Source organism: Harpia harpyja, chromosome W, assembly GCF_026419915.1.
Source record: "Harpia harpyja isolate bHarHar1 chromosome W, bHarHar1 primary haplotype, whole genome shotgun sequence".
Classification (NCBI taxonomy): domain Eukaryota; kingdom Metazoa; phylum Chordata; class Aves; order Accipitriformes; family Accipitridae; genus Harpia; species Harpia harpyja.
This window is the reverse complement of record NC_068968.1, coordinates 33,923,221-34,067,399: the sequence shown is the minus strand read 5'-3', so window position 1 is coordinate 34,067,399 and position 144,179 is coordinate 33,923,221. Positions and strand designations below refer to the sequence as shown.

General features: G+C 47.1%; 1 protein-coding gene and 1 long non-coding RNA gene across 5 annotated transcripts; one reads left to right on the top strand and one right to left on the bottom strand.

Moving 5' to 3' along the window:
- Positions 1-50,331: 50,331 nt before the first annotated feature.
- On the bottom strand, positions 50,332-98,646 carry LOC128136233 (AP-4 complex accessory subunit RUSC2-like). 4 transcript variants are annotated; one of them, XM_052775469.1, is made up of 12 exons: positions 98,476-98,646; positions 74,316-76,292; positions 70,427-71,215; positions 69,706-69,906; positions 68,336-68,479; positions 65,668-65,744; positions 63,445-63,619; positions 62,378-62,483; positions 61,269-61,315; positions 53,027-53,993; positions 52,213-52,386; positions 50,332-51,888 (listed from the first exon to the last, which is right to left on the bottom strand). In XM_052775469.1, exons 2-12 carry the CDS (start codon positions 76,183-76,185, stop codon positions 51,708-51,710), a joined length of 4,731 nt encoding a protein of 1,576 aa, XP_052631429.1. In that variant the 5' UTR covers positions 76,186-76,292; positions 98,476-98,646; the 3' UTR covers positions 50,332-51,707. The 4 variants fall into 4 exon arrangements, with proteins under 4 accessions (XP_052631429.1, XP_052631430.1, XP_052631431.1 ...); XM_052775470.1 differs by having other exon boundaries at positions 70,535-71,215; XM_052775471.1 differs by having other exon boundaries at positions 70,565-71,215.
- A 21,704-nt stretch (positions 98,647-120,350) lies between these two features.
- On the top strand, positions 120,351-121,222 carry LOC128136260 (uncharacterized). The gene is made up of 2 exons (XR_008233303.1): positions 120,351-120,446; positions 120,542-121,222. It is a non-coding gene; the product is annotated as an uncharacterized LOC128136260 (long non-coding RNA).
- The last annotated feature ends 22,957 nt before the right edge of the window (positions 121,223-144,179 follow it).

Here is a 144,179-nt window from a genome sequence, read left to right as displayed (position 1 = left end):
CCACTCTCCATTAGACTTTTGCACTGGCCATATGGGACTATTAAAGGGTGAGCGAGTCTTGCTGATCACTCCTTGGCTCTCCAGCTGACAAATCAGCTTATGGATGGGAATCAGGGAGTCTTGGTTGGTGCGATATTGCCGCCGGTGCACTGCTGTGGTAGTGATCACCACCTGTTGTTCTTCGACCTTCAGCAACCCCACAATCGAAGGGTCCTCAGAGAAGCTGGGCAAGATGGACAGCTGTTTAATTCCCTCCATCTCCAAGGCAGCTATACCAAAAGCCCACCACTACCCCTTTGGGTCCTTAAAATACCCTCTCCTGAGGTAGTCTATGCCAAGGATACACAGAGCCTCTGGGCCAGTCACAATGTGGTGTTTCTGCCACTCATTCCCTGTTAGGCTTACTTCAGCTTCCAATACAGCTAGCTGTTGGGATTCCCCTGTCACACCAGAAACACAGATGGGTTCTGCCCCTTTATAGCTTGATGGCATTAGAGTACACTGTGCACCAGTGTCTACTAGAGCCTTGTACTCCTGTGATGGGTTAACCATGGCTGGACGCCAGGTGCCCACCAGAGCTGTTCTATCACTCCCCCTCCTTCTCAGCTGGACAGGGGAGAGAAAATATAACAAAGAGCTTGTGGGTCGAGATAAGGATAGGAGAGATCACTCACCAATTACCGTCACGGGCAAAACAGACTCAGTTTGGGGAAAATTAACTTGATTTATTACAAATCAACCGGAGTAGGGTAATGAGAAATAAAACCAAATCTCAGAACACCTTCCCTCCACCCCTCCCTTCTTCACGGGCACAACTTCACTCCCGGATTCTCTACCACCCCCCCAGCGGCACAGGGGGACGGGGATGGGGTTTACGGTCAGTTCATCACACGTTATTTTCTGCCGCTTCATCCTCCTCAGGGGGAGGACTCATCATACTCTTCCCCTGCTCCAGCGTGGGGTCCCACCCATGGGAGACAGTCCTCCATGAACTTCTCCAACGTGGGTCCTTCCCACGGGCTGCAGTTCTTCACAAACTGCTCCAGCATGGGTCCTTTCCACGGCATGCAATCCTTCAGGAGCACAATGCTCCAGCGTGGGCCCCCCACAGGGTCACAAGTCCTGCCAGAAAACCTGCTCCATGGGCTCCTCTCTCCACAGATCTGCAGGTCCTGCCAGGAACCTGCTCCAGCGCGGGGTTCCTGCGGGGTCACAGCCTCCTTTGGGCACCCACCTGCTCTGGCATGGGGTCCTCCACGGGCTGCAGGTGGATATCTGCTCCACCGTTAACCTTCACAGGCTGCAAGGGGACAGCCTGCCTCACTATGGTCTTCACCACAGGCTGCAGGGAAATCTCTGCTCCGGTGCCTGGAGCACCTCCTCCCCCTCCTTCTTCACTGACCTTGGTGTCTGCAGGGTTGTTTCTCTTACATATTCTCACTCCTCTCTCCGGCTGCAATTTCTGTTACACAGCAACTTTTTCCCCTTCTTAAATATGTTATCCCAGAGGCGCTACCCCCATTGCTGCAAGGCAACGTCGTCCTTGGCCAGTGGCGGGTCTGTCTTGGAGCCAGCTGGCATTGCCTCTATCAGACAGGAGGGAAGCTTCTAGCAGCTTCTCACAGAAGCCACCCCTGTATCCCCCCCTGTAGCCCCCCCTGCTACCAAAACCTTGCCATGCAAACCCAATACAGTTGAGAAAGACTTGCTGCACCACGTGAGCTATTAATCTAAGGTTTTTCCTGTGTCTGATTTCAGAGGCCAAAGCTATCTGTTCTCCTTATTACCTCCATCATCACACACACTTTCAGAGGCCTAGGCAGTTGCTGAAGGTTGTACTGACCACCTTGCAAACCAGTACGGATACCAAGCTCCCTGCTGAACAGCTGGGGCTCACACACCTACTACCTGGCAACAAAAGCACTTGGGCTATGCTGGAGCCCAGCTCAGCATCCCCAGTGCCACACAGCTCCAGGGTCTTTTGCACAAGCTGCGAGCAACATCAAGGCATCACAGCACACATGCAGGCTGTTGATCACTGAATAATGAATATTAGTTGGGCTGCTGAGGCCCCTTTAGTACTCGATATCATCATGCTTCATCTTACACATAACCTTCCCCCATCTCAAGTATTACATGCATCCCTCACCCTAAGGGGTGCATCCCACAGTTTTGTAAACACTTCCTTAGAGAAATTCATTGTGGTACACTGATCTCAGAAGAAAAAAAAAAAAATCACAGCCTTGTGCACGTTGTAGGGAGTTTCTGCTTTAATCCCACAGAAATAGGTGCTATAGACAAGAAAAAACCCTAGAAACTGTAAACAGGTGTGGACACATATTTAGCTAACGGTCGCAAGAGCATTCCAGATGCCTTTAGAAGACCTTGAACAGAATAAACAAGAAGACAAAAAAAGAAAGATGCCAATTAGAAGAACACAGGTGCACATTCCAAGATAAAGGGAACTTGGCACAAAGAACCGCAATTCGGCAGTTTATCTTGACCAATTAGACTGAGACAAGTTTCGCATGTTTTAGTTAATATAACCAATTGTGTCCTATGTTTATGCGCGTGTACAGTGTTAGTATAACCTATTATATCTTATGTTTATGCGCGTCTACAGCGTTGATATAACCAATCATATTTTATGTTTGTGCGCGTGTACAGTGACTTTGCAGAATATGTGACTATAAGTATGTGTGTGTTTTAGCAATAAAGGGTCATCTGCTGTCTGCTCTCAAGATTACAGGTGTCCGTCTACTTCAATCTCCTCAAACAGGAAAGGGAAATAACTGCCATTTAAACACACTATCTAAAATATAACTTGAAAGAAGTGAAGTTGCTAGTTCACACAATAGGGTTGAACATTAACCAACAGAGATCTATATCACTGCTCTAGATCCTAAGTTGTTGGGAATATATTTCTCCAGTCTACCTTCCAATTACTCTGTTTTCTCAAATTAAGACATTTTTATTCATCAAGTAAGTACAAAATTCCTAAAGGAAATTTACAATATCATTGACATAATTTTATAATTCAAACATGCAAAATGCAGGTTATCAATATAAATGGAGATTGAATACATGCTAGACTTCTAGTCTGATAAACTCTAAATTTTATTTGTAATGTTCTAGCTTTTTGTTGTTTTCTGGGTAATGAGTACTGTTTAAATTACTTCTTGGCACATATGTTTAATCATACAGCATTTTTTTTATCTTTTCATAGACATCAAGAAGGTACATAAGGTACTAATGAAAAACATCAGTCAAATTCTTTAATCCCTTATATCTCCACCTAACATGAACCACTTCAATGGGTGGGACTTGAGCTATTGCTATTCCACATGCACTAAAGATATTTTGCACAACTAAAATGAGTCAATTATTGAGAATGCTCACCTCTGATCCTCTAAAACATAGCATATGGTACCATACTTTTGGCAGGGTACAGCTCTAAAATTAGGATTTCAATGTGTTTTAAAATGGTATTTTTACATCAGCATTTAAGCACAACTGAAGTTTTATAATTTTTTTGTATTCAGAAAATAGAATATTAAAATTATTTATACCTTCATATAGACATTGGCTAAGGCTACTCTAAAACGTGATCAGGTAAACCTTCATAGTCACAACCCAATGTTTATCAGTTTTATTACAAAACCAAAAGGAATATATTCATTTCTCATTATATGATCTCCAAAAACATTGCTTGCTTTCATCAGCTGAACACCATCACACCCTGATACAGGTTAAATTCATAGATGACTACCACTTTTCAAATCTACAAAATGCTCCAGATTCTGATATAAAAACCAAATATTTTGGGTTTTATTCTTTTGGAAATAACCCTTGAATATCATGGTACAAATGTTTCTATCTTGCTTATATTAGTGAACAACTGCACTGTAAAACCAATAGACACTGGAAAGAAGAACATTCCAGCTTTATCTTTTTAAGTTTACGCCTCTGAGAAGCAGGACTTGCTTTGCACCTGTGGAAAGTCCACTCCCCACAACTCAGATTACAGGTAACTCAATGATCAACTACCTAGATGTTGTTTATTGCACTGCTGGTCCTAGACTTCCCCATCTTACCTCCAAATTCCTCCTCTGGTGTTGTGGTTTAACCCAGCAGGCAGCTAAACACCACACAGCCATCTGCTCACTCCCCCGCATAGGGATGGGGGAGAGAATTGGAAAAAAAGGTAAAACCCGTGGGTTCAGATAGACAGTTTAATAGGATAAGAAAGGAAGGGAAAATAATAATAATGATAATATACAAAACAAGTGATGCACAATGCAATTGCTCACCACCCGCTGATTGATGTCCAGCCAGTCCCCAAGCAGCGAGCCGCCACCCCCCGGCCAACTTCCCCCAGTTTTATTGTTCAGCATGACATCATATGTTATGGAATATCCCTTTGGCCAGTGTCCTGGTTTGGGCTGGGATAGAGTTAATTTTCTTCTTAGTAGCTGGTATAGTGCTGTGTTTTGGATTTAGGATGAGAAGAATGTTGATAACACACTGATGTTTTCAGCTGTTGCTAAGTAGTGTTTAGAATAAGTCAAGGATTTTTCAGCTTCTCATGCCCAGCCAGCAAGAAGGCTGGAGGGGCACAAGAAGTTGGGAGGGGACACAGTCAGGGCAGCTGACCCAAACTGGCCAAAGGGATATTCCATACCATGTGACATCATGCTCAGTATATAAACTATGGGGAAAGCTGGCCGGGGGACACGGCAGCTCGGGGATTGGCTGGGCACGGGTCAGCAGCCGGTGAGCAACTCTATTGTACATCATTTATTTTGTATATTCTCTTATTATTTTCCCTTCTTTTCTGTCCCATTAAACTGGCTTTATCTCAACCCACAACTTCTACTTTTTTTTTCTATTTTCTCCCCCATCCCACTGGGTGAAGGGGGAGTGAGCGAGCAGCTGTGTAATGCTCAGTTGCCGGCTGGGGTTAAACCATGACAGGCCAGTTTGGGTCAGCTGTCCTGCCTGTATCCCATCACAGCTTCTTGTACACCCCCAGCCTCCTCGCTGGCAGGGCAATATGAGAAGTTGAAAAGTCCCTGACTTAGTGTAAACATTGCTCAGCAACAACTAAAACATCAGTAGTGTGTTATCAACATTATTCTCATCCTAAATCCAAAACACAGCACTGTACCAGCTACTAGGAAGAAAATGAACTCTATCCCAGTAGAAACTAGGACAATATCCACCCCTTATTCTATATCATTTACGTCATGGCTATGTCCCACACTTCCCAATACATCCTTTCCTGTCTTCTGATATATACACACAGATATAATTCCCTTAGTCTATGGGCCATCCCTCTAAAATGTATGTTGAGTTCATTTAGTCCATGACTTTGGGCTCCATCTGTCATAAGAGTCCTTCAGGGTAAGAGAGATGGTGTGTGGTATTGGATTGTTGCATGCTGAAGCCAGTTCTGGTTCTATCATCGCTGCATTTTGCCCGGTTTCATCAAAATTCATTCTTTATTAATCTGGGTAATTTTTATTGTAATACCATTGATATGGCATATAGCAACCACAGAAGTGATGACATACACTATTATATAGCAATTAATATCATACAACTCAAATCACTAGCTATTCTGACCTAAAATCAAATCCCCTTGAGGTACACATCGGACTTCCCCATCCTTCTGCATTACCCACCAAGTGCACCCGGGTCCTTGAGCAAAAGCAATCCCATGAATGGGTTTGCCTTTGCCTGAATGTGGAATGATTGCTGGAGGTCACTTATTGATATGTCCCCCTCTTAAGGGAAGGTGAACCTCCAGGGTGGAATGCAGTGAATATACACAAAATCTGTTCCATAATAATCCCCTAAGCAACATAACCTGCAACCTTAGATGTTAGCAACACCAGGGGAGCTTGGTATGCTGACTCTAAGAGAAACAACACGGAGGGTGGAGCGGAGTGGAGACACCGCGGCCAGGCTCTGTGATATCACCGCAGGGATAGGGAACTGGAACTACTGGAACAAGAATGGAAGGTCCCTGCATTGAATCCACTGAAGCAAGGAGGTGAAATAATGGGGGTTCTGTCAACGCTATGGCCTTACTTCTGATTTATATCATAATTGCCCAGTTCTGGAGTAGTGACATGCTAAATCGTGTCCTCTAGGTGAACTTTGCTCACTATAATCTCGTTATAATACCAAAACACACCTACATCCCAAGGTGCCTCCAAGGTGTGACCACTCCCTCACTGAGCATGCGCTCTGAATTTTCTCTAGCATATACCTTTAAAAGCAAAGTGAGGAGATTTTACACCAATCATAATAAAGGTATATATGACTAGAGTCACTGAAGCTCCACCTAAAAATAAGAAAATATAAAAGGGCTTAAGAGAGGAGGAATGTTAGGGAAGACACCATCATAGACAAGTCGGGAGGACATCGCCAACTTCTGGGATCAGCCGACAGGCTGAACCTCTCTTCCCCCCCCATAGGGATGCCTATTGGGTAAGATTCAAACCCTCGGTTATACTGAGTGCTTCCCCGGGAAACTTAGAAATCTCTATAAAGTTTTTCCATAATTTAATGTGCTTCTAGTCAACTGTATTATTATTTGCATGTGCTTTTCAGACAGTGTATTTATCACCAGCAATCCAAAAGAACCTGTACTGTTGCTTTAATAAACTACGCTGCTCATTAATCTAGTCATGTGTTATGGGTTTGTGTGGCGTGGGTTTTTTTGGTAGCGGGGGAGGGGCCGCAGGGGTGGCTCATGTGAGAAGCTGCTAGAAGCTCCCCCGGCTCAAAGCCAGACCCGCCTCTGGCCAAGGCCAACCCAATCAGTGACAGTGGTAGCGCCTCTGGGATAACATATTTAAGAAGGGGAAACGGTAATGAGTAGTGGGATTGGAATGTGAGAGGAACATCTATGCAGATACTGAGGTCAGTGAAGAAGGAGGGGGAGGAGGGGTGCCTGAGGAGGTTGATGCCCCTGCAGCCCATGGTGAGATGGCAGGCTGTCCCCCTGCGGCCCATGGAGGTGAACGGTGGAGCGGAGGCTCCCGAAGATGGCTGTGACTCCATGGGAAAGCCTGCACTGGAGCAGTTGGTGACTGAAGATTGGCCCGCAGAAAGGACCCACGCCAGGGAAGTTTGTGAGGAACTGCAGCCCGCAGAGAGGACTCATGTTGGAGAAGTTCGTGAAGGACTGTCTCCTGTGGGAGAGACCCCATGGTGGAGCAGGGGCAGAATGAGGAGTCCTCCCCCGAGGAGGAAGGAACGGCAGAGACAACGTGTGGTGAGCAGACCACAACCCCCATCCCCTGTTCCCCTGTGCCGCCAGGGGGAGGAGGTAGAGAGAACCGGGAGTGGAGTTGAGCCAGGAAGGAGGGAGGGGTGGGGGGAAGGTGTTCTAAGGTTTGGTTTTACTTCTCATTATCCTTGTTTTGATTTGATTTGTAGTAAATTAAATTGATTTTGTTTCTTCCCCAAGTTGAGCCTGTCTTTTGCCTGTGACCATAAGTGGTGAGTGATCCCTCCCAGTCCTTATCTCGACCCATGAGCCTGCCTTTATATTTTCTCCTCTTCCCACCGTGGCCGGGGGCGGGGGGAGTGAGTGAGCGGCTGCGTGGTGCTTTGTTACCGGCTAGGCTTAAACCACGACATCGTAATAGTTCGTTAACGCAACCAAACTCCCTAAGTCTGGTAATCCTAGTGCACTGAACGTGGCTAAGCTAAGAGTGCAGTGCGCTATTAGTGCATCTGTCATTGTGATAGTTCAACGAATTGAACGTGACTGGAATTACAGCACTGATTTTGACATAACTCAGGAATTAAACCTAGCCGCCCCCAGCCCCTCTGACATCTTCAGATAAGCTGGAATGCAAGGGGATTTATTTTCTGCCAAACTTCTTTACCCTTAAGACAATGCTGAAGAAGGAGTAACCCGCACTGTGTTCCCTAACATATTTTTTATGTGCACTACAGGGACTTTATCCCCTTCTACAGTACATAAAAGTTCTGACTGGGCAGGGCTACCACAATTAGCAGATCCTTTGGTGATGACTAACCAGGTGGCTTTTGCTAAATGTGTATCCCAGTGTTCCAAGGTCCCACCCCCCATTGCTCTCAATGTAGTCTTTAACAGTCCATTGTATTGTTCGATTTTCCTGGAGGCTGGTGCATGATAGTGACACCTGGATCAAACTTTACAACTGGGAGAGTGAGTTATAAAGCAGGTATGTTTATTGCGGCACCGGGTGCAAGGGGATTTCTCCTCAAAGCTTTCACACCGTCTCAGCAAGCAGCCAGATATTTATTACACCAAAGCATACATATTCATAGGGTTACACAATACAAAATATACATATGTATGAGTTGGGGCGGGGTTAGTTCAAAAGCTTGTGTCAGCAGTTCTAAAATGTTTATGTCATCTTTGCGCAGGCTCAGATCTGTCTCTGGTGGTCGTTTACTTCTTCAGGGGTCTTATCTTCCTCTTCTTCTTCTGTCCTCTAAATGAACTTTAGTCATTTACACATGCTCTCTTCTTACCTGGTGATTTCAGCGGTTTTTAACAAGCCCTAACAAGTTCTGCCTGTTATCAGCTCGATTGTTTGGCATGTCAGTCCTTGACAAATACCAGTCCCTGATAAGTTTAACCCCTGACAGACGCCACAGGCGCCAGGCCCCAGCAAGCGAGCTTCAAAAGAACAAACAAGGCCAACAAAATTATTAAACAATATTTCAGTGGTCAAAAGGCAAATAGTTATTTCCCTGTATCAATAGGGGATGTGATATACCCACTCAATGCCATGCTCTTTGGCCTAGGTGTCTATGAGGTTGTTTCGGAAATGAGTCCCGTTGTCTGACTCAATTCTTTCTGGGGTGCCATGTTGCCACAAGACCTGCTTTTCAAGGCCCAAGATAGTGTTCTGGGCGGTAGCATGGGGCACAGGATATGTTTCCAGCCATCCGGTGGTTGCTTCCACCATTGTAAGCACATGGCGCTTGCCTTGGTGAGTTTGTGGGAGTGTGATATAGTCAATCTGCCAGGCTTCCCCATATTTATATTTCAGCCATCGTCCTCCATACCACAGGGGCTTTAACCACTTGGCTTGCTTAATTGCAGCACGTGTTTCACATTCATGGATAACCTGTGCGATAGTATCCATGGTCAAGTCCACCCCTCGATCTTGAGCCCATATATATATGTTGCATCTCTTCCCTGATAGCCTGAGGTGTCATGGGCCCACTGAGCCATAAATAGTTCACCCTTATGTTGCCAGTCCAGATCCACCTGAGACACTTCAATCTTGGCAGCCTGATCCACCTGTTGGTTGTTTTCATGTTCTTCAGTGGCCCAACTCTTGGGTATGTGAGCATCTACGTGACGTACTTTTACCACTAGCTTCTCTAGCTGAGCAGCAATATCTTGCCACAGTGCGGCAGCCCAAATGGGTTTGCCTCTGCGCTGCCAGTTGCTCTGCTTCCATTGCTGTAACCACCCCCACAGGGCATTTGCCACCATCCATGAGTCAGTACAGAGATAGAGCACTGGCCACTTCTCTCTTTCAGCAATGTCTAAAGCCAGCTGGATGGCTTTCACCTCTGCAAACTGACTCGATTCACCTTCTCCTTCAGCAGTTTCTGCGACTTGTCGTATAGGAATCCATACAGCAGCCTTCCACCTCCAATGTTTTCCCACAATGCGACAAGACCCATCAGTAAACAGGGCATATTGCCTCTCATTTTCTGACAGTTTATTATACAGTGGGGCCTCTTCAGCACATGTCACCTCCTCCTCTGGCGACATTCCAAAATCTTTTCCTTCTGGCCAGTCCGTGATCACTTCCAAAATTCCTGGGCAACTGGGGTTTCCTATGCGAGCCCGTTGTGTGATCAGTGCAACCCACTTACTCCACGTGGCATCAGCCGTGTGATGTGTAGAGGAGACCCTCCCTTTGAACATCCAGCCCAGCACTGGCAGTCGGGGTGCTAAGAGGAGCTGTGTTTCAGTACCAACCACTTCTGAGGCAGCTTGAACTCCTTCATATGCTGCCAATATCTCTTTTTCAGTTGGAGTATAGCGAGCTTCAGATCCCCGATATCCTCGACTCCAAAACCCCAGGGGTCGGCCTCGGGTCTCCCCAGGTGCTTTCTGCCAGAGGCTCCAGGTAGGGCCATTCTCCCCAGCTGCAGTATAGAGCACATGTTTAACATCTTGTCCTGCCTGGACTGGTCCAAGGGCTACTGCATGAACAATCTCCCGTTTAATTGGTTCAAAGGCTTGTCGTTGCTCAGGCCCCCATTTAAAATCATTCTTCTTCCGGGTCACTTGATAGAGAAGGCTTACAATCAGACTGTAATTTGGAATATGCATTCTCCAAAAGCCCACAACACCTAAGAAGGCCTGTGTTTCCTTTTTATTAGTCGGTGGAGACATAGCTGCTATTTTGTTGATCACATCCATTGGGATCTGACAATGCCCGTCTTGCCATTTTATTCCTAAAAACTGGATCTCCTGTGCAGGTCCCTTGATCCTACTTTCTTTTATGGCAAAACCAGCCTTCAGAAGGATTTGGATTATTTTCTTCCCTTTCTCAAAAACTTCTTCTGCTGTGTTGCCCCATACAATGATGTCATCAATGTATTGCAGGTGTTCTGGAGCTTCACCCTTCTGCAGTGCAGTTTGGATGAGTCCATGGCAAATGGTGGGGCTGTGTTTCCACCCCTGGGGCAGTCGATTCCAGGTGTACAGGATGCCCCTCCAAGTAAAAGCAAACTGTGGCCTGCACTCCGCTGCAAAAGGGATTGAGAAAAACGCCTTAGTGATATCAGTAGTGGAGAACCACTTGGCTGCCTTTGACTCTAGTTCATATTGAAATTCTAGCATATCCGGCATGGCAGCACTCAGCAGTAGCATGACTTCATTCGGCCACGATAGTCTACTCTTAGTCTCCACTTCCCATTAGACTTTCGCACTGGCCATATGGGACTATTAAAGGGTGAGCGAGTTTTGCTGATCACTCCTTGGCTCTCCAGTTGACAAATCAACTTGTGGATAGGAATCAGGGAGTCTCGGTTGGTGCGATATTGCCATAGGTGCACCGTCGTGGTAGCAATTGGCACTCGTTGTTCTTCAACCCTCAGCAACCCCACAATCAAAGGGTCTTGAGAGAGACCAGGCAGGGTAGACAGCTGTTCAATGCCCTCCATCTCCAAGGCAGCTATACCAAAATCCCATCAATACCCCTTTGGGTCCTTAAAATACCCTCTCCTGAGATAGTCTATGCCAAGGATGCACGGGGCCTCTGGACCAGTCACAATGGGGTGTTTCTGCCATTCATTCCCAGTTAGACTCACTTTAGCTTCCAATACAGTTAACTCTTGGGATCCCCCTGTCACACCACAAATACAAATGGGTTCTGCCCCTTTATAACTTGATGGCATTAGACTACACTGTGCGCCAGTGTCTACTACAGCCTTATACTCCTGTGGGTCTAACGTGCCAGGCCATTGAATCCACACAGTCCAATAGACCCAGTTATCCCTTTCCTCCACCTGGCTGGAGGCAGGGCCCCTCTAATTCTGGTCAGAGTATCCAGTACTCACTTCTCATAAAACTGGCTCAGAAGTCCCTTCAGGAGGATCAGAAATAAGATCAGCCCTTCTACTCTGTTTGGAAACTGGAGCGGCATTTTTCCTGGGAGAATCCCCTTTTGTGGTGGTTTTTCCTCGCAGCTCACGTACCCGTGCATCTAGGACCGAGGTAGGTTTTCCATCCCATTTCCTCATGTCCTCTCCATGATCACATAGGTAAAACCACAGGGCACCTCGTGGTGTGTACCTTCTATATTCTCTCTCTCAGGCAGAGGAACACTCACTCCTAATAGCTGAGACATTGGTCCTTACAGGTGGGGAGTAGGACATATCCTCTTTGATTTGCTGGAAATCCCAGGACAGCTTCTCCACAGCCAAAATGCAGGCTTGTAGGGAGGAAGAGAGATTTTCTTTGTCTTGCCGGAGTTGGCGAGCCACTTCATCCACCATCGGTGCCTCTTCATCTTTCTTGGTCAGTACCTTTCCTTCACGCTTGACAGGAGTCACCTCCAGAGGCTGAGGGCTTGTGTCCCTTTTCCAATTGCCTTGTCAATGCCACCTTCCCTGGAAAGCAATCCCAGCTGCTTAGCTTCCCTACCTTCTAATTCCAGGCTACTAGCCCCATTGTCCCAGCATTGGAGCAGCCAGGTGATGATATGCTCACCTGGACGACGGCTGAAATCTTTTCCCATATCCTGCAGCTCACTCAGGTATAGGGATCGGGTGATTACCTCTGGTTCTGCCTCTTCCTCCTGTTCCCGTGATGACCCTGGTTCATCTTGGTCCTTCGCTAAGCGAACTTTTTTTGTGTATTTCTTCTTCTGTATGGGGGTGACCAATACGAGTAAAACTCGTGGGTTAAGATAAGAACAGTCTAACAGAACAGAAAGAAGGAAAATAATGATAATAATAACAATAATAAATTGACAACAATAATAATAAAAGGATTTGAATATTTAAAACAAGTGATGCACAATGCAATTGCTCACCACTCGCCAACCGATGCCCAGTTAGTTCCCCAGCAGCAATCCCCCCCAGGCCAACTCCCTCCAGTTTTCTATACTAAGCGTGACTTCACATGGTATGGAATACCCCTTTGGCCAGTTTGGGTCAGCTGTCCTGACTGTGTCCCCTCCCAACTTCTTGTGCCCCTCCAGCCTTCTTGCTGGCTGGGCTTGAGAAGCTAAAAAATCCTTGACTTGGTATAAACACTACTTAGCAACAACTGATAATATCAGTGTGTTATCAACATTCTTCTCATACCAAACTTAAAAACATAGCACTATACCAGCTACTAGGAAGAAAATTAACTCTATCCCAGCTGAAACCAGGACACCCTGCTTCAGATTAGCCTGCCTCATCCACTTCCTCCTTCCCCTTCTTAGTAGGAGTTTCTTCCCTTACTAAATGAGCTGACTTCCGCTTCCAATATTTCTTCTTGTGTATAGGGGTGACTGATACTGGTACAGGTTAGTTCTTTGGTTCAGCCACAGTGCCTGTCACCGGGGTTGGAGTGGCCGCAGTGCCTGTTGCTTTGTTGTCGGATCCAGAGACCTTCTCTTCCCCTTGAGGGTACAGAGTGGTGTTGAACAGGGCTCGGTAGGCATGGGCCAGGCCCCAGCACGTTGCAGTGATTTGTGTCTCTCTGGAATTGCCAGGGTGACAGCACACTTTTTCCAAATATTTTACTAGTTTTTCAGGATTCTGCACTTGTTCAGGGGTGAAATTCCAAAACTTTGGAGGTGACCACTGTCCTAGGCACTTGCCCATACTATCCCACACACCCTGCCACTCATAACTATCCAGCCTCGGGGCAGATCTCTGGGTGGTATTCTTAAATAGTTGTTTAACCTTAAACAAGACCTGAACCCCATTCAGGAGACATAGCATTAGGAACATGCTGGTTTGAACATGCCAAGGATATTCAAAATTCTCAAGAGCTATTTTAATTAGCCTGGAGGAGAAAGGGAAGATGTAGGAAGGTATCTCCCCCATAGACTGGCTCTCCAAGGAGAAAAGGTAAAGAGTGCAATTATTAATAGTTTCTGAGAGATGGTTCCTGAAGTACGGAGATGATGGCAATGCTGAGTACAAATACCATATTAGTCTCACAACCAGTAATTTTATCATATCATAAGCCAGTGTTACACAGTACAGCAAAACGATAACCTTAATCCAGCCCCCAGAGATGATAAACAGCACAACAGGGAACATATACAGCAAGTAAGGTGTTACATAACACAACTCTGAGAGCAAATAAATCAACATTGTGACCAGCGACTATTAAACTAATATAATGAATGCTTATAACAAATTTGTTTTAACACGCTCTGGTCAGACCTGTCATTATCTCAGCCCTTCGTGCCCCACGTTGGGCGCCAAAAAGGACTGTCGTGGTTTAACCCAGCAGGCAGCTAAACACCACACAGCCGCTCGTTCACTCCCCCCCCAGTGGGATGGGGGAGATAATTGGGGAAAAAAAAAAGCAAAATTCATGGGCTGAGATAAAAGAATTGGGATATACAAAACAAGTGATGCATAATGCAATTGCTCACCACCCCACCGACCAATGCCCAGCCAGTTCCCGAGCAGCAGCCCTCGGCCAGCGTTCCCCCTAGTTTATATACTGAGCATGATGTCATATGGTATGGAATATCCCTTTCGCCAGTTTGGGTCAGCTGCCCTGGCTGTGTCCCCTCCCAACTTCTTGTGCCCCTCCAGCCTACTCGCTGGCAGGACAGTATGAGAAGCTGAAAAATCCTTGACTTAGTCTAAACATTACTTAGCAACAACTCAAAATTTCAGTGTGTTATCAACATCATTATTCTCATCCTAAATCCAACACACAGCACTATACCAGCTACTAGGAAGAAAATTCACTCTATCCCAACCAAAACCACGGCATCTAGTTGAGTCATACAGCCAAGGACTGCTTGAAACAGTGCACAGGTGTTTTAAATAGATTTTATGAAAAGCTCATTGCAGAATTAAGACTCTTTGTTCTTCTCTTGGTTAATTCCACATTGTGATACCACCTCCCATTAAGTCTCCAAGAATTAGGGAAAAGGAATGAGAGCAATATGAAGGAGAAAGATAGATACTATGAAGTTACAAAGACTTAATGAATGTCTGTCAACAGAGTAATACACACAGAATGCCATCTTTCTGTAGCTATGTCTTCTGTTAATAGAAACTACACCATACTGAAAATATTCACTACCATGTGCTCTTTGGAATCACTATTCAAGTGAAAAAGCAATGCAAAGCATTTATTTTATTTTCCGTATTCTTAGGATCCCTTAGCCTTCCCTCATAAATTACACAGAATTCTTGCAAGTATGAAACCGGAGTTCTTCCCATATACCAAAACCAATATATGTAATTGTTTTACTTCCTCCAGGGCCAGCACAGCTACCATCACACACAAAATGCAGAAAGAAACCAAACATAGAGGTGAAAAGGAATCAGCTGGCAAAAAGTTGTGGGGGACATACATAAATCATCCCATAGTCTGCATTATGGCACTGCCTAATTTGATGTGATTCAAAGTACCTGTTGCTCAAAATTAAGGTAGTACAAATTTCTTAACTTTAGAGCATTTTTAAAATGAGATGTTTTAAAATTAAGAATCTCAGAAATATTAAGATCATGATATTATTCACAGATAATATGTGGTGGCAGTTTCAGTTAGGTCACTCCAGTTACTTCCTATGATAATATACATCAAGCAATTTAACATATGTATGTATAATACCTACCCATGCATTAGCACCTTTATCACTTACCTTCCAAGCTTTCTTGTTCATCTGGAGTGAAAGTATCCATCTGACTCTGCTCTCTCAAGAAATGGATGACTGCATAAACCAAGCATTTGACTGATGACATTTTGAAATTGATGAGTTTCTCCTATGTCTTAAAAAGGATAGGATCTCTTATTTAAAAAAAAATGAAGAAAAGCTTTAGAACATGACAGGACACATGCTTTGGGCCCATCCGTGAATTCCTTGAGTATTCCAACCTCCCACTGACCTCAGTAAGAAGTACACACAATACACAAAAACTTATCCTTCACCAGAAAACCCAACAAAGCGATGCCTTGAAACAAGTCATTAAATTGTATGGATTATAGAGAACTCCTGTAATCATTTAATTTAACTATCAACAAAAGAGCACAGATTTCCTCAGATTCATTCCTGTGGGGGAGTTCATCAAGGATAATTTAGCAACTTTTTTACTGAAGAACATAGTTTGGATTTTATTTCTAAGACACATGCACTTTGAAGCAGGAACACATGCTTAAGAAATGATCGATTAAAAAGCTGCACTGATAAATATAATCACATAATGAAACATGCTTTAATAAATCTATTCTATTTTCTGACATTGTGCTGCTGAATGGTTTATATTCACTTTGGACAAAAAACTGGAATACTGCGACCTCAATGCACACTTGTGATTAGTGACACTACTGGCTCAGTCTGATTTGCATTCAGCATCAGCTGGGAGTTACATAACTTTGAGGAAAATTTTAGTTCCAATTTTCTGAGTTATTTTTCCTTAAACCGTTTCAATTTAAAAGGGCACAACCTTATCCAGTAGTCGGGGGAAGCAGGTTAAAAAAAGAGCATAAAATGAATGGCAAGACCAGGGCCGACCCTCACAAAGTTATTTTCCCTCTACAACCCCCGAGCAAACCGATGTGCAGCCAAACCCACGCCAAGCAACCACCACCGTGGGGACGGGGGAAAGGCGGCTCCCCAACAGAGGGGTGGCTACCGGAGGTGTACAGCGGCAGTGCCCGCTGTATTTGGGCTCCCCGCACGGAAGGGTCGAGGAAGCGGCCGCCACCATGCCCCACTCCTCACCGAGAGGCCCTATCAGACGGGCAGCACGGGGCCCCGTGGGCATAGCTGGGGGTCACAATCCGCCCGCCCCGCGTCCACTTCTCGGTCCCGCAACAGGCCCGGGCGTGGGGCTGCTCGCTCAGGCCCGGAGAGCAGGTCTACCCTGCTGCCCGTGGGACCCCTCAGAATTGCGGGAACAGTGGCCGCGCCGTCCAGCCCCTCCCGCCGCCTCGGGCCCAGTGAGCGCCCGGATGGGACCCGATCTGCCCCGCCATCCCAGAGCTCTGGAGACGAGGGGCTCCAGGGAAAAGGCGCACAACCTCCCCACCCTCGCAGAGCGGGGCTGCCTATGGAGACAGGGCATCACCCTTACCGTGCGAGATGCAACGAACCCCACAACAAACACCATCCCTGTCAGTGCCGCTGCTGGGTGGGAGAGAAAAAGGATGCGAGCGCCTCAGCAGCTAGAGGAAGAAAGGGGGGGAGGAAGAGCACATGCAGTGGCTACGCGTGCTCGCAGTGGGAAGGGCGTGAGGAAGTGGATGCACATGCGCAAGTCGGCGGGCTAAGTCCACGGCAGCTGAAGTGAAGCTGCCCATTCTTCTTCGACCCTCACCTCCCTTCGTGTAGTTCTCCTTATCCTGGTCCTGTGCGCGGAAGTAGCTTGCAGGTAGTCACGGAGAGGAGAGGGGTGCCACCTCATGGCCAGCAGCAGGGGGCGGTCTCTGGTGCGGGAGCTGTCTGTCTGGAAGCTGCGAGAGCCCTGAGCTGCCCACGGCTGATAGGGAAATCGTCGTCCCTTGGGGAGATGGGCCTGGGCTGTGGTCATGCATCCTGGTGCGGCGGTGGGGTCTGGCTGACCCCCGTGCAGCCGGGCTGAGCGGGGAGCTGCTAAGTGGCTCTGAGGAGAGAAACGCCCGCTCGCCGACAGGGCGGGCCGGGCCTGGTGGTGGGCTGTAGGTGTGCAGGGCGTGTTCCGAGGGGCCAGGCAAACAATGGGGCAGGAAACTTTACATCCTGTGGGATTTATTTCCTTAGCTTTTGGCATGTTTCCCGCAGTCAGCCTTCCCTGAAATAACTACCGTTATGCCCAGCTTCCAGGTGGACAGTGTAGGTGAGGTGAGGTCTCTGCCTTATAGTTCCTGCACCGAGTGTCAGACGTACCGCAGGAGAAACGGGCAGGAAAACAATAGGGTGAGGCTAAGGCTATACCAGTGGGGCTTTTCAGCAAAGTATGTGTGAAGCAAGAGGGAGCAATATGTTTTTAACAGTCTTATAAAAAGGCATGTCACTATTTAACATTATATGAGGGGTGAGACGAGTACAAATATATTATTGGTTTGAAAATAAGGTGGTAATTGTTTTCTCTGTAATGAGTACTAGGTCTAAGTGGACCCAGAAAACCAGTGTGGAAGAAGGCTTGTAGGCAGTACTAGATGAACTAAACAAATGAGAACCTGAAATTAGCATCACTGGAGAAACTAAGAGGACAGAAGAACATAAGCAAAGGACCAGATTTAATAGAGAATATGGAAATAGTTGAAAGGTCACAATGTAAATACGCTGTGATGATGAGAATGGAGCTGAATTTGAGTGTAAAATGAAGAAGATGGTTACTTCTTGCGGACTTTTGAGAAATTACAATTATGTGCTTACTGCATTAAAACATACCATTTTTGTCTCACTTAACAGCCCTTGTTCAGGTTGAATTAGGACTGAGAGGTACTAGCAGTTAGAAAATAAGGTTCAGAATCTTTTCTTTACATAAAGCTCCTGCTGTTGTAATAAATTGATCAATTTACTGTTGACAAATAAGGTGCTGTGGTGGGTTGACCCCGACTGGATGCCAGGTGCCCACCAAAGCTGCTCTATCACTCCCTCTCCTCAGCTGGACAGGGGAGAGAAAATATAACAAAGGGCTCACAATTCGAGATAAGGACAGGGAGGGATCACTCAACCAATTACCATCATGGGCAAAACAGACTCCAATTAGGGAAAATTAACTTAATTTATTGCCAATCAAACCAGAGCAGGGTAATGAGAAATAAAACCAAATCTTAAAACACCTTCCCCCCCACCCCTCCCTTCTTCCCGGGCACAGCTTCACTCCCGGATTCTCTAACTACCCCCCCCAGCAGCGCAGGGGGACGGAGAATGGGGGTTGGGGTCAGTTCATCACACATTGTCTCTGCCACTCCATCCTTTTCAGGGGCAGGACTCCTCACTCTTCCCCTGTTCCACCATGGGGTCCCTCCCATGGGACACAGTCCTCCATGAACTTCTCCAACATGGGTCCTTCCCACGGGCTGCAGTCCTTCAGGAACAGACTGCTCCAGCGTGGGTCCCCCACGGGGTCACAAGTCCTGCCAGAAAACCTGCTCCAATGTGGGCTCCTCTCTCCACAGATCCGCAGGTCCTGCCAGGGGCCTGCTCCAGGGCAGGCTTCCCACGGAGTCACAGCCTCCTTCGGGCACCCACCTGCTCTGGCGTGGGGTCCTCCATGGGCTGCAGGTGGATATCTGCTCCACCGTGGACCTCCATGGGCTGCAGGGGGACAGCCTGCCTCATCATGGTCTTCCCCACGGGCTGCAGGGGAATCTCTGCTCCGGCGCCTGGAGCACCTCCTCCCCCTCCTTCTTCACTGACCTTGGTGTCTGCAGGGTTGTTTCTCTGACATGTTCTCGCTCCTCTCTCTGGCTGCCATTTCTGTGTGCCCTGCATGGTTTTTTTTCCTTCTTAAATATGTTATCACAGAGGCGCTACTGAAACGGGGAGCCAAAGGAACCTTAGTAGATATAGTAGATATATGGATGTAGATAAGAACTGATTAATAATTATCTAGCTTATAGTGAAGTTAAAGAAATTTCAATAGAGGTAGACATGGCCCAAGGGGATGAGAAGTGATGCTTAACGTTTGCATTGTTGGCCCAAGGGGATGAGAAGTGATGCTTAACGTTTGCATTGTTGAGGCTGGCTGGGGCAGGAGATGGTCCCTGATAAGAAGCAGCAGTCGACCCCAAGAACCAGCCAAGACCGGCCTTGTGACTTCTTGGAACTAATTTTAATATGAAGCGGGGATAGATCATGCCTATGTATAGGCGTATTGCGAAACTCTATGTATATGTAACACTTGACTGTATAAATTTGAAGCGAACTGCCGAGTTAGGCGCGCACGACTTTGGTGGGACTACCCCCGTGCTGCCCAGCGCTGAATGAACATAACTACTTTACAATCTCACTGATTGTGGAGTCTGTTTCCGCACGTCAGTTTGGCGAGCCAGCCAGGAGACTCTCTGCTCCGCTGCGGGACCGACTGCGGAGCGGACGCCCCTAGGCGCGCCCCGAGCACTTTCCTCGGAGGAGCCTCCGCTGCCAGCCGCTCACCGCGGGAGCAGACAACAACCTCCTGAAGCCTCGGACCAAATGGTATGTTTCACAAAGGGAGCCTGTAAAAGTACGGGCCGGGGCAGCTGGTAAATTGCGCAGAGACGTGTGGCATGCGGCGTAGTCCCCGTATGGGAGGAGGGTACCCTATATGGTAACAAGGGGGGGATTTGCTGACCGATAGAGCGGCCGCCAGCGATCTTGGGGGTAGATCGAGCAAATCCGGGGTGACTGCTGCATCCCAGTATCAGGAGCCAGGACAGACCTATCGATGACTGGTATATAAGAGGCAGGAGAAGGGTAAGCGCACCCCCTCGCAATTGCGCTTGGTACATTTTTGGGGTAAGTGGACCCCCTCGCAATTGCATTTGGTACATTTTTGCAGCTGCTGAAAGGTTGTCAACTGGAGCGATGATTGTATGATGTGAATGTTTGGAAATTTAATGTTAAAGATTGTGTGTGAGTATGTGGAAATGTTATGTTGAGATTTATATGTGTATATATGCTTGTTAATGTGTAAATGTCTAAAACTGTGAATTGAATGTTTGAGTAAAAGAGACGCAGCTCAGCTGCGGAGCATGTGTGGAGTTCTGATCCACAGTTTCGTAACTCCACAAGGGGTACGGCCGGAGACAAACGAAGTGTGACTCCCTGATGATTTGGAACTTGAATTTATATGTTAGTGTTGTAATTGTAAGTTTGAGTTTGATTATCTTAATCATTTTGTGGTGTTGGTATAAGAAAGTCCCTGTATGGTGCTGTAAAAATACAAAAATCAGTTTTGTACTTACAAGTTAAAATTGTAACTACAGGGAATTGCGTTAGGTACAATGAAGCATGATGGGTATAACCATAGAAACCTCATATATTTTCTGTCAAATTTTGTGTTTAAGAACTAACATTATGATTGAAACAATAGACAAAAGTGTAGCCAGGGGACTAGCTAATAGAGGTAATTACAAGAGTGTAGTTAAGTGATTAACTAGTATTTACTCATAAGTTTTGCAGTTCTTTGCTCTTATGACTAGATGTTCCTGTACACTAGATGAGAACAATGTTGAAATTGATCACATGTGACTGAAATTGCGCTAAGCTTAAAGATCAAAGAACAAGGACAAGAACAGAGACTTCAAGGACAGCCAACAAGAACTTCAAATGGGTCGATGGTCGCAAAAGCAGCCCTTTGACTCAAATGGATCCTTCATTGCGCATGATCGGATGTAGGCAGTACCAAGATAATCAGTTGCAATCATTTTTATGTATATGTATACTAATCTGATTAATATGCAATTAGTTATTCTATATAACCTGTTTGTGCTAAAGCTGTGGTATGCATGCTAGGTGGAACTATCCCCCGTGCATCCAGCGCTGCAATAAACAAAGTGCCTGCTTCTTAATTTCTCATTGCTGTTAAGGAGTTTTATTCCGGATTTCGGCAACAGTGCACCGCATAAATGTGGGTATTTGAATGGTGTCTTTTACATCCAGGAAGTGAGTTTATGACCTCATATGTCCTGGAATGTGTGTGGTGTAAACAGAGGTTGCAAATAGATTGTGGAGGGGATATTGAATGCCCTGAGTGTCGGGTTTGGACTCCCTGGGATAAGAGGGAACAGGCTACATACACAGTTGAGATTGTTTGTGGTTGGAAAGGTAGCAGAAATAGTGAAATTGGTGTGTGGAAAGGAAAATTTAATCCCGGAAATTCGGGACGTGTGGGAGGAAAACTGGGAGAAGACTATAAAGAAGTGTAAGAAACGATTCGCATGGAAGCTTATTGAAAGGAGAAGTTATAAAATGGGAAACAATCAAGGGGGAATATTGAGGAAGAGTCGTCTGGGTTGTGTAATTGCCCACTGGAAAGATATTGTTAGGACCGGAGGTACGGAAAGTAAAAAGAACCTTATTAAATACTGCAATCAATGGTGGCCGTTGTATAAGCTAGAAGGTGATGCTAAGTGGCCACTTAATGGGTCAATAGATTATAATACTCTATTACAACTAATGCTGTTTTTAAGGAGAGAAGGAAAATGGGATGAGGTTTCGTATGCAGACATGTTTTTCACCCTCCGAAACCATCCGGAGTGGCAAAGGTACTGTGGAATGGTACCCCCACAGGACCCCATGGTGCTTGCACTTGAGCAAGAAAACAACAAGGAGCTTAGAGGTAAACTGAGGCGGTGCTGTTCGGCATGTAGTATTGGACAAAGATGTACAAAGACCAATAAAATCCATCAGGCACCAGAACAAGATCTAATTGATTTGTTTAAGCCTCCCCCTCGACCACAGGAACAGGATGCAGACTCGGATAGAACTCCGCCCCCCCCGGACAGCCCTGTATCTTCCCGTACTAGGAAGAAAACTACCTCAACAGCTTTACAAGCACCTCTCCGAGAGGCGGTGAGGCCAGATGGTGGGACAATGTTAATCAAAGTACCCTTTTCTACTGCTGACCTAGGGGAATGGAAAAAGGTTGCAAAAGATTATAGGAGAGATCCGATAGGTGTAACTAAGCATTTCCAATTTATTGTAAAACAGCAGAACTTTGATTGGAAGGATATACAGCTATTATTGGAATACATGACTGAGACAGAGAAACAGCTGATTTTAGAAACAGCAGGGAACCTTGCTGAAGATCATTATAAGATTACAGGAGGGGACATTAAGGAATATTTCCCTCTCCAAGACCCAAAGTGGGATGTTAATAGATCTGCACATATGGAAAGATTGCAGGGGTATCAGGAGTGGATTACAAAAGGAATGGAGAGGGCAATCCCCAAAACTATAAATTGGTCAGCTTTATATGCAGTCAAACAGAGTCCTTCCGAGTCTCCATCTGAATTCCTGGATCGACTGAGGGATGTAATGCGCCGCAGCACACCGCTGGATCCTGGGTCAGAGGTAGGAGTACAACAATTGGTCTCCCTGTTTTTGGGTCAATCTACAGGGGATATAAGGCACAAACTTCAGAAATTACACCCTACAGAGAGTAGGAATTTAGAAATATTATTGGATGAAGCATGGAGAGTATTTAGTAACAGAGAAGAAGGATATAGGTGTTAAAAATATTCTGATAAAGAAATTAAAATCCAATTATATATATATAAGAGTTTGGTTTGATTAAGAAGTAGAAAATGATTGCTTTTAGGTATGGGAATGTTAAGTTTGAAATGTAGTCATAGGAACTTAGGAACTTTAAGAAATGTACTATATGTGACTATAAGAATACAAGTATTGTCTAAAATCAGTTAACCACAGAAACTTTGACAAAGATTTATTGGTTTATAGTGTTTTGTTCTAGGAAGCTAAGGAAACCGTCATGGACACCAGTTTGCTGCTTGGAAACCCCTTACCCCTCCCATCTCGATCTGAGTATCGAGGATTCTAATCAGTAGAGTTAAGAGAGATTAACCAATGATTGTTTTAACATAAGAATATTAATAAAATGGTGTGACTGAAGGACCAATCAATATAAAGGTTAAATTTAAGAATAGACATAGTATGCATTTTTATGTAAACTAATATAGATGATAGTGAGAATCGTACTGCGCAGAATCACCTGAGAGGTCAAGAAGCGGACAAGTGAGGAAGACTATGGAAGACCACCAGAGGGCTTCTGAAGACCACCAGAGACCTTTACTGCGCTTGCGTAAAGGACATTTACATATGTTAATAGTTTCCCGGAAAACTAATGATTATGTATAATGTTTCTCGGAAATCTAGTGAATATGTATAACAGGTGTGTATTTAACCTGCACAGTTAGACAAGACAGGTGCACACGATAGGTGGAGCGATCCCCCGTGTGCCCAGCGCTGCAATAAAGGAGTGCCTGCTTCTTAACTTCTCATTGCTGTTAAGGAGTTTTATTCCGGATTTCGGCAACAGTTTTGGCGACCCAGATGGGACCTTGCGAGTGAGACTGGACGAGATCGAGTGGTGATCGAACTCCAGCCGGCACCGAGGGATTCTCGGGGGGAACCATCGCTGTCGACTCGCAAAGCTCCTCGCAACGTTCCCTGGAGAAAGGGTAAGGCACTTCTTCTCTGGAATCTGTTCGGATAGCCTGCCCGTAAGGCGCGGTGAAAGCTTCGCAGGGTTGGGGCTCAGAGGGTACCCGTCTGTGGAGAAGCCTAGGTGTCTGCCCATAAGTCATAAGCGAAAGCTATTGCTGGGTTGGACATCTGTGTATCTGGGATAATTCTGCCCGTAAGTCATAAGCGAAAGCTATTGCTGGGTTGGACATCTGTGTATCTGGGACAATTGTCATTTGCATTTATTTGGTATTTGATATTTGATATTTTTAATATTTGGTTATTAATATTTGGAACTTTGAAAATTGATATCTGGTGTATTTGGTAATTGATATATAAGCATAATGGCATTAGCCAAATTATTTAAGAGTAAGAGTATGGGAAATATAACCACTGATGAAAAGATACCAAAAACATCACCATTGGGATGTTTATTGGCACATTGGAGTGAATTACATGATGATTTACGTAAAAATCAAATGATTGAATATTGTAATCATTGGTGGCCTTTGTATGTTTTGGAAGATCAAGAAAAATGGCCAACAAATGGAACTTTAAGTTATAATACTATATTACAGTTAATGTTATTTTGTAGGAGAGAGGGTAAATGGAGTGAAGTGCCATATGTGGATCTGTTCTTTTATTTGAGGCAGAGAACGGATTGACAAAAAGAATGCAAGTTAATTAGTCGAGACAATTTGGTGATGACATTGACTTCAGAAAATAAGAAAGTTAAGAGTTGTTGTTCAGCTTGTGATATTGGAAGGAGGTGCATTAGATGTACGGTGCCAAAGGAGGATGAAATGGGACTAGAATTAGAAATAGCCCCACCAAGGGAGGAACAGGATCTCTCTCCCTCACATCCACGAGAAAGGAGTATTGAGTCAGAGAGAATAATAGAAACGGATAGTACTAGAATGAGGGAAGAAGCTGATGAAACACCAGTTCATACCCCAGTGTCTCGGAGAACTCGTCAGCAATATCTCAATTGTTGGCTCCCTTGAGACAGGGAGTGGGACAGCATGGGCCAGTATATGTCAAGGTGCCATTTTCTATTATGGATTTGATGGCATGGAAACAGGCAGCAGGGGTTTATAGAGAAGATCCGGAGAGAGTAGGAAGAGTTGTAGAAACAATTATTAGAACTCAGGATCCCGATTGGAATGATTTACAAGTAATATTGGATAATTTATTGGATAGTACTGAAAAACAGATGGTATTAAAAACTGGAAAAGCACAAGCAGAGGCAGCACTTATGAATGAAACACTTTCTGGGACTTTGGAACAGAGTTTTCCTTCAGAGGATCCCCAGTGGGATCCAAATGACACTGTACACAGGAGAAGGTTAACTCGATATCAAAAATGGGTATTGTATGGAGTAAAACATGCAATGCCGAAAGCTTTGAATTGGTCTAAATTATATGAGATAAAGCAAGACAAAAATGAATCTCCCTCTGTGTTTTTAGAAAGATTGAAGGAAACCGCTAGAAAATATACTGATTTGAAATTGGAAACAGAAGGAGAACAACAACAATTGGCTTCGATTTTTATGGGACAGTCGGCGCCTGATATAAGGTGGAAACTCCAAAAATTGGAGGGAGAGGATTCAAGAAATTTAAATAAAATGTTAGAGACAGCATGGAAAGTCTATAATAATCGAGAGAAAGAAGAAGAGCAAAGAAAAGAAAAGAAAGAAAAGATTAGAGACAGTAGATTAATAGCTGTCAACAGGGAATGCAGCAAGAGGAAGAGGACGAGCTCGGGGAAGAGGAGGTTTTAGAAACTTTGGTAACCGGGAACCTAATGCACCTCTAGGAATGAATCAGTGTGCATATTGTAAGGAGGATGGACATTGGAAAAGGGATTGCCCTAAAAGGCAAATAAGTCAGCAAGAGGCTGCAAAAATGATGACTTTAAATGAATGAAGGGGACCGGAGGGGAACCCAGCTGAACCTCTGGTTACAATTAAGCTGGGAAATGATAAAGTTGAATTTTTAGTTGATACGGGAGCAGTATATTCTGTTTTGAATACTTACAAAGGGAAATTGGGAAATAAAACAGCAAACATAATTGGAGCGACTGGGAAACAGGAGAATAGACCATTCTTTCAACCCCTTGATTTAAAATTTGGAAATAAAACAATTACACATGAATTTTTGTATGTACCAGAATGTCCGATACCCCTGTTGGGTCGAGATTTGTTATCCAAATTGAATGCACAGATAGCTTTTGAGGGAGGAGAAATTCTTTTAAAAATACCAGAATCAAAGACAGGGGAAATACTGATGATACAGGAGAAGGTTAACATTCAGGAGATGCCACAAGAAGTTGATGATACTGTGATCCCTACAGTTTGGAACACAGAGATACCTGGAAAATCTAAAATGGCACAGCCTGTAAAAGTAGAACTGAAGGAAAATGTGAAACCAGTGAGATTAAAACAGTATCCAGTTAAACCTGAGGCTAGATTGGGAATCAAGAAATTAATTGATAAATTTTTGGAATATGGAATCTTAGAGGAGTGTGAATCTGAATATAATACTCCAATTTTACCAGTGAAAAAGCCATCAGGAGAATATAGATTAGTACAGGATCTGAGAGCGATAAATCAGATAGTGAAAGACATACATCCTGTAGTGGCCAATCCATATACACTTTTAACAGCTCTAGGAGAGAATCACCAGTGGTTTACAGTGCTTGATTTAAAAGATGCTTTCTTTTGTATACCCCTGGAAGAAGGAAGTCGAAAATTATTTGCTTTCGAGTGGGAAAATCCAAAAACAGGACGAAAAACACAATTGACATGGACAAGATTGCCGCAAGGATTCAAGAACAGTCCAACAATATTTGGGAGCCAATTAGCAAAAGAACTTGAGATGTGGAAACGAGATGGTCCCAAACCTGGACATTTGCTCCTACAGTATGTAGACGACATATTGATAGCAACAGAGGAGAGACCAGCGTGTATAAAGGTAACAATTGATCTTTTAAACTTTTTGGGGTTAAGCGGATACAAAGTCTCTAGAACTAAGGCCCAGATAACAAAACAGACTGTGATATATCTGGGTTTTGAAATCTCACAAGGGCAAAGACAGTTGGGAACAGACCGCAAAGAAGCAATTTGCAGTATCCCGGAACCGAGAAATACCCACGAATTGAGAACCTTCTTAGGAATGGCTGGGTGGTGTCGGCTATGGATAATGAACTATGGTCTGTTGGCTAAACCTTTATATGAAGCTCTTAAAGGTCCACCATTTGAATGGGGTCCAGATCAGCAGAGAGCTTTCAAGAATCTAAAACAGGCCCTGATGACAGCACCAGCCCTGGGACTTCCGGATCTGACTAAAGACTTCCAGTTATTTGTACATGAGAAACAACACATTGCACTGGGAGTGCTGACTCAGAAGATGGGAAGTTGGAAGCGACCGGTTGGATACTTTTCCAAACAATTGGACTTTGTAAGTAAAGGCTGGCCTGCTTGTTTGAGAACAGTAGCAGCCACTGTGATGATAATACAGGAGGCCCGAAAATTGACTTTGGGAAGGATGATGGTGGTATATGTACCACATATGGTGATATCAGTGTTAGAGCAAAAGGGGGGCCATTGGCTCTCCCCAAGCAGAATGATGAAATACCAGGTAATTTTGATGGAGCAAGATGATGTACTTTTGAAAACCACTAATTTGACTAATCCTGCAGTCTTTTTGAGTTCTATACAAGAAGAAGGACAACTGGAACATGATTGCCTGACTACCATTGAGTATGTATATTCCAGTCGAGAAGATCTGAAGGATGTACCTATGGACAATCCAGACTGGGAATTGTACACAGATGGTAGCAGCTTTGTTGAAAATGGAATCCGCTATGCAGGATATGCGGTAACAACTGAAAAATCAGTTATAAAAGCCAATGCTTTGCCAAACACAGCTTCAGCTCAGAAGGCGGAACTAGTGGCTTTGACAAGGGCTCTAGAATTGAGTGAAGAAAAGAAAGTGAATATTTGGACTGATTCGAAATATGCATTTGGTGTGGTCCATGTCCATGGGATTTTATGGAAGGAAAGAGGACTATTATCCTCTCAGGGGTCCAACATTAAATATAAAGAGGAGATTTTTACATTTACTACAAGCAGTTCGGAAACCAACTGCAGTAGCAATCATGCACTGTAAAGCACATCAATCAGGGAATACAAAAGAGATTGTAGGGAACAGATTAGCAGATAAATCAGCTAGGGAAGCAGCCAAAAGGAATGCCCTACAAATGACATTAATTCCTACAAAAACTATTACAATACCAAAGGAAAAACCTAAATATTCAGAGGAGGATGAGAAATTGGGGAAATTATTAAATGCAAGGAAAAATTTGGAAGGATGGTGGGTGACATCAAAAGGACAAGTAGTAATTCCACCATCTGTAATGAGGGAAATAATACAGACAAAACATAAGGAATGTCATTGGGGGGCAGAAGCATTAATAACTCTTTTAAAAAGGCAAGTAATATCAGTAAAAATGCTAGAAATAGCTAAAATGACAACTGCGAAATGTGAGATATGCTTAAAGAATAATCCAGTTGTAAAAAGGAAAGTTCAAATGGGAATGTTGAAATCAGGAATGGAACCAGGGGATTATTGGCAAATAGATTTTTCGGAGTTACCTCGACAGAATGGGTATCGATACATTCTAGTGGGGGTTGATACTTTTACAGGATGGCCGGAAGCCTTTCCCAGTCGAACTAATCAAGCAAAGGAAGTCATTAAATGGTTATTACAAGAGATTATCCCGAGATTTGAGGTACCTATTGGAATCTCGTCTGACAGAGGTTCCCATTTTGTTACAGAAGTGGTCCAGGGTGTTAGTAGAATTTTAGGAATTACGTGGGACTTGCACACACCTTGGAGACCACAATCTAGTGGGAAGGTGGAAAGAATGAATCAAACATTGAAAAGACAAATTAGTAAAATATGTCAAGAAACTAATTTGAAATGGCCTCAGACCCTCCCACTAGCCCTTTTACGAATTCGGGTTCAGCCAAAGAGTGGGACATTAATCAGTCCCTATGAACTATTATATGGTAAACCTTATGAATCTCCTGAGCCAAATCTAAACATACATTTAAAAGGAAAGCAAGATGTGTATAACTATCTGCTCTCTTTAGGAAAAACTCTAACTGCACTTCGGAGTGCAATTGTTTGGAACAGACCTTTATCTTTGGAAAATCCAGTACATGATTTCCAAACAGGTGATTATGTCTATGTGAAGACATGGACTTCTGAACCTCTTCAGGAACGCTGGAAAGGACCCTTCCAAATATTGTTGACCACCTTCACCGCTGTCAAGATTGCGGAGTCAGATGCATGGATTCATTATACTCGAGTAAAGAAAACACTAACAGGGAAATGGAAGACTAAAGAAACTGGTCCTTTAAAATTGAAAATTTATAAATAGTTGACATGTTGTTTATTGAATTATGAGTCACTTAATTAGGCTGATAACACTTTTTTGTATCTCACCCCTAATTTGTAGCCAAAGAAATACAGAATGGCCATGGTCACAAGCTATTGTTCAGTATACTCAGAGTATGGGACGATATCCCAAAGGCCGTTTCCCAAGCTTAGCCACTGTAGTAATGCATGATTCTGAAGTGTACCACCCATTTGAATGGGGGGAATGAGACAGAAAAGACTGGGTCCGTGTCTTGACTGGAACGGTTGGAGAACAAATTCAAGTGGGATGCAGAAAAGTGGAAGGATCTCTTTATGAGAAAGCCTCTTCAATTACCATCTCTGGAAATTTATTGGACCCAAGTTCCAACATCACTATGAAATTCTGTCCTACTATAGAATAGAGATGTAACAAACAGGATTCTATCATTATGTGTTACCGTCAAAAGAATGTCGGTAACTACTCCCTAGACCCAAGTACCAGCAATGTTGAAATTACCAAATCCTGTATTAAGGAACAAGGAGATTGTTGGTACAATTTCACTCTGACCAAACCAGTCTATGTGGTGTGCAATTGGCGATCTAATCCACCGATAGGAGAACTATCAGACCTAACATTTAAATTCAAAATGAATGTTGTAACTAGACCTATAGTAATGCTTGTTGCAGTAGTCACACACGATGACATAGATACCCTCTTTCCGCTAACTGACAAAGATGAAGTTATACCCTCTTTTACGGTGATACAAGGAGATAACATCGCAATAAGATGTAGACTGATCACTGAATCTCACATTGAATCCACAAAAATCTTTGAAATTGGACCGTATGTGATCAGAAATATGGACCTACAACAAATGCTGCTTAACCCGGCATGGTCTCTCAAACGGGTTGAATTGTCGATGCAAAACAATGTTTCAGACATTCAACCAGCTTGCTCACCTTTCCTAAAGACTTCTTACGAAGGATGGACAACCTGGCTGCAAAAACGAACTCTTTTCATGAGAAGAACGCGGAGAGACCTAACCGGTGTTTTGGGAACAGGATTGGGAGTTTTAAATAGCATCGATTCGGAAGTAATAATGAACAAGTTAGCTATTTCAATTAGTGATTTGACCAAATTGCAACAACCTTTACGATCCTCGTTATTGGCTTTGGGGACCAACCAGTGGCTGTTATCCAATATATTACCAAAATGAGAAGAGGTAAATGTAAGGGACCACGAATTGATTACTGATGCACTTGGGGTGGTCCAAAATAACCTTTCTTTGGCTCTTAGTTGTATCCAGACTCAAATATGGATGCAGTCGGTAACCGCCTCAATTACAAGGGAAGGTGAAGAAGGCATTCTCCCTACTGAAATTCGGAAAATAATTTGGGACAGTGCCACTGATTTTGAGAAAGAACTCCAATCTTGGTGAAACCTAGTAAACTTTACTTATGATCCCGTTACAAATACAGCTACAACTTTTGTACTTACTATATATAATGCTACCATATACCCGATCTATCCCATTATTACATTAGGGTTAAACCACAACGGAACTATACTCTATCCTTTTGAACATAGAGTATGGGCTCGAAAGGTGAATGAAAAATGACAAACTGTTAACTTGGAATCTTACATTGTACGGGAACAACAAGGATTTGTTTGTGAAGGTAATGCAATTGAGGCAAAAGATATTTGTTTAGATACTGAACAAAATATTTGCCATTTTGAGATTCATCCTAATGAAAACCCTGAAACAGTACTTATATATATTGACAAAAGCTGTGTATGTTTGAGGACTGTTTGTGACTTTTTATCTGTAGACGAGGTAGTTGTAGAGACTAAAAATCATTCAAATTATTGTGTTTACAATTTTACTAAGATTGTAAGATGTGACTTTTCCTATTCGGCCCCGGTCACGTCTCACCAACTTTTGCAATCTAACTACATGCTGATTCATGAATTACTACCTATACCCATCGGAATGAATCTTGCTTTGGTAAAACAGTTATTACAACACAAGGATTTAGTTGAGATTTTGGAGAAAATTAGGGAAAATGGACAGAAAACCTTAATAACTGTTCATAACAATGTGAAAGAAATACACCGAATTTTTGAAAGAGTGCAAAAAGATGTAGAACATAAATGGTGGGACACACTTTTCGGATGGTCACCTACTGCTACAGGCATCCTGAACAAGTTGTGTCACCCCATCGTGGTTCTTTTGATATTAGTTTTGATCAGTTTGACTCTATCGGCAATATTATATATCCTTAGAGAATGATGAATCGACTAACACGTTTGACTCGTAAAACTTCTTTTAATCACATGATCGTCCAAGCTGTTGCAAAACAACAAAATGAACAAAGAATCCCAGAACCTCCTCCAATAGTAACTGATCAGTAAAATTATAGTGAAAGTATTGAAATGATTTTCAAAACTTTCAAAGGGGGGAATGTTAAAAATATTCTGATAAAGAAATTAAAATCCAATTATATATATATAAGAGTTTGGTTTGATTAAGAAGTAGAAAATGATTGCTTTTAGGTATGGGAATGTTAAGTTTGAAATGTAGTCATAGGAACTTAGGAACTTTAAGAAATGTACTATATGTGACTATAAGAATTCAAGTATTGTCTAAAATCAGTTAACCACAGAAACTTTGACAAAGATTTATTGGTTTATAGTGTTTTGTTCTAGGAAGCTAAGGAAACCGTCATGGACACCAGTTTGCTGCTTGGAAACCCCTTACCCCTCCCATCTCGATCTGAGTATCGAGGATTCTAATCAGTAGAGTTAAGAGAGATTAACCAATGATTGTTTTAACATAAGAATATTAATAAAATGGTGTGACTGAAGGACCAATCAATATAAAGGTTAAATTTAAGAATAGACATAGTATGCATTTTTATGTAAACTAATATAGATGATAGTGAGAATCGTACTGCGCAGAATCACCTGAGAGGTCAAGAAGCGGACAAGTGAGGAAGACTATGGAAGACCACCAGAGGGCTTCTGAAGACCACCAGAGACCTTTACTGCGCTTGCGTAAAGGACATTTACATATGTTAATAGTTTCCCGGAAAACTAATGATTATGTATAATGTTTCTCGGAAATCTAGTGAATATGTATAACAGGTGTGTATTTAACCTGCACAGTTAGACAAGACAGGTGCACACGATAGGTGGAGCGATCCCCCGTGTGCCCAGCGCTGCAATAAAGGAGTGCCTGCTTCTTAACTTCTCATTGCTGTTAAGGAGTTTTATTCCGGATTTCGGCAACATAGGCAAGGGCAAAGGAAATTAATGGCTGTTACCCAGGAAGAAAGAGGAAGAGGGCCTAGACGAGACTTGCCCCGACTGGGCAAGGATCAATGTGCTTTGTGTAAGAAATTTGGTCATTGGAAAAAAGGAATGCCCAAAGAACAAGAAGGAGGATCAGAGGGCTCAAACAGGAAGAACGGTAGCCCATGTGAAGGGAGATTGATGGGAACCTGGGGAATCTACCCTAGCGGATCCCCTGGTTATAATTAAGCTAGGGAAAACACAAGAGGTAGAATTTTTGGTAGATACAGGGGCAACATACTCGGTTCTGAACCAAGCTTTGATGCCCCTGGGAGATGATTATGTCATGGTGAAAGGAGCGACTGGCCAAAGTGAAAAGGCATATTTTTGTAAACCTTTAGAATATAAACTAGGAAAACAGTGGGGCATTCATAAATTTTTATATATGCCCAACTCCCCAAAGGCACTTTTGGGAAGGGACTTGTTGGAACAATTGGGAGCAAAAATTGTATTCGAAAAGGGAGAAATTACTGTGGAGGTAAAAGATCAGCAATATATTCAAATATTGAGCCTAACCATAACCAGTCTCCCCCTAGAAGGAAGCATTAACGAGGACATCTTAAACCAAGTGTACCTGGGGGTATGGGCTACTGATGCACCTGGAAGAGTGAAAAGTGCTCCACCTGTTGAAGTTAGGATCAAGGAAGGCTGAAAGCCAGTAAGAATTAAACAATATCCCCTAAAGAAGGAAGACAGAGAAGGAATCCGGCCGGTGATAGAAAAATTTTTGCAGTTGGGATTACTAAAAGAGTGTGAGTCTGAATTCAATACCCTATATTACCTGTTCGGAAGCCCGATGGGTCATATCGGGTGGTCCAAGACTTATGGGTGGTGAATAAGATAACTCAAGATCTTTACCTGGTAGTGGCGAACCAATATACCCTGTTGAAAAGGTAAGCCAGAATATACCAGGGAAGATCAGAAGCTTATTACAGATTTAGAAGGGTCATATAATGAAGAGGGGTGGGCTCATACCCCACAGGGAAAACTAATCATTCCCTCTTGCTTACTGTGGCATTTGATACGGGAGGAGCATAGGAAAAGACATTGGGGGACAGAGGCTCTGTATAAACATTTGATAAGAGAAATTGTGGCTAGAAATTTATATACCACGGTGAGACAGGTGACTCAACAATGCGATCTTTGCCTTCAGACTAATCCTAAGAATACCCCCAAACTAGAAATGGGCCAGATTGGAAAAGGCAATGGGCCTGGACAACAATGGCAAATTGATTTTACAGAACTTCCAAGAAAAGGGGGGTATCGATATTTATTGGTATTAACTGATACCTTCTCAGGTTGGCCAGAAGCATTCCCAACAAGAATGGCTAAAGCTCGGGAGGTAACTAAAATATTAGTACAAGAGATAATACCACGTTTTGGGGTTCCAGCAACCATGTCCTCTGACAGAGGACCACATTTTGTCTCAAAAATAGTACAACAAATTAGCCGCCATTTGGGTATAGATTGGCAGCTTCATACTCCATATCACCCCCAGTCGAGTGGTCAAGTGGAAAAAATGAACCACTTAATCAAACAGCAAATTGTGAAATTGGGACAAGAAGCAAATTTGACATGGCCTCAGTCTTTCCCTTTAGCCCTTCTGCGTATACGAACAAGACCAAGGGCAAGGGAAGGACTGAGCCCCTTTGAAATTTTGTATGGACGACCCTATGAAATACAGAAAGGGGTGTCTGTGCAAGCTGGGGACGAAATTGTGACCTCTTACATGGTAGCACTGAGTAAGCAGCTCAATAAAATCAGGAAGCATGTGGCTGGGACTCGGGAGAGGTTTGGATGGACCTGTACATAATATACAACCTGGGGATTATGTATATGTAAAGTCTCTTACAGAAAAAACCCTGGAGCCACAGTGGGAAGGACCATTCCAAGTACTACTCACCTCCTTTACTGCAATCAGAATCAAGGAACAGGACACTTGGATTCATCACACCAGAGTGGAAAAGACACCCAAAACTCCATGGAATGTCACCACAAAACCCAATGGACATTTAGTTTTTACGCGGTAATATAGGGAGTTGTGGGGACTCTGTGTAAGGCGTGGGATGAAAACCTGTTTGTCAGATATAACCAGGAGCTAGCAAAGGATATTAATGTATCAAGCTGTTGGATGTGTACCTTAATACCCAGACAAGGAGAAACCTTCCCGTTTATTGGTGTCCCCCTCAGAACAAACAGCACTAAAACACTATTGAATAGAACTGCCAACTATACTAGTTTATATGGAAATGGTTCCAGAACTATAGTGAAGTATAAACTTGATCTGGATAGCAGAGACCCACATGATAATGATCAATACAATTGGTCTTAGAGATTAAAAGACATGGAAAGAGGCAGAGGGGGAGACCCCGTAATGATGCGCCCCCATTATGCCAACACTTCTAGTTTTCTTGGGACACTGAATGGAACTTGCTTTCGATGTAATGAATCACACTCTACAGGGATAGCTAATACAGGATGGGGAAATCTAACAGGGAGTTGTTATCTTCCTCCTCCTCGGGAGCCGTCCAATTGTAATCTCCCTGTTGTGGTTTAACCCCAGCCAGCAACTAAACACCACGCAGCCGCTCACTCACTCCCCCCCCACCCAGTGGGATGGGGGAGAAAATCGGGAAAAGAAGCAAAACCCGTGGGTTGAGATAAGAACGGTTTAATAGAACAGAAAAGAAGAAACTAATAATGATAATGATAACACTAATAAAATGACAACAATAATAATGAAAGGATTGGAATGTACAAATGATGCGCAGTGCAATTGCTCACCACCCGCCGACCGACACCCAGCCAGTCCCCCGAGCGGCGATTCCCCGCCCCCACTTCCCAGTTCCTATACTAGATGGGATGTCACATGGTATGGAATACACCATTGGCTAGTTTGGGTCAGGTGCCCTGGCTGTGTCCTGTGCCAACTTCTTGTGCCCCTCCAGCTTTCTCGCTGGCTGGGCATGAGAAGCTGAAAAATCCTTGACTTTAGTCTAAACACTACTTAGCAACAACTGAAAACATCAGTGTTATCAACATTCTTCGCATACTGAACTCAAAACATAGCACTGTACCAGCTACTAGGAAGACAGTTAACTCTATCCCAGCTGAAACCAGGACACTCCCTGATGGGCGTTGATACCTTTGTGCAAACGGGAAGGCACATAAGAGTTTACCTATCGATTGGTGGGGAGAATGCACAGAGGGAATAATAATCCCACAAACACTCCCTGTCTTAGGAAAATTACAGGGAATATTCCGATCCCCATGGCACCACACGAGGACTAAAAGAACCTCTAACCCTCTTATAGAACGAGGCACCACATTCCACAGTGTGGTACGATGGCTTTTCCCAATGCTTGGAGTATCTGAATTGGAAAAAGCAATAGTCAATGTATCAGCGGTGGTTGAGATTTTAGCCAATACTACTGCTGACGCGCTAGGAAAATTACAAGCCGAAATTGATTCCTTGGCAAAGATAACGATACAAAATCGCCTTGCATTAGATATGTTAACCGCAAAGGAAGGGTGTGTGTGCATACTTATAAATCAAAGCTGTTGTGCTTATTTAAATGAAAGACAGCAAGTAGAGACAGATACTGGAAAGATTTGGGAAATTTCTAAGGAGTTACATCTTATCACTATGGATGACACATCATGGGGATTTTCTGAGATATGGGAAAAACTAACTTCCTGGTTGCCAAATTTAACATGGCCAAAACAACTGTTTGTGACAGCAATAGTAATCATTTTTCTGCTCATAATCCTTTGTACAACAATTCGATGCGGCTTATGGTGTTTCCAAAGCACAGGGGATTCCTACAGCGAATGGAAAAAGAATCAGTTGTGACGAAAACCCGAGTCCAACAAATATTTTGAGAGAATGGTAGATAGGGAAACAATGCATTAGAAGTACTAGAGTTGGATATAGTAAAAGAATTTACTATTTTCTAGAAAAGGGGGGACTGAAACGGGGAGCCAAAGGAACCTTAGTAGATATAGTAGATATATGGATGTAGATAGGAACTGTTTAATAATTATCTAGCTTATAATGAAGTTAAAGAAATTTCAGTAGAGGTAGACATGGCCCAAGGGGATGAGAAGTGATGCTTAACGTTTGTATTGTTGAGGCTGGCTGGGGCAGGAGATAGTCCCTGATAAGAAGCAGCAGTCGACCCCAAGAACCAGCCAAGACCGGCCTTGTGACTTCTTGGAACTAATTTTAATATGAAGCGGGGATAGATCATGCCTATGTATAGGCATATTGCGAAACTCTATGTATATGTAACACTTGACTGTATAAATTTGAAGCGAACTGCCGAGTTAGGCGCGCACGACTTTGGTGGGACTACCCCCCGTGCTGCCCAGTGCTGAATGAACATACCTACTTCACAGTCTCACTGATTGTGGAGTCTGTTTCCGCACATCACAGGATTAAAAGGGCTCCAACCTCATGGACAGTTGAACAAAAGTCTCCCCTTAAACTGAAATTGAAAAAGTTATGACTGATTTTTATGTTTTGTTTGTAACAATTATGGTAACAATGAGTCAAGTATTACCAGCTATCAAAATTGGATGTTCCTCCATAACCTGACTTTACAGGTAGAAACCTTAGCTAATGCTACAGAAGAAAGATTACGAGATTTAAATATACAAGTGCAAGCCAATACTAAAATGACATTGCAGGATCGTTTGACCCTCAATTTACTCCTTCTCAAAGAACATGGGGTCTGTGGCTACTTAAATTTGCAAAATGATTCATGCTGCGTTCATATTCCAAATGTAACAGGGGGCCTAAATGAACAACTGGACAAGATCAAACAAGTAGCACAAAGTAGTAAAGAATTATGAGCAGGACTAGAGAATTCATAGTTAAACAAATTACTCCAAGGACTGGGATTCTCACTGACTAGCTGGCTGGCAGGCCTTTTGCAGAGCCTCATTGTCATTGTAGTTGTTTTAATTGTGATATGTATCACAGTAACTTTCCTTAAATGGGTGTTAATGAACACCTTTATTTCATTAACATGAGGCTACTAAAGAATAGTAGTCTCGACATTCTGGGGATTTGAAACTTGAAGTAAACTCACCTCTAGTGACTGGATTTGTTATACCAAAGAAACTGTTTATGTATTATTGCTTGCATTCTAAAATGAAGGATAGAGCTTAGAAGCACTATATCTTCAAAAGAAAAGGAGGGATTGATAGCTTGCAGCCGCTTTCCTGCAAAAAACTGTTCCTTGCAAAATTAGCAGAGATAAGATGCTCGCTGAAGAATTTAGTGCGACCTTGCTTAGGTTATAAAGTACAGACTTGGTGACTCTGTAATAGATAAGAAAGAGAGTAAAGGGAAGCAGACTGCTTCTAACTGGTTCCTCAGGGTCTAGCTTAGATAAACAGTGTCTGCTTAGAAGGGTGCATGCTCAAAGGTCTGGGTTAATCCAGAGGACAGCCCAGAGAGACTACCGACGACCACCAGGGACCCTCAGAAGACCACTGACTCTTCCTGGAATAAGAAAGAGCATGCACCAAATAGATTAGCATGTGTTAAGTAGTTCTCGGAAGTCTAATGAATATGTATGTAATGTAAAGATAAAAGCTGTTGTCCTGGTGGGAAACTATTAATAATTATACCATTTACCTTTCCTCCTTGGAAAACCAGTCTATGGGTGGGATACCTTTCTTCCCCTCTCCTTTCTCCTTCAGTCCAGTTACAATGGTGTTTGGGAATTTTGAAAAATTTGAATACTCTTGGGATGTTGGGACCAGCACGGTCCTAGCCCTACTGCTAGGAATTAGCATGCTTCTGAATGTGGTTCAACTCTCGTTTAAGGTTAAACACCTATTTAAGAAGATCACCCAGAGATCTGCCCCAAGGCTGGATAATTATGAGTGGCAGGGTGTGTGGGGTAGTATGGGCAAGTACCTAGAAAAGTGGGCACCTCCAATGTTTTGGAAATTCACCCCTGAACAAGTGCAGAATCCAGAAGAACTAGTAAAATATTTGGAAAAGGTATGCTGTCACCCCAGCAGCTCCAGAGAGATACAAATTACTGCAACGTGCTGGGACAATGGGGCTAATAGCTTGGAATTAGAAGGTAGGGAAGCCAAGCAGCTGGGATCGCTTGCCAGGGAAGGTGGCATTGACAAGGCAATTGGAAGAGGGACACAAGCCATCAGCCTCTGGAGGCGACTCCTGTCAAGTGTGAAGGAAAGGTACCCCTTTAAGGAAGATGTTATATGTCAATCAAGCAAGTGGACAACCATGGAAAAAGGTATCCAATATCTGAGGGAATTAGCTGTGCTAGAGACAATTCATCATGACCCGGACAACCCACAATTACCCAAAGATCCAGACGAAGTCCAGTGCACGCGACCCATGTGGCGGAAGTTTGTACGGAGCGCACCATTGTCCTATGCCAACTCACTGGCAATAATGACCTGGAAAGACGAAGAGGCACCGACAGTGGATGAAGTGGCTCGGCAACTCCGTCAATACGAAGAAAATCTCTCCTCCTCCCTACAAGCCTGCATTTCGGCTGTGGAGAAGCTGTCCGAGGATTTCCAGCAATTCAAAGAGGAGATGTCCTACTCCCCACCTGTAAGGACCAATGTCTCAGCTATTAGGAGTGAGCGCTCCTCTGCCCAAGAGAGAGAATATAGAAGGTACACACCGCGAGGTGCCCTGTGGTTTTACTTATGTGATCATGGAGAGGACATGAGGAAATGGGATGGAAAACCTACCTCGGTCCTAAATGCACGGGTACGTGAGCTGCGAGGAAAAACCACCACAAAAAGGGATTCTACCAGGAAAAATGCCACTCCGGTTTCCAAACAGAGTAGAAGGGCTGATCTTATTTCTGATCCTCTTGAAGGGACTTCTGAGCCAATTTTACGAGAAGTGAATACTGGATACTCTGACCAGAATTAGAGGGGCCCTGCCTCCAGCCAGGTGGAGGAAAGGGATAACCGGGTCTATTGGACTGTGTGGATTCGATGGCCTGGCACGTTAGATCCACAGGAGTATAAGGCTCTAGTAGACACTGGTGCACAGTGTACTTTAATGCCATCAAGTTATGAAGGGGGAGAACCCATTTGTATTTGTGGTGTCACAGGGGGATCCCAAGAGTTAATTGTATTGGAAGCTGAAGTAAGCCTGACTGAGAATGAATGGCAGAAACACCCCATTGTGACTGGTCCAGAGGCTCCGTGCATCCTTGGCATAGACTATCTCAGGAGAGGGTATTTTAAGGACCCAAAGGGGTATCAGTGGGCTTTTGGTATAGCTGCCTTGGAGACGGAGGGCACGGAACAGCTGTCTACCCTGCCTGGTCTCTCTCAAGACCCTTCGATTGTGGGGTTGCTGAGGGTTGAAGAACAACAAGTACCAATTGCTACCACGACGGTGCACCGGCGCCAATATCGCACCAACCGAGACTCTCTGGTTCCCATCCACAAGTTGATTCGCCAACTGGAGAGCCAAGGAGTGATCAGCAAAACTCGCTCACCTTTTAATAGTCCCATACGGCCCGTGCGAAAGTCTAATGGGGAGTGGAGACTAACAGTAGACTATCGCGGCCTGAATGAAGTTACGCCACCGCTGAGTGCTGCCGTTCCAGATATGCTAGAACTTCAATACGATCTAGAGTCAAAGGCAGCCAAGTGGTATGCTACAATTGACATCATTGCTAATGCGTTTTTCTCAATCCCTCTGGCAGCAGAGTGTCGTCCACAATTTGCCTTTACTTGGAGGGGTGTCCAGTACACTTGGAATCGATTGCCCCAGGGGTGGAAACACAGCCCCACCATTTGCCATGGACTAATCCAGACTGCACTGGAAAAAGGTGAAGCTCCGGAACACCTGCAATACATTGATGACATCATTGTATGGGGCAACACGGCAGAAGAAGTCTTTGAGAAAGGGAAGAAAATAATCCAAATCCTTCTGAAAGCCGGTTTTGCCATAAAAGAAAGTAAGGTCAAGGGACCTGCACGGGAGATCCAGTTTTTAGGAATAAAATGGCAAGATGGACATCGTCAGATCCCAATGGATGTGATCAACAAAATAGCAGCTATGTCTCCACCGACTAATAAAAAGGAAACACAGGCCTTCTTAGGTGTCGTGGGGTTTTGGAGAATGCATATTCCAAATTACAGTCTGATTGTAAGCCCTCTCTATCAAGTGACCCGAAAGAAGAATGATTTTAAATGGGGCCCTGAGCAACAACAAGCCTTTGAACAAATTAAACGGGAGATTGTTCATGCAGTAGCCCTTGGACCAGTCCGGACAGGACAAGATGTTAAAAATGTGCTCTATACTGCAGCTGGGGAGAATGGCCCTACCTGGAGCCTCTGGCAGAAAGCACCTGGGGAGACCCGAGGCCGACCCCTGGGGTTTTGGAGTCGAGGATATCGGGGATCTGAAGCTCGCTATACTCCAACTGAAAAAGAGATATTGGCAGCATATGAAGGAGTTCAAGCTGCCTCAGAAGTGGTTGGTACTGAAACACAGCTCCTCTTAGCACCCCGACTGCCAGTGCTGGGCTGGATGTTCAAAGGGAGGGTCTCCTCTACACATCACGCGACTGATGCCACGTGGAGTAAGTGGATTGCACTGATCACACAACGGGCTCGCATAGGAAACCCCAGTCGCCCAGGAATTTTGGAAGTGATCACGGACTGGCCAGAAGGCAAAGATTTTGGAATGTCGCCAGAGGAGGAGGTAGCACGGGCCGAAGAGGCCCCGCTGTATAATAAACTGCCAGAAAATGAGAGGCAATATGCCCTGTTCACTGATGGATCCTGTCACATTGTGGGAAAGCATCGGAGGTGGAAAGCTGCCGTATGGAGTCCTACACGACAAGTTGCAGAAACTGCTGAAGGAGAAGGTGAATCGAGTCAGTTTGCAGAGGTGAAAGCCATCCAGCTAGCATTTGATATTGCTGAAAGAGAAAAGTGGCCAGTGCTCTATCTCTATACTGACTCATGGATGGTGGCAAATGCCCTGTGGGGGTGGCTACAGCAATGGAAGCAGAGCAACTGGCAGCGCAGAGGTAAACCCATTTGGGCTGCCGCACTGTGGCAAGATATTGCGTCCCGGCTAGAGAATCTGGTTGTAAAAGTACGTCATGTAGATGCTCACATACCCAAGAGTTGGGCCACTGAAGAACATCAAAACAACCAACAGGTGGATCAGGCTGCCAAGATTGAAGTGGCTCAGGTGGACCTGGACTGGCAACATAAGGGTGAACTATTTATGGCTCAGTGGGCCCATGATGCTTCAGGCCATCAGGGAAGAGATGCAACATATAGATGGGCTCGTGACCGAGGGGTGGACTTGACCATGGACACTATTGCACAGGTTATCCATGAATGTGAAACACGTGCTGCAATTAAGCAAGCCAAGTGGTTAAAGCCCCTGTGGTATGGAGGGCCATGGCTGAAATATAAATATGGAGAAGCCTGGCAGATTGACTATATCACACTCCCACAAACTCACCAAGGCAAGCGCTATGTGCTCACGATGGTGGAAGCAACCACTGGATGGCTGGAAACATATTATGTACCCCATGCCACCGCCCGGAACACTATCCTGGGCCTTGAAAAGCAAGTCTTGTGGCGACATGGCACCCCAGAAAGAATTGAGTCAGACAACGGGACTCATTTCCGAAACAACCTCATAGACACCTGGGCCAAAGAGCATGGCATTGAGTGGGTGTATCATATCCCCTATCATGCACCAGCCTCTGGGAAAATTGAGCGATACAATGGACTGTTAAAGACTACATTGAGAGCAATGGGGGGTGGAACTTTCAAACATTGGGATACACATTTAGCAAAAGCCACCTGGTTAGTCAACACCAGAGGATCTGCCAATCGGGGTGGCCCTGCCCAGTCAGAATTTTTACATACTGTAGAAGGGGATAAAGTCCCTGTAGTGCACATCAAAAATATGTTAGGGAAGACAGTCTGGGTTACTCCTGCCTCAGGCAAAGGTAAACCCATTCATGGGATTGCTTTTGCTCAAGGGCCTGGGTGCACTTGGTGGGTGATGCGAAAAGATGGGGAAGTCCGATGTGTGCCTCAAGGGGATTTAATTTTAGGTGAGAATAGCCAGAATTAAACTGTATATTAGTTGCTATATAACCCTGCTACTGTATGTTATCCTTACTATAATTGTTATATGCTATATTCATAGTATTATAGTAAGAATCACTTAGATCAAGCAAGAAAAGAACTGTGATAAAACTGAGCAAAGCGCAGTAGTGATGGAACCAGCACTGACTCCAGCATGCAACAATCCAACGGTGCACACCATCCTCCTGCTGCGCCAAATGTCACCTGCTTGTCACAGTGCACTGAAGCCCAATTCTGCTCTACCGACTGAGAGGACTTTGCACCATCCCTCCTGCCCAGAAAGACTGGTATGACAGATGGAGCCCAGAGTCGTAAACTAAATGAACTCAATGAACATTTTATGAACATGACCCGTGAACTAAAGGAATGATATCTCTGTGTGTGTATACACATATATATATATATATATCATTGCTCATATGTGTTAAAGTGATGGAAAGGTGATGATTGATCAGGATGTAACTAAAGGTATGGGAACTGTGCATGACGTCAATGGTATAGAATAAGGGGTGGATACTGTCCTGGTTTCAGCTGGGATAGAGTTAACTGTCTTCCTAGTAGCTGGTACAGTGCTATGTTTTGAGTTCAGTATGCGAAGAATGTTGATAACACTGATGTTTTCAGTTGTTGCTCAGTAGTGTTTAGACTAAAGTCAAGGATTTTTCAGCTTCTCATGCCCAGCCAGCGAGAAAGCTGGAGGGGCACAAGAAGTTGGCACAGGACACAGCCAGGGCACCTGACCCAAACTGGCCAACGGGGTATTCCATACCATGTGACGTCCCATCTATTATAGGAACGGGGAGGTGGGCGCGGGAGAATCGCCGCTCGGGGGACTGGCTGGGTGTCGGTTGTCGGGTGGTGAGCAATTGCACTGCGCATCATTTGTACATTCCAATCCTTTCATTATTATTGTTGTCATTTTATTAGTGTTATCATTATCATTATTAGTTTCTTCTTTTCTGTTCTATTAAACCGTTCTTATCTCAACCCACGGGTTTTGCTTCTTTTCCCGATTTTCTCCCCCATCCCACTGGGTGGGGGGGGAGTGAGTGAGCGGCTGCGTGGTGTTTAGTTGCTGGCTAGGGTTAAACCACGACAGCTGTATATTTTTTGAACACAGGGTGCCACCTTTGCGAAACGATTCGTGTGTGCGCCCAGCGCTGCAATAAACAATGCCTGCTTTCTAAAACCTCAAACTGGTCTTAGAGAGTTTTCGTAACCAGATTTTCGGTAACACTGCATTGGAAAAAAAAAATCCATCCTCAAGCATAACCTAGCCACTGCATAGAAGACAGAGGGGTGTTGCAAGCTGGTGCCACCTTCCCAAGCGTGGCCTGAATGCTTGGCCAGCAGCTACATGCTCTGGTCACACAAGGCAAAGCCAAAGCCACAGACAGCTTTGGTTTGTTTGCAACAAGACAGGACGCAGGTGTCCCTGGGCTTCTTGGTTTGGCAGGTCCCACTGCCTCCCCCGTGTCACCACATCGCAGAGCACACCCAGCAGATCTGGCACAGCTGGGAGGATGGGCAGGGTGTATTTCAGCAGGGTGTATCTTGTCTTTCCCCCTTCCCTTTGTGGGGAGTGGCATCCTGATGTAATACCAGGGCCCAGGCACACTGCCACGCATGTGTCCCATTTTGCCACAAACCTCACAGTGTGCTGGCATTTGAGCCACGTTTCACAGCAATCTTGCCACCCTGGAGGATGTCACTCTTCCACTGCAAGGACATGCACTCCTATTGACCCTACAGACTTTGTGGTGGATTTGAAGCTCTTGAAGTGTTTACAAAAAGGACTGCTGGCTGCTTCTACAGGCTGTTCTTTGCTCTCTTTTGTGTTTGTCTTACTGAGCTTTTACATCTTATCTGCCTGATGCCATTTTTTTTTTGTCATCTAGACATGACTTCAGCTCTTTGAAGGGGGCCTCTCTGTTTCAAATAACCTCTGGCCCTGGCGGTTAGCCCTGCTGGTTCCCCTCTGCCTTTTGATACCAGGAGCCCTGAAAGGCTGCCTTAAATCTTTGCAGGCTTGCTGGACACTGTGTGACCATGCTGCTTCTTTTAGCTTAATTTTATCTGAGTTTCCTCATTTCATGCATTTCCCCTTTCTGAAGCTGAACAAGATGCCACTGGACTTTTCAATCTTTGGTGATTATGCAGGGTCATGGAAACGAAGCATGTTGTGGCTGTCAACAGCAGGCAGCCCTTTGCTGAGAATGTTCTCATCCCAGTCCTGCACAGAGCTCAGTTCCCCATCTTCCTCCCTGGACTTGTGGCACACATGGAGGAGCCGCACACTGATGCCTTGCTTGCCTCTGCCTGGTATTTCAAACCAGCCATAGGGGTGCTTGAAGACCAACAGCAGTAGTACTACACCCTAACTCTTCCTTTTGGTTGGGATCCCTGTTCCCAAAGGTGTATCTGTGGTGCAAAGGGGTCTGCATCCATCTTCTAAAGCAGGGACCCCATTGCTGGGGCCACACCTTGGAGAAAGGGCTCCTGCCCTCCTGCCTGTGGCTGGAAGTTGGTGCTTGCAACCACACATGCTACTCACCTGCACAAAAACTCCCCTGCACTGAAATCCATGGACTGCATGCAGCTGCTGGTGCACAGAGACTGGCTCTTGCCCTGTAGCGAGCGTGTCCCCATGAGCACCACAGCAAGGGGAAACAGGGGCTCTGGGCTGTGAAAGCTGCTTGTGGGCAATGCTGCCACTAAAGTTTGTTCAGAGGAAACCTCCTGGGTTTCATTGTACAGATGGGGACACTGAGGCAGAGAGAGAGTCAGCGAAGGGGCCAAGGAAGGAAGTCTGCACGGCAGACACTGATTTCAGCGCTGAGTTCCAGGACGATGCCGCAACTGCAGTGCTGTCCTTCCTCCAGCTGAAAGGGAACTGGGCTGTGTCCCAGCATCTGGTCCTGCCTCAGCACGCCTGGGCTACTGCCACAAGCGGGGGTTGCACTGACCAGGGACCTGGGAAGCAGCTCCTGTGACCCCGAGCTGGGACAGCCACCGTGCAGGGAGCTGGCATGTCCCTGGGCTATGCTCCATCTGGGCTATGCTCCATCTGGGCTAGCCTGAAAGCTGGATGTTCATCTGTATTCAGCATGCACAAAGCTCTCAGGGGTTAATATGAGCTCATACATGGCTTAATGTCCCCAAAGCAGTGATCGAAGAAGTGTCAGTCACCTGCATACCCATCCCCAGCCTAGCAGCCCCTGCCCTGTATGGCGTGACTGCTGCATGGAGCCTCATGGGATTTGGGGATGTGTCTCTGCCTGCTGGATGCTGGCAGGGTGGGCACCAGGTCTGGCTGCCAGGAGGGGCACAGGAGGGAATGCCCCCCCCCCAACATGTGGGCCTTTCCTGTGGACACACATGTGCCTGCCTGCACCCCATGCTCCCTTGAGCAGACGTCCACCCCTCTGCTGCCCTCAAGCTCAGTGCTGTCTGCAGCCCTTGCAAGAGAAGGGTCAATCCCAGCAGAGCCTGAGCCTGTGTTTCCCACCACGCTGACACTTCCCCACTTGCTCAGGTTTTAGTGCCTTTAGTGCCTTGAAAAGCTGCCATGCTAATGGGGTACCTTCTTTGTTCTCCATCAGATGCCACCCAGTTGCAGTGACGTGACAGTCACACTCCTTTGCCAGGCCTGATACTGGCTGCTACTGAGTCTGTTTGACAAGATACCCTCTGTTTTCCTGTGAGTTGTGCTGGTTGGCATGGCTTGCAGGTCTATCCTCAGAAACTGTTCATGGCATTCTGGCTCAGCTGTAGGGTTCCCCCCTTCAATGACAGCTGTCTATTAGCTTGCTGTGGCTGCAGACCCCCAGGGCCTTGTGCTCACCCCTGGGGCTGCCTGTCCTGCCCTGTGTGCATCCCCGTCCCACCTCTCCCTGGCTGTCCTGACTCCATGTACATCCCTGTCCCACCTCTCCCTGCCTGTTTTGCCCAAATGTGCATTCCCACCTCAGCTCTCCCAGCCTGTTTTGCCCAAATGTGCATTCCCACCTCAGCTCTCCCAGCCTGTCCCCAAGGCAGCTTGGCGGTGCTCAGGTGCCTCCTCCCTTTCCAGTCTCCTGCAGCAGCTTCTGAGAGCTGCCAGCGTTGCTTCAGCCCTGGCAGGCATCCAGGAGCCATGGCCACAGCCTTTGCCCTGATGATGAGCCAGGTCCTGATGACCTGGGCAGAGAAGGTCCAAGGGGACCTGCCAGGACCCCCTAGCACTTGGCACCAGCAGGTCTCCACCTCTCAGCTGGCGCATGTCCCTCAGGTTGTCGTGTGCATTTGGACTCCCACTGCACCCTTAATCCCCCCCCAGCCACACTGTCACCCCATGCCTTTATCTCCCCCACTGCTGGGCCCCACAGACCCCCCATCACCCCAGACCAGACCCCCCCATACCATGAAGCTGGGGTCCTCTTTGCTTCCTGCATGCTGGATGATCTCCCAGGGTTCATCTCCAGAGCTCAGCACTTCTTTGTTAAGATCTACTCCAAGATCTGCAAGGAGGCCAGGAGCAACTTCGTTGAGCAGCATCTGAGAGCTGTCTGCAAGGAGTAGGCGTGGAAGACATGGCCACTGCTCCAGGACCCCGCACAGGAGAGTGATGGGAGATGGGCAGGACCGAGTGTGCATCTCACTGCTGGTCCGGAGCTGCCCCCGGCCTCGCTCTGTGCCTCAGGGCATGTGAGGTGGGCACTGGTGCTGGGGCTGGCAACTGCTCTGCCCTGTGCCCACGGAGGGCAGGGGGACATGGGGCTGGCCCTGGCAGGCAGCCTGCCACTGGGAGGTTGGGAAGGGATTTCGGCTGGTGCAGTAACGAGGCCAAGGACCTGCACTGTTTGCTAGAGTGAAGGGTTGCTGGGTTTGGGGTCAGGGAAGCGCTGAGGAGGGGTCATGCACACAGCATGACCGTCTTACCTGCTCCCATCTGCTCTGGAGGTGCTCACAAGGCTGTGGGCCAGCACCCATCCCTCTCTCCATTGCCACCCACACCCCACAGCACCCACCTTTCTGCTGCCATGTCCCAGCCAAAGGGGTGCTGAGGGATGCTGAGCTCCCTGTGCCAGGGGCTGGCTGAGCTGCCCTCCCCAGACCAGGGTCGGCTCCAGGGCATGGCAGCACCTGGAAGCTCCTCTCCCTGATCAGCCTGCCCCTGGTGGTACTCACAGCCCCATGTCCCCATCAGGATTCCGCAGCTGACCCTCTGGGGCCAGGCCACTGTCAGGGCCACCCAAGCCACAGCAGCAGTGCTGGCAGCCACTGCCCCATACACATTGCCACACGCCTTCCAGCCATGCAGGCTTCATGGGCTTCGTGCCCCATGCCCAGTTCCTGATTGGGACAGGCTATTTGATAACCACCAACTGGACTCTGCTTGAGGTTAGCCAAATGATGCTGAAGAAGACTTCAGTAGCTGCAAACCCCATAGCAGTGACCCCAAAGCCAGCCTCACACCCTAATCACCCCGCTACGGCCCCCTCTGCATCCAAGGCTGTCCTGGCAGCGAGCACCCATCCCTGTGGCTGAACTCAGCTGAGAGCCACTCAGTGTCAGTGCCAGCAGCACAGGCAGCTGGAAATCCCCTCTCCTGCCCCAGGGCTGACTCAGCACCACAGTTTGGCAGCACACAGTCCCCTTCCCCATTTGAGCCAGCCTGTGCATGTGGGGAGAGCAGCCTGGCCCTGTGCAATTTGTAAACAGCCCTGACCACCATCCCCTCTAAGAGGTTTATTAAAGCAGCCCATGTGCAATTCCTGGCCTCTCTAAGCCAGAATAGGGGCTTACACTGCTTCATTTCTGGATTTTTTTCAACTGTTTTGACTCACTCCACCACTGCAGACCATTTGTCCACATGGATGCAACAAGCTCCAGCGTGGTGTCCTTGCAGCAAAGGCTGGAGCCTCAAGCAGAGCTTTTCCCTTCTCCTGGGGGCTACCGAGGTGTAAAGGGAATGGATGGGTTCTTGGGGCTCATTCCTGCTGGACTTGGAGGTCCAACGCTCATGCTAGTGTAAGTTTAAAAGCCCCAGAGCCCTTCCTTGTGAGTGATCTGCAACCACTGAGCCTCATGGCCAGGTTGTCCCAGGCTCTGGGTCCTAGACCCACAACCCATCCTTCACCGTCTCCTTCCCGCGCTATTCAGGACTTCCTCCTGCTGCCCACAGGTTACAAGTTCCAGTTTGGCCACATGTACTGGGTCTGGCAGGGATGGAGTTAACTTTCCCCATAGTAGCCCTCATAGTGCTGTGCTTTGTATTTGTAGCTAGAAAGGTGTTGATAACATACCAATGTTTTGGCTATTGCTGAGCAATGCTCACACAGCACCAAGGCTGTCTCTCCAACAGTCCCCCCACCCCCAAAGGCCAGTAGGCTGGGGATGGGCAAGAGGTTGGGAGAGGACATAGCCAGGACAGCTGACCCAAACTGACCAAAGGGATATTCCATACCATATGAGGTTGTGCTCAGCAATAAAAGCTAAGAGAAAGGAGGAGGGGAGAGGGGGCAATCATTATTAAGGTGTTTGTCTTCTGGAGCAACTGCTATGCACACTGAGGGTCTACTTCCCAGGAAGTGACTGGACATTGCCTGTTGATGGGAAGTAGAGAATAAATCTTTTTTTTTTCCTTTGCTTCCATATGCGGCCTTTGCTTTTCTTTATTAAACTGCCTTTATCTTGACCCACAAGGGTTTTTTTTCATCTTATTTTCTTCCCCCCTGTCCAGTTGAGGAGGGGAGTGATAGAGCAGCTTGGTGGACACCTGGCAGCCAGCCAAGGTCAACCCACCACACTGCACCTACGGACACCTTACTCACAACACCCTGAGCACCCTGTAGAAGCAGATGCCAGACTGAAATGGTGTGAACTCCTGTCTGAAACCTGCTTCGGCCCCCATGAGCGTGCACAAGGAATAAAGACAAGGAACCCTGAACAACGCTGCCTCCCTGAGACATACCATCATCTGATGATGTGATGTAGCCCCCCCCCAATCTGAACTGACAGGTCAGATCAACCCATTTTCAGCAAGAACAAAAGATGGGACAGGTTTATGAGATGCTCAGGAGTGGTGTCCCTAATGGCCAGCTCCTTCTTCCCTGCCCCAAGTCTCGGCAGAGCCTCTGAGCCTGTGTGGCACCACTGGCCAAGTACTGCCAGAGCTGGAAAGGGTCAAAACAACATGGGCTCATGCAGGACAGCAGAGAAAAGAAATACCCAGGCAGGGGCAGCCACATCCAGCCTGGGTCTAGGAATACACCAGAGGGGTGAGGAAAGGACCTCTGATCCTGCACTTCGAGTGGATGACATGGGGGACTGAATCAACTACTCTTGGCCAGGTGGGGTCTATCTCCTCCCTACTCCCATGGTCTGCCATGAGCCAAGGATAGTTAGGGACAACCTATCTCCTTCTGAAGGTCTGGTGTTGGCTGTGGCCGGAGGTAGGACAAAGCCTGCAGTGCAGTGTCCCAGCACAGGTACCCCTCAGGCTCTTCCCAGGGATGGGCTGAAATCACAAGGCTGTGTAGCAGGGAGCTCAATCAGCACCTTTTTTATTAATATGCATCATAAATAAAGAAATAAAGGCGAGACACCTTGTTCTAATGGGGAAAATACAAATTAAATATGGTGCAATGTCTGCTAAGCAATGTATAAGCAGGAGGTAACCTTGCAAGACCAGGGCCCCTTGCCATGGGGAAGCCAGCCGAGGCACGATGCCAAGAGCAGCGTCAACCCGGCCAAGGCACCAAATACTGGCATGGCCTTTTGTTAACACTGTTCCCCACCTGATGCGCAGTGGGCAGCATGACCATGGTAAGGAAGGGATTGACTGGCATTGCCTCTACCGAGGACCCCAGGACGCCCAGCAGCCCCTTGTGCTCATACACAACACTCGCCCCCTCCCCACCCCACGGCACTGCTCAGCAAGACCAGAAACCCTATGCCAAGGGGAGTACCACCCCTCCCTCCCCATCTCCCTCTGGGAGCACCCCTCTGCTCTACCTGCTGGGAGCACTGCCCCCAACTCCAAAGAGCATCCCTAGCCCAGTCAGGGACCCTGCCCTCACCCCCTCCCCTCCTACCCCCTCTCCACTGAGCATCCCAAGGCATCCTAGGCACTGGCTCCCTGCTCAGCATGGAGGGCACGGGGCCACCCCCAAAGCACCCATCTCCACAGAGGGTGGCTCTACCCATTCTGGACCTATGTAACACTGAACATCCACGCTCCTTCCTCACAATTCCATGCACCCCTTTGCTCCACATGCATACACGTACCCTGTCCCCCTCCCCTGGCTGTGGCCAGGCACAGCCCCAGGCCCTGCAGTGTGGCAGTGCCAGGCCACTTGGCCCAGTACAACCCACCAGGCACTGCTATTACACATTAGGACAGGGCTGCTCCAGTGTGGAGGAGCCTACCTTGCAGCCTCCCTTCAAGCCGCAATGCAACCCATCAGCCCAGCCTTGCAGAGATCTTGCCAACACAAGGTGCTCCCACCCCTGCGGCTGATGATGCCAGGGATGCTGAAGGCTGCAGTCTGCACTGCCACCCCTGGGGAGGGGACAACTAGCATCCTGCACCCTCCAGTGTGAAACTGAGCCATGCAGCAGGGCAGCACTGCCCTGGCAGGGACTGCTTGGGTTCCTGCTATGTATGAGTACATGGCTTACGGGTGCTGGAGATGGCGTGGGGTGGAGGGGGCTCAGATGGTCCCTGGTGTGGCTGCATGCACAGCAATGCCTGGTAATACGAGGTGCAGCTCGCAGAAGGCCCCAGGGGCCGAGTCAGCCTTTGGCAGCTGCACAAGGAGGAGCAAGAAGGAACCACCTACAGTTACTGTATTTTGTAATGGTAAGAAACTAGCAAGAAGCTGTGTCTGTTCCTCTGGCAGGGTGGGCTTCCCCAGACGAGCCTCAGCAGCCCACGGTACTGTGCTTGGCCTCCCAGCCACGTCAATAGTCCTCATCCTCCGGGTGGGTGACGTACATGATGGGCACCAGTCCCTTCTCGGAGCCGAGGCTGCACTGCAGCCAGTCACCGTCTACCTTGGAGATGACCTGCAGGATATCCCCCTTGTTGAAACTCAGCTGTCCTGCCTCGGTGGCAATGTGATGGCAAAGAGCTTTCACTTCACTGCAGGCAGAGGGAGGGGAGGAAGGGTTAACTTGCTACAGCACACTCACCCCATTGAAGCCCAGGGACCACCGCAGGCACAGAGGAGTGAGGAAAGCACCCCCTGCCTCCCTCCCCAGACAGGCTCTCAGCTGCCCCCCAGCTCCCCGTCACCTGCAGATTGCAGAGTTGGGGTGGACAGATGCACAAGCTGTGTCACTGCCCTGATCTGTCCCCTGGTCCATGAGTACAAAGGGGGCCAGGTGAACTGCAACAGTCAGAGCCATGCCAACCCCAACCCACCATGTCCCAGCATCTGCAGGACAGCCATATGGTGCTACTCACCAGGGAGAGTGGGCAGACAGCCCCCAGGCTGGCCATGCCTTGGGGGGCACTTCAGGTGGCTCTGGCTGGGGGGGCTCCAACTCAGGGGCTGCTTCTTGCCACATGCTTGCCCCGACCATCTGGGCCACCAGCTGGAACATGGACTTGTCCAAGCTCAGCCAGCTGGAGGGCAACCTGCAAGAAGGAGATAGAAGCAGGTAGTGGCAGGGAAGCGTACCCAGGGGCAAGGAGCAGCTGCTCTCATGGCAAGGTCATGCCTTAGAGGTCTGGCTCCATGCACAAAGTGCACTGTGGTCCCCAGGCTGTCTCCTGGCAGGGAGGGCTCAGCATCCTCCAGACACACCATGGCCTAGACTGGGAAGGACATTTCCAGTGGTCATAGAAACAAGAAGGGTGCAGATGGAGAGGCAATGCAGGGAGGGCCCAGCTACATGGGGCAACTTCATGCATCCTCCTCACCCATTGTGAGCAACAGGGATGGCTCCATGTTTTGCTCTCACTTAGTACGTGTTTTTGGGAGGGATGAGGTGATGATGGGGGCAGTGCAGCAGAGGCCCTTCCTGCAGAGAGGGGGCTTAGGAGCTGAGGCAGTGGTAGAGCTCAGGCGGAAGATTGAGCAAGGGTAGGAGCCAAGGAGGGAAATGGTGGTGTGGGCAGGCAGGCAGGCAGGGCTGGACGGGGTGACAGACCTCTCCGTTCACACACTGCCTCTGATGTACCACCATGGTGTAGCCCAGTGATCGGCTATTGACCTGACTTCCACCTGCACTGCTGCAACCCCAGGTTAACCAGCCCTCCCCAGCCCCATCCCTACCTGTTAGGCTGCCTGGGCTCTTTTTGCACCTTCCTGGACCCAAACAAGTGCCCCCACTTGATGGGCTGGCTGCCCTTTGATGCACTGATGCTGCTCTCCTCTTGGGGGGCTGCTACTGCTACTCCCACTCTTTGCTGAGTCCCAGTCTCCTTTTCCTTGCTGTGCTTCAGCTCTGTAAGCACCGAGTCTGGGGGGCTGCCCATCCAGAAGGGCCAGCTCCATTCCTTCACCTCTTCGCCGACCAGTACCTGCTGGGGCTTTTCCAAGGGCTCTTCCACAGCTTCAGGACTTGGCTTGCTGGCAGCCTTGGGCCTCTCCTCCAAGGTACCCTCAGCCTCTGCACCCTCTACCACCCCTTCACGGGGGGATGGTGCCTTGCGGGTCTCCGCTGACCTGGGCACAGCGTTCAAAGCTGCCGCCTTCTTCTCATAGCGGATGAACTTCGAGCCTTCGGCTGAGCCCTCGATGTAAATCTGAGAGCTCTGCATGAGCTGGTACCACCAGCCTGCCTGCTTATCCTTCTTCCCCTCCCACGTGCTCTCTCGTACCTTCCTCTGCTCTTCCTCCCTGTTGCCATCTCCGCAGGAGGCCCCCACCCCCTTGACCCTCTCACTTGCAGCTTGCTGGGGGCTGTAGCCTGGTGAGATGTCATCATCTCTGGCACCCACTTTGCATGCTTCAGGGGCAGTGCTGCAGTCGTAAGGATCCTCACTGCTGCCCCGCATCCGCATCAGCTGCAGGGTGGAGTGTGTGGAAAGCAGCAGGTCCTGCTTCACACGCAGCAGCTCCTTTTGCTGCTGCTGCTCTTTGCTCATCTGCATCAGGTGATGTTCAAAAAGGAGGTCTAGGTTAAAGGGTAGCAGGGAGAGAGGCTGGAGCAGGAGCAGGAGCTCCTCAAAAAGAGGCTGGCACACACTATGAGACAGGCACAAGAAGCCTACTGGCTGATAGTGTGCCAGGATGATATCTGTAGGGCAAGAGACATTTCATTAGATGAGAGACCCTTGCCACCTTTGTCAAACCACCAAGAAGCTGCTGAAGCTATGGGGAAAGGAGTTGGACACTAGTTTTTGGTCAAAGACGTGGCTGCAGTGTGAGGCTTGGCACTGGGTCAGGGAGCACCAGATGCTCTGTGAGCTCTGGGCAAACTGGCCCAGGTCCTGCTTCCAGTCATGGCTGCAGCCAGGACCTGCCTGTCAGACTATCCACCAGGATGACCTCTGCCACAAATGCCATGGGAGTAGGGTGCAAATAAAGAGCATCAAAGAGGGTTGGCACACATTAAGATTCTCTTCCCCACCTACTGGAGATGAACAAGGAGCTGAAGATCTGGCCAGTACCAGTCCCCTGCAGAGAGAGAGGTGTCGGGGACAGCTGAATACAGTCTTTCTAGGGATCTGGCTGGGCTGAACTGTGGATCCTAACAAAATGAACTAGCATTTCTACCTGCAGCATTCATCTTTTACTTCATTTGACCACATCTGCAGTGCCCCCCCCCCAGCTTTGTTGTCAGGTCTCACTCCCAGGGAGAGAGTTGGGAACAGGATTTGTGGCCATTTGGCTCCAGTGAGATAACAAACTTACACCATAGACAGGACTTTCACCTTATCTCCAACCCTTTTGCCTAGCCTTCTGTGTCCTGACAGCCCAAACAGAAAACTGGCATAGTCAGCAGGATTGCCATGGATAAACTGCTGCAAAAATATAACTATGCCCCTTCCCAGGCTGGGAAGGAGTGGGCCCAAAAGTTTTGGAAGGATGAGAATGCATTGAGCAGTGTCAGGCTGTGCATTTGTGTGGTTTTAGGAGCCTGTTTATCTTGTGCTCAGCAAGAAGCTAAGGAAGCCCCTGCTCCCAAACAAATTTCTGATGTAGAATATGCAGCTTTGAAATCAGAAAATGAGGTGTTGAAATCCTCACTGGCCTTCGAAAGGGAGACAGGAGAAAAACTAGCTGATAAACTTGTGAGTGAGAATAATCATCTCAAACAGGAAAGGGTGAATCAGCTATTAGATAAAACCTGAATATTCTATAGCAAGTATATTACAAATATTGCTTTCCAAAATCTATGCTTAAATTACTGTTGTGAACTTTATTCAACTGTGAATGAATCTCAGGCTGCTATTATACTCATAATCTCTTTAGATATAAACTGTTGACCAAGTCTGAGACTAGGAGTTGATCCAGCTGCACCTAGACTCCGACAGGAGTTTAGAAAGCAAGGGGGTCTTCTCTGAACCTCGTGACTCAACGGGAGGGTCTCCCCTACCTTTCTCTAACTCGATTTTTCTTTGTATGTTTCTCTTTTACCCTATTGCATCTTCGGTCTCTGTATACATAATTTTAGTTTGATTCTAACTTAATTTTCCTTTGTATGTTTCATCCATGTATTAAATGAGTGAACCTTGCCATCGAATTCTGTGAAGTCACGCTTTTATAAATTCCTATTGAATCAGTTTTGCTAATACCCTTAAAGGTGATTCTTTAAGCGGTCCAAACCACTCCTTTTGCAACAAATTGGTGTCATGGACAGGATGGCAAGTAGTATCACTGATTACTTACAAAGCATGGAATAAGTTTGAGCCCCAGATTTTCAGAGGAATGGGCTCGTGATAACTGGCATGATTGGAAAACTGTTGAAGAACAGCTAAAACTGGCCAGGGTCAATATAAAAGTTGGAGGAAAGGGTTGAAATGATGCTTATGTAAGCTCCCCATCCCCCTGACATCATGCAAATTAGGAAACCAATTGTATCCCCTGAAGAATGGGATGAAAACATATGGGGTGACCCCGATGATAGCTATGCAAGGGGAAATAACCCTCTGTCTCCTTTAGATTCCCCCAAATATGAGGCCAGGCCCATTATAAAAAACAGAAGAAATCACTGGACCTCGGGGTGGAGTAGGAGATCATACCCGAAAAACCCCATTTGATCCAATTCAGATGGCCAATTTGTAAGAATGCTACGGCCGTAAGCCAGGCAAAACTGAAATTGAATTGGTCAAGTGTTTCCCAAAGATTCATAAATCTGGATGGCATTTGTGATTGTATAACACCATCTACTAATTGAAAAATAGATGGAGCAGAGATGGCTGCCCCCAAATTAAAGCCTTTTGTGGATCTGCTAATACAACTGCCCTGAAAGTTCATACCAAGCCAGGAGAATATCCTATGGGATTTTACACTGGACAACCTGTACTGGTGAAAATGCCTCAGATTGGAACAGTACTAATGGTACTAACTACACCCAAAAATCCCTACACATGGGAATCCAGAGATTGCTCAGGAAAGGGACACCGGATTAGCACCTGGTGGTCTCACCTTCCTTTTAACCCTGCTGGTTGAATACAACCGAGCATATTTTCTTCCCTTTTTGTGTTCACAGGAATCCTGAATGAACCGCATGTGGATGTGGAGACCCAGGTTTTAGGCCATACCAGGGGAGAAAATACAAATTGGCTGCCGGATAAATAACGGAACCAAATTTAGATTGCACCTTCACCAAACCTATAATTGCATATTGTATTTGGGGTTATAGAGACACCGAATTGCTATTTGAATTTATAATTAATACACAAAATATATGGAATACATACGTATACAATGGTGTGGCCATGGATCCACGCCTACACTGATTATAATGGATCCATACCAAGTTTGTCTGTAGTGGTGTTATGAAACAATTTTACCTTTTCCAAGCAAAAATGGGTCATAAAAGATGAAGACAGAGATCAATGGATTCCGTCTCTAATAGAGAAAGGCAGAGACACCATCTCAATAGGATGCCGAACTGAAAACAGCACTGAACGTGCAACAGCCTCATGCATTACTATAGAATATGCCAGAAGTCAAACACAGCTTCGATCACATACATGCCTGTCCCTATGGACGCGAATGTTGGTATACTTTTACCCTATTTCGCTCAGCACTCATAATGGGTTTCTGGGCCAATTTCGAGATCAATTCCAGCATGACACTCCAGTTTAAGTTTGAAGCTGAACAGCCATTTGTACCAACTCGGCCTCCTATTGAGCCAAGTCCTCACATCTTCAGCACAGGCCCTTACATAATTAGAAACATGGGTCAACAAGTTCTCCTCAACCCTAGTTGGTCTCCAAAAAGGGTAGAGCTAACACTACACATTAATATCTCAGAAATTAAACCAAACTGTTCCATCTTTTTGGGAACTGCTCACACTGGCTGGTTGGCATGGTTACATGGACAATCTCTGAAACAATCTCAACGCATGCCACGAGATGCCACTGGGTTATTGGGAACAGGATTAGGAATAGTCAATAGCATAGATGCTGAGATCCTAATGAACAAAATAACTGCTTCTACAGACCACCTAAGGAAATTGGAATATCCATTAAAATCATCCTTATTGGCCTTAGGAGCAAGTCAATGGCTCCTATCAGACATTTTACCCCATTGGGAATGAATCGAAGAAAACGATCATCAATTAATTGTAAAAGCCCTCGGAGCAAACCAAGGTGATACTTCCCTTGCCTTGAGCTGCATCCAAGCACAGTTATGGACACAGTCTATAGCAGCAGCTATCATTAGAGAAGGAGAGGGAGGAATCTTACCCACTGAAATTCAAAAATTGATTTGGGACAATGCTTCAGAATTTGAGAAAGAGTTTCAGTCATGGTGGCAATTAGTCAACTTTACCTACCATGCAGAGAGTGATAAGATTATTGCCTTTATCCTCACAATACGCAATGCTTCGGTATACACCATATACCCAATCATTGCGCTGGGATTAAACCATGATGGAACTATACTCTATCCATTGGAACATAGAGTATGGGCCCAACAAAATGGAAACAAATGGCAAACTACTGATATTGATGCATGCATTGTATGGGAACAACAGGGATTCATTTGTGAAAGTAATACCATCAAGGCCCAAGACATTTGTCTTGACACTGAACACAATATCTGCCATTTTGAAATACATCCTGATGAAACCCCTGAAACTGTATTTATATATACTGGAAAAGGATGTGTTTGTATGAGAACACTTTGTGATTTTATATTCGTAGATAACATTACTGTAGATACAAGTAATCACTCAAATATCTGTGTTTGTAACCTTACAAAAATGATGGGATGTGACTTTGATTATTTACCTCCTGTTACCTCTTATCAATTGTTACAATCTGACTATATGCTAATTCGTGATCTGCTGCCTACTCCTATTGGAATGAACCTCACCTTGGTGGGAAAACTTCTACGACATGAAGACCTGAAGCAACTGTTGAAGCAAGTTCAAGAAAATGGACAAAAAACTCTGATTACCATCCATCACTATGCGGAGAGGATACATCAGGTGTTGGAAAGAGTAAAGAAAGATGGAGAACAGAAATGGTGGGACTCTCTTTTCGGATGGTTGCCAACTGCCACAGGAATCTTCAACAAGATGCTTCATCCTGTCACTATCTTATTAGTATTCACTGTATTGTGTCTTGTTTTGATAATGACCCTATATGTTAAGCTTTGGATTATGGAAACATGCTTAACTCCTCTGTTACCCCCACGAGATATATATATAATCGACATACCGAATTCCTTTTAAATATTATGAAGCTTGAGTGACTATAGTCACAGGGTGGATTATGTGGAATGATTGCTGGAGGTGACTTACTTACTTATTGATTTGTGTGTCCCCCCACCTCTTAAGGGAAGGTGAACCTCCAGGATGGAATGCAGTGGATATGCAAGAAATCTGTTCCATAATAATTCCCTAAGCAACATAACCTGCAACCTTAGATGTTAGCAACACCAGGGGAGCCTGGTATGCTGACTAAGAGAAACAACACGGAGGGTGGAGCTGAGTGGAGACACCGCGGCCAGGCTCTGTGATATCACTGCAGGGATAGGGAACTGGAACTACTGGAACAAGAATGGAAGGTCCCTGCATTGAATCCACTGAAGCAAGGAGGTGAAATAATGGGGGTTCTGTCAACGCTATGGCCTTACTTCTGATTTATATCATAAGTGCCCAGTCCTGGAGTAGTGACATGCTAAATCATGTTCTCTGGGTGAACTTTGCTCATTATAATCTCGTTATAATACCAAAACACACCTCCATCCCAAAAACTACTTGCCTCCAAGGTGCGACCACCCCCCCACGGAGCATGCGCTCTGAATTTTCTCTAGCATGTACCTTTAAAATTAAAGCAAGAGATCTTTACACCAATCATAATAAAGGTATATATGACTAGAGTCACTCAAGCTCCACCTAAAAAATAAGACAATATAAAAGGGCTTAAGAGAGGAGGAATGCTAGGGAAGACACCATCATAGACAAGTCGGGAGGACATCGCTGACTTCTGGGATCAGTTGACGGGCTGAACCTCTCTTCCCCCCTGCCATAGGGACGCCTATTGGGTAAGATTCGAACCCTTGGTCATACTGAGTGCTTCCCCGGGAAATTTCTATAGAGTTTTTCCATAATTTAGTGTGCTTGTAGTCAACTGTATAATTATTTGCACGTGCTTTGCAGACAGTGTATTTATCACCAGCAATCCAAAAGAATCTGTACCGTTGCTTTAATAAACTGTACTGTTCATTAATCTAGCTGTGATAGTTTGTTAATGCAACCAAACTCCCTGAGTCTGGTAATTCTAGTGCGTTGAACGCGGCTAAGCTGAGAGTGCAGTATGCTATTAGTGCATCTGTCATCGTGATAGTTCAACATATTGAACGCAACCGGACTTATAACGTTGAATTGGACATCACTCAGAAATTAAACCTAGCTGCCCCCAGCCCCTCTGACATCTGAGGATAAGTTGGAACGCAAGGGGGTTTATTTCCTGCGAAACTTCTTTACCCTTTAACGCTGTCCTGGTTTCAGCTGGGATAGAGTTAATTGTCTTCCTAGTAGCTGGTACAGTGCTATGTTTTGAGTTCAGCATGCGAAGAATGTTGATAACACTGATGTTTTCAGTTGTTGCTAAGTAGTGTTTAGACTAAAGTCAAGGATTTTTCAGCTTCTCATGCCCAGCCAGCGAGAAAGCTGGAGGGGCACAAGAAGTTGGCACAGGACACAGCCAGGGCAGCTGACCCAAACTGGCCAACAGGGTATTCCATACCATGTGATGCCACATCTAGTGTATAAACTGGGGGGAGTGGGGGCGGGGGATCGCGGCTCGGGGACTAGCTGGGTGTCAATCGGTGCGTGGTGAGCAATTGCACTGCGCATCATTTGTACATTCCAATGCTTTTATTATTGTTGTTGTCATTTTATTAGTGTTATTATCATCATTATTATTTTCTTCTTTTCTGTTCTATTAAACCGTTCTTATCTCAATGCATGAGTTTTACTTCTTTTCCTGATTTTCTCCCCCATCCCACTGGGTGGGGGGGGAGTGAGTGAGCATCTGCGTGGTGCTTAGTTGCTGGCTGGGGTTAAACCACGACAAACGCAACACTGCTCAGTACAAAGGCAAGTCTATTTTCCTGTCTGCTCCAGAGAGAAGTGCTGACTGCACACACAGACACAAGAAATGTCTGCTGTCAGCCCCCAAACCTGCCACAAGATACTGGGCTGAGCTTCTTGCAGTGCATGGGGCCCTGGGCTGAGCACAGGCTGAGCCAGCAGCACTCTCAGGGGATCCAGCAGGTCGAGGGTGTCTGTCTCACTGTGCACTTAGCACTTAGTCATGCTGCTTCTAAGCATCTGGCAGCTTGGTCGTTGCTGCTGGGTTATCAGTACACTCCAAAAAGATTTCTAGTTGAAAAAACAGATACATCCAGTAAAAATCTTCTTTTCATTTGTCAGGAGGTTTTCCTTTCCATTTCCCATGCCTGAAGGGTTTCAGCTAAGTGTTCATAACTCCAGCCATATGAAGCTCTCAGGCACTGGGCAGGGAATGCAGAAATTTGGGGAGGGTTAGATCTGGTCTCCTGCAGGTAGACTGAGGGATTGGCATTGGAGGTGATAACCTTGGGTACTAGCTGCAGCTGGGAAGGACATGGCTGGCCAGGCTCTCCACAGCTCAGGTGGAGGGAGCTGCATGGAGCTTTGACTTCTACCTCGTTCCCTTTAGCTGAGCAGCCCTCCAGCAACACGTACACTGGGACAATGCATAGTCTAGTCCTTCAGCTCAGAGCAGAGGGGAGCAGCCTAGGCTGAGAGACCAACAAGAGACACGCGTGCCCCAGAGCTTAGATCTGTGCTCTACATTGTGCAGAATTTGGCCCCCACTGCAGCCCACAGCCCTCAGGCTCTTACCTTCATGGTTGAAGAGGTGGTTGAACCAGAACTCCAAGGACCGGATACTGCAGGAAGGGAAAACAAGCAGGGAAAGAAAGAAAAAGTGAAAATCAATTCACCCCCTTCATCCTAGCTGTTCTACAAGAAGCGTGGCTGGAAAAGGGCATTTACACAGCATAGCCCTGTGAACCTCAAGGCCTAGTGAAAGGACAGTGGCTCACTCCCATCAGCATGCACTGACCACAGCCACCCAGCTTGTCACAGAGCCAGTTTGCTTGACATGAAGCATTGTGCAACTGTAACCCCTAACAACAACCATGTTTCCAGCAAGTTTCCTTATCATTTAGCTCCTATGTCCTTGGCAGAGCTTAGGTTTGCTGAGAAGGGCTCACATGAAAGAGGTAAATCATCTATAAACATGAGATCATTGCTGCAGGCTTGGCCCAAAATATGCTGGCATCCTGTGCCAACAGGGGAGAGCTGGGCCATCCTGGGTGGGGAGAGCAGGGCAGAGCTTGCTCCTGCTTGTAGGGGTCCCCCAACATTTGGAGATCTTGGGGACTCTGTTGCCACTGTTGGAGCTCTTGCTGATCACTGGAGAGGAGCAGAGCAATACCATCCTAACAGTACTCATCCCTTTACCATGGCCGCCTTCTGTTTAACACAGAGTGTAGTGCACACACTCCTTATCCAATCTGGAAGGGTCAGCCTTGAGTCCTGAACCAGGGCAATTTCTCCTTCAAAGCCTCATGCACTGGGATTCACTGCAGCTCCAGGAAGCAGTGATTTAAGCAGGGATTTTCAGGAGTAATTTATGCATATGTTATGTCTCTCCATATATGAACACTGACAGACAGACTCTTCCCACCTAATGTTTTGGGGCTAAAACAAGCTGACAATGTTCTTCAGTGGGCTACAGCCAGCCCTTCTCAGCTCTGGCCTGGTAGGGGTAGGTTTTGATCCTTCTGAAGCTCACAGCTTCTTCCTTCCCTCACCTACAGCTGGGGAGTGGCTTCCCAGGTTTCTTAAGTCTTTTCATTGGCAACTGTGCCTGCTTGCAGTCAAGGACCAGCACCTGCTGCCAGCCCTGGACAGTGACATGCAGTCAGCCCAGGGAGCCTGCTTACTTGAGGAGGCCAAAGATGAATGCATTGAACCTCATGGTGTGGTTGGTGAGCTCTGTGTACTGGCTGATCTTGCTATAGAGGCTGTGCAGCAACTTGGTAGAGGGGCCTATGGAGAGAAGCGAAATGTTGAGATTAGTTGTGGTCAGCAAAGCCAAAAGGGCATCACAGGAAGGAGCATCAAGGCAAAGACAGAAGTTGGCTGGGTGCCCATGCCCGTATGTGCATTGCCCCTCCACCAATTATCAAGATGAGCTCGCTCCATCCCAAGAGTTAGACTTCAGAAGGGGTGAAGTTGTGGTCTGTCCCAGACTGCCACTCCAAAACTTTGGGAGAGTTTCAGTGGATGAAAGTACCCCAGGGACCTGTCTCCCACACTATAGGGACAATCACGGCCCTCAGCTCAGAATCAGCAGGTAAACAGAATATTATGGTGGGTAGTTATAATTTGGGGTATCTGCAATCACAGAGATAACCCCAGAGCTGGAGATTTGCCACAGACAGGCTAGGAGGCTTCCCAGCCCCAGATGTAAGCTCTTCATGATGCAGAAATCAGTGTGGCCCTGCCATCTGTAACCTCAGAAAGGAGTTCTCCTGAATGGTAGCCACCGCCACAATCCAGGGTTCAGACTGGTACTAGCAGAGGGTGCAGGTGATGTGGGCATGCTTGAGCAAAATGAGCTGTGCATGCAAATTTTCTTACAGACCAGCTCTGCCTTATACAGTAGCTGCGCAGGACTAAAGATGAAGGTCTAGAAACACCCTGGAAACTTAGAGGATGGAAAAGGGCATTCTTTTAGGGTTTTTTCTTTCTTTTTTTTTTTTTTTCTATTGCTAGGGGCTGTTATAGGAGAATTTAGAAATTTCAGGAAAAATGACAATAAATATTTGGACAGAATAGAGCGGTGGCTCTCCCACCTTGCAAGAGAAGGTCAAGGTGCATCTTGTTCCACACAGGGAGCCAGGTATTATTCTGCATCCGCATCCTTATAGTCAGCCTTCCCTAGCACCTCCCAGCCACAACACAGGAGTACCACAGAGCAATGGGCATCACTGCACACCCTCCATACCTAGCTGGGTGGATGCCTCCACCATGCTCCAGGGGATGTTCCTCCTCTGGCCAATGATCATGTCCAGGACATAAGCCTTGAGCCCGTCACTCAGGATGTCCCGGACAGCAGGGCACAGGTATTTCAGGATGAGATGCCCCACGTTGGGGCTCACGGAGCTATTCCCAAGTTTGGCCTAAGGGAGAACAGGCAACAGGGAGAGGGTTGGTAACTGCTCTACAAGGTACAGATGCATGTGAACAGTCCAGTCCCACTTGCCTACTACAGACACCCAGCAGGCAACATCCAGGCTACAATGATGCTCAGCAGCTCCTTGAACAGGCAGGCTCTTCCCCTTCACCCTTTCTGCCTCATACACCAATTCTGGGTTGCTCCCTGCAAGGTCTGCCCCAGGCTGGGATGAGGCAACAGCTTGGGAAGAGAATATCCCATCTTGAGAAGAGGATATCTCAGTTAGAAGGGATGCCCAGTTCTCCCTACGGGTATAACAAGGCTGTCCTGCTAGAGGAAGAAGAGAGTAGGGGCTTTTTCTGCTGCTGTAGATTTTCTTGTTGCTATTTTTAAAGTAGGAAGCAGCAAGCAACATAGGAACTTCCAGTACTGAGAGGTTAAGGAACACTTAACTCAGTGACATGCCGAGCTATAATTCCTAGGGATTAGTATAAATAAACAGGGTGAGGGCAAAATGGATGGACAGAGCCCAGGTTGAGGTGAGGAAGCATGTAAGAGCCCAGCATCAGCAGAGCAGGGACATATTCTGCTGCATACAGTCCTTGAGCTGCCGAGGGGGTCTATGCAAAGGGGTCAGCCCCAGGCCTTGCACATCATGTCGGTGGTCCCAGGCAGTTGTGTTCAGGGCACAGATTTTACCAGCTGAGCTGGAATTACACTGGCCAGTTGGCACGGGTCCACAAAGGTCCTGAACTGAGACTGAACTTCTGGGTCAGGAATAATCCTGCCAGATCCATTGAGTGCGGGAGCATCAGGGACGGGTGCTGCCTTTTGACAGGTGAATGCTCAGCCCTTGGCACACTGACGCGTAATGAAACCCCAGATTAAAACCACAGTGTTGTCTGGCAAGTAAAGTAATGGGGGAATGTTGCGATTATTCCCCAAACCAACAATGCAAGAATAGGAAATTCACAGTGAAGCTTTCAAAAGCTGTGGAAATCCAAATGGCTCTGGTTATGCTGCACAGCAATCTCTGCATCAGCAACAATTGTAATTAGGAGCAAATTACCCTGGGCTCTGAGATAAGATTGAATGGGCTTGGAATCTGTCCTAGTCAGGTTTCTCCTTGGGGATGGCACCGTGGGGCAGTTGTCATGTCCAAACAGTGTCACATTGCTGCCCCAGAGTCCCTGCAACTGAAGCAGAGTGTTCAGCTTTGAGAGGAGGCACCACAAAGATGCTGAGTGTCACAGGACTGCAAACACTGGCTGGCACAAACAGAAGTGAGCTTGCTCTGCCTGTGTTATTCCATAAATGGGAGATGAGGGGAGCACAGGCCAAAGACAGCCAGCCCCATCGGCAACCTAGATGAACTCTGAAGCTAGTGGGTTCATGGTAAGGGCTATAGGGGAAGCCCAACTGCCTCAGATGGGCAATGACTGATGCACCTTTTTATCATTATGGAGCCCTGTGAGACATCAAGGGACTGGGGACACTGCACTGTGCCCTGGCATCAGTGCCAGAACAGAATCGCTGGATGAGTGGAGGAGGGAAACACAGCTTTCCACTATATGAGAAAAAAGAGCTGGTGTACTGCATCAGACCGGAAGTCCGGTTGGCCTGATATTCTCTCTTATAAAGAGCCATGAGTAAGTACATAAGAAAGAGTCAAACCAGAGCAAACATATATAATACTTCCCCTTAATACTCTCCCATCCTACAACTACTTTCAACTCAGAGACTACTTAAGCTGGACATGATTCCTATGTGTTTAGTAGGCTCAATGAATTTCCCTTCCCTGTATTTTTCCAATCTTCCCTTAAATCCACATAACCTTTTAGCATCCCCAGCATCATACAGCAAGAATTGTCACAGATTTACTATCATCTGCTGCATGATGTACCATCACCTTTGTTTGTTTTGTTCTTGGTACTACTAGCTTCATTGGATACCCTGTAGTTTTTTAACTGGAAGAGAATGTAGAGGCAATCTTTCTCCATCCTCTCCATGTCACTCATGATGTTGAGAAGCCATACTGAAAGCAAGACTTACCTTCACCCCTGGATCCCTGCTGGTTCCAAAGTGAGCCACAATCAGGTCAACAGCAGTGTTGATTGCCTTCACCAGACCTAGAGGGAAAGAGAGTCAGAGAGCTGCCTGAGGGGCTTCTAGGACAGACCCTGACCAAACACTTAATGAAGAAATCAGGCAGGGGCATTTCAAGCATATGTCAGCACACATGCCCTCTCTGGCAACATGATCAGCTCATGTTGGCTTTCTGCCAAAAACATGCAGAACCCCTCCTAACTCCTCACCAAATCTATCCTTGCTGGTTCCAACACTCACGTACCAGCCCAACAGTATGACAACCTTTAGAAGTGGCTGAAGCACAAGACACCCTGTCAGTGTTCCCAGGGGACATGGACCATCACCTCCACGCACCATCCCTTGAGGGAGCAGAGATGGGGTCTGAGGCAATGAGTCTTTTGCTGCTTTTATCTTACAGGGTGGCAGGGCAGAAGCCATGCATTTGGCAAGCTATGTAATAACTTTCAGTAACAAGCCAGTGGTGGGTAATCTGACATCTGCATCGGTGTGATGCAAGAACAGAAGTGGAATAGAGGGGAAGGCTGCCATCTGGTAATCACCAACACATAGCTGGTAAAGGTATGGGAACCTTTCTGCACATCCCTTGCCTCTGACATGATACCGAGGCACCTGTCAACAACCCAGTCCCCAAAGCTTGCCTCTACCATGGGTCTCATCACAGCCATATCTTGTCCTGTTTCAGAATCCTTTCTCCTGCCCTTTTACATAAATGTTTTACCATGTAGAACCCAACAGACCTTTTACCTAAATTACAAAATCTAAGGCTAGCACATCTGCAACATCACACAGACTCACAGGTCTACCCTTGTATACTGAGACAGGCATGGCAGCATGCCCTGCCTTAGGGTCATACTCCTGTGCCTGCCTGCTCTCTCCACCCTTTCTTGTGGACTTAAGATCCTTTCTAATCATACTTCCTGGGACAAGGAGCTCAAACATACTCCATGGCATGTGGCATGGTGCAGAGAACACAAGAACCTGCCGTGGAAACATCCATCAGTCCAGGGGGACATGTAGTTATGATGCTACAGTAGACAAGGGCAGGGAAAGAAACCATTATGTCTACAGAGATGACATGAGACAGAGAGAAGCACTATTTGCCTCATGCTGCGCTACACCTGTGAGAGACTGAAAGAGTTAATGTCTCAACCATTGTGGTGGGGCAAGTTCTGCTTAAAGACAAACCCTGCACAGCAAGGAACCACAGGTGAAAAGAAGCTGATCAGCACAGATCAGCAACAGGACAGGGAGGGCATGCCGGAGGGTGCACAGCTCCGTGTTCTGATGTGCTGAGCAGGGCAGCTCACCATGCATGGCGAAAGATCACGTCTGCAGGGAAGGGGAAGCTACTCCCCAAACGACCCCCAAGCCCAAAGGCTCACAAACTGAACATGGTACCTAATTAGCCTAATGAGTTCGAGTGCCCACCCGAAGGAGGGGCAAGGATGATAAAAGGACACAAACTGAAACCCCAGGTGCGCAAGCCCACCGGAACTGGACCCCTTGGCTTACTGGACCAACGCTGGACCCAGGACTGGTGAAATCTTTCTCTCTTCCTTTTTCTCTCTCTTCTTCTCTCTTTCCTTTTCCATAATCCCTACACCTCATCCCTTTAAGACATAAAACCATTGACCAAGTCTGGGACTAAGAGTGGATCCAGCCGCCCCTAGGCCCTTCTCTGAGAAGGAGTCTAGAAAGCAAGGGGGTCTACTCTGAACCTGGTGACTCAATGCAAGGGATCTCTTTATTCCCTGAATTGATGTATATGGTTACCACGGGTTACATGGTTCCCTGAGGTAGTGTCGTGGTTTAACCCCAGCCAGCAACTAAACACCACGCAGCCGCTCACTCACTCCCCCCCACCCAGTGGGATGGGGGAGAAAATCGGGAAAAGAAGCAAAACCCATGGGTTGAGATAAGAACGGTTTAATAGAACAGAAAAGAAGAAACTAATAATGATAATGATAACACTAATAAAATGACAACAGCAATAATGAAAGGATTGGAATGTACAAATGATGCGCAGTGCAATTGCTCACCACCTGCCGACCGACACCCAGCTAGTCCCCCGAGCGGCAATTCCCCGCCCCCACTTCCCCGTTCCTATACTAGATGGGACGTCACATGGCATGGAATACCCTGTTGGCCACTTTGGGTCAGGTGCCCTGGCTGTGTCCTGTGCCAACTTCTTGTGCCCCTCCAGCTTTCTTGCTGGCTGGGCATGAGAAGCTGAAAAATCCTTGACTTTAGTCTAAACACTACTGAGCAACAACTGAAAACATCAGCGTTATCAACTTTCTTCGCATACTGAACTCAAAACATAGCACTGTACCAGCTACTAGGAAGACAGTTAACTCTATCCCAGCTGAAACCAGGACAGGTGGTTCCATGCCAATTCCTGTTGTGAGAAACCCCGCCCCCTACTGTTATGCCTCCCAAGTTCAGTTTGCTTCTGTCATGAATAAAATCTTTAACTGATCGTTTGGTGTCGTTTCACCTTAATTTAACCCGAGGGAATTTTGAATTAAACACAACTCCCTGGTCTGTCCAGCCCAGGTCGTGATGACACCACACCCTCCTCCATTGACACGAGATGCATGGACTCACTCACCCTTCTTCTGCAGCAGGTCGATGGAGATGGACTCTGTGTTGCCATCTGGGGAGAGGCAGAACTCAGTGGGGGGTTTCTCTGCTAGTGAGAAGTAGTCAGGGAAGATGTCAATGTAGGTAAGCTGGTGTTGCCTCATAGACTGCCCTGCAGGGCCAAGACAGGGAGGAGAAGGATCAGCCCCAAGCCCTTATACTAAAGCCTCTCCCACATTGTTTGCTTTTCCCAGAAGCAACCTCACCAGCAGGAGTCTTCACACCAGCCTGTCCAAGACAGCAAGGCTACAGGCTTGTTACTCTTCCAGCAATGGTTTGCAACATGAGCCTGTAGAGTTCAACCCCACAGTCCACCCAACATCTAGCTCCAGCTTGACTGGGGGCCCATGGGCACTGGAAGATGCTGTGGGAGGTTCACCCTCATGAGCTGATGCTAAGGAAAACCTCGCTGCACCAGACTCTCAGGGCTGCTGTGCGGATAGCCCCAGCAAGTGGGGTCAAAAGTAGAGCACAGAGAGAATCCCTACTTGTCACACACACAGGCATCAAACTACATGCCTTCTGCCTGTCCCCTGAGATGGTCTCTATTTTCAAGAGGTGACTTTTGCAGGAGATCTTTCATGTGCTTGATTTCCATCTGGTTGATTCCCCAGCTCTGGGCAAGGCATCTTCCTGTGAAGGAGGGATGAAGAAACTGTTTGGGTTGTCAGTGAGGTGTAGAGCTTTGGGGAATTCACTCCATGACTTGGGTCTGGCCTCAAGAATGCTCTCCCTCCCACAGACAGACCCCTCTGCTCCTCCTGGAGGACTCTCAAAGGTTCAGCCAAAAGCGGCCTGCCACTCTCGGCCTTTCCTACACAGCTTTTGGAGAACAGAGAAGACCTTAAGGGCAGAGCATGGAGAAGACAGAGCCCCATGGAGCCCTACAGTGTTGCCAGCTGCCCCATGGGAGCTACAGCCCAGCACCTAGCATGCTGCCAGAGTTGGGGCAGATACCGTGGAGCACAGACATGAGATCTCCAAGGGCCACAACTCCTGTATGAGACATGAACTACAAGCTGGACACAGCCTAGGAGCACTTGCTGAGTTCTGAGCCAGCTTTTGGGCCATTCACTTTCCCCTTCAATCCAGCCCAGAGCCAGACCTGACTGCTCTCACCTTGTGGAGAAGAAGGGAGGCTCCACACAGAGTGTACCCATCAGTGAGGCCATTTTCACCTTCATCTTGTACCCCTCAGCCACACTGTGAGCAGATGCATCATCCCTCCTGCTTAGAGCAGGCAGAGCAGTGATGAGGCCAGGCATAGCTGGGATACTGAACCTGAGCCCCAAGGTCACCTCCCAAGACACCCCCCCCCAGCAGAAAGGTGGTGCGCACCATTCAGCTTGCAGTGGAAATAGCTGGTGTTGAGAGTGCCAGGGAGCTCAAAGATGGGGTTTCCCCGGTTCAGCTGGGGCTCTTGCTGCCTCCTGTCTAGGCTGCCTGCTAAGCCAGGCAGCCCCGAAAGGTGGTCCAGACCCAGGGGGTTCCTCTGCCTGTACTCCCGCCACTTCAGTGCTTGGGGGGAGAGGTGATTTGCTAGAATGCCGCAGGCAGTGAACACCAGATGGAAGGATGTGAGCAGATGGGAGGACATGGAGGAGAAACAGGGAGAGAGATGAGAAAGAGGAAGGACAGAAAGAGAGACAGCAAGTTAGTTAAAAGTCCAGCAGCATTTCAGGACATTAGCATACATACATGAAGGGAGGCGGAGGCCACAGCCTGGCAGAGCAGGGCAGGAGCCTGGATGGCCTCATGGCTGCGGGCAAAGAGGGAGCAGGACTGGGGTGCAAACACCTGGTGTGGGTTGCTGTAAGATCAGCAGCCCCATGCTGCCCTCTCCAGAGACACAGTGTAGAAGTCAGGACTGGACAGACATGCTTTTAGCATACCATTTTCTTTTGCAGGCAGAGTGATGATGGGGGCTGTTGGGTGTTGCAGCACCCAGATGCAATTTTGCCCCGGGCTGCAGCTATAAGGGAGAGTGGTACTATAGGGAGCAGTAGCCAGAGAGCTGGAGATGTTCCAGACTAGCACATCCTGGTGGATGGGAACCCACCATTGAGGGGCCATATTCCCATGCTGCTCAGGGGACCAGAGCTGCTGGTCTCACTGCTACTCCTCCAGTGGGGATCTGCATGGCCTCCTACTCTGCTCACAGGCATACCATCCACTGAGAGGGGCAGGAAGGACCCACTGTGGAGTCGGTACTCGGAGAGCGGTGGGCTTGGCTCCAGAGATGCCTCCTTCTTGGGAACAGGCTTGGGATTCTCCTTTTGCCTCAGGGCATCAGCTTTGGTGGCTTGGGAGGGCTGCGTGGCACTGATGGCAGGGGAAGACCTCATGGGAAGCAGGCTGGCAGAGATGGGGCAGGATCTGCTCCTGGGAGGCTGGCTCTCTCCAGCCCTCTCTGTGGTAGATGAGGAAGAGGAGTCCACGCTTTGAAAGAAAGGCACGTTGCATCGCACAGGAGAGTAACTCCCCAGGGGGGGTGGACGGGTTGTCTCAGGGGCAGGCTTCTTAATGCAGCCATCATTGCAGGAGGCAGCTCCATCCACTGAGCATTGGGTCAGGAGCGTGCTGTGGGCTTGGCTCCCCGCTGCCACTGATTGCTCTGCTGAGGCGGCCAAGGCTGAGGACTGGGAACTGGAGGAGATCTGCTGGCTGGCAGGCCAGTTGCTGGACAAGCTGTAGAGTTGGGAAAGGCTGGAGGCAAAATGGCTGCGCAGAGCATGGGCCTTGGGTGGCTTGCTGAAATGGTGCTGGAAAACAAAGGGCTGGATAGGCAGAGTCGTGGGACGCTGGTCCTTGCTGTAGCGTACCACAGGTTTGCAGTCTGTGCCACCACCTTCAGGGAGAGAAAGGGAGACAGAGTGTGAGGATGGGCAGAAGGACAGTCATTGTCAGCCTGGCAGATCACAGGCAAAAGGGACCCTGCTCTCAGTTGTGGGAAGAGGATGAGCTAGAGGCCAGTGACACAAGCAGAGTGGTTCAAGTTTGAACCAGTTACATATATTATGAGCTGGCAGGGTAAAGACATGTGGCCCCAAATGCAGAATTTCCAGCTGTTGACAGCTATCTGGAAGAGTAGGGCGCTGTACTGGGGGCTTCTCTCTCCTGGTAGGGTCACCAGATTCCCATCCCTTCCCCATCCTTTGCTCCCAGGACAGCACAAGCCATGGCCCCAAGCGCCTGCCCTTGGCCTGCCTCCATCCAGGCAGTACCACAAAGACATGTCCCAATGCACTGTGGTACAGCAAGATTTCTTATCCCGACTCACCCAACTGAGCAGAAGCATTACATGCAATAGCACCACAGCTCTGCATCCCACATTGCACTCAGTGCTGTCAGAAAGGCTGCTTGCTTCCCCTTCTCCCTCCCTCCTCTTTCTCCTGTAACTGTTCCCCCTCTGAGCACACAGGTCCCTTCCTCCTCCTGCCTGTACCAGATCCAAACAGGATGTTCCCAACTGAATCAGGCCCACAGCAGAATAAGAAGAGCTTCCAACCCTGGAAAAGGCAGGTCTGCTTCAGCAAATGACTGACAGGGATTTCCTAAGGGTATGTGCTGGGCTGATCTCCTACATGTGCATGCCTGCAGCTCCTGGTGGGGCCACAATATCCTGAGGGACACAGCTGAAGTGTGACACACTGTGCACAACACACACAGCACTGGATGCACATATGGGGCTGACTGGGATCCCTGATCACTGCACCACATCCCGGCGTGGCGTGGCAGCTTCTGGCTTGCCTTCCCCACCACTCCTCCAGCTCACAGCAAATTCTGGGACAAAGGACCCATTCCAAGCAGAGCCCTGGTGTTACTTGCTGCCTGTGGGGTGTGCCAGGCCTCTCTCCCTATAGCTAGCCTTTAGCAGGGCTTGCTTTCCCTCTAGTCCCTTCTCAGACCCTCTAGGCTTGCATGCTGCTCTCAGCTGGCATGAGGCAGCTCTGCCTCTATCTCCAGCTGCAGGCAGGAGCTTTCCATACAGTGCTAATGCCTGCTTTGCTGTCACAGTGCAGAGGAAGGGACCGCAGCAGGGGGTGCAGGAACTGCTGTGATATATTGCCCTGAGAGCTCTTGTCTGCCCCCTCCTTCTGCTCCCTGAGCAGCTCTTGCTCCTTCCAAGCACTCCTTCTGCAAATCAAGAGGGCTGCTCCCACAGCTGCCTTCTCCCAGCAGAGACCTGCCTTCCCTGCCATCCCACACCGAGCGCACATTCAAGGCTTAATAAACAAACAGGACAATACACAAAAAACTCTTGCTCCAAAGGCCAAAATCTCTCCCACACCTGCCGTGGCAATGAATGACATGTTCTTCCTATCTCCTGCCAGAAATTTTCAGGGCATTAAATGGAGACAGTCAGGTCCTTGGCATGTTAGGGGCTATCTACCACAGCAGTCTAGTCAGAGCCTGTCGTGGTTTAACCCCAGCCAGCAACTAAACACCACGCAGCCGCTCACTCACTCCCCCCCACCCAGTGGGATGGGGGAGAAAATCGGGAAAAGAAGCAAAACCCGTGGGTTGAGATAAGAACGGTTTAATAGAACAGAAAAGAAGAAACTAATAATGATAATGATAAACCTAATACAATGACAACAGCAATAATAAAAGCATTGGAATGTACAAATGATGTGCAGTGCAATTGCTCACCACCCACCGACTGACACCCAGCTAGTCCCCGAGCCGCGATCCCCTGCCCCCACTTCCCAGTTCCTATACTAGATGGGACGTCACATGGTATGGAATACTCCGTTGGCCACTTTGGGTCAGGTGCCCTGGCTGTGTCCTGTGCCAACTTCTTGTGCCCCTCCAGCTTTCTCGCTGGCTGGGCATGAGAAGCTGAAAAATCCTTGACTTTAGTCTAAACACTACTGAGCAACAACTGAAAACATCAGTGTTATCAACATTCTTCCCATACTGAACTCAAAACATAGCACTGTACCAGCTACTAGGAAGACAGTTAACTCTATCCCAGCTGAAACCAGGACAGAGCCCCATTTTAGACAGGGTCTTACCTGTGAAACAGGTACAAGAACTGTCTAGGGCAGAGATGGAGGTCTCCTGCCATGCTGGAGAAATGGCTGTACCTCTGATGGGACTGTCACACAGCTTCCTCACAAGGACATGTAACGGCAATATCAAGGTGGAAAGTAATTCATGTATTACAGGCTTTCCTGCAGAGGAAGCTGGGACAATTACCCTCCAGAGGAACCTTTGCTGCAATCCAATGCACTGTGGAGGATATGGCCAGGATATTCCAGCAGAGACACACAGCTTCTCTAATCTCTGCAGGACTCATGTTGTAAGTCCTGGCAGAGACTGTGTGAGCTCCCTGACCCTGCATTGAGAGGAGACTGCTGGCTATGCCTCTTCCCTCCCCACCTCTGCCCAATGTGGCTCCAAAGAAGAAAGGCTAAAAACTCCTCAATGGTTCCTTTCCCTTCATCTGCTGGGAACATGGCTCTGCTGAGCATCTTCAAATCTCTGTCTTGGGAGCTAAAGGCAGGTGGTTCTCATGGACCAGGGGAGTACAATGCCCTGGAAGGGAGACAATCCTCCAAGCTGCACAGACCCCAAGTGCTAATGCCGTGTCCTCCCTTACATGATAGGAGAGGTTTGCACAGAACCTCAAAAGGCTTTAGAAATACAAAGACAAGACACTTGCACTGATCTGGGTCTGAAATAAGCACAGCAGGGTTTTGTCCCAAGGAGTGGTAGACCAGGAAACAAACTGCACAGGCACTGGTCTCCCATTGCCATGCAGGTTCCTCTGCTGCTCCCCTCATGTCCCAAAAAGCAGTCTTTCTTTTTACTTCTCCATTCTGCCTAGTTTGGCTCCTTACTGTCTGCTCGGGCTCTAACATCTCTTTGTCCATGGCCACTGGTAGAGCTACTTGAGAAGCTGGCATCTGCCTCCATCAGCAGGGAGAGAGAGGCTTGCTCACCTTCCCCATGCCCACTGGGGACGGTCTCACTGGAGCCTGAGCCTTTGGTGGAACACAAAGCCTGGCTGTCCCCAAAAGCGTGATTCAAACAGAAGTCCTTACAGCTCCGGTTCAGGCTGTGGACAAAGGGCATGGGTAGAAGACTCTGGCTGCGGCAAGCTCTTTCTTCAAGGAAGGTTGGGCAATCCCACTGTGTCTCGGGGATAGGGGAGAACTCCAAGGAGGAATCGCCACTGGACCGGAGAGGTGGGGAGGTGCCATTCTTTTTCCTGCCTTTAGCCAGTTCAGCAAAAGATGTCACTTGCTTCGGGGGTGAACTCTGGATGGCTATTGCTGGACTTTCACTCAGCTTGATCGGACAGCTCACCATGCGCTCCAAAGAGCCCAGCCTGCTGCTAGGACTCCTGTCCAGGTTCTGATCATAGCTCCTGGAGCGCTGCCAGCTTGTGTTGAGGTTAGGTGGTGACACATTCACATAGACCTGACCTTCAGTCATGTTCTGGGCGGCTTCTCCCTTTGCCTCCTCTTCACTGCACTCCACATTCCTTTCTTCTTGTCTCAGGTCAGGCCTTCTAAACAGATAGTATTCAGTGGGCTGGGCTGGGCTACCTTTGGTATGGTCTTCCGAGCAGCTAGTTATGGAAGATCCTGCTGGGCTGGGGGATGACTGGGAAGACAAGTCACATGTGACTAACTTATAATAATTCTGAGTAGCCACAACAAGCCGTGCTTGGCTCTGGAAGCAGGCAGTGAGATCTGAGCTCTCCGAAGTGCAAGGCTCACAGTGGAGGTGGTAGGAGTTACAGTTAGCATCAAGGACAGGTGAGGAGGAGTGTTGACACCCACACACCTTCCCTGAACTCTCTGGGTGATGTGACTCACAAGACATCTTGGATTCTGTGGGTGATGAATGCAAATCCAGGTAAAAAGCTCCTGTGTCTGAGTGGCTGCAGAAGGAAGAGTCACAGGACAGGTTGGCTGAATTCAGGTTAGATCGAGAATGGCCATTCATTTTGTTGTAGAGAGCACTGAAGTTCACCAGCACCCCATTGGAGCTGTTGCAGGAAGAGTCACTTATGTAGCCCATCTGTTGGTCAATCACTTCAGACTGACTTGATGAACTGTAGCAGTGACAATGCTGGAGCTCTGAGCTGGAACAGCTGCATGTCCGTCTGTGCAGGGCATCCTGATTTCTCAGTGATTCACCCATGTTCTGGTTCCACTCCTGGTCGCCACCATCAAAAGAGAAGCTGGAGGAGCTGCCACAATGGCAGCTGCATTCATCCAGCTCCATGCGTTCCGAGGCCTGGTGGCACTGGTTCGCATTGTTCCTCTTCTGGACATCGTCACTGCTGATTTTGTCCTCTTGCCCATCTACCACACCAGACCGGCTGACCATGTTCCAGGATTTCACAACGTGGTTGGAGTCATGGAGGTGGAAAGGGGGCAAGGCCAGCTCATGCAGATGAAAGGGAGGTTTGCCAGCCACAAGGGAGTTGTGAAGGTGGAAAGATTTTTGACCCAAGTTATCCCCAAAGATGCTGAGGTCTTCACCCTCGTTCAGCAGGAAAGGGTTGTGTTGATTACTGACACTATGGACAATCAAGTCCCTCGCTTTGCCTTCTTTGTTGTCTGAGGCCTCTGCTAAGGTTTCAGAGGCCTGGAGAAAGCTGCTGTACGCCAAGGAGTCAGTTTGTGAAAGGTCTCTGTCCGGAAGGGCAGAGGTCTGTGTAATGCCTAGCTCTGGCTGGCAGAAGGGGTTGGTCCTTTTGCTCACGGAGCAGCACTGTCTATCAGGGACCTGGCAATGCACCAGGGGAATGTGATGGACAATCAGCGTCTCGCCAGTCAGTTTGGGTGAACTATCCATGGTGAGGAATGCTCTTCAGGACATCAGTTAAGCTGGTGCTACCCATGGACAGGTAGGGGTGTGCATGAGAGGCTGGGAGGACACTTCTCATGGGGGAATTCAGATACCTAGAGAGAGGCAAAAACACAAAGGAAGTCACCTCTCAGGAAAGGCAGTGACTATTTAAAGCATCCTTGGTTTGACTGAAGACTTCATGACCTAAACAGACTGGACCTTGTCAGCACAAGTACCTGAGCACAAGGTCCCGAGTTCTCCTTCAGGGGAAGCACCACAATGTAAGACAAACATGTCCCCCCCTCCCTGCAGACTCCTGGGACAACACTTGTGCTTCCAACTGATCCCTCTCAAACTTATCTGGATGTTGTGGTTTAACCCCAGCCAGCAACTAAGCACCATGCAGCCACTCACTCACTCCCCCCCACCCAGTGGGATGGGGGAGAGAATCGGAAGGAAAAAGGTAAAACTCGTGGGTTGAGATAAGAACAGTTTAATAGAACAGAAAGGAAGAAAATAATAATGATAACAATAACAATAATAAAATGACAATACTAATAAAAGGATTGGAATATACAAAACAAGTGATGCACAATGCAATTGCTCACCACTCGCTGATCGACACCCAGTTAGTTCCCGAGCAGCAATTCCCCCCAGCCCCACTCCCCCCAGTTTATATACTGGACATGATGTCACATGGTATGGAATACCCTGTTGGCCAGTTTGGGTCAGCTGCCCTGGCTGTGTCCCCTCCCAACTTTTTGTGCCCCTCCAGCCTTCTTGCTGGCTGGGCATGAGAAGCTGAAAAATCCTTGATTTTAGACTAAACATTACTTAGCAACAACTGAAAACATCAGTGTGTTATCAACATTCTTCTCATACTGAACTCAAAACATAGCACTGTACCAGCTACTAGGAAGACAATTAACTCTATCCCAGCTGAAACCAGGACACTGGAGTAACTGATTTCAGTCAGGTGGCCAAAGGGCTGCACAGGCTTTGGGCCAAATGAAGACCTCATTGCTGATGGCACTGTACACTCACAGGAAAACATGCAGACAGCACAGGGTCTGAAATGAAGTGCTGCACTCTGATGAGACTAGTCCATCTTCTCGCACTGGATTCAATATCTTTGCCTGCCTTTAGGTACCTTGAACTTTCCTTTAAGAACCACTTAACTGCACTGCCAGACCTTGCAACATTGGAGAGACACAAGTCCAGGCAGAGACTGGAAAGCAGGAACAGACTGGAACAGGAAAGCAGCAACAACCATTCTTCTCCAAAATCCAGGAGTCCCCATGAGGTCCTGAGCTCTTTTAATGGTGCCAGGGGAGCAAACCAAAGTATGCAACTACTTATTCACACAAGGGCCTCTCGTGAAAAGGAGCGGATGACTTCAGTGAGGCCATGGGGAGCTACTGCTGATGGTTAAATAGGTCCCATACAGCACATTGCCTTCTGCTAACCTTTTGCTGATGATTAAGCCTCAGCTCAGGCTGGTTCCTCTTGTGGTCCTGGGTGCCTGGTTCACAGTTCCCTGACACTCTGCTACATTATCTATAGCACTTATCTGCTTATCTTCTTACCTGCTGCACTTCACAACAGTACCACTGCCACAGCCCACAGTCCCAGGAGCCGTACAGGCAGGGCACTAAGAGCCCAACTCCCTCAGTGTTCAGTAAATAGCAGGTTGTCATAAAGCTAGAGGAAGATGTTCACTAGCATTTGATATGGGAGAGCAGAGAACATGTTCATTCCTCCTTCCCCATCTAACCCAGAGGTCCAACTTGCAAGCACCTCCAGGACAGTCTGGAGGGGGTTTTCCCTCTTGCCTTGCTTCTACAGTTCAGAGAAGCCAATGCAGAGAAGTGCATTGGAGGGTGTCCTGGTTTCAGCTGGGATAGAGTTAATTTTCTTTCTAGTAGCTGGTATAGTGTTATGTTTGGGATTTAGTATGAGAAGAATGTTGATAACACACTGATGTTTTCAGTTGTTGCCAAGTAGTGTTTAGAATAAGTCAAGGATTTTTCAGCTTCTCATGCCCAGCCAGCAAGAAGGCTGGAGGGGCACAAAAAGTTGGGAGGGGACACAGCCAGGGCAGCTGACCCAAACTGGCCAACAGGGTATTCCATACCATGTGACGTCACGTCCAGTATATAAACTGGGGGGAGTGGGGCTGGGGGGAATTGCTGCTCGGGAACTAACTGGGCGTCGGTCAGCGAGTGGTGAGCAATTGCATTGTGCATCACTTGTTTTGTATATTCCAATCCTTATTTTATTATTGTTATTATTATCATTATTATTTTCTTCCTTTCTGTTCTGTTAAACTGTTCATATCTCAACCCATGAGTTTTACTTTTTTTTTTCCAATTCTGTCCCCCATCCCACTGGGTGGGGGGGAAGTGAGTGAGCAGCTGTGGTGCTTAGTTGCTGGCTGGGGTTAAACCACAACACCTGGTGTTTACAGTAAACACCCAATGATGTAAAAGTTAATGGTAACACCAGCATTAGCGAGCAGACAAGCCTTGTGGTAGACTCTACCAGAGATCATCATGAGACCTACATGGGGGGCACGCACACCCTCATGCCTGCTTCTGCTGGGATGTTTCACACAGGATTAGGCTCTGAAGTAGAGAGGTCACCTGGTCCACTTGGACTGCATCCAGCTGGACTATCGTGCAACCCTAAACTGCCCCCCAACCTATAGTCTCCCTAATGCCTGTATCACCCTTCACTCCCCTTTCAGTGATTCCTCTGTCTTACAAGCCTCTGGCTCCATTTCCACAGCTTCTGCTGCAGAGGCTGAAAGGAATGAGTCTGTCCTCAGCCCAGTTCCTGGGAGAAGATCTTTTACATCAGGGATTCCCAAGATCACATTGTTCAAGAACCACCGTGGGTAACAGCAGCTCCTGGCTCTGTGCCTAGCACACACATGCTGAAAGTGGTGTTCAACAGCTGGGGCAATGTCCGTGTCCCATTTTGAACCTTTCACTCCACTGATGGTACACGTAGGAGTAGGAGCTCCTATTTATCCTGTCACCCCCCCCAGCACTATGGGAAAAAAAACCCTGGCCCTGGTCCCCCAGTGCCTATCTACTCATTCAGACTTCCCCTGCCCTTGTTACTGCCTTTGTAGCTGTTTGTAACACTTAATCACATCTCTCCATAAGGCTTTGCTATATTTTGAGTGTCGCCACAATACAACTGCTTGAAAAGCATCATTTTGAGGATACAGACTGTGATGACAGCACACTTCACTGCTGAAGCACCTGGTCTCCGCTGCCTCTGGGAAATGGCTGCTTGGAACTGGCTTCCAGCACTGATCTGCTGACAAGCCCTGCTGAGCAACATCACTTCACATTGGTACAGATGCTGCTCTGGGAGAACAAGCTTTGCACAGGCACACTTTGACATTTGACAGCAAAATGTCAAGAGAGCTGACACTCAGCCATTTCTCAGCTGTCTCTCCAGAGCTCTGGCTGCAACCTGCAACTCTTCCCAGCTATTTAGTTTCAGTGGCAGCACAGGCTCCCTGGGTGGACTGTGATTCACTGGCTATCACAGATGCTGCAGCAGATGGATGCATACTCTGCCTGCTCCCAGCACAAGGCTCTGAGGTCCAATATCACAGAAGGCAGGCAGCCAGCTCCTGCCAGGAGCCATTCTGACAGCTTCCCTAGGGATATGCATGACACTTTTTCTGCCTTAGATACCTCTTTCTCCCTTGGGACACCTCTCCTGGCTTCCTCCTGTCTCAGAGATGCAGGGAGGTTAGGCAGTGGCACTGCCAGTGCAGGGATTATTCAGTTCCCAACACCAGAGCACCCTCCCTGGCCATACTGTCCCTTGGCTCTCCCTCCCTGATTCTGGAAGACTGTAGAAGGATCCTTCTTCTATTTAGGGTCTGGTAGGCTGGGATTGACACTGGAGCACAAAATCCAGCAAGCAGAGTAGTTTCAGATTCTGCTGGCTTTGATCAGCTCCTTGTAAAGCCCTCACACTCCTCTGCAAGGGGAAATTTCTAGATGTGGGGATAGGCAGTCTATACCTGAACACTTTTTGCCAAATCAGTTCATTCTTCTTATTTATCATTTGCAATAGCACAAGCCCACACTGTGCTGAATCCTGCTCAGTCCTACACACACATCAGCAAACATAGCATCCAGCAATGATCCCTGCCCAGAAAAGTATGTTGTGGCAGTACAAGGCAGGGAGGCATGCAGGGAGCACAATGACTCTAGACACATCAGTACAACAGCTATTTTGATTGCAAATGTCAAAATTCATTACCTTCTCCATACTGATGCCATCTGCTGCTACATGGGAGATATGGATTGTTTATTCAGTTAGCTTGCTCTTGAGGTGCTAAGGGTTACCTGGAGAAGGTGAGGGCCAGACATTTCATTACCTGTGGATGCTTCACTCCAGTCAAGATAATACAGAACAGAGAAGGATGGCATTTTGTGAGACACCTATGATGTGTTGTGGAATTGCTTATCAATGCTTATACTCCTATGTATATATGTATATATATACACATAGCAAAAACTCCTTAGCTGCAGCAAAGCTCTAGGTAAGTAGTGGGAGAGGAGTGCTGAACAACAAAGGATGGTTCAGCACTGATCTGAGAGCTGCCTGCCAAGCTATGTCTGCGCTTTAGAAAGGAGGCAGCATGTTGCAGATAACAGGGGCATACAGCACCTTGCAGAGCTGAGCCTTTCAGGATCTACACCTCATGCCTTGTAAGTCCTTGCTGAGCACTACATAGAGGCCCCTAAATCCCTCCTCTGTCCTACCCTCAAAGACTGAGGACGTGCTGATTTAAGGGCGGTTGGTGCAGCTGCATGGCTTCTGGAGTACAGCCTCCTGCCTCTGCAACACTGCTGAGAAGATGCAGAAGCTATCAATCAGAGCCGGCTCCAGACTGGCCTGCAAGGCTCTGCTTCAATTAAGAGGGGGCTGGTGCCTCCAAGTGCTGATGCGTTAGGTGTGTCAGTCACATACTGCCAGGCATACCCCGCTATCTGTTACTGCTCTGGCCATGCTTTTGGAGGTCCATCGCTGATTGCTTAATACCCTGCTCTGCTCAGCGCTCTCAGCTGCACACATGGGTGTATTGGGTCTGGCTGAGATGGAGTTAATACTCCCCATAGCAGCCCTCATAGCACTGTGCTCTGCATCAGTAGCTAGAAAGGTGTTGATAACACACCAGTGTTTTGGCTACTGCTGAGCAGTGCTGGCACAGCATCAAGGCTGTGTCTCCAACATTTTTGCCCCCCCCCTCAATGGCAGGCTGGGGCAGGGCGAGATCTCGGGAGGGGACATAACCAGGACAGCTGACCTAAACTAACCAAACAGATATTCCATACCATATGACGTCAGCTCAGATATAAAAGCTAAGTAAAGGGAGACGGAAGGGGGGCATTTTTGTCTTCCGGAGCAACTACTACGCGTTCTGAAGCCCTGCTTCCCAGGAAGTGGCTAGACATCGCCTGCTGATGGGAAGTAGAGAATAATATCATTTGTTTTTCTTTGCTTTCGCGCGCGACCTTGGCTTTCAGTTTATTAAACTGTCCTTATCTTGACCCACGAGCCTTTTGTTATATTTTCTCCCCCCTGTCCAGCTGAGAAGGGGGAGTGATAGAGCGGCTTTGGTGGGCACCTGGCATCCAGCCAGGGTCAACCCACTACAATGGGGCAACTGGGTTCAACACACAGCGACACAAGTTTCCTCATAAAATGTAATGCAATAGTGGGGGAGGCATGTAAAGATTTAAGAAATAAATGTGATTTAAATACAAAAAGATTGCACATATAGCATGGAGAATGAAGAGGCAGGAGCAAGATCATCAGAACTGCCAGCTGGAGGTGATGCTGGCTTTTTGGAGGGTGGCTTTTCGAAACAAATTACTGTTTCTACAAATGTCAGCCACTTCATCTATGAAATCGAATGCCCAATGTAAACCTTTAACTGGGAGGATTCTTACTGCCTCTTTCTGAATGGCTATGGTTTCACTGTCATCATCATCTTCCTCAGATGGACCAAGATCTATCAAGTCACTCAAGGGTGAAAGATGGAAAAACAGAGTTAAAAGCTAGGCATTCAGTTTCATAGATGAACCAGCAAAAATCCTTTTGTATTGGAGCTGCTTGTTCTTTGAGGGTTCTTCCATGTAAATCCCTGACTCCTACAGAGTATTTGCATTAACATGCTTAAAGAAACCAACACAGCTCTACAAAACAAGCATGAGCAGAAATGCTGCAAAAAGCAACGGTTTGTGTGAGCTTGCAGACATGGGCACAATACAGACATCTCCTCTTTGCTCACGGGGAGAGATATATTCAGTTTACTCCCTGTAAGTCTACCTCCAGGCAAAAGGGCTGGGTGAAGAATCCAGACTGAAAGCCACTCTTCAGACATTCAACAGGACAGGCAGTGTGAGGGATCTCAGGGCTCACTGGTTCCAGGACCAGTTTCCAGGATCCCAGTAATGCAGTTCATCCCTGCCCCAGCTTTGCCACTCCAAAAGCTGCCAGAAAGTACTGAATGGTTTAAAAAAAACTCAACAGGAAAATTCCAGCAAGCTGAAGGGCATTCCGGGAGCAGCGTGAGCGAAGAGGATGGGGTGAGGGGCACAGGATGAGTGGCCTGGGGGCGGGACTGAACCATCTGGGTGAGTAAGAAGAGGATGGATGTGAGGACTCAGGAAGCCTGTAAGTTGTTGTAGGGTGGGACTAGCTAGTGGTATTTGTTTGGACATTCATTCATTTCTCACCAGTTAATACATCTCTGCCAAATTCATGCCTTCATTAAATGCTTTTGAGACAAGGGGAGTCAAAAGAATCTCAGTAGACATAATAAAGGGGGATGAGAGATGATGTTTAGCGCTTACATTGTTGAAATTAGCTGAGGCAGAGACAGTCTTTGATAAGAAGAGCTGGTCCCAAGGACCAGCCAATGAGGTAGAGACAGTTCCTGATAAGAAGCAGGAGCAGGCCCCAAGAGCCAGCTAAGACTGGTCTTGCGGCTTGGGTGAATACCAAGAAACCACTGAGCCTGCGCAAGAAAAGAGGTTACTAGCGGTGACGAAGAGGAGTCATCTATCTTCATCTCTGCGACCACCAGGCGACCACCATAAAGAGGTACTGCGCAAGTGCAGTTGAGAGGAGACTATGGAAATGACCTCTCGGAGCTAATTTTAATATGAAGCGGGGATAGGTCATGCATATGTATAGGCGTATTGTGAATATGTAACACTTGACTGTATAAACTTGAGACAAACTGCCGAGTCGGGTGCGCACGACTTTGGTGGGACTACCCCCCGTGCTGCCCAGCGCTGAATGAACATACCTACTTTACAATCTCACTGATTGTGGAGTCTGTTTCCGCACATCACTTTAGTAAATCATCCAGCATGTTTAATGAAAGAAAAGGTGTAAAAAGAAATACTAGTTGTTTGACTCATCCTAAACCTCCAGTTCTCCTTCCCTGCCTCCAACAGGGAGCAGCATAGTGAGGGTGGTCTGTCTGGTCCCAGGGTGAATATTCCAGCACCCAGTGTTTAAAGGGGGCTGCCACAAGACAGAAAGACTAAATTACTTCCTAAATTTCTGCCTCAGCTCAGGCTAGTTCCTCTTGTGGTCCTGAGCAAACAGTGATTCCCAAAAAGACCACTTCCCTTTTCTTTCCACAGCGAGGTGCTGCCTGTGATATCGATCAAGATTAACTTAGTTCATTTTACCTTAACAATGCTTTGGCATTGTAAACCAGGATATTGCTGTCTAAGAAGAAAACCCCAAATTGAATGATAGTCTGCTTTGTTAAAGGTCCGTGAAGGACTGCTTAGTGTTGCCAAATTTAAGTGAAACTAGAGGAAAGGTAATTCCAGCAAGGGGAGATCACGACCACTGACTCAAGGACCACCCACTCAAGAAACCCACCGACCCAAAAGGTTAAGGAAGTAAAGATCTCAAAAAATCATAGCAGGCATGCATAGTTATTTACACGGTAGATGAAGAATTTTAACCAATCATTTAATAGAATAACAATGAATATGTATTAGCTGACTAAATTTTGTGTATAAATAACTGTCAGTTTGTACTGACGGTGTGCTGGTTTGTACCATGCACCCGTATCTGCACATTTACGTAATAAAAGAAAATACCTCGACTCTGTGTGTAAATTGGGTGACACACACCAGGTAACAAACCCAAGTTTTTGGGACAACACCTGGGCCAGAGCTTTTTCCAGGACAGCCTGACTAAGCCCGTTATTAATGTATCATTACATCCCAGAACTATATAGGATTATGATGTGTTCAAAATGGAAACTGCAGCACGTGATGATCAATCACAGCCCTTGTGCACATGACAGCAAGGAACTGCTCAGGTCAGGGATGAGGGGCTTGCCAACAGAGGTGATAGGCTGAGTGAGATGAAAATAAGTAGCAGTACATGTATTCCTGCTGATGACACAACTAACATGAGGCAGGTACTGCCTCCCAGTCAGAGGAAAAGAAGCCCCAGTTGCTTTGGGCATTTTGAGTTACAGAAGACATCAGCAATAGCTCAAGCAGCAGATCTATACCAGCTAACACAAGAACCAGATAGAGACTGAACCAGTTTTTCCCATTTCTGTGCTCTCTTACTCCATGACTCATCATCTGGCATGTGACAGGAGCCACTTATAGGCTGTGACTCATGGGCATTGGCTGAGGTGATCTGGGTTGGAACCTGCTCCTCCTTCTCTCCACACCCTGTCCTCTGCCCCAGGCCCCACCCCATATGCTCTTAATTACCATATGCAAATCTAGATGAGAAAAAAAACTCTGATGTTTCTAGCTGTTAATATCACACTGAAATTGCTGCTGAATTAAACTGCAGACACAGTAAATCCTTTCTTATCACAGACACTCTAGTAGCAGCAGCAGGAGGAGAGCTATGCACTTCTATAGCATCTTTCTCTCTGAGCACTCTGAAAGCATATCGAAGATCTTACAAGAGCAGAAATTACACAATTCCTTTCTGAAACATAGATCTGTCTGGGTGCTGGAGCCTGGCTGCTGCGCAATTCCCAGAGTACTCAAGAACCCACACAGACGAGGAAAAAATCCTATAAGCAAATGAAATAGCTGAGCAGAATCAGTAGCTAAGATGCCAAGCTTAACTCCTCCTTAGCTGCACAGTTTTGGCCAGGGCTTAGCCGTGAAGCAGGGCTGTGACTATCAGCTGGCTGTCTCATGAACATGCTCCTTTTACACACCTGCCCGACTGAGGACCCTGGGAACCAGAGGCTGCAATTGAGTAGTGACAAAAATACAGCCAGCAGTTGTGGGTGAACCAGAGTCAAAGCCAGCAGAAGCGTGGACTGAAGGTTTTCCCACCAACTTCTACGACTGGGAGCTGTGAGCTCAAAACTCCACCACAACAGCCACAGCAGGGCAGGGAATAAAGTGTTCTGCTGAGGGAGTCAGGCATCAAACTCAGTGCAGCTTTGTGGATCAAAGCCGGCTCTCTGATCTGTGCCTGCAGGCATACAAGATGGCAAAGCTGCTCCCGAAGTCTGTTATATGACTACACTCAATGGTGAATGAGCAGCCGTTCTTGCTCAGGTGTGCACTGCAGGGGCAAAGGCTCCCGAGATCATAGCAAGAGGTGGAGAGGGCACAGATGATTCGTACAGATGGAGATACTCTCAAAAGCAATGGAGATTTCAGGGGTTGCTGGGGATCTGAATCATCACTAGAATTACTATATTTTGGAAAGACCTCTCTATGAGAGATCATGAATCACATCCACTGGGCCCTCAGGACTTTCCTCCCTAACATTTACTGGAATCTGGCTTCAGATAATTTGGCCTTGCCCAGACCATGGCAAAGGAGAGGCCCTGCTTATCCAAGGCTTATGGGAGGATAATTTCAGAAGCAAGTCTCACCTGCACAAAGAAAAAGTACATGAGGATAGCTGCATCTCAAGTAGTTCTAGATCCCCTATCACCTTCATGACTTGGGGAAAAGATGAGTGTCCTGGTTTCGGCTGGGATAGAGTTAATTGTCTTCCTAGTAGCTGGTACAGTGCTATATTTTGAGTTCAGTATGAGAAGAACGTTGATAACACTGATGTTTTCAGTTGTCGCTAAGTAATGTTTAGTCTAAAATCAAGGATTTTTCAGCTTCTAATGCCCAGCCAGCAAGAAGGCTGGAGGGGCACAAGAAGTCGGGAGGGGACACAGCCAGGGCAGCTGACCCAAACTGGCCAACAGGGTATTCCATACCATGTGATGTCACATCCAGTATAGGAACTGGGGGGAGTGGGGCTGGGGGGAATTGCTGCTCGGGAACTAACTGGGTGTCGATCGGCGAGTGGTGAGCAATTGCATTGTGCATCACTTGTTTTGTATATTCCAATCCTTTTATTAGTATTGTCATTTTATTATTGTTACTGTTATCATTATTATTTTCTTCCTTTCTGTTCTATTAAACTGTTCTTATCTCAACCCACGAGTTTTACCTTTTTCCTTCCGATTCTCTCCCCCATCCCACTGGGTGGGGGGGAGTGAGTGAGTGGCTGCATGGTGCTTAGTTGCTGGCTGGGGTTAAACCACAACAATGAGCTAAGCCCTAAAAGGCACAAAGGAGGTCTTCACAGCGAATAAGATCTTACTGCAACACAGGTCAGCACATCCATACAGACTCCAGCCACTCCATGGCTGCATATCTTCACTATTGCTTCCTCTCTATCCAGATTAAAACTGGCACTGCATTTCTGTCCAGACCATGCATTGCAGGAATCACAGCTGTAAAACAATCCTGAACCCTCCCTGCAAGGCAAAAGCATCAATGACCACTGAAGAAAGCCCGAGAAATAAGAAACTCAGTCTTAAGATAACTCAGTTAAAGAAGCTGAAAAATTATGTTTACTGTCTGTTCAACCCAGAGCTCCATGTATGTAGGAATCACTCACTTTCAAGTGGAAAACCAAACATTTATGGGATGGCAGATTACAGATATACAACCTCATGTAGCAACATAGCAAAAGCAGAACAGGCAGCAAAGGTGGCTAAGGGAGAGTGAAGTAAAACCACAGCAGGGCCAAGTTCTTGAAATAATGTGGTGGGTTGACCCTGGCTGGACACCAGGTGCTCACCAAAGCCACTCTATCACTCCCCCTCCTCAGCTGGACAGGGGAGAGAAAATATAAAGAAAGGCTCATGGATAAGGACAGGGAGATCACTCACCAATTACCATCATGGGCAAAACAGACTTGACTTGGGGAAAATTAATTTAATTTATTGCCAATCAAATCAGAATAGGGTAATGAGAAAATAAAACCAAATCTTAAAACACCTTCCCCCCAGCCCTCCCTTCTTCCTGGGCTCAACTCCACTACCGATTTTCTCTACCTCCTCCCCCACAGCAGTGCAGGGGGACGGGGAATGCGTCAGTTCATCACACATTGTCTCTGCCACTCCTTCCTCCTCAGGGGCAGGACTCCTCACTCTTCCCCTGCTCCAGAGTGGGGTCCCTCCCACAGGAGACAGTCCTCCACGAACTTCTCCAACGTGGGTCCTTCCCAAGGGCTGCAGTCCTTCACGAACTGCTCCAGCATGGGTCCTTTCCACAGGGTGCAGTCCTTCAGGAACAGATTGCTCCAGCGTGGGTCCCCTGCGGGGTCACAAGTCCTGCCAGAAAACCTGCTCCAGCATGGGCTTCCCACGGGGTCACAGCCTCCTTCGGGCGCATCCACCTGCTCTGGCGTGGGGTCCTCCACGGGCTGCAGGTGGATATCTGCTCCACTGTGGACCTCCATGGGCTGCAGGGGAACAGCCTGCCTCACCATGGTCTTCATCACGGGCTGCAGGGGAATCTCTGCTCCGGCACCTGGAGCGCCTCCTCCCCCTCCTTCTTCACTGACCTTGGTGTCTGCAGGGCTTTTTCTCTGACATGTTCTCACTCCTCTCTCCACTGCTGTTCTTCCACAGGGTTTTTTTTTTCCCCTTCTTAAATATGTTATCACAGAGGCGCCACCAGCATCACTGATTGGCTCAGCTTTGGCCAACAGCAGTTCTGTCTTGGAGCTGACTGGCACTGGCTCTGTCAGTCATAGGGGCAGCTTCTGGTATCTTCTCACAGAAGCCACCCCTGTAGCCCCCCCTGCTACTAAAACCTTGCCACGGCAACCCAATACAAATAAATAAGGAATCACCCCACAAGTCACCATAAATAAAGAAGCTAGAGATGCCAAAAAGCCCCAGCAGGATTATTTTCAGACTTCAACACAGTGGTGGTGCAATGGTTTGCTACCAGGACTAGGTAGCCACGTCCCAGTGAATAGGAGAAGCAATGCAGGTATGACATTACCTAGCAGTGATGGGCATCAGTTCTGCCAGACAGCCAGAATGCCTGCATCTGCAGAGCTTTGTTATTTTTAAATTATGCAATCCTACATGGAATTTAATACATACTGTGTGCAACCAGATCAGGAGCTCCAAAATCCAGCACAAACAGAAAATATCCCAGCAGCAGGCTGGTTTTATTAGATGTTCCTCTTCACGCTGCATGTCTAAATGGTTTTTCAAACAGCAGCTATGTCCAACAGCTAACTCCTGCTAAAACTGCAGGAAACTTTAACCCTTCCCAGTTCTAGGTAGTTCTAACAAGACCAGAAGCAATAACTGGATACACAGAAAGAAATTTTCTGTCTCTCCAGAGCAGGAATATGCAATAAGCAATTCAATGATCTGGAGGCTGGCAGCACCCTGATTCGGGAATGATAGGATGCTACAAAGCAAAAAGGCTGAGTAACAGCCCAATAAAGGCAGCATCTGATGAGAGTAATGCATCAAATTTATCCTGCCCTCTGAAGGACATCAGGACCACATATACTTTTGCTGCTGATACCCAACTGCTTTTAGTCCACAGGCTGGATTTTGCAATCTCTAGAAGGTAGCTGGAGGAAAAGACCCTGTAGCACACAGGTTTGAAAAGGGAATTTGCCTGATTACTGTTAAGACTGTGCATTTCTTGACCCTTTTATGGCCAAGTCCTTGAACAAACAGGTCCTTTGTAATCCAGTCCAAATGCTGTCTGAATCTCATTTCAGAAGAATTCAGGCTTGGCAAAAGAAAGGCAGAATGATTCCCAAGGTGATGGGACAAGAAGCTTCTGAACTGGGAACAAATCTTTGGACCATAGCGAGACCACGCAAGATTAGAAACCACTTTTTGCCCTACACAGCAGGTCTTGATATGACCTCCCTGGCCAAAACAAGTCTATCAAGAATGCTTTTTTCAAGAAAGACAAAATCTAGGGCAACTGTTGACACTAGCTCAGAAATAGAGGGAGGAGAAAGAAGTAACAGACAGATGAACATATTTAGTCTTCATGGATCAACTGCTACAGGGAAGTTTTGATTTCAGCACAGGAACACAGACATTTGTGGACTGAATCAGATGGGTGAAGCCCTGTCCTTCACCTTTGCCAGCAGAGTTCAGATGCTCTGCATGAGGTGTAATAACCCCAAAGTGGGCAAATGAGTGACCAGCTGCTCCATTCTACACACACGCACACACACCCCCATCACAGGCAGCCTCCTCCACATGGGAATGGTTTGCATCTAGAAGCAGGTTTCGTAACCCTCCCATAACAAGCTAGGTGCCTATACAACTATAATGCTATATATACTTGACATCCCTTATAGTGTCCAATTTTTTTTCTGAATTCTTGCAACTTTTGGGGCTTGTAACTTCCTGAACCAGTGAGTGCCACAGCTAATTACAAGCCACAGTAGTAGTTGTCTGCCAGTCCTTTTGAACATACTGACATTTAACTTCATTGCTTGTCCTTGGGCTAGGGCAGGGAGAGTATCATCTTTTCTATTACATTTGCCACCCCTCTGAGCAGTCCCAAACTTTTTATTCTGCTCACATACGAGAGTATTCCCTGATCTTTGGTCCTGTCACCAATCTCTCTCCAACTGTTCTCCTGATGTGTGGGTAGGCTCGTATGTTTGCATGGCCAGCAGCTAAGGCAGAACTCAGAGGATCTAGATGAAACCACAACATCAATTTACATAACAGAATATTTTCCATGCAACAGAACTAACAAAAGGCAAGCCAGAACCTTAATAAAATAGTTAGGAAGCAGACCAGGCACTCCTAATGATTATACATACTTTTCTTCTGAGAGGAGAAACTTATCCCTCACAGGGGCTAGCAACCAAACTCAGCTTGCAAAGCTCTAGCCAGGACAGTGATCAGCTGCCCTGAATGAGATATTTATTTTAGGATATCGCTCCACAAGACAGCTCACGTGCTAATTAGGCTTGGAATGACTGGGCTCAATATTAAGGGTCTAACTAACTAAATCTGATAATCCTGGATTAACCAAGGTCTTCTGCTGAGGAAAGCCTTGCTGGGCTGCAGAGGATGCATACACCTATTCACCAGGAGAAAAAAGGAGGTCAAATGGGGATGATCCTTGGTTCTGTACTGGAAGAGCAGGTCAGAGTCCTAGGGGACACACCAAGACTACTGGAGGGATGACCACTCTGCTTTTAATCACTTCAAGGGTGTTCAAGAGGTCTGAGGAGATACCTTAAGACTGTAGGCTCCCAGGTCTTCCCAGCTAGGACACACTCGCATTTGAACACCACCTTTCTTGAAGCTGTTGTGTTCTTTCTGTACCACATGTCTCAGAAAAGAACAAGTACCTGCAACAAGCGGTGAGGAAGAATTTGCCTCTCCTAAGCCCTTACACTGAGATAGGCCTCAACTCAACCAGGAGGTTTCAAAACTCTGCAACTTCTGCTCTGAACATGTACTATAAATACACTGGGTAGTCTTATTCACACAAATGCCAAGCCATTTGAGAATACTGCTGGGCTTTGGAGTTTAACAGCAAGATTCGTGGACTAATTAATCACAGTATGTGAAAATTATTCCTATTATCAGTTTCAAATAATCCTCCTTAATTTCCTGGAATACTTCCATGTTACAAGCAGGGCAGCACATATATCATTATCATCTTTCTCTAGACCGTTCATTATTTCATATCATGAACCCTACAGTTTCCCATTTAACACAAATAATTCCCATTTATTCAGTCTCTCCTCTTGTGAGAGTTTTCCAGGACTTTGTGCGGTTTCCTGAGCAGTTTCTTAATTCCCTCCAACTCTGCAGTCATACTTCTGAGCTGGGGTGACTAATTGCAGTTTCCTAATCAACAGTAGGATGTCCCCTGCTTTCTGTATCAACATTAGAAGACTCTGTACCATAACTTTCTATTCCATTTCTTATGTACCCTAACATTCATATGTAGATGTTCACCAAGTAAAGTTCCTTATGACCAGGGTGACATCCAGGTACTTTTTGCAGTTTAATGACATCAGTTTAATGAGTTGGAATCAATTTAATAATTTAATCAGTTTAATGATTTGGAACCTGACAAAATGTACTTTTGTGACTATCCTCTGTTACACACATTTACTTAACATAGCATCAAGCTCAAAAACTCAAGGTTTGCAATGAGACTAGCCTAGAAGAAACCAGGGGATTTTTCTTACATATCTGTTCACTGAGGAGAGGAGTTTCTTTTTGCTGTCTGTAGAGTGTGTTTTTTGGGGGGTTTTGCTCCTTCAAGTTGCACAAATTCTTGGGGTAGGGGTGTGGGGAGAAGTTTTCCCTGTCCCCATGCAAATTCCCTTTGTGGTCCCCCAAGAGATAAGAGGGTCCTCAATGTCTGACTAAGGTCTGGATGGAAGGATATTTTCCCTAGTGAATTTGCCTCATTAAATCAGTGAGGTCTGGTGGTTTGCCTCCATGAAAGAAGATTCCCCTTTCATTTTGATGGGCAGGCTAAGAGGTTGTGGTTTTTCTTTTCAACCTCAACTCATGCCAAGGGGAAAGCAGACAACAAGGTAGTAGACCAAAATACTGGCTGTGGAACATACTCTGGTACACAGGGGAATCACCCTTCAGTGCCTCTAGGACAAATACAAATGCATTGCTTCAGTTTGGGGTGTTTCTCCACCCTGCAATACTAAATCATGTCAGCAGCACAAAGCCTGGGAGAGGTCAGAGGTATGGAGATGGAGACATTCCTTGGGATCTCCAAAGCTTGTGCAAACTCACCAACAGAAACACAGAGAATATAAGCCCCAATGGATCAATGACTACTATCAGTGTCTCAACAAGATATGGTCAAACATAAACAATGACATGTCCTCATGCCTGCTGCTTGTCAGTGCTGGGACATACCTGTTTCTGGCAGTTCCTCCTCTCCTCTTCTGTTATTATGCCATGAACTGGCTAGCCCTACTGTACTAGGGTCTAGAGACCTCCAGGGATGTCCAAGGTCCCTCTGCGCTCCATGCAGCCTCACCTTTCCTCTCTCCCAGTCCTCCCCAAAAACAGTCAGTCTAAGAGGAAATGGAAGGGAAGCACATGGGAATGAAAAGGCTGTCAGGCTTACTGTAATAAGAAGTAGTCACCACCTTCAGAGTGCTTTATAAATACAATAATTATAAATAGCAAGTGTCTGCAGAAATGAAAATGAGGCATATGACATGGAGCTGAAGGCAGGAAGAGACATCTGGGTAAGGAAGATGCTCTTTTCAAGAGCCATTTCAAGCACTATGACTTGCAGCTGGAGGATAAATCTCAGCAGTAGGTTAAGTTAGATGCCACTGACTGTAGGCAAGAGAGAACAGTTTGTTGCCAATAGAAAATGGCTAAGTGCAGATGCATGCTGAAATCTACTTGCTGTTCTTCTGAAGGGTCAAGCTCACGATAAGCCACATTCAGGCAAGAAATCCCTTAGAATTGACTACAACTACTCACATACTAACAAGTGGTGAAGGAGAGGGCAACCACAGTAAGCCAAACCCCAGGGCAGATGTGTCACTCCAGGTATTGATCATTAGAATGAATTAGGTAAAGCCAGGGAAGAGACACCGTGTGGGCCAACAATATCTTGGGACCAGATATAACTAGCTAGCTCTCATCACTCTGAGATACCTGTGCCACTGGCTCAAAAAGCACGTCAACAGGGCAGACACTCGGTCTCTGCTTCCAGAGGACATCTTGTGCTGAAGCAGAGAGGGGGATGGTTTGGTGGTAGTGCCAGTTTCCCATCACTTGCCAAGTGTCAGTACAAAGCATTGCTGCCATCACTCAAATATTTATTATTTATCACTCAATGGTACTGCCAGCCCCACACCCTCAGCACTGCACAAACACCAAGACACGGTCTCTCTCCCAACAGTTCAAACTCAGAGGGTGAGCCTGAGCCAGAAGCTGCTGTCACTTACATTATGGCCGCTCACCTACATTACAGCTCTACCTGGGCGGCTCTGCCTTCTGCCTCCCACTTACTTACAGGAGTTAACAACTGCAGTCCTTTTTTCCCTATCTGCTGATAGAACCACCAGCAGCCTTGCCCAGTAAGAAATATTTGTATGTGTCTGATGGATAGAAAAAACCCCATTGTCTATACATCCCTGAGGCTGCAACACAACTGTGGAGGAAGAGTTTGGATGGAGAAGACTTTGTGCACAGGCCTGCTCTTGCGCTCATCTTAACAGGTATGTCCCTGCTTTGACCCACTTCTTTCAGAAAATGAACATTAAAATAATTTTCATCAAGAGAGAAAATTGGAGCAGAATCAGGGACTAGAACCATTTTGACAGCCTGTTACTTTATCTTTGGAGAGTAACCAACTTTCAGATGAATGCTAGGACATGCAGGGAACTTGCTCAGCAGATAACATGACAAATCCCTGCTAAGGCTAGTTACCAACACAGTTATTGATCATTGCTATGGATTTCACCCCCTGCCAGCCAAGCTCCCTCAGCTCCTTCAAGCCTTATCCTGTAGCCTTTTGCATAACTCTGGAATGGGGTAAACTTCTGGCTCTTTTGGACTTACAGACTGGACTGCCAGAAGCACTTTATCCACATCAGGACTCTTCCCACGAAGTAGCAAAGGTAGCAGACAAGTGAGCTTTCCCATTACTGGTTGGATTTTAATGGCTTCCACAAACACTGGAACAAAAATCTTCTCGTTCAGTATTGTCCTGCAATTCCACAGCTGACAGGGAGGCACCTCCATCTCTGAACCTCCATGTCTCACCCAGCTGCACAGATCTCTGCATCTCTCACTTTTTGTTTGCTTTTCTTGGGTTTAACCAGCACTCAGGTCCATCAGAACCATGCCTACTGAGATGAGTTATTGCCCAGCATCTATGATATAGAAGTGGCTTTGGACTGAATGTCTTAAGCTGACACAGTTTATATAAAACAGAAGGGCAAAAAGCAAACAGCTCTGTAATGAAAACATTTTAATTTTTAAAAAGCAGATCTCTGGCATATCAGGGAAAACAGTTATAAAGCCAACAAGAACAAAGAGCTTGGAGAAGTACTGCAGAAAAGACTTTGAATGTACATCATAAGTAAGAAAAAAATCTGGAATCACCAGGCAAGGTGAGGAAATTAGAAGAGCAGGGCTCCTGACCAACCTGAATGAATAACCACACAAAGAAGGATATTAGAGGTAAGTAGAAACAGCATCTTTGATGCTGTTTCAGCAAGAAGAAGAATATGGAAGCTGCAGCGATGACAGGTTAGACAATACAGGGAAAAGAGGGTGCAGAAAAAGAAGTGAGCATTTGAAGTGGAAACAAATTCAAGAAGATAAATGCACTCAAGTCAGAGGGACAAGATATTCTTGATCCCAGAACAATGAAAGAATAGTCGCATGATCGCAGATGGCAACAGCGCTTTTGATAAAAATATCCATGAGGAAAAAGACAGGAAGGAGGGGAAAACGTGTGGCTGCCAAATAATAAAGGTAAACCTGTACCTGTTCTGAAAGAGGAAGGGAAGTGACCCACTGTAGGAACATATTTAGCTAACAGTCACAAGAGCATTCCAGACGCCTTTAGAAGACCTTGAGCAGAACAAACAAGAAGACATGAAAGAAGAAAGATGATAATAAAGCCAATTAGAAGAACACAAGTGCGCAATCCACGATAAAGGGAACTTGGCACAAAGAACCTCAATTCGGCAGTTTATCTTGACCAATTAGACTGAGACAAGTTTCGCATGTTTTAGATGGTATAACCAATTATGCCTTATGTTTATGCGCGTGTACAGAGATGGTATAACCAATCATATTCTATGCTTGGGCGCGTGTACAATGACTTTGCAGAATATGTGATTATAAATATGTGTGTGTTTTAGCAATAAAGGGTCGTCTGTCATTTGCTTTCAACTTTACAGGCGTCCGTGTATTTCTACCTCCTGCAACCCACATTAGGTCTATTGACCTGCCCTTAATACTACATACATTACAAAACATTGGAAAAGAATAAGGTGACTGGGAAATAAATGAAAAATAGGGCAAAGCACAGCATGGGGTTGCTAAAGATGGGTTACTGTCTGGCTATCAAGAATAATACCAGAGTGAGATCTTGACTCACCAGGAGCATCAGACTGGAAGAAAATTAAGATGTCTGGGACAGAGAATTCGTTTTTTGTTTGCTATTACAGCCTCAGACACCTGAGAGGTGGTAATGGAGCCATGGGCAGGCCATTTCCGAGTCAATGGCATATTCTCCTGGGCTACCTGCACTTTCTGCAATGCAGGTCCAGGGTCCCTTGGATCCAGAGATCCAGCTGCACTTTGTCCCCAGCATTCTCCACCAATGCAGCAAAGAAGACACATGGCAGCAATTTTATCTCCTTCCTGTGAATCATTTTGGTCAGCTCCAGTTGCCAGAAGCTCTTGCCCATCGTTTAAGCATCTCAGGGCAGAGATTATCTGTGCACTCTCACTGCTTAACAGATGCTCTTGTAAGAGTGGCACCTACTAGCTAGGCACAGCCTGTATGTCCTGGGGAGTGTTCCCATCCCATGCAGTGAAGCAGGCTGCATCACCTTCTTTTTATTCCTTTAGGCAAGCATTGTACACACAAACTATATGCAATTTTTCTTCCACACCCCGATACAAGTATGTGTACGCTGCATAGATATGTACCGTTGCATGTCCTGTCCTCCAGCCCATGATGCACCTACAAATGCACATGTGTTTTTGTTACCCCCACCAACCTCCTGCAGGAGCCTGTTCTGCAGCAGCACCACAAAATGCAGTCTGGTAGCATGTCTCTCATTGTACAGTTCCCTCTTCTCATGCCTACAGGAACATATCCTGCTCCCTGCTCCCATTGAGCTGAGTGGGACAGAGACCTGGAGACACAGAGAGGGTTCCCAGGTCCCAGGGCGAGATAGGGATGAGGAGCTGCAGTTCAGGAAGCCCTATGATGCTTCCAGGACATTGTCACAGAGCTGCAAGCAGAATGCACTCTGCTCCATGGTTTTGCTGGAAGCCCTGTCCTTCCCACCCAGCACCCTGCACTGAAACTCTGGGTTTATCTTCACCAGGTGTAAAGGCCAGAGAGCCTTGCCACTGCACAGGGATGGAGAAGGAGCAACTGTCTGAGAATCTGCAGCAGCAAAATGGTTCCTTCAGAAAACTGCTGCAGAAAAGGCTGTGCTGATGATCACTCTCACCTCCACAAACCTCTTGGGGCTGCACAGAGCACTGACCATCCCAGGGAACACAGTGAGAGGCTGGAGAATGACAGTACAAACAATACATTTACATTCCCTGACAATGACAACCCTGATTTTCCTCCCCTGTACCCTCTATTGCTGGTCTCTGACCCACAACCCCCTGTTCCTCTAGCTCTTCAATGCCCCTCACGCCTGCGTCTTCTGCTCCAAGGTTCCTCTACAGCTCTGCCAAATATTTACCATTTTATCTACATTTTTCCTACCATCCTGTTGCTCCTGACAGGCCTAAAGATGCTTTATCTGAATTATTCTTGGGTCATTGGCAAACTGCAGAAAGCGTTTGTGAATAGGTTAGACCTGCCAAGCTCGCTCATTAGCAACACCAGTATACAAGGCTCTAGATGTCTGGAGGTAAAAAAGCAGATCTCTATTTCCCCCATACTCCATATGCCTTTACAACACCCATCAATCCAGTCCTTGTATGATCTGCTCCTCAATAGCCAATGCTAACATAACTCCCATTAACACCACATTCCCCCCAAACACCTACAATTGCAACCTCACATGTTCAGCATTTTCCATAACCCCAAAAGATTGCATCTATTTGATTATCTCCTTTTGTTACTACATTCCCATGTGTACATTCCCCTACAGCCACATCACTGTATCACATACCAAAATCTCATTCTTTTATACCTTTGCTTTATTGTTCTCACTGACTGCCATCCTGAACATTGCCTCTTCAGCATCTATATCCCTATCCCATATGTATCCTTCTCTTTGTTCAAGCCCTTGTCCCTTTTTGTTTGCAGATGCAATTTGATGGAAGGATTTGTGCAGAGGGTGGGGGAGGGAAGAAGGAAGGCAGGGAGGGAAAAGAGGGATTTGGCTATAAAAAGACCATGTAATTAAGCTCTAGTAACTGGTACCCAGCCTGGACCACTCATCTCAGTAATTAAAGGTAGCAATTCCTCCATTCCTAACCTTTCTCATCTGATCTGTGAAAAAGAGGCAGGGAGAAAGCATTCATTTACACAGCCAGCACAGACACACCCTGGGCAACACAAAGGACTCCAGCCTGCACAGAGCCCGGTGTATCTCTTAACAGAAGAGCAGGGTTTTACCTGCCACACTATTTTATCCTAACACCTTTTGAGCAATTGATTTACCAGTATTAAAAAAAAAAAAAAAGAAAAAAAAGGAAAAAAAAAAGCTACAAGCCACACTGACAGCTGCCTTTCCTCTGTGTCCTTTGTTTTTTGCTTTTCATGGAAGCACTGTCTGTCAAAACAGCTTTTGAGCTGCACAGCAGCATCACCGCCAGGGATGCACAGAGAGCATGGTAGCTTGTGGGACCAAAACAATCTGTGTGGGCTCAGCTGTCATGGCAGACACAACGGAGAGCTGTGCGACTTCATTGTTGGGGCAAAGCACAGCTCGCCTCTGCACAACCAGCCCCAGACATGACAACCACTATTTCATAGCTAAAATGGACAAACACGCATTCTGCGCAGCAATACCAGCCTCCTTACTCTCTTCCATCAATTATAATCACAGCAGCTCCAAAGCAACGCAACCTCTGAAGAGACAAAGCAATCCTAAAATCTTTAAGCTTCATTGGGTAGCTGGCAATCTCTACAAAAACAAACCAGCCACTTTGCAGGACAATGAATGGCCTGAAAACCATCAGTATGACTAATGCCCACCCCGATCATTTATCCATCTCACCTTTCCACAGATCCTCTGTTCCCTGTCTCCTCTCATTGAACACGCTCTGCTCCGGCACTGCTGAGCACTCAGATTCCAGCGGGCTCCATGCCCTCTCACCAGGATGCTATGGGAAACACAGAGTCAATTTTTTTTTTTTTCCACAGCTGCATCCCTGGCAATGCAGAAGGTCTGCGCAATCACATCTCCAATGCTCCTGCTGCTGTTGTGACGTTGCTGTGTGTGAAGGAGCAAGCATGCCCACAGCATCACCACTCCAGCTTGCAATCAGTCCCTGCGGGACCTCAGACAAGGCAGGGGATGGGAGGGAGCAGAGAAGGAGAGGAGGGGAGAGAACAGGTTGAGCTGGAAGATGGAGGATTGATTCTTACAGGAATTTGGAAATCAGGAAGGTAGCATGAGGAGAAATATAAAGACTAAAGACTATGCCATAAAATAGAGCTGCAGCATCTTATTCTGTGATGAGCTTTGGTTTCAGATGCTGTGTGGTTGCAAGCTGTCTGATCTCTTCTCCTAGCTTTTCAAAGGAAAGCAAAAGTAACTGGAGTGCTATGTTCCTACAGTTGATAATGGCAGCCAGAGCCCTTGGAGATAAAATGCTAGTCTGCAAAGCAACGCACAGGAGGAGGAGGATGGGAGGACTTATTACTAAGAGATCAGGAAGACTACAATGAAGCTTCTTGAAGCTTCTTTTACATTTCTGTAGTGCCTTGTCCTAAAGAGCTTCACCAACAGAATCTACACAGCATCCCTGAAATGCAGCCACCCCCAGAGTGAGATGCAACCACCAGCACTTCCCCCAGTGCTGAACACACCTAGCAGGGATAGGATGTCTGAAGTCCACGCTGTCACAGGGACTCTCAAATCAAGATCCCAGCAACTATTAACTACAGCTTGTGATTAAAGTGCTGCCCATAACCTGGGCATCTCTGCAAAGCAATCCACGGCAGATCTTCCTTCCTGAAACAAGGGATCACCACCTACAAAAGCCCAGGCTCTCTTGCTATCCTAGGGCCATGTGAAAGGATTTTTCTATTACCCCCTTTTCACCAGAGGCAGCTGCAACCTGCTCCATAGGCAAGTCGGTGCAGTTTCTCACAGGGCACAGGTAGCTTCGCCAAGGGGCATGTGTGGCTACTTTTGTTTTTCTGTCACAGTCTGGGCATGACCACACACCTGTCCTGGTTTTGGCTAGGATAGAGTTAATTTTCTTTCTAGTAGCTGGCATTGTCTTATGTTTTGGATTTAGTATGAGAAGAATGTTGATAACACACTGATGTTTTCAGTTGTTGCTAAGTAGTGTTTAGACTAAAAGTCAAGGATTTTTCAGCTTCTGTATTGGCTTTGCGTGGCAAGGTTTTGGTAGTGGGGGGGTTACAGGGGTGGCTTCTGTAAGAAGCTGCTGGAAGCTTCCCCTGTGTTCGAGAAAAGCCTATACCAGCCGGCTCTAAGACAGACCCGCCGCCGGCCAAGGCCGAGCCAATCAGCGATAGTGGTAACACCTCTGTGATAACATTTTTAAGAAAGAAAAAAAAGTTGCTGGGACAGACAGAAATGGCAGCTGGAGAGAGGAGTGAGAACATGTAAGAGAAACAACCCTGCAGACACCAAGGTCAGTGAAGAAGGAGGGGGAGGAGGTGCTCCAGGCGCCGGAGCACAGATTCCCCTGCAGCCTGTGGTGAAGACCATGGTGAGGCAGGCTGTCCCCCTGCAGCCCATGGAGGTCCATGGTGGAGCAGATATCCACCTGCAGTCCGTGGAGGACCCCATGCTGGAGCAGGTGGGTGCCCGAAGGAGGCTGTGACCCCATGGGAAGCCCACGTTGGAGCAGGCTTCTGGCAGGACCTGCGGATCTGTGGAGAGAGGAGCCCACATTGGAGCAGGTTTTCTGGCAGGACTCGTGACCCCGTGGGGGACCCACGCTGGAGCAGCATGCTCCTGAAGGACTGCACCCTCCAGAAGGGCCCCATGCTGGAGCAGTTCATGAAGAACTGCAGCCCGTGGGAAGGACCCATGTTGGATAAGTTCGTGTAGGACTGTCTCCTGTGGGAGGGACCCCATGCTGGAGCAGGGGAAGAGTGTGATGAGTCCTCCCCCTGAGGAGGATGAAGCGGCAGAAATAACGTGTGATGAACTGACCGCAAACCCCATTCCCTGTCCCCCTGTGCTGCTGGGGGGGTTGGTAGAGAATCCGGGAGTGAAGTTGTGCCTGGGAAGAAGGGAGGGGTGGAGGGAAGGTGTTCTGAGATTTGGTTTTATTTCTCATTACCCTACTCTGGTTGATTTGTAATAAATTGAGTTAATTTTCCCCAAGCTGAGTCTGTTTTGCCTGTGAAGGTAATTGGTGAGTGATCTCTCCTGTCCTTATCTTGACCCACCAGCCCTTTGTTATATTTTCTCTCCCCTGTCCAGCTGAGGAGGGGGAGTGATAGAATGGCTTTGGTGGGCACCTGGCATCCAGCCAGGGTTAACGCACCACAGCTTCTCATGCCCAGCCAGCAAGAAGGCTGGAGGGGCATGGGAAGTTGGGAGGGGACACAGCCAGGACAGCTGACCCAAACTGGCCAACGGGGTATTCCATACCATGTGATGTCAAGCCCAGTATATAAATTGGGGAGGAGGTACCCTGGGGGGCAGATTGCTGCTTGGGAACTAACTGGGCATCAGTCAGTGAGTGGTGAGCAATTGCATTGTGCATCACTTGTTTTGTATATTCCAATCCTTTTATTATTATTATTGTCATATTGTTATTATCATTATTAGTTTCTTCCTTTCTGTTCTGTTAAACTGTTCTTATCTCAACCCATGAGTTTTACTTTTTTTTTCCTGATTCTCTTCCCCATCCCACTGGGTGGGAGGGAAGTGAGCAAGTGGCTGTGTGGTCATTAGTTGCTGGCTGGGGTTAAACCATGACAACACCCCAGAAACTCAACTGTGCTCCAGGCTGTGCTGGGGAGATGTTCCTAGTGCTAGAGCAGCTCCCTTGAGACAACCATCCTGGAGGGACCATTCACATTATTGTACTTTGCCATCTAACCCTGCTTAGAGGGCTGAGGTGCCATCACTGCTCCTACAGCCACCGGCCTGCTCTGAGCTAAGCAGAACTTGGAAAACGGAGCATCCACATTGGAAAAAGGTCTATGCTGGCAATCCCTACAAGCCTGAACCAAACCCCATCTCTGAAACCGAGGCTCTGTGGGGAGCGGGCAAGTCAGAGAACATGTAGAAATGTCACACACACACAGTTCAGAGAAATGAAGAACCGTCACATGCCTGAGTACTTTTTGCTCTATGCCATGATGCATTCAAAGCAGCAACCAAATAAAACAAATACAACAGCTTGGACAATACAACACTTTGCAGAAGCTTCTGCCTCTGGAGAGGCCAACATAAAAAGTTGTGACAGAAAAATGTCAGACTCATTACTGGAAGTGACTGCCAATTTTCTCAGATCCCAGACCACTAGAAACCTTTAAAATATCTCTTTGGGTAATGTTCAAATCAGATTTCTGACTGAAGACCCAGTGACTGGTGGGTAGCTCCCACCAAGAGCTACTAAGGGCTCCAGAGGCAGGAGTCCAGGACTCCCCCCACCGCAGAGAGACCCTTAGAGTGAGAAAAGAGAAAGGGCTTTGGGCTGGCTGTGGGCTGTGCAGCCCATTCGCAATGTACTGGAGCCAGCATTACAGACGCATCTCTGCTACTCACCTCTGAAACACTGGAAATGATCCATCAGCCTGTCCCAAAGCTCAAGCTCTGCAGGTCCTTCCCAAGAGGCCGATGCACATGCCCCATCTGTGGTACTTCATGCTCCTCAGCCCACTGCTTGCCTTTCCTTGGATGCTTGGGACCCACACCACAACCTTGTCCCAGTCAAGCAGCAAGGACAAGCCTCAGGGATGACGCAGGAGTGAGGGATGTACCTCCATGCCTGGCCATTACAGAAAGCTAGTCCTGGCAGGCTCTGCTCCACCCGAGCTGCAGTAAATGAAACTATTAGCAGTGGCAACAATGTACTCCCATTAGAGTGCAGCCCTCAGACCCCCATAGGGCCAGAGCCATTGTATTGTCAGTGTTAATTAAGGCAGGCTCAAGCAGATGTCTCTGGCTCATTCAGCTGGGACAGTCGGGGAGCAGCAGTGAGGAAGAAGACAGTCTCAGCTGCAGAGCTCTGTGCAGAACAAGGAGTGTTTGTTACCCAGGAGACTCGTTCCCACAGCAGAGAGGAGAATGGAAACTATTTCGGTGCCCTCCCCAGTCTTTCACAAACATTGCCAATACTGATGCCAGGAGGTATAAATGCTGGCAGGCTGAGTGCTTGCCTGCATCCCTGTCCCTGCCGCAGGACACTGGCATTAACTAATTCACTAACAAACAGCAATGCCTCCCTTGTGTAGCAGACATGCAGACCAGAGCAGATGGACTCGGGGCTGTTTTGTTAAAAAACAGAGCAATGCAGCAGACAAGAGGCTCCCTTAGAAACATTCCTATTTACATATCTGTTCCCAAATAAACATTTGTATCTTCCTCCCCAAAACAGTTATTCAGCAACTTCCCCCTACCCCAAGCTCACATGGCCTTGCACCTCTGCAGCAAGCACCCCTTTGCTGCATCTCCCTCCCAGGATCTGCCCCTCTCAGCAACAGTGGTAAAAACAGATGGGCTGTCCCAAAGCTTTGTAGGTAGTAAGAGATTACAGGTGCTAATGAGGAAGAAGAAAGCTCTTTCTTGGGGACTGTCTTCTAGGAGATGACTTCTCTTTGATCACAGAGATGAGTCAGTGTGAGAAGGGGAGCATGGCTGACTCCACAGTCTCATGCAAGGAGGGGAGCAGGGATACTGCAGGCTGCTGACTGTGCTCCTTAGAGAAGAAAGGCAAGGGAGATGCAGGTGCCAGAACATACCTGTCCCTACAGTAACAGGGTTCACCCTCCTGCTTGGCCTGGAGAGGTAGGGATAGGTGCTTCCCATACACCCCAGCACTGCGGGGTGCAGCTTGGCAGGAGAAAACTGCTTATCAAGCAATGTTAGTGTATTGGGTTTGCATGGCAAGGTTTTGGTAGCTGGGGGGATACAGGGTGTGGCAGTACATCCCACCCCCCCCATTCTGCCAGCAGGAAACAAAACTTCTCCAGGAAGGGAGAAGGGGAAGGAAACCCTGGAGGCTGCAGGTTGAAATTTGAACTGGCCAATCGAGATGCGCCAGGTACACCAAGGTGACCCTCCTAGCCAATAGAATTAAATGACCACAGGTCAGATTCAACAGGGGTATAAATGGGGTCCTGCCGGAGGACATGTTGGTAGTCCTCCTGGGAGCAGTGGGTCTGCAGTCGGGGATTCCCCCTTGGGCTGGGGCACTGCCCGAGGTAACTCCTCGAGGGAGAGAGCCCTCAGCTTTTAGGTGAATGATATGCACATTTTGAGCCATCACTTTAAATCTTGGGGATTCTTAAGTCGGCCGTGTAGTATTAATTCTCTTTACATCACTGAGCCTGTGGTTTTATAAAATGTTACCGGACTTCTAACTAGCTTTTGCTGAAGAATAAATCTGAGTTTTAACACCTGTTGGATTTGGTTAGTCGTGCATCCGTAACATTTTGGCGTAGTCGGCAGGATGGTGTTAATAGAGGAATTATTACGGAGGCACGGCTGCAGCCTTTTTCCCCCAGGTCTGGACTGGGCGAAGAAGTGGTCCGACCCGGCAGCGGTCGTGGAGAGAGTAGAACTATGCCGCGGAAGTAGTCGAGACGGCAAAGGCAGTGTGTGTGCCCTCCTGGGCGCCTGCTTGATTCAAGCACAGAACCGAAAGAGTGATTCTGCGAAAAGGCAAGGGGAAATAGATTGTCTGAAAGTGGATTTGGAGGAAAGGGACGTGCGGCCCCTTATTGAAACAGAAGGGCACGCGGGTCCGCACGGTGGGAGCCCCCGGAGCGCTGTTTGTACGGCCCCTTGGTTGGGACCCGAACTCGGCGAGTTGCAAGCTAAGTTTTCGCGCAAGCCGGGCGAAACCGAAACTGAGTATTTGTGGAGAGTTTCTCTAACGGGGGGGGGGGGGGGGGATTGGATACTGTTGAGTGATGATGAAGCGAGAGGTTACTGGGGACCGGGAGTGTTTCTGAGGGCTGGACCGGCAAGTGATCAGTCGATAACGTCCCGAGTACCCTACTGGGCTGGGGGTGTGAACCCCAAGGAGAGAGGAGAATCTGTTACTATCCGGAAAAAGGGACTGTCGGAGTTAACGGAGGGCAGCAGGAAGGTCCGCCCAGCCGGTTGTAAACCCCGCCCCGAGCGGTCTCGAACTCGCGGGAGGTCGGGTCGGAACTACGATCCCGGAAGGGACGATCTCTGGCGGAAGGCACCGGCACTGGGAGCACCCCGAGCCGTGCTGCACGGGCAGTCCGCTGGTGGCATCCGGGAGTGGGATTGCTGGAGGGGAAAGCTAGAGACCAAAGGGAAGCGCCAGCAACCCCGCCCCCTCGGGAAGAGAAACGGGACCCTTTCGCGGCACTGCGAGAGGAACTGGAAGGGCTAAAAACTAGGAGCTGCGGTTGGGGGTTCAGGCCGCCCAATCCGCATGGTAAATACTTGCCAATGGTCTGCTGATAAAGAGCCTTATATACACATTCCTGTGGGCCCAAAACGGATAAGTTTGGAATTCTTAATTGATACAGGAGCCCAAATTAGTTTTTTAAATGAGCAACAAGCTAGTGAGCTGGGAATTAGGCCATCAAGAAAGGCTATAAACATTAGAGGAGTAACAGGGGTGACAGAAAAATGCCCCATAGCTCGAACCCAACTTTGGCTACCTGGGGGGAAAAAGAATGACAGCTGTGGAGGTGGCTTTAAGCCCCTATGAGGGAAATATACTGGGATTTGATGTGCTGGCAGGCAGACAATGGTATCTACCCAATGGTAGGGTGTGGAGCATTGGGGGCAGGGAGGCAGAGGCTATTCGTGTGAGAACATTGCAGGTTGCTCCTGCACTACCGCAATCTAAGGTAACCCGTGTCTCTCAATACCCACTTCCAGCCGTGGCCAAACGGGGCATTTCAGAAGTAATTAACGATCTGGAGAAAAGAGAGATCATCAGTTGCACACATTCTCCTTATAATTCTCCTGTTTGGCCAGTCTGTAAATCAGATGGAAGGTGGCGACTAACAATTGATTATAGAAGATTGAATAGTAATACCCCACCATTAATTTCTGCCGTCCCAAGTATTACCTCAGTGATAACAGCAATACAGGCTGCAGCCCACCCATGGATGGCTGCTTTAGATGTCAAAGATATGTTTTTTTTATGGTTCCCCTAAGGGAAGAGGACAAACCCCAGTTTGCCTTCACTTGGGAAGGGACCCAATACACCTTTAATCGACTTCCCCAGGGATACAAGCACTCCCCTACTATCGCTCACAATGCTTTAGCCAAGCTCCTTGATGCTGTGGAGGTACCACCAGGTGTCCACATATATCAATATATAGATGATATCCTAGTTGGTGGGGACAACAAGGAACAGGTAGGACAAGTGGCTGAGGCCATCTGGAATCTGTTAGTCAAGAATGGGCTATTGGAGAAAACATATACCAGGGTTTTCGGTGATTGGCCGCCCTCTTTATGACTTGCTCTGAAAAAACAGAAAATGGGATTGGACTTGGCAACATACGTTAGCCCTTAATACTCTGAAAGATGAGCTTAAGGCTTATCAGAGACTAGGTCCATTGCACCCATGAGATCCTTTAAGGGTGGAATAGGGATTTGCTGAACATGCCTCATACTGTGGTGTGTTTCAAAAGGGGCCACAGGGACCAGCTAGACCATTATTATTCTCCTCCACTGCATTCAAAGAAACAGAGCGATGATATTCATGTTGGGAAAAGGGGGTACTCTCCCTCACTAGAGCAGTGTTAAAGAGGCTGAAAAGCTGTGTACCTCACAGGATGTTATAGTACAGGGTCCTTTCCCCCTCTTAAATTCAATCCTCAATGGGTCACCTCCTCCGGAGGGAGTAGCCCAAAAGGCCACAGTTAGGAAATGGTATGTATACCTAGAAGGGATAAGCCAATTGCTCCCACTAAAGGAGGGTCTGACTAAAGCTTTCAAACTACAGCAACCTGTAAACCCTGACCCAGCCTTGCTGGGTCAACCATATAAACCTTCTCCGATTGAGGAGGCACCCGAATTCATGGCAGGTTCAGATGTGCAGGGAGTGTGGTTCACAGATGCATCTGCCTGTCGGGTGGGATCAGAGTGGCAATATAAAGCAGTGGCATTGGAGATTGGTACTGGGAAGACAGTCGAGGAAGAGGGTGAAGGTAGTGCACAAGTAGGAGAACTATGGGCTTTATTACTGGCCGTAGAGAATGGTGCTACCATCATCTATACTGACTCTTATGCAACCTTTAAGGGTGCTACAGAGTGGATATGTCAGTGGGAATCTAGTAAGTGGGAAGTAGGTCATGTGAAAGTGTGGAGGACAGAGGACTGGCAATGTCTCCTGGTAATAGGGAGATCCTGACCTTTAAAGGTGGGATGGGTGAAGGGACTTGCTTGGGATGGAACCCCAGCTGCAAAATGGAATCAGCAGGTGGACCACCTGGCCCAAATCAGGATGGTCACCAGTGAGAAGGAAGATTGGGATAGACTAGCAGAATGGTTGCATATCAAACGAAGCCACGCAGGGAAAGCAGATCTCTATTATGAATGCTGATCTTGGGGTTGGCCAGTGTCTATGAAAACCTGTGAAGCAATTCTTACAGCTTGCCCGCAATGCCGAATAAGGCTTAAAGCTAATCACCCAAACCAAGCTCTGGCCCAGCATATCAGACAAGGCAAGGCTCTTTGGAGCATGTGGCAGGTTGATTACATTGGTCTTCTGAGACCATCTCATGGGATTGGAAAGACTCACCACATCAGTGCCCGGTGGATAATCCCGGACTTCTAACCCTGTGACCCGGTTTTAAGACTGAGGCCTAGTTTGTGCTTTTTTACAGGACCATGAAGGAACGAGTCGTTCCAGTCGTTTTACTGACAGTGATGACGGTGACAGGCGTGGATGGTGAAGATCTGGATGATAATGTTGTGGCAAAATGATGGACATTAATATATCGCGAGTCCTTGACCTCGCATGAGAGCAATGTAACAATTATAGTTGGAGGTTCAGATTGGATGGGGGAGGAGGTTATACTCATGTTGTTTATAGTTGGTCACCAAGTGCAGTAAATACTAGTTCAGTATGAAACACCAGATGTGACTATATCCTCCAACTAACCCTTGGGATCATGGGGTGGAGTTGGAATGGTACTACACTATGCCCTGAAATTCCATGGGGGCAACTGTGTATGGTACTCGAGGAACATCAATAGAGCACCCTAGAACTGAGTTTACAGCTATCAACCTTAGCCAATGCTACATCTGACAATTTGGGGACTCTCAAACAATCGGTTATAACATATTGGTAAAATGACTATCAAAAATTGGGTTGTATTGGATTAGATGCCAAAGAAAGAGAAGGGTATATGTAAAGTTTTGAACATGTCGATGGATGACTGCTGTGTTCACTCCAAATGTGTCAATGTGGCTTCAAGACTAAATCAACGAGAGAATGTGGCAAGAGACTCGGAGGCGATTACTTCTGCACCAGGGACCAACTGGTTGGGAAAAGTTTTGATATGTTCAGATTTTCTTTCACGGGGTGGGCGACCAGCCTTCTCTAATCTTTAATAATGCTTGTGGTTATGACTACTGTAATCTATATTGCAATAAGTTCTATCAAATGCTTGGTAGTGAAGCCTGTACTAACGGTTAAGTATACTCCTTTAAACTGTCCATGCACTGGATATTCCTGTGTTCGATATTCCACTTTAATTCTAGACCAGAAGGGAATGATGGCCCACAATGAGCGTCAAAGTCGCCAAACTGCACCCCCTTTTAACTTTGGAGGCAAGAGGTGACTGTACCACCACTCCAAAGAAACCAGTCAAATCATGACTGTGGTCACGGGGTGGATTGTGGCAGTACATCCCACCCCCCCCATCCTGCCAGCAGGAAACAAAACTTCTCCAGGAAGGGAGAAGGGGAAGGAAACCCTGGAGGCTGCAGGTTGAAATTTGAACTGGCCAATCGAGATGCGCCAGGTACACCAAGGTGACCCTCCTAGCCAATAGAATTACATGACCACAGGTCAGATTCGACAGGGGTATAAACGGGGTCCTGCCGGAGGACATGTTGGCAGTCCTCCTTGGAGCAGTGGGTCTGCAGTCGGGGACTCCCCCTTGGGCTGGGGCACCGCCCGAGGTAACTCCTCGAGGGAGAGAGCCCTCAGCTTTTAGGTGAGTGATATGCGCGTTTTGAGCCATCACTTTAAATCTTGGGGATTCTTAAGTCGGCCGTGTAGTATTAATTCTCTTTACATCATTGAGCCTGTGGTTTTATAAAATGTTACCGGACTTCTAACTAACTTTTGCTGAAGAATAAATCTGAGTTTTAACACATGTTGGATTTGGTTAGTCGTGCATCCGTAACACAGGGGTAGCTTCTGTGAGAAGCTCCTAGAAGCTTCCCCTATGTCTGATAGAGCCAAGGCCAGCCAGCTCCAAGATGGAACTGCTGCTGGCCAAGGCCAAGCCAATCAGCGATAGTGGTAGTGCCTCTTGGATAACATATTTAAGAAGGGGGAAAAGTTGCTGTGCAACTGGGCAACTGCAGCCAGCAAGAGGAGGGAGAATTATGTGAGAGAAAACTCTGCAGACACCAAGGTCAGTGAAGAAGGAGGGGGAGGAAGTGCTCCAGGCACCAGAGCAGAGATTCCCCTGCTACCCATGGTGAAGACCATGATGAGGTAGGCTGTCCCCCTGCAGCCCATGGAGGTCCACAGTGGAGCAGATATCCACCTGCAGCCCGTGGAGGACCCCACGCCAGAGCAGGTGGATGCGCCCAAAGGAGGCTGTGACCCCGTGGGAAGCCCATGCTGGAGCAGGCTCCTGGAAGGACCTGTGGACCCATGGAAAGAGAGAAGCCCACATTGGAGCAGGTTTGCTGGCAGGACTCGTGACCCCACAGGGGACCCACACTGGAGCAATCTGTTCCTGAAGGACTGCACCCTGTGGAAAGGATCCATGCTGGAGCAGTTCGTGAAGGACTGCAGCCCTTGGGAAGGACCCACGTTGGAGAAGTTCGTGGATGACTGTCTCCTGTGGGAGGGACCCCACTCTGGAGCAGGAGAAGAGTGAGGAGTCCTGCCCCTGAGGAGGAAGGAGTGGCAGAGACAATGTGTGATGAACTGACGCATTCCCCGTCCCCCTGCACTGCTGTGGGGGAGGAGGTAGAGAAAATCGGTAGTGGAGTTGAGCCCAGGAAGAAGGGAGGGGTGGAGGGAAGGTGTTCTGAGATTTGGTTTTATTTCTCATTACCCTACTCTGGTTGATTGGTAATAAATTAGTTTTCCCCAAGTCAAGTCTGTTTTGCCTGTGACGGTAATTGGTGAGTGATCTCTCCCTGTCCTTATCTCAACCCACGAGCCTTTCTTTATATTTTCTCTTCCCTGTCCAGTTGAGGAGGGGAGTGACAGAGTGGCTTTGATGGACACCTGGCATCCAGCCAGGGTCAACCCACCACAGTTAGTCTCATTACTCACAGGCATCCCAGGTATAGGGCAGAGTTTTTTGCCATCTCGCCTCTTTCCCCCTTGCTCTAAGGGTATGAGAACTCAATGCACAACACCTTCTCCCATCTGTGAATTCCAGTTCAGGAGGCGCATCCCATTCCCAGCACTGGGCTGCAGCAGAGCTTACCACTTTGGGGGAACCCAAGGGCTGCACTCACACTGGACATGAGCTGTGTGCATACCTGGAGCACTTGTTGACAACAACCAGGACATGAACAGATCATCTAGGTGGAAAAAAGCCCAACACACTCCTGCCTTGGCCTTGGTCACCTTCTTTCACCTGCCTACATGTACCATGCAGGAATTGGCCACTAAGTTCGGCACACCCCCACCTACAAAAAGGAAGAAACCTTTCCACTTTTACTGCAATTGTACAGCAAAATCATCCACCAGCAGCCCAAGCCCCCCACCTATTTGCTGCAAATCTGCTCTGGTGATCTGTGAACTGGAAACAGCTAAGCCCCAAATCCCAGCTGGCTGCCTGGGCTCTATCTCTGACACCAAGCACTGGGTAGGAACAGGTCTTTAATCATGCCTAACCGTCAGGTGTGGTGCATGGTTTGCCCACTCTCACAACAGCCTGACAGCTTCAGGGCTGCTGCCTCTCCACCGCAGCTCACGGCTATAACCCAGCACAGGTTGCTGCTTGCCGCTTGCCACCTCCTCCTAAAGGATGGATATTTTGATCTAGTCCTCATTACCTTCAGCGTGTCCATGCCTCTCAAGAAAACAGAAAGTGGTATAAGCAACAGCAAGCTCATTGCCACAGTGGACAATCTGTGCCTTGCTATCTGTGGGTGAAACAGCAAGAACATGCCTAGGCTACAGCTTCTGGTTCATCATGACCCTGTTTGTAGCATGGTGTGTTGGTTTTGGCTGGGATAGAGTTAATTTTCTTTATAGTAGCTTGTATGGGGCTATGTTTTGGATTTGTGCTGAAAACAGTGTTGATAATGCCAAAATGTTTTCGTTATTGCTGAGCAGTGCTTACACAGTCAAGGCCTTTTCTGCTTCTCACACCACTCCACCAGCGAGTAGGCTGGGGGTGCACAAGAAGTTGGGAGGGGACACAGCTGGGACAGCTGACCCCAACTGACCAAAGGGATATTCCATACCATATGATGTTGTTCTCAGCAATAAAGCTGTGGGCAAGAAGGAGGAAGTGGGGGACGTTTGGAGTTACGGCATTTGTCTTCCCAAGTAACCGTTACGCATGATGGAGCCCTGCTTTCCTGGAGATGGCTAAACACCTGCCTGCCAATGGGAAGTAGTGAATGAATTCCTTGTTTTGCTTTGCTTGTGTGTGCAGCTTTTGCTTTACCTATTAAACTGTCTTTATCTGAACCCACAAGTTTTCTCACTTTTACCCTTTCGATTCTACCCCCATCCCACTGTGGACGGAGTGAGCGAGTGGCTGTGTGGTGCTTAGTTGCCGGCTGGGGTTAAACCACGACGCATGGCCACAGGAGGGAGAGACATCATCACTCTTTCCCACATGCTGGACCACTCAGGAGCAAGGCAGGAGCAGCTCAGTGCCTTTCCACCTCGCTCACTAATTGCTTGTGGCAGAAATCTGAATCCCCAAGACACGGCAACCCCATCCATCACCGTTGAGGCCTTTCAGGAATGCCAGAGAGGGATGTTGGTCAGAGCTGAACTAATAGCATGGTCCTACTCAACTGGAGCAAGGGGGACCAGAACATAGAGGCCATCAGGAAAGCAGGAGGTGCTGAAAACTTTATAAAAATCCTCAGAAAGGAAAAGAGGGAAAAAAAAAAATCATTCCCCATCCCTGCAAGCCCTGCCCCTCAAGGTCAAACAACATCTTTCTCTGAAACACACAGAGATCAATACAGGCTGTTCATTTCCAATATGCACTTGACAACTTTTCTGTTCAGCGTAAGGTGGGAACAAATATGGGAGTTTTTGAATGAGGGGTCAAAAATCCAAGCAGATTGAGAAAAGCACACGTTAGTGTAGTGGCGATGCCTGCCCTCAGTCCTCACATTTCCCCAGGGTGTCACTAACCAATCCCCACTGAGCCTGCCTTCCCGAGAGGATCTGAGGACAGAGGCACAGGAGTGTGTGGGGTTATGCTGGTCACAGACACGTTCACAACAGCAGGATTCACCAGCCCCCCATGATGATCCTTCCCCAGCAAACCCTGCCCACTGCTCAGAACAGCAGTACTGATTTCTTCAGGGCTAGCAACCCAAGGCAGGAGTCATACCTCTAGAATAAGAAAATGACTTGAAAAGAGAAAGTTGTTGCTGGGTTTGTTGGTGTTTTTTTCCAAAAAAATGGACATTTCTTGTTGTTTGCTAACCATTTTCTAACAGAATTAATTCCCCAAATTCATTCCTCTGATGTTTAAGAACATTCTCTAAATTTCCAGCTTATCTTTATCCATGCACAGCTCACCCCTATTCACTCATGTTCCAAAAATGAGCTTTAATGTCAACATTTATCCAGTCTGTGTTTAAAGTTATATCATCTGAGTTCTTTAATCACTTCACATTAGGTAGGCTCTCCATTTCTTTGATCATACCAGTATGCTTTCTCTGGACCTGACCCAGTTTGCATACAGCCTTCAGAGAGTGACTGGAAATGTATACAATCTTCCAAGCAAGATTTTACCATGCCTTAATACACTAAAATTTCCCCATCTCTGCTACAAATATTTTGTCCAACATGTCACATTAGATGACGTTTATCTTTTTCATGGCTGCATCATACTAGCTGCTTACAGTTATCCTGCATGTCACTGATAGACCCTGAGTTTTCCCCCATCTCTCTCACTTTCCCCAATGAGCTCCCAGCTGGAGCTGAACTTTTTGCTTATTTCTCATGCACACAACCATGCAATTTTGCACTATCCAATTCCCATTTGTATTATTCCTTATGGACATCCAAGCTCTTCTTGCTGAATAACATCATTAGCAAAATCTTACTTTTTAATGCTCAAAGCATTATTTGATGTATTGAATAGCTTCCATTTTGAGGCTACTCTCTACTAACAACTTCCCTTCAGACCAGTAGTTCCTCTTTCAACATTCCTGTTATCTTCCTCTAGTCTGTTTGCTGTTCCTCACGTCTCAAAGGGTATTATGGATGGAAGAAGTCCACATGGGTTCAAGGGGAGGCAGGACAAGCACTTGAGATCCATTTCAGGTTACTAAACAGTTAAAACATAATAGACTTAGCAAATCCCACAGAAAAAGAAATTATTAAGATATGATATCTGCTTGCCCTGCTCCCACTCTTCCCTAGCTGACCACCTGCAACCACTTTTGGAAAAATAATACTGGGCAAGGTGGATCCTTCACCCCAATCACTATCTTGATCTCCATCTTCCTGTATTAAGGTCGAATCCTTCCTATTGCTAGCGGCTGATGCCTCACTGCCCAGGAACAGAGGTTTTACAAGCTCCATAAAAAGTCACAACTACCAGATAGATCTAGTTCTGGCAAGGCTCCCCACAGGGCTGGGCTGAGTTTCACATACCTCTAGAATACTGAGATGCCTATGGGAAAACCAAACCCAGCCCACAACCAGCTGGCTGTCTCCAGTCCCTTCCATCCCAGGATTCCAGTATGTTCACACTGTTTTTCTAGGGAAGTGCTGCTATCAACATTTTACATGCAGGAGACTGGAGCAACAAGGAGATGTGAACCACCTGGAAGTCTGTGGGAAAGGGAGAACCTATCCTAGAACCCCGGTGCCCATCTTTTAGCCTTAAAACTTAGTACTCCCCAAGCAGGAGCACAAAGAAATAGCTGAACACATTTAGGCAGAGGGAAATCAGGACAGAAACAACAGAGCAGCTCCCGAATCATACCTAAGTCTCAGTTTCAATCTGATAAACAAAGCTCATAAAGCTGTACAGAAAACCTTGAATTAAAGCAAAGCCTGGATGTAACTGATGCAGCCTGAGATTTCAGAGTGTCTGAAGCAGGAGCTCAGCCATAATAGCAATCCTGTTTCTTCAAGCACTCACTCAAACATTGACGATACACCGAATGGGAATATAAACTCTTTTACCAATCAAAGCCTTGGTAAAGGGAGCAGAAAGGGTATTATTACAAAAAAGATATGCCTTCTAATCTGGCAATCAATTGCTCTGAGCAGCCCATGGCAACAATGGATATTAAGGTGTTACTGGCTTCACTCATATTAAAATTAGTTTTCAAAATGCGATCAATGCTTATTCTACAGCACAATTTACCTAAACCATTAGTACATTTTCACCATAACTTAATAGTTCCCCTCTGCCATGAGGAAAGCCTTAAGTTGCCACATGCCACATGTCCTAGTTTCAGCTGGGATAGAGTTAACTGTCTTCCTAGTAGCTGGTACAGTGCTATGTTTTGAGTTCAGTATGCGAAGAATGTTGATAACACTGATGTCTTCAGTTGTTGCTCAGTAGTGTTTAGACTAAAGTCAAGGATTTTTCAGCTTCTCATGCCCAGCCAGCGAGAAAGCTGGAGGGGCACAAGAAGTTGGCACAGGACACAGCCAGGGCACCTGACCCAAAGTGGCCAACAGGGTATTCCATACCATGTGACGTCCCATCTAGTATAGGAACGGGGAAGTGGGGGGGGTAATCGCCACTCAGGGACTAGCTGGGTGTCGGTTGGCGGGTGGTGAGCAATTGCACTGTGCATCATTTGTACGTTCCAATCCTTTCATTATTACTGTTGTCATTTTATTAGTGTTATCATTATCATTATTAGTTTCTTCTTTTCTGTTCTATTAAACCGTTCTTATCTCAACCCACGGGTTTTGCTTCTTTTCCCGATTTTCTCCCCCATCCCACTGGGTGGGGGGGAGTGAGTGAGCGGCTGCGTGGTGTTTAGTTGCTGGCTGGGGTTAAACCATGACAGTCCTTTTTGGCGCCCAACGTGGGGCACGAAGGGTTGAGATAACGACAAACCTGACCAGAGCTTGTTAAAACAAATTTGTTATAAGCATTCATTATATCGGTCTAATAGTCGCTGGTCATTATGTTGATTTATGTGTTCTTAGAGTTGTTGCTCTGGTTTTTAAAGTTCTGTTATGTATCACCTCGCTTGCTGTATGTAGTCCCTCTTCTGCTGCTTATCATCCGTGGGAGGTGGATTAAGGTTTTCGCTTTGATGTATTGTACAACACTGGTTTATGGTATGATAAAGTCGTCGGCTGTGGGATTAATCCGGTATTTGCACTCAGCATTTTCACCTTTATACTGCGGGAGCCATCTGTGGGAAACTATTAATAATTACACCATTTACCTTTCCTCCTTGGAAAACCAGTCTATGGGTGGGATACCTTTCTTCCCCTCTCCTTTCTCCTTCAGTCCAGTTACAATGGTGTTTGAGAATTTTGAAAAATTTGAATACTCTTGGGATGTTGGGACCAGCACGGTCCTAGCCCTACAGCTAGGAATTAGCATGTTCCTGAATGTGGTCCAGCTCTTGTTTAAGGTTAAACAACTATTTAAGAAGATCACCCAGAGATCTGCCCCAAGGCTGGATAATTATGAGTGGCAGGGTGTGTGGGGTAGTATGGGCAAGTACCTAGAAAAGTGGGCACCTCCAATGTTTTGGAAATTCACCCCTGAACAAGTGCAGAATCCAGAAGAACTAGTAAAATATTTGGAAAAGGTATGCTGTCACCCCGGCAGCTCCAGAGAGATACAAATCACCGCAACGTGCTGGGGCCTGGCCCATGCCTATCGAGCCCTGTTCGACACCACACAGTACCCTCAAGGGGAAGAGAAGGTCTCTGGACCTAACAACAAAACGATGAGCACTCCGGTCACCCAAACCTCGGCAACAGGCACTGCGGCCCCTCCAGCCCCAGCGACGACCGCTGCGGCCACCCAGACCTTGGCGACAGGCACTGCAGCCCCTCCAGCCATGGCAACGAGCACAGCAGCTACACAAACCTCTGCAACGGGCACTGAGGTCCCTCCAGCCCCGGTGATGAGAACTGTGGCTACCCAAACCTCAGCAACAGACGCTGCGGTTATCCAAGACCCGGCAAGCGGTACTGCAACTGAACCAGCGGACTAACCTGCACCAGTATCAGTTGCCCCCGTACAGAAAAAGAAATATACAAAAATATCAATTCGCTTAGCGAAGGATGAAGGTGAACCAGGGTCATCACGGGAACAGGAGGAAGAGGCAGAACCAGAAGTAGTAACCCGGTCCCTATCCTTGAGTGAGCTGCGGGATATGCGAAAAGATTTTGGCCGCCGTATAGGTGAGCATATTATCACCTGGCTCCTCCGATGCTGGGACAATGGGGCTAATTAATAGCTTGGAATTAGAAGGTAGGGAAGCCAAGCAGCTGGGATCGCTTGCCAGGGAAGGTGGCATTGACAAGGCAATTGGAAGAGGGACACAAGCCATCAGCCTCTGGAGGCGACTCCTGTCAAGTGTGAAGGAAAGGTACCCCTTTAAGGAAGATGTTATATGTCAATCAAGCAAGTGGACAACCATGGAAAGAGGTATCCAATATCTGAGGGAATTAGCTGTGCTAGAGACGATTCATCATGATCCGGACAACCCACAATTACCCAAAGATCCAGACGAAGTCCAATGCACACGACCCATGTGGCGGAAGTTTGTACGGAGCGCACCATCGTCCTATGCCAACTCACTGGCAATAATGACCTGGAAAGACGAAGAGGCACCGACAGTGGATGAAGTGGCTCGTCAACTCCGTCAATACGAAGAAAATCTCTCCTCCTCCCTACAAGCCTGCATTTCAGCTGTGGAGAAGCTGTCCGAGGATTTCCAGCAATTCAAAGAGGATATGTCCTATTCCCCACCTGTAAGGACCAATGTCTCAGCTATTAGGAGTGAGCGTTCCTCTGCCCAAGAGAGAGAATATAGAAGGTACACACCGCGAGGTGCCCTGTGGTTTTACCTATGTGATCGTGGAGAGGACATGAGGAAATGGGATGGAAAACCTACCTCGGTCCTAAATGCACGGGTACGTGAGCTGCGAGGAAAAACCACCACAAAAGGGGATTCTACCAGGAAAAATGCCGCTCCGGTTTCCAAACAGAGTAGAAGGGCTGATCTTATTTCTGATCCTCCTGAAGGGACTTCTGAGCCAATTTTACGAGAAGTGAATACTGGATACTCTGACCAGAATTAGAGGGGCTCTGCCTCCAGCCAGGTGGAGGAAAGGGATAACCGGGTCTATTGGACTGTGTGGATTCGATGGCCTGGCACGTTAGACCCACAGGAGTACAAGGCCCTAGTAGACACCGGTGCACGGTGTAGTCTAATGCCATCAAGTTATAAAGGGGCAGAACCCATTTGTATTTCTGGTGTGACAGGGGGATCCCAAGAGTTAACTGTATTGGAAGCTGAAGTAAGCCTAACTGGGAATGAATGGCAGAAACACCCCATTGTGACTGGTCCAGAGGCTCCGTGTATCCTTGGCATAGACTATCTCAGGAGAGGGTATTTTAAGGACTCGAAGGGGTATTGATGGGCTTTTGGTATAGCTGCCTTGGAGATGGAGGGAATTAAACAGCTGTCTACCCTGCCTGGTCTCTCTCAAGACCCTTCGATTGTGGGGTTGCTGAGGGTTGAAGAACAAGTGCCAATTGCTACCACGACGGTGCACTGGTGGCAATATCGCACCAACCGAGACTCTCTGATTCCCATCCACAAGTTGATTCGCCAAGTGGAGAGCCAAGCAGTGATCAGCAAAACTCGCTCACCCTTTAATAGTCCCATATGGCCAGCGCGAAAGTCTAATGGGGAGTGGAGACTAACAGTTGACTATCGTGGCCTGAATGAAATTATGCCACCGCTGAGTGCTGCCGTTCCAGATATGCTAGAACTTCAATATGAACTAGAGTCAAAGGCAGCCAAGTGGTATGCCACAATGGACATTGCTAATGCGTTTTTCTCAATCCCTCTGGCAGCAGAGTGTCGTCCACAATTTGCCTTTACTTGGAGGGGCGTCCAGTACACTTGGAATCGATTGCCCCAGGGGTGGAAACACAGCCCCACCATTTGCCATGGACTAATCCAGACTGCACTGGGAAAAGGTGAAGCTCCGGAACACCTGCAATACATTGATGACATCATCGTATGGGGCAACACAGCAGAAGAAGTCTTTGAGAAAGGAAAGAAAATAATCCAAATCCTTCTAAAAGCCGGTTTTGCCATAAAAGAAAGTAAGGTCAAGGGACCTGCACGGGAGATCCAGTTTTTAGGAATAAAATGGCAAGATGGACATCGTCAGATCCCAATGGATGTGATCAACAAAATAGCAGCTATGTCTCCACCGACTAATAAAAAGGAAACACAGGCTTTCTTAGGTGTCGTGGGGTTTTGGAGAATGCATATTCCAAATTACAGTCAAATTGTAAGCCCTCTCTATCAAGTGACCCGGAAGAAGAACGATTTTAAATGGGGCCCTGAGCAACAACAAGCCTCTGAACAAATTAAACAGGAGATTGTTCACGCAGTAGCCCTTGGACCAGTAAGGGCAGGACAAGACGTTAAAAACATGCTCTATACTGCAGCCGGAGAGAATGGCCCTACCTGGAGCCTCTGGCAGAAAGCACCAGGGGAGATCCGAGGTCGACCCCTGGGGTTTTGGAGTCGAGGATATCAAGGATCCGAGGCTCGCTATACTCCAACTGAAGAAGAGATATTGGCAGCATATGAAGGAGTTCGAGCTGCCTCAGAAGTGGTTGGTACTGAAACACAGCTCCTCTTAGCACCCCGACTGCCAGTGCTGGGCTGGATGTTCAAAGGGAGGGTCTCCTCTACACATCACGTGACTGATGCCACGTGGAGTAAGTGGATTGCACTGATCACACAGTGGGCTCGCATAGGAAACCCCAGTTGCCCAGGAATTGTGGAAGTGATCACGGACGGGCCAGAAGGCAAAGATTTTGGAATGTTGCCAGAGGAGGAGGTGACATGTGCTGAAGAGGCCCTGCTGTATAATAAACTGCCAGAAAATGAGAGGCAATATGCCCTGTTCACTGATGGGTCCTGTTGCATTGTGGGAAAACATGGGAGGTGGAAGGCTGCTGTATGGAGTCCTATACGACAAGTCGCAGAAACTGCTGAAGGAGAAGGTGAATCGAGTCAGTTTGCAGAGGTGAAAGCCATCCAGCTAGCATTAGATATTGCTGAAAGAGAGAAGTGGCCAGTGCTTTATCACTATACTGACTCATGGATGGTGGCAAATGCCCTGTGGGGGTGGCTACAGCAATGGAAGCAGAGCAACTGGCCGCGCAGAGGTAAACCCATTTGGGCTGCCGCACTGTGGCAAGATATTGCATCCCGGCTAGAGAATCTGGTTGTAAAAGTACATCATGTAGATGCTCATGTACCCAAGAGTCTGGCCACTGAAGAACATCAAAACAACCAGCAGGTGGATCAGGCTGCCAAGATTGAAGTGGCTCAGGTGGACCTGGACTGGCAACATAAGGGTGAGCTATTTATGGCTCAGTGGGCCCATGATGCTTCAGGCCATCAGGGAAGAGATGCAACATATAGATGAGCTCGTGATCGAGGGGTGGACCTGACCATGGACGCTATCGTGCAGGTTATCCATGAATGTGAAACATGTGCTGCAATTAAGCAAGCCAAGCGGTTAAAACCCCTGTGGTATGGAAGGCAATGGCTGAAATATAAATATGGGGAAGCCTGGCAGATTGACTATATCACACTCCCACAAACTCACCAAGGCAAGCGCCATGTGCTTACAATGGTGGAAGCAACCACCGGATGGCTGGAAACATATTCTGTACCCCATGCCACTGCCCGGAACACTATCCTGGGCCTTGAAAAGCAGGTCTTGTGGCGACATGGCACCCCAGAAAGAATTGAGTCAGACAACGGGACTCATTTCCAAAACAACCTCATAGACACCTGGGCCAAAGAGCATGGCATTGAGTGGGTGTATCATATCCCCTATCATGCACCAGCCTCTGGGAAAATTGAGCAATACAATGGACTGTTAAAGACTACATTGAGAGCAATGGGGGGTGGAACTTTCAAACATTGGGATACACATTTAGCAAAAGCCACCTGGTTAGTCAACACCAGAGGATCTGCCAATCGGGGTGGCCCTGCCCAGTCAGAATTTTTACGTACTGTAGAAGGGGATAAAGTACCTGTAGTGCACATACATAAAAAATATGTTAGGGAAGACAGTCTGGGTTACTCCTGCCTCAGGCACAAACCCATTCATGGGATTGCTTTTGCTCAAGGGCCTGGGTGCACTTGGTGGGTGATGCGAAAAGATGGGGAAGTCCGATGTGTGCCTCAAGGGGATTTGATTTTAGGTGAGAATAGCCAGAATTAAACTGTATATTAGTTGCTATATAACCCTGCTACTGTATGTTATCCTTACTATAATTGTTATATGCTATATCCATAGTACTATAGTAAGAATCACTTAGATCAAGCAAGAAAGAACTGTGATAAAACTGAGCAAAGTGCAGTAGTGATGGAACCAGAACTGACTCAAGCATGCAACGATCCAACGGTGCACACCATCCTCCTGCTGCGTCTAATGTCACCTGCTCGTCACACCGCACTGAAGCCCAATTCTGCTCTACCGACTGAGAGGACTTTGCACCATCCCTCCTGCCTAGAAAGACTGGTATGACAGATGGAGCCCAGAGTCGGGAACTAAATGAACTCAACGAACATTTAATGAACATAACCCATAAACTAAAGGAATGATATCTCTGTGTGTGTATACATATATACATATATATATATATATCTCGTTGTTCATATGTCTCAAAGGGATGGAAAAGGTGATGATGATTGACCGGGATGTAACTAAAGGTATGGGAACTGAGCATGACGTCAATGGTATAGAATAAGAAGGGGTGGATACTGTCCTAGTTTCAGCTGGGATAGAGTTAACTGTCTTCCTAGTAGCTGGTACAGTGCTATGTTTTGAGTTCAGTATGTGAAGAATGTTGATAACACTGATGTTTTCAGTTGTTGCTCAGTAGTGTTTAGACTAAAGTCAAGGATTTTTCAGCTTCTCATGCCCAGCCAGCGAGAAAGCTGGAGGGGCATAAGAAGTTGGCACAGGACACAGCCAGGGCACCTGACCCAAAGTGGCCAACAGGGTATTCCATACCATGTGACATCCCATCTAGTATAGGAACTGGGAAGTGGGGGCAGGGAATCGCCGCTCGGGGACTAGCTGGGTGTCGATCGGCGGGTGGTGAGCAATTGCACTGTGCATCATTTGTACATTCCAATGCTTTTATTATTGCTGTTGTCATTGTATTAGGTTTATCATTATCATTATTAGTTTCTTCTTTTCTGTTCTGTTAAACCGTTCTTATCTCAACCCACGGGTTTTGCTTCTTTTCCCAATTTTCTCCCCATCCCACTGGGTGGGGGGGGAGTGAGTGAGCGAGCGGCTGCGTGGTGCTTAGTTGCTGGCTGGGGTTAAACCACGACAGTAGTCAACTGTATTATTATTTGCACGTGCTTTGCAGACAGTGTATTTATCACCAGCAATCCAAAAGAACCTGTACTGTTGCTTTAATAAACTGTACTGTTCATTAATCTAGCTGTGATAGTTCGTTAACCCAACCAAACTCCCTGAGTCTGGTAATTCTAGTGCGTTGAACGCGGCTAAGCTGAGAGTGCAGTACGCTATTAGTGCATCTGTCATCGTGATAGTTCAACATATTGAACGCAACCAGACTTATAACGTTGAATTGGACATCACTCAGAAATTAAACCTAGCTGCCCCCAGCCCCTCTGACATCTGAGGATAAGCTGGAATGCAAGGGGGTTTATTTTCTGCCGACCTTCTTTACTCTTTAACGCAACACCATCTAATACAGAAGGCTGCACTGGATCGTCAGTCAGCTGTACTCGAGGTAAGCCCAAGCACTGTCCCCAAGCTTGTAGCCAGGAGACATCTCATCTCTTTTCATCTTCTTCTGTGTGCAAGGCTCCAAGTATTAAGCCATGTAACAGCAATGGGGGCTGCACTCCCACAGGGGGTAACTTCTCCTACATCCCATATTAGATGAGGCAAGAGTGGAGCCACATCATCTGTCTTCAAGAGGGAGCATCTCTGTCTTCAGATGGGGCTGCTTTGAGCATGAGCCCTCCAAGAAGCATTTCTGTGAGCTCTGGGCTCCAAACACTGAACACAAGGACTCAGTGGGGTCTACTGCTCTGGCTCACACAGCTGGAAAACAGGAGAGGCTAATGGTCCAGCAGCATGAGAGCAGCTGAATTACATACCTAGCATGGGACTTGACCACCAACAGGCAAAACCCAACCTGAGGGAAACAAACTGCAGCTTCCAGCTCCTCAGTGGGAAGGTGCATCCTGCACTGACTATATAGCCCAAGGAGCATGGCTCCCCAGTATCCCAGCAGTCTCTGCAGTGCGGTCCAGTTTTCAGTTATAGGCACTGACCACACCATGAAAAGGACAGAATTTTGGAATTACTTTTGTGTTTATATGGATAGCAAGAATGTCCAGAGCTATAGCTGTTAATTCAACATATAGGTTTAATATGCCTTCCACAGTTTAACCTATCTCCAGCTACCAGTCCTCAGGATAAATCTAACATAGGGCCATAATCCCTACATATGTCATTGCTACAGCCTAAGACTTTTTAGAGAAGATCTGGCCACCGGCAAGGACCTGGCAGCAGGCTAGATTAAAGCTCAGGTTAACCCCTCCTGGTATTTCCTGTACCTCTCATTAGACCTAGAGATAATATTCAGAACACACAGGGAAAGCTCAGTAGCAAATAACCTAATTAGAAGTAAAAGTCTCACATCCTCTTGGTGACCAGCAGATCTGCTGGGCCTGAGGGTCAGTGTCCTCTGCAGTCAGCAGGGCAGCAAGAACAGAAAAACAGAGAGCCCTGCTGGACCCCATCCTGCTGCCCCCACCCAAGGGGCCAAGGCTTGTCTCTATGGAAGATTCCCAACACTTTGGCTGAAACACCACCAGCATTTGGGCAGGGCTTGGTGTTATTTTTAACACTTGCTCACATAACTCTTTGGATGAATCCTGGGAAGAGCTTGTCACCAAAATAGTATACTGTGGGCACTATTTATACACCCACTGGCAGCAGGGTATTCTAAGGAGGGAAAGCTAGAGGACTCCCTTCACTCCTCAAAGCTTAGGAACTAGGAATATGGGGGGGGCCCTAAAACATGGTTTGTTGGTTGGGCTAGTCCTCAGAAGGAAACTGTCACCTAGAGAAGACTAGATATCCTTGTCTGTCCTGTTTAGGAGACTCCCCTCCGCATAGGAGGGAAGCCCAGGTACAACAAGCTTGAGGAAGATGGATGGCTGTGTATATGCAGGGGCAGGCACACCCCAGCTACTATGGACTAAAAAGGGAACAGTTGTGTCTAAACACCAGCTAGGTCAGAAGAAATGCTTCTGCCCTCCTATTTTATCTGTCCTTGGCTACTACAGGGAAATCCAGCAGGGGTAGGGCTTCTTGGTGTGGCAGTACACTCCCCCCAGCAGGAAACAAAACTTCTCCAGGCAGGGAGAAGAGAAAAAAAAAAAAAAACCCAAACCCTAGAGGCCGCGGGTTGAAAGTTGAACAGACCAATCGAGACATGCCAAGTACACAGAGGTGACCTTCTTGGCCAATAGGGATTAAATGACCACAGATCAGATTCAACAAGGGTATAAACGGGGTCCTGCCGGAGGACATTTTGAGTCAGTCCTGCAGGTCTGCAGTCGGGGACTCCCCCTTGGGTCGAGGCACCGCCCAAGGTAACTCCTTAAGGGAGAGAGCCCTCATCTTTTAGGTGAGTGATATGTGCATTTTGAGTCATCACTTTTAAATCTTAAGGATTCTTAAGTCGGCTGTGTAGTACTAATTCCCCTTACATCATTGAGCCTGTAGTTCACTAATGTTATCGGAGTTCTAACTAACTTTTTACTGAAGAATAAATCTGAGTTTTAACACCTGTTGGATTTGATTGTGCTTGCCTCCGTAACACTTGGTCATCACCCCTTTTCCCTATACCAAGCTGAGTGGTATGGTTGACACGCCTGAGGGATGGGATGCCATTCAGAGGGACCTGGACAAGCTTGAGAAGTGGGCCCATGTGAACTTCATGAGGTTCAACAAGGCCAAGTGCAAGGTCCTGCACATGGGTCAGGGCAACCCCCGGTATCAATACAGGCTGGGGGATGAAAGGATTGAGAGCAGCCCTGCAGAGAAGGACTTGGGGGTACTGGTGGATGAAAAACTGGACATGGCAATGTGTGCTTGCAGCCCAGAAAGCCATTCGCATCCTGGGCTGCATCAAAAGAAGCATGGCCAGCAGGTCGAGGGAGGTGGTTCTGTCCTGCTACTCTGCTTTGGTGAGACCCCACCTGGCGTACTACATCCAGCTCTGGAGTTCTCAGTTCAGGAAAGACATGGACCTGTTGGAGTGGGTCCAGAGGAGGGCCACAAAAATGATCAGAGGGATGGAACACCTCCCCTGTGAGGAAAAGCTGAGAGACATGGGGTTGTTCAGCCTGGAGAAGAGAAGGCTCCAGGGAGACCTTATTGCGGTGTATTGAGTTTGCATGGCAAGGTGTGCTGGTTTTGGCTGGGGTAGAGTTAATTTTCTTCATAGTAGCTACTATGGGACTATGTTTTGGATTTGTGCTGGAAACAGTGTTGATAATGCCAAAATGTTTTCGTTATTGCTGAGCAGTGCTTACACAGAGTCAAGGCCTTTTCTGCTTCTCACCACCCCACCAGCAAGTAGGCTGGGGGTGCACAAGAAGTTGGGAGGAGACACAGCCAGGACAGCTGACCTCAGCTGACCAAAGGGATATTCCGTACCATATGACGTCATGCTCAGCATATAAAGCTGGGGGAAGAAGTAGGAAGGGGGGACATTAGGAGTGATGGCATTTGTCTTCCCAAGTAACCGTTACGCATGATGGAGCCCCGCTTTCCTGGAGATGACTGAACACCTGCCTACCCATGGGAAGTGGTGAATGAATTCCTTGTTTTTCTTTGCTTGTGTGTGCAGCTTTTGGTTTACTTATTAAACTGTCTTTATCTCAACCCATGAGTTTTCTCACTTTTACCCTTCTGATTCTCTCCCCCATACCCTTCTGCGGGGAGTGAGCGAGCAGATGTGTGGTGCTTAGTTGCCCACTGGGGTTAAACCACGACAGTCCTTTTGGCACCCAACATGGGGCTTGAAGGGTTCAAGATAACAACAGATTTGATTGGAATGTGCTAGATCAAATTTATAGCTGTTATTGCTGTTTAGCTATTAATGGACAGGCTCCTGTGCTTGCCATGGGGCTTGCTTGCCTTACTGTGTATTAGAGTCTAGTGCTTGTTAGTGGCTGCTTTTTGCTTACACTGCTTGCTGTACCGCTTATCACCTTACTCTGCTGTGCCTGGGAACATTTTGATAACAGCAATGGCCATGCGCCTGGGCTGGCAGATGGCCAGGGCATTGCTGCTGTTTCCGTGCTGCTGTACTGGACAGGCTGGAACTCTGGTGTGAACTCGAGTCAAAGGGACTGTGACCTGTGGATGAGTCCATGCAGGAGCAGGACACGACGAAGCGTCTGTGGCCATGGATAAGCCCATGCCAGAACAGGTACATCTCGAAGTGTCTGTGGCTGTGGTTATGTCTGTGCCACAGCAGGTATACCTCTGAAGGGATCGTGACCCAAGGATAAGTCTACGCTGGAGAATGTACACCTCGAAGCATCTGTGGCTGTGCATGAGGTCATGCTGGAGCACCTCAAAGTGTGTGGCCATGGATAAGCCCACAACAGAGCAGGTATGCCCCTGGAGTGACTGCAGCCATGGGTAAGGCCATGTTGGAGCAGGTTTACTTCTGGAGTGACTGTGGCTGTGGGTAAGGCCACGCTGGAGCAGGTATATCTCTGAAGGCATTGTGGTCCATGGGTAAGGCCACACTGGAACAGGTGCACCTCAAAGCGACTGTGGCTGTGGATAAGTCTATGCTGCAGCAGGTATACCCCTGAAGAGACTATGGCTCATAGATAAGGCTCCGCTTGGAGCAGGTACTCCCCTAAGGGACTGCAGTCTGTGGATAAGTCCAAGCCGGAGCAGGGGCAAGGGGAGGAGTTCATTGCAATGTTAAACCCTATGGTCTGGTCCAAAGGGGCCAGGGGTGGAGATTTTAATGGAAATACCTTTAAGTTGTTGTAACCCAGCGTTTGAGTTGCATGTTATAGGAATTACTACAGCAGGAACCATCTGAACCAATGGAGGACAAGCCTTACAAGAAGCAGTGCAAGTGCAGCAGTGACCTGACCAGAGCTGGCTTTGGTGCCCAATATCTCCACACAACACACCACCTCTCCTGTCCTGAGTGACTACCATAAGAGATGGAACCCAAAGTCATGGACTAAATGAACTCAATGGGCATTTTGTGGACATTTGTGGACATTTTACAGGGGTGATCCATAGACTAGGGGAATTATATCTGTGTATTATATCAAAGGATGAGAAGGGGGGGTGGTTAATGAGGATGTATTGGATAGTGTGGGACCTGAGCATGACATAAATGCTATGGAATAAGGGGTGGAGAATGTGCTGGTTTTGGCTGGGATAGAGTTAATTTTCTTCATAGTAGCTTGTATGGGGCTATGTTTTGGATTTGTGCTGAAAACAGTGTTGAGTAGGCTGGGGGTGCACAAGAAGTTGGGAGGGGACACAGCTGGGACAGCTGACCCCAACTGACCAAAGGGATATTCCATACCATATGACATCATCCTCAGCATATAAAGCTGGGGGAAGAAGAAGGAATGTGTATTGGGTCTGCGTGGCAAGGTTTTGGTAGCGGCGGGGGGTGTTACAGGGCTGGCTTCTGTGAGAATCTGCTAGAAGCTTCCCCTGTGTCTGACAGAGCCAATGTCAGCCAGCTCCAAGACAGACCAACTGCTGGCCAAGGCCAAGCCAACCAGCGATGCTGGTGGCGCCTCTGTGATAACATATTTAAGAAGGGGGAAAATTTGCTGTGCAACTGGGCAACTGCAGCCAGCAAGAGGAGGGAGAATATGTGAGAGAAACAACTCTGCAGACACCAAGGTCAGTGAAGAAGGAAGGGGAGGAAGTGCTCCAGGCACCGGAGCAGAGATTCCCCTGCAGCCCATGGTGAAGACCATGATGAGGTAGGCTGTCCCCCTGCAGCCCATGGAGGTCCACAGTGGAGCAGATATCCACCTGCAGCCCGTGGATGCCCCCATGCTGGAGCAGGTGGATGCCTGAAGAAGGCTGTGACCCTGTGGGAAGCCTGCGCTGGAGCAGGCTCCTGGCAGGACCTGTGGACCTGTGGAGAGAGAGGAGCCCATGCTGAAGCAGGTTTTCTGGCAGGACTTGTGACCCATGGGGGATCCACACTGGAGCAGTCTGTTCCTGAAGGACTGTGCCCTATGGAAAGGACTCCATGCTGCAGCAGGGGAAGAGTGTGAGGAGTGCGCCCCCTGAGGAGGAAGGAGCGGCAGAGACAACATGTGATGAACTGACCACAACCCCCTGTGCCGCTGTGGGGGAGGAGGTAGAGAAAATCGGGAGTAAAGTTAAGCCTGGGAAGAAGGGAGGGGTGGCTGGAAGATGTTTTAAGATTTGGTTTTATTTCTCATTACTCTACTCTGATTCTGATTGGTAATAAATTAAACTAATTTCCCCAAGTCGAGTCTGTTTTGCCCGTGACGGTAATTGGTGAGTGATCTCTCCCTGTCCTTTTATCAACCCATGAGCCTTTCATTATATTTTCTCTCCCCTGTACAGTTGAGGAGGGGGAGTGACAGAGCAGCTTTGGTGGGCACCTGGCATCCAGCCAGGGTCAACCCACCACAGCAGGAGAGCCATTAGACCAGAAGCGCTCAAAACCAATTCAGTTCATTTTCACCCCACTGTTTCAGCACATTCTGGTAATAAGAATCACCATACTGGGTAGCACCAAGAATTCTTCTGGTCTAGTGCCCTATCCTTGACATTTTGGCACTGGCATTGATAGCATATGTCCACACATTTCATGTGGTTTGTTCAAACTTTTATGGTTTTAATATTTTGTACCTTCTATGAAAACTGGTTTGCTGCTAGGTGACTGTGCAAGTGAGATTTGATAAATGATCATATATTAACATTATGGTTGAAACAATAGACAAAGGGTAACCGGGGAGATACTTACAAAGTAGCAGGTGCAACCTAGGGAGATGAAACCTATTAGAGCTTAAACAATCTTATACAGTAACTGCTAAAACTGGGACCACAGGCAGCAAGGTGTTATACACAGACTGGATGAAATGAGGACATGGCTGTGCTGTTGCCATCATACATTGCCTCCACCGATAGCTCAGAGACTCAAGGCAGAGAGCTCCCAATAAATACCAGATGGTTACTGTGCAAAAAATCCAATTCAAAACAAGGAAAGAGTCTAAATTTGTATGAAGGAGCAGAAAAAAATATAACAGCCAACGCTGCTTAGTCCTCTGCATAAAAAAAAGCTCCATTTAGACAGCTCAGCAGTGCTGGCAAGACAGACTCCCATGTTGCCATACTGGCCTTCCACCCAGTAACCCTGCTGATTATGGAGCTGGTATAACAAAACAGTGAGCAAATCCCAGTCCCTCAAGATCACCATGTCTTTGGTTGTGTCTATGCATCTTAGGTCCCTCTGCTGGCAGTCAGATTGATAGGATTTTCAGCTCTCTGGAACTCATGATTGACAGATGAACCATTCCCAAATAAAATATTAGTCAGCACAGAGAAACTCTCCAGAGGCTCCTGAGCCCTCACTAAGTTCCTCTGAAACTTGACCACACTGCTCATCAGGATGAGGGAGCCATCAGGTCATGTTTCATCCGTTACACTGAGCAACAGCACTGGTGGAGTAAAGGGCAGGACACCCTGTGCTAGCGGTGAAATAGCATCTTTGCCTCTGATACTTCTTGTGTGATTTCCATCAAGTCAGATGTGCGTGTGCCTCAGAAGACAGATATTGCCTCAGTCTGTTACGGTGGGAAAGTCGCCTGATGCTGGTGGCTCAGATGAGCCTTAACCATGACATGGGCTTCTCAGGGCTAGATTTTATGGCTTGTTCTGTATGGGAGCCTGAGCTTCTTTTGCCCTTTTATTTTAAGTCTAAATGAAATGGCTGGTGCCCAGCTACAAAACCTGAGATGGCTCTGAGGACAATGATCTTTTACAACAAGAGCAGATTTGCAATGCAGATAAAACAGGGCAGGCTGATGAATGCAAGTCCTTGTCCCTTGACCAATTAGGGGTTTCTCTGAGCTTGCAGCACTTCCCGACTGCAGATACAGGAAGAAGGTGGTGTTTGAGCACTGGCCATCTTTTGAGAAACTGGATTAACTGTTAGTTTGGAAGGAGGCTATTTCCAACTCATGCCCTCCAAAGTACCTGTGTACAGTCAAAAGGCTACAAAATTACACATATTACAAAGATTGGGGATTTGGGGATTGTATGGCTGGACCTAAGGCACACCTGGGGTCAATACTGTCACCCCAGTAATATGGCCCAGAGTGGATTCATGACAGAAACAAAGGCACATGAACGAGAAAGACATCGCCAATTCAGTCTTTTCCTCAGCCTGGACTTCTCTTTGCTCTGAGGTATGTAGTTAAATGAAGAAGAAAAAAAAATAGCATTATAAACAATCTCAGGGAGTGGAGATGCCTCCTGCATCATGTTCTCTCTTGTTCCAGGGAGGCCCTCTGAGATACCATATAACAGCTCTAATTCACCCTGCCCACCTTCCCCAAGAGCAGCACACGTCTTTGGAAGAGAAGCCGAAGTCAGAGGGTGCACATGGGTGAAAGGAAAGGTCCAAGTCCTTGCTTTGGTAGCCCAGAGGACAGAGCTCTGGGCGGCCACTGGCTCGGTGCTTTGCAGGGAGCACAGCCTCCTTTCCTGACAGCCCTTTACTTTGGTTTGCTTTGTTGGTTTGTTTTTTGGGTTTGGTTTTTTTTACAGTCCTTTGTGTTTATGTTTGTCACTATTTGGTGAAAATGTTCCTTTTGTAGCAAAAGATGATTTTGGCCGCATGTTTCTCCCAGACTTAATGAGTGCTCCAAAGCCATGCTGATGGGAGAAGGCATAGCCAGAGCAGCGGGTGCTGGTCCAACGCAGACATCTCTTGGGTGAGGGTGGAGGTGGCTGCTTTTTGGCTTCTTTGATCTTAAGCAGGACCTGAAATCAGAAAATAAGATGGAAAAAGTGGGAAATGCATCATTATTCACAAGCACAGTAGAAGAGGAGCAAAGAAAGGGAAACAGAAGCAGGGGTCCAAAGCCAAAAATGATTGACAAAACAGGAGGATGGCAGGAGGGGCTGCAGAGCAGGAACTGAACTTGCAGCACAGGGTGGCAGCCTGGTAAAAGGAAAAGCAAATCTTATTCTAAAAGGCATTAATGGGAGTGTCATCTGTAAGACATGGGAGGGGATTTTTTCAGTGTATTGTTCCTCACAGCTCTGTGATGCCTCAGTCGGGGTATTACTGCAGCTCTTTTAGGCACTTCAAATAACCCAAAATGTGAAAGCCATCTCAACAATAGTCAAAAGTCCAGAAAACAAGATCTATAAAGAAATGTTGAAAAATTGGCTTACTTAATCTAGAAAACAGACTACTAAAGGGGATCTCCAATATGTAAAAGCTTTTTATGATGAGAATGGTGATCAATAGATTCTTATATTCCTTGGCAGAAGGGAACGAAATAATGCACTTGATTTGCAGGTAGTGGGGTCTCTGCTCCCACGTGGCCACCAAGATCATCTGCGGACAGGCATCTTTTCAGAAAGGGGCTGTCAAAGGCAGGAGGCCAGTACTGAGTGCCAGTGACTTGGCAGAATCCCCAGCTGCTGAACCACTGTCCTTCCTGCTTGGAACAATGGCAGCTGTAGGTACTTGTCCTCTCTAAGCTTCAGGTCTATATTTAAGTTCCTCTCATACTGCCAGCTGGGGATCTCTGTACAAGCACTCCTCTCCTGTGACAATTTAATTCCCAGAGGAGGTAGAAAAGTAAAGTGATTTTGCACTAGAGAGAGATGCTCAAACCAAGCACTGAGGCTGGGACTTTGGGCCACAGATGTGTTGGACTTCTGCTCAGCTGAAGGGTAAACTCAGCCCATTTTTACACATCTGAACTGCCTCTAACTGTGTGCTGAAGACCTTCCTTCCTAGCAGTCTTCTCTAGCACCCACCTACCACCTTTGCAAGGGCTGAGAATCCCCCTTCACTCATTCCCCAACAGTCCTGGAGCACCTGGGGAGCTTCGCAGACATCCCAAGGATGATCAAGGCAGTAACTGGGGAGCATTGAGGTGCATGCCCTTGGGACTTTGCTCAGACACTCGTGTCTCGCAGCTCAGTGCAGGAAGAGGAAGGAAGCACCAGGTGGCAGCAGCATTTAGCAGATGCTCTTGTTTGAAAGGCAGCCAGGAGCTGTGTTTATACTGATCTTGTTGAGGGGTGCATTGGCTGTAGTGAGCTGTGCACTCTCTGCCCACTCCACCTCTCCCAGCCTCTCCTTGCCCTAATGGCTTCATCTTCATATTCCTGGGGATGGGAGGGCAGCTGGTTTCAAAGGGGGCATATAATCCTTGGCTACAAACGAAGTAAATTCTGAAGTCAAAAAAATCCCCAGCAAACACGTACGCCTGGGTGGAGGGTGAAGGGCTGCAGTCTACCAGGCTGAAAACTGTATGGCAACAGGGTGGGAGGACTGAAACATGCCACTCCTTTGCCACTGAGCCACAGCACTTAAACCCTGCACCTAAAAATAGTGCAGCTTCCTCACTCCAGTGCAATCTAATCCACGTCTAAATAATCTCAGCCTTGCTTCCAGCTGCAGATGGTTTGAACTCTGCCAAAACCCAAATTCAGTCCTCCTTCTCAAGGGACTAGGAGACAGACCGATGGCAGCACTTGCACCTACAGGGACATACACTCTGAGCAATGCCAGGCCCCTGCAATATGGCTCCACAGTAAGCTTAGGTGGTAGTAAGCAGGGTTTCTGGTTTACAAAGTTATCTCCTTACTTTATCACTGGGAGTTGGCTTTAACTGACCCTTCAGGAAACATAAGCCAACTACAGGAAGCACACAGAGGGTGATGCTGAGGAAGATTGCTAGCCACACATTTGGTTGGCAGAGGGTGTTTCGAGCTGTACCTGAAAAACAAAAAAATGATTAAAACCATAACAGCAGCACCTCTCACCATCATTCACTTGAACCTTTCACCATCTGTGATTCCAAAGCACTTAGCAAACAGACCAAAATATAAAGTAGACGCTGTCTCCAACAGTGAAATCAACTTGCTGTTGTCCTGGTTTCAGCTGGGATAGAGTTAATTGTCTTCCTAGGAGCTGGTACAGTGCTATGTTTTTGAGTTAGGTATGAGAAGAATGTTGATAACACTGATGTTTTCAGTTGTTGCTAAGTAATGTTTAGACTAAAGTCAAGGATTTTTCAGCTTCTCATGCCCAGCCAGCAAGAAAGCTGGAGGGGCACAAGAAGTTGGGAGGGGACACAGCCAGGGCAGCTGACCCAAACTGGCCAACAGTGTATTCCATACCATGTGATGCCACATCTAGTGTATAAACTGGGGGGAGTGGGGGCAGGGGATCGCCGCTCAGGGACTAGCTGGGTGTTGATCGGTGGGTGGTGAGCAATTGCACTGCGCATCATTTATACATTCCAATCCTTTTATTATTACTGTTGTCATTTTATTAGTGTTATCATTCTCATTATTAGTTTCTTCTTTTCTGTTCTATTAAACCGTTCTTATCTCAACGCACGAGTTTTACTTCTTTTCCTGATTTTCTCCCCCATCCCCCTGGGTGGGGGGAGAGTGAGTGAGCGGCTGCGTGGTGCTTAGTTGCTGGCTGGGGTTAAACCACGACAGATGATAAAAGGACACAAACTGAAGCCCTGGGCGCGCAAGCCCACCAGAACTGGACCCCTCGGCTGACTGAACCAACGCTGGACCCAGGACCAGTGAAATCTTTCTCTCTTCCTTTCTCTCTCTCTGTCTTCTTCCCTCTTTCCTTTTCCTTTTCCACAATCCCTACGCCTCATCCGTTTCAAGATATAAACCGTTGACCAAGTCTGAGACTAGGAGTAGATCCAGCCGCCCCTGGGCCCTTCTCTGAGGAGGAGTCTAGAAAGCAAGGGGGTCTGCTCTGAACCTCATGACTCAACGGGAGGGATCTCCTTATTCCCTGAATTGATGTATATGGTTACACGGTTTACAGAAGTAGTCTTATGCCAATTCCTGTTGTGAGAAACCCTGCCACCTACTACCACGCCTCCCCAGTTCCATTTGCTTCTGTCATGAATAAAATGTTTAACTGATCGTTTGGTGTCATTTCACCTTAATTTAGCCTGAGGGAATTTCGAATTAAACACGACTCCCTGGTCTGTCCAGTCTGAGTCGTGACATTTTTTGGCGTAGTTGGCAGGATTCCCTTGGTGTTGCTAAAGTGATCACTGGGACCAGGTCCTTACTGTAGCCCCTCTCTGAGAGGAGTCATACACAAGGGGAAATAGTCCTCAGAGAACTTAATCTGATTTCTTTGCGGTCTCCCTAGGAAGTCCGCATGTAGAGATAGTCCTCAGAGGACTACTAAAAGCATCTGATCCCTGTACTTGTGTGTTCATTATGGCCTCCCTGGGAGGTCAGACTGTAGACTGTACCCCTCTCCTGAAGGGATTAGAGGCCTACAATGTTCGACCTTCTCCCCTTGGTATGAATTGGGCCCGTAACAATTGGCATGATCTGCAAGCTGTAGCAGACAGAATTCTCGTTTTGGCTAAAGAATGAAGGTTGAAGCAAGGAAAAGGGAAGGCATTGGTTTGTGGAGTTTTAGGAGCCGCTTTGGTGGCAACACAACAGGACAAATGCATGACCCAACAAGCGTAAGGGAAGATGATTAAATCCCTTCAAGACTTGGTGAAAGTGATAGCATATGTCCACACATTTCATGTGGTTTGTTCAAACTTTTATGGTTTTAATATTTTGTACCTTCTATGAAAACTGGTTTGCTGCTAGGTGACTGTGCAAGTGAGATTTGATAAATGATCATATATTAACATTATGGTTGAAACAATAGACAAAGGGTAACCGGGGAGATACTTACAAAGTCTAGTCAAGTGATTAACTAGTAATTATTCATAAGTTTTGCAGTTCTTTTTGCTCTTATGACTAGATGTTCCTGTACGCTAGATGAGAACAATGTTGAAACTGACCACATGTGACTGAAACTGCATTAAGCTTCAAGATCAAAGAACAAGGACAAGAATAAAGACTTCAAGGACAGCCAACAAGAACTTCAAATGGGTCGGTGGTCACAAAAGCAGCCCTTCGACTCAAATGGATCCTTCATTGCGCATGATCGGATGTAGGCAGTACTAAGATAATCAGTTGCAATCATTTATATGTATATGTATACTAATCTGATTAATATGCAATTAGTTATTCTATATAACCTGTTTGTGCTAAAGCTGTGGTATGCATGCTAGGTGGAACTATCCCCCGTGCATCCAGCGCTGCAATAAAGAATGCCTGCTTTCTAAAACTCCAAAACGAGTCTTAGAGAGTTTCTTCGACTGGCTTTTCGGTATCAAAAGCTTTGCAGGAGCAATTGGAAAATGAGATAAGGAGCCTCTCTGACCAACTCACCACTGAGCAAGTGACTAACCAGAGACTGCATACTGCTTTGACTGAGGCTCTGGAGCGGGAAAGAGTATTAAGAGAGCAATTAGATGAAACCCGCTCCCAGATCACTGTAGAAAATGTGGGTGCAAACTCTGATAGGGAAAAGAAATCAAAGTCATACTGGTGGACCTCCCAACAATGGGAGAGGTGCCTTTAACCCTTAAAACTCCACTGAACACCTATTCATGGGCAGCTGCTGATACACATGGAAAAGACCACCAAATCCACACGCGATGGATAATACTCTCATTTTAATCTATGTATGTTTTATGTTTGCACTTTGTAGAACCAAAGAGAAATGGAGAAAGACGACAAGGGACCTGTGTTAATCCTAACTATATTAATTGTTATTTGTGTTATCAGTTTATTGTTATTTGTAATTTTTGTCTGTTATTATAGGGAAAGATGCTTTGGGGAGCCTTTTCCCTCATCCTGATCCTTTCCACTGGAGGACAGGGAAAAGATTCTCCAGATTTAGCTTGGAATTTGATTCAAGGTTTCATGCACCTCTGGAATGACACCAATTGAGGTGTTTGTACAAAAGAATTCAATTCGACCTCATTAATCTAAATATCACCAATCCTGTAAAAACCAAAATGCTCTTGGAACAACACTTCTGGGGAACCTTTCATGGCTACTATTCAAAGATTTACCTTCTTCCCTGAGGAGGAAACCTTGAATCTTGTGATGTTGTTAAAAGAACATGGGGTATATGGGATGTTAAATCTCACCAACAGAGAATGCTGTCTCACCATACACAACACAACTACCTCCTCAGAAGAAGCGCGAAAGAAGATGAGAGAAGTTACAGACAAGACTGGAGAACTTTTCCAAGCAACACAACCTGGAGACTGACTTAACAGAGGCTCGTTGCTGACCATAGATAGAATCATTTCAGTTGGAAAAGACCTTCAAGATCATCGAGTCCAACCATTAACCATGCCCCCTAAACCATGCCCTGGAGCGTTGCAGGGAACCATCTGGAGATGTGAGCCGAGTAACAACCGGACACCGATACGGTTAAAGTTGTTCTCCCTTTATTGCCCAAATAGCGTGCTTATATATCTTGTCAAGCTAAACATCAGCTGTCCACGCGCCATAAGCTAAAATATAATTGGTTATACTAACTCTGTACACGCGCATAAACATAGGACACAATTGGTTATACTAACTAAAACATGCGAAACTTGTCTCAGCCTAATTGGTCAAGATAAACTGCCGAATTGAGGTTCTTCGTGCCAAGTTCCCTTTATCTTGGAATGTGCACCTGTGTTCTTCTAATTGGCATCTTTCTTTTTTTTGTCTTCTTGTTTATTCTGTTCAAGGCCTTCTAAAGGCGTCTGGAATGCTTTTGCGACCGTTAGCTAAATATGTGTCCGCAACAATTCCCCCTTTTTTGTTTTTCATCAATTGTCTCCATCAATAAGTTCTTAAACTTCGTTGATGCCAGTGGAACCCCCTATTAAACCTGTGAAAAAGGGATTGCTTGGTGCTGCTGTACGGAGGCATAAGCAATCTTGTCCGGTCACGTCAGCCAGGGTCACCCAGATGTTTTCTTTGGCTTGCGGCAGTATCCGTGACTACATCCATCCGAGGACTGTGAGGAAGATGGACCATCCATACATTCTTGTGCCGTCTTGCACTGCAAACTCAGCCCAGCAATCGGTAGGTGCCAGCTTTATGTGGGCGTCCCCACGTAGGCAACGATGGCCTTGCCATACACCAGCCCGATGGTCTTCGGAAAATCCCGGTATTTATACATCTGCAGAGGAACGGATTTCAGCACACGTGGCCAGCGGGTGCCAAAATCCGCCTCGGTTGCAACATGGGGAGCCTATGACGCATGCGCTTGCTGGCCAGGTGCACTGCACGAGTCATAGCCACCCTGTCTATTGGTTCATGGGCTTTGTGATGCGGTTGCAATGCACAAAGAATCTTGACCTGTCATGTTGAACAAGGTAACCTACAAGATCTATGAACACAATTAAACACAGTAAAAGCAACATTATACCTAATAAAATATACAAGAATAAAAGAAACCCCGATTTTTAACAAAGATACAAACCAACTCCTAAGTCCCCATCCCGCAGCTAAATGCTCTAAGCCGAAATGACAGCTTTCTTAATTGCGTTAAAGCTCTTGCAGCTCCTTCTTGCCTCTGCAGTTCTGTTATCTTGTTTATTAATTGCTCCACTGTCCAAGTTCCTCATGTCCGTTGTTTTTCTGGTGGTTCAAAGTCCTTTCATACTGCAGCTGTCACGTACTCTGGCCCACTCATGCTAACTGCGGCCTACTTCTGCTAACTCTAAATAATCAGGCTCAAAGAAATGTCCCCCATTTTCCATGAAATCTCCCACAATTCCCCCTTTTTGTTTTTGGACAAGCCAGGCCTGATTTACTATCTTTTCTAAACCCTTTTTTATGCATGACACACATATACATGCTGCTAAAACAAATATCAATCCATAAACAATCAAACGAACTCCTTCCTTAAATAAGTTTCCCAGCCATCCACCAAGGCCCAAGCTGGCTAGCCACTCGTCAAATGGAGATGTTGACACTGTAATATGAGACATGCGTTGTTTCATCAGCGACAGTGCCTTGTGAATGGATTCAGAATGATCAGTCAAGTTCATACAACACATTCCTTCAAAATCTTCACAGCCATGTCCTTGGGCTAATAACAAAAAATCAATGGCAGCTCTATTTTGTAAAACAGCATGGCACAAGCTACTCTGATCAGCTAATAATTGCGTGATTACATCAGCAGTTGTGTTAAAGTGCTTTTGCGTCCAACAAGCAAGCTTATTTAAATTGTTCAAAGCGTTACCTGCTGCACCACCCGGGAGGAGGAGAGACAACACTACCCTTGCAGGTGTTCCCAAAAGTTCCACATTGTCATTGCACTCGGGAGTCAACTGCATTATTGCTCGCTTGCTCCGAGGGTGGTTTCTTGTAAGGTTCCTCCAAGTCCTAATGGTAGGTGCAAATAAGGTGAGCTTACCTAAATAGCACGGTCCTCCTATTGCATTTTTTGGCAGGCCTTGCCAAGCTCGGTCGCCACAAATTAAAAACACTCCGGGGGTAAGGCTTTAGCAGTATTGTTTACCCATATAGATTGCTTACTGCCTTTTGTTTCTGCTCCTAAGGCGCCAAGGCCTTGTTTTTGACTTTCGGTGCGGCTGGTACCACAAAAATCTCCTGCATTCATATAGCCATATATCGTAGAGCGGCTTGTTACATTGGTCCACTGAGACCAACTCTGAGGTTTATACATGTTTGTGCCAGCAAATAACGAACTGCCCAATACAAAACAAGTTTGCATTATGTTTTTGGTAGAGTTGTCAATGGGCATTGATCCCAGCAGATCTAGCTCTTGCGGGTCCCAGGGCAACGAGATGTTTGCCATATTAATTAATTGCACAGCACACCGTGCTACTGACTGACTTTTGCTACAGTTTCCAGTGCTATGACTCTTAAAATCCTCTGCATTAAATTGGGGTATTCCAATTAAAGAAGTGCGAAATGGATCTGCAGCTGATGCCATTGCCAAACAAAAAGAGTGCTGTCCCATCTCATTTGCCCATGTGACCCACATATTTACTTGAGGGTTAATGCGATGTATGGCTATGACACTCGTCACCCACTGTAGGAACAGACTTGTTATACACAAATGGTACCCTTTTGGGCTCAAACGATTGCCAATCTTTTGATTAGTGCTCATCTTAATATTACAAGGTATCTTTCTCTCAAACTTCACACACACTGTCTAAAAGGCCAGCAGGGCCGCTAATTTGCTGAGGCACACGTCTTCTTCGTTCTTGTCGGCTTCTCTCAGTTGTCGTGCAGCTCGGGTAAATCGCACTGGTACCCACAATGGTCCTTCACCTGTGGAGACACACATATATCCGCGCCCATTAAAAAGTACAGGAGCTGGTCCTTCCCACTGTCCTGTTTTCGGATTTCTGTATAAAACATGAAACCCTGGTAATGCCTGTGGCCTTCCTGCTTTAACTGTTGTATGATGTATGACCACAGGCGGCTCCTCCCTGCCTTCCGTTAAGCACAGATAATTCAAAGTAAAAAGAGCCTTGTGTAGTCGCTGTACAGGGTCTAATTCCTTCTGTAGCCTTTTGCTTGGCAAGATAGTCCTTTAGTACTCTGTGTGTTCTTTCAATAATAGCTTGACCAGTTGGAGAATGCGGGAGTCCAGTGCTGTGCTTTACCCCCCAAGTAGCCAAAAATCGAGAAACGCTCTGACTTGTGTAAGCTGGGCCATTGTCTGTCTTAATATGTTCTGGGACCCCCATAACAGAAAAACAAGCTGTGAGATGCTTCTTTACATGAAGAGTTCGCTCTCCAGGTAAAGCAGTGGCCCAAATGAATTTTGAAAACGTATCAACTGTAACATGCACGTATTTCAGACGCCCAAATTCTGTTACATGGGTAACGTCCATCTGCCACAGTTCAAGGGCTCGCAAGCCTTTTGGGTTGACTCCCAAACCGAGGCCTGGGCCATGATGGCTGCACTGGGGGCATGTTCGAACAATTCCTTGGGCCTCCGCATGTGTAAGTCTAAATTGTTTTCACAACGCATGGGCATTCTGATGAAAGTTTGCATGACTATTCCATGCCTGTTCAAACTGATTCAAGGGAGGCATGTGTGTGATCCAACTGACTGCAGCATCTGCTCTGGCGTTTCCTTCCCCTAGGCCAATGTCCCACATATGACTTCTAATGTGGATGACACAATACTGATGTTGCCTAGTGTTAATGGCGCGCCGTAATTCTTGAAACAAACTTCCTAGCCGAGGGTTGGCAGTACGCTTCAGTAGGGCGTCCTCTATGTGGCGCACTACTCCGACGACATACAACGAATCAGACACCACATTCAAAGGTTCATCAGTCCATTTTAAGAAGGTCCAACAGACCGCCTTGAGCTCTAAGGTCTGCAGGCTATCTTGCCCGTCTCCTTGCAGCACGTGCGTCTGCCATTTTCCATCCTCCTGCCACACACAAGCTGCTTTCCGTGATTTTTTCCCTGCATCTGTAAAGACTTTTCTTCCGTCTACTGGTGTTAGTGAAACCTTTGGGCGTTCTATCCATTGCTGATTGCTTAAAACTTGCCATAGGGGTCCTTTTGTTTGCTTGTTATGTATAAGTCCAGAATAGCCTAAAAGAGCTTCTTGAATCGCCGTAGAATGACGCAACTGCCACTCTAAGTCCTCGACTCGCACAGGAATGCTAATGTCAGCAGGCTCTTGACCCAATATTTCCTTGACTCGATCTCGACTCTTCCTTATAACTAGGCCGATGGCTTCTGTGCGCGTCAAAAGTGAAGTTTTGGGTTGTGTGGGGAGAAAAACCCATTCTAAAATTCGAATGTGATTATTCATATGACTATGACTGCTCTCTTCTTTCCCTCTTTGATCTTGCCTTTCCTCTCCTTGTACCATCCGGCCTGCTCCCCCTTTTTCTTTTTGGGTCCATTGGCACAGGACTGCAAATGGCGACAAAGGAGCATTAACAAGTAGGAGAGACAGGGGGACAAATGGAAGGCGTCTCGAACTCCACCTGTTGGTAAGCTTTGTAGAAATCTGCACAAGAGCATTCTGTTGTGCAGGTGAGCAAATATGAGGTGCGTTGGCATCTGTGCCCTGTAACCATGGTAATAACGGTGCGATGTCTTCATTTGTAATGCCAACAATATTCCGGGCCCATTGCAAATCTCCTAACAGCTTTTGAGCATCAGTAAGTGTTTTAATGTTCGTATGCAGGGTAACCTTTTGTGGTCGTACTTGACCGTCAGTTATGTGCCAGCCTAAATACTTCCACGGTTCAGAACGTTGAACCTTTTCTGGAGCAATAATTAATCCCTTGCATTTTAAATGAGTTGTAATGAACTGTAGCTCTGCTTCGGTGATGATACGTTCTCGGGCAAATAGGATGTCATCCATATAATGATAAATTAGCATGTCGGGGTGGTTGTTACGGATAGGTTCAAGGGCCCAGGCTACATATAGTTGACACAAAGTGGGTGAATTTTTCATTCCTTGCGGCAATACTACCCATTCATATCTTTGGGCAGGTGCACTTCGATTAATGGGTGGTAAGGTGAAGGCAAAACGTTGGGAGTCTTGGGAATGTAAAGGAATCGTGAAGAAGCAGTCTTTTAAATCAATAATTAACAATGGCCAGCCCTCTGGAATCATTGTTGGGGAAGGTAGACTGGGCTGTAATGCTCCCATGGTCTGCATTTGTTTGTTTACTGCTCGTAAATCATGTAGCAACCTCCACTTCCCTGACTTCTTTGGAATCACAAAAATGGGAGTGTTCCAAGGGCTTACTGATGGTTTAATATGTCCTGCATCAAGTTGTTCTTTTACCAGTTGTTGAGCTATTTGCAGCCGTTCTTGAGTCATCAGCCACTGATCCACCCACACAGGAGTGTCTGTTAACAAGGTCAAGGGTGGAGTGGGCGGCGTTGGCTGCTCTTCAGTGGCCGATGTCAAAAAACTGGCGTATTAGTGGTAATCACAGCCCCAAGTTGAGAGAGAATGTCTCTGCCAACTAATCCGTCCAGGTTTCCTGGGAGTGGCATAACATAAGGTCGAAGTGTGACACATTGTCCTTCAGAAAAACAGAACGTTACGGGCTGTACACTCAACTCCGGTGTTTCAGTTCCTCCTACCCCCAAAACTTGGGAGGTTGGCGGTTGCAGAGGCCAATGTTTGGGACAACGTCTGGAGCTGATGATGGTTACATCTGCCCCTGTGTCAAGAAGGGGGTAAAGTTCAACGCTTTCTGAGCTTTGTCGAATTACCACCGGTTGGGCTGGTCGCTCAGATAGCTTCTGAGTAAACATGATAGCTGTTCCCGTCGATCTGAATCCTCCGGATCCTCTATTCTTCTGCCACTCTTCCTTTGGTCGGTCACATGACAGTTGACAGTTTAAAAAGGCCACAATTTGAGCTATTTTACTACCTTTCGGAATATGTAGAGGTGGATGTAAGGTATAAGCCATAATTTTTATGTTTCCGGTGAAGTCCGAGTTGATGACTCCAGGGAGTACTATAAGACCAAGTTTTCCCGTAGATGAACGCCCCAGTAAGAGTCCTCCTAATGGTGAATTTTCATGATGCAGAGGACCGTATGCCGTTGTGGGAATGAGTGTAACGTTCTGGTCTTTCAGTATTATATCTACTGCAGTTTCCACATCCACTCCAAGGCTTCCCCATGTGGCTGGTTGATGTTCTCGCAGGAATCCAGAATTTGAACTGGGGCGGTCACTTGTGTCTTGGCGCGCTGCCCTGTCACGCTCGGCTTGAAGCTTCCCGACTTGCGGCATGCCATGGTAGAGTGATTGTCCTGATTGCACTTGTGGCACCAGACTGTCTTAGTGCAATTTCTCCTCAGGTGTCCAGATTCTCCACAGCGGTAACAAGGTCCTAAACCTTTTGCGTCATCTTTGCCATTGTCTTTTACACAGGGTCTGCCGGCTCTTGGTCCTTTTGATCCCTGCAGAGCTGCTGTAATCATTTTGGTTTGTTGTTTCACTACTCCTTCTACGGCGGCAACAACCATTGCAGCCTGGCTGTGCTGTTCTGCTCGAGCTGCCCTTACTAGCATTTCATCCACTGGGCTTCCTTGCAGGAGACTCGCTAACACTGTCTTCGTTCTAGCATTAGCGTTTTCAAAAGCTAGAAGACGAAGCATGTATTCTTTCATGTCTTCTGACAGGTCGGACTGGTCTTTCAGGGCTGCCGAAAGTCTATCAATAAACTGGCTATAGGGTTCGGTGGTCCCCTGGCGAATGGTAGCAAAAACAGGTGTGCGTTTTCTCTCTGGGAGCTGATACATTGCTTGGTGTGCCAATTCTGAGCTCAGTTGGTGAATGTTTGTCAGATAGGTCAGCTGAACATGCGTTGGTGCATATGGCCCTTGTCCGGTAAGCATGTCGACGGAGATGCCATACAACGGGTCATTCGGTGGACGTGGTTTGTTTACTTAGGCTAGGGCTAGCCTTTTCCAAGTATTAGTCCATAACAAATACTGAGACGGTGTTAGCAGCAATGATGCCAAATTTTGGCAGTCATTTGGGCACGATGTCACATGTGAAGATATATTTGATGATGTTCCGGGCAGCTTCGGATCTTACCCCATATTTTTCCACCGTCTGTTTTGCTTGTTGTAATATCTTCCAATCGTGTGGCTCCCATGACGCGGTGTTATCAGAAATTACAACCGGGCAGGCAATAGCTTCGGCTGCCTGCCAATTCCCTTCAAGAATGGCGTCACACACAACTCCTGTCCATCTCTTCTGAAACCCTTTAATATTTGTTGGTGGGGGGGCTGTCAAGATCGCATACAATGGTGGACATTCTATCGCACTTGCGTTACTCAATTGTGTGATAGGTAGTTTTGGGACAGTGGTCATCATTTAAGAACTCCATCTTGTAACAGGTGGGCATTCATCCCCAGTTACAACCTTTCCTAGGGTCTCGTTCTGTATCTCTGTCGTGGTTTAACCCCAGCCAGCAACTAAACACCACGCAGCCGCTCACTCACTCCCCCCCACCCAGTGGGATGGGGGAGAAAATCAGGAAAAGAAGCAAAACCCGTGGGTTGAGATAAGAACGGTTTAATAGAACAGAAAAGAAGAAACTAATAATGATAATGATAACACTAATAAAATGACAACAGAAATAATGAAAGGATTGGAATGTACAAATGATGCGCAGTGCAATTGCTCACCACCCGCCGACCGACACCCCGCCAGTCCCTGAGCGGCGAATCCCTGCCCCCACTTCCCCGTTCCTATACTGGATGGGACGTCACATGGTATGGAATACACCGTTGGCCAGTTTGGGTCAGGTGCCCTGGCTGTGTCCTGTGCCAACTTCTTGTGCCCCTCCAGCTTTCTCACTGGCTGGGCATGAGAAGCTGAAAAATCCTTGACTTTAGTCTAAACACTACTGAGCAACAACTGAAAACATCAGTGTTATCAACATTCTTCACATACTGAACTCAAAACACAGCACTGTACCAGCTACTAGGAAGACAGTTAACTCTATCCCAGCTGAAACCAGGACGTGTCTCTTTGGTTTTTTGTTTTTCTAGGGCAAGGTCTTTCAACTGATCAAGGACTTCTCTCATTAATTCTTCTGTCCTGTTTTGGGACGGCCCCTTTGATGTTGGTACGGGGGAGCCGTCCACCGGAGAGAGTGACTCAAAATCTTGGCCAGATGGGGGCAGTGGAGGATACAATTCTGGTCGGCAAGCAGCTCCGCCTTGTTCCTTCGCCTGCTGACTTGTCACTGGC

Coding starts and splice junctions, on each gene's coding strand:
- LOC128136233 (XM_052775469.1), bottom strand. CDS start 76,185: ATGGATAGTTCACCCAAACTGACTGGCGAGACGCTGATTGTCCATCAC. Junction 71,216..74,315: donor CCCCAGTGGGCATGGGGAAG/GTGAGCAAGCCT, acceptor CTCTCCCTGAAG/GTGGTGGCACAGACTGCAAA. Junction 69,907..70,426: donor GGGAATATGGCCCCTCAATG/GTGGGTTCCCAT, acceptor GCGGCATTCTAG/CAAATCACCTCTCCCCCCAA.